Genomic DNA, 144179 nt, shown 5'->3' on the forward strand with positions numbered 1-144179 from the left:
GTGGGATTTCTGCAGAAAAAACCTTCATCCCCAAACAAGCCCAAACTTCTCAGATATTCAGCACAGAACCTTCTCTCTTTTTCCCTTCTCTCCCATCCCCTTCAAACATACCTGTGGGTAGAGGTAGTGTTATTGGAGCAGCCTATTTGACTGCTATAATATTTTCCACTCAGATCCATTGACTTCTGTTTCATGTTTTTGTTGGATCAACAACTTTTGAGAGCAGTTAAAGCTGCTTGTATTTGAATAGTTGGAGACAGTGTGTCACTCTGCTATCTTTTCTTGGTTTCACCTCTAGAAGGCAGTGATGATATGTCTATATACAGCCACCCAACTGAAATGCGTGTCTCTGTGTCCCTCTCAGTGGGGGTCCTTTACCTGTGAGCTTCTGTATACTGCCCGATGTGCCCCAAAATAACACAGCATGATCTTAGAGTGTGTTTAGTTCAAATGTATAAGGGAGGTAGGAATCACTGTTGTTCTAAGTCCTTTTTTAAGAGAGAAGTATTTTTGCTTCTCTGATGACAGAAACAAAGGAAGGTCTTTGTTCTAAATGTAGGTTGTTCTGATTTTTTTTTCTTCTTATCTATGGTGGTCTGGCAAAAAAATAAAACTCAAAAAAGTAAAAAGATCTCCTGTGCAGGGTTGAGAGGCCTGACACTTCCTGCTAAACCCAGCGTCTTGTTTTGAGCCCCCAGAGGTGGTACTGAGCCTGCGGTTCCTCCATCTCAGGGTCTGTTCATTTCCTAGGAGCCTGCCCTCCAGTCCCCTGCCCCTGTATCTGTCATCCGCTGGTGTAGGAGAGAGCAACCTTAGGGCACACAAGAGCTGACTGAGCAATAGCAAACTAACAGAAGGGATAAATGTAGGACTCTTGATACAGCTTTTTTCATTAGTTGTTTTTTTTACCTCTGGGGTTGAACCACAGGTTTTCATGAAACTTCCATGAGTAAAGAATTTTAAAAGCAATTGACAGATAGATAGGATTACACCCTCTGTTGTATAGTATAAAATAATTTCATTTGCCCAGAAGTAGAGTCCCTATAGGAAGAGACAAATAGCCACAGAAGCTGAGGTGAGAGAAAGAAAATAAAACCAGATCCAGTGAGGTGGGAATTATCTTTTCATGCTTCTGAACGTTGCCATCTCTTGTTGAATATCATCATGAAGCTTGTGATGTTTGTGGATTTTATGTGAGACTTGTGGTCTTTATTTGAGCTCCTGGAATCAAGAGGCTGAATGAGATTCTCAGCTTTCTATTTATTTTTATTTTTTTAAACTAGCATTTCCAGCTCTCTTGATCCTGGAAGAAAACAACTTCACTTGAAAATATGAAGCCTCGAGGGTCCAAATGAGAAAAATACTCCAAATACTTTTGGGTTGGTTAAGTCTTATTATTTTGAAGCCTATATCATTCTGTTCGAGGGCCACACACAACATTTTTGAAAGCTGAAAGCTGGAAACACTCATGCTTTTTATCCAAAGGATTTTATGAAGTGTGTGAGTGTTAGCGACTATCGTGAATATGGGTGTGTGTGGGTGATATTGCAAGCAGTGTCTTGCAGGCCTGTGGACTCCTTATGCATGGCGGCACGCAGCTCCTGCCTTGCAGAGTTCATGAACTAGTCATGGTAGGCAAGGGCATCTAAATCGCTGTTTTCCCCTCTCCTGTTTTCAGTTATCTGTCTGCAAGGAGGCAATAAGTGAATTATCCCTGAAGCCGAGGAGGGAGGTAGGAATGTAAATCCAATTTGCCACAGTTATTTATGTGACCCACTGACAAAGCAGTGCCGCGGTTGTGGGAGAAGCAGGGAGGCACTTAACAAGATGACGGTGCCTTGTCATGTCCTGGGATGGGACGCATGGACAAACATTGTGTGGGGCAGAGCAAGGGTGAGAACAGCTCCTGCAAATGGAGAAAAACAGGGGCTACACAGCGCCAGATGCAGACAATTCTCCTCACCACGGTGGCTGCTGTTGTTGTTGTTTCTGCTTTTAAAACAATATGCAAGGAACCATCCAATATCCTAGGGCTTTTGTTTATCTAGATTTTTACGAGGAAAAAAAAAGTTAGAGGAGAAAAAGAAATGAGAGGGGAAACACAAGCATTCCTTCCAACCAGAAAGTCATGAGTTTTGATTCAGTCTAATTGCACAAGTGATATTTTTATAACCTCTGTGAAGTCGCCTTGCTTTCTTGGTGTGTCTCCATTGTTTATGTGAGAGTGGCCAGGTAGCCAAGGCAAAGTAACGTTGGGAGAAAAATTCCCTTGGCCTTGGAATATGCTGCACTCTCTTTTTGGCTTCATAAACAAGCCTGTTTTCCTGGTTTCAGACTTCTCTTAGGTTCTTTTGTTGCCTCTTCCTCTAAACCAGGGTTACTCATATTCTGCCCAGCCCTGGGCCATGTTGGCAGCTTCATAGCATCCCTTAAATATGCACAAAATAGTACATAATGGGGCCAGATCTCCAGTAAATAAAATCACTGCTGCTCTCCCTGGTCCCCTTCTGTTTGCAGCGACAAAACACAGCCCATGTGGGCCCCTCCACTGGCTGGTAGGAGCAGCCCCTGCCCAGCCGTGGTTTACCCCAGTGTGTGTACATGGACTCCGTGTGTGGGGAGGCTGCAGGGTGGAGGGGAGGTGTGACAATGGTGAAAGCCAAACGCTGTGCTCTATGGTGGCATACCTTTCTGAGCAACATGTATGTAATCAAAAGGTGGGAGTCCAGCTTCTGCTCTATCCAACCTGAGCATGCATTGCTTGCTCAGAGATTACTCCTAGCAAATAGCCCAGCTGTCAGCTGCACACCATTGACTCTTTTGGAGATCTGCTTTCACTTTTTTAAAGATTGAGGTTTTCTAAAACAGTTGTCTGTGCTTGGAGTCAGTATTTGGAGATCCAGAACTAGTCAGGCCTGAGCAATGGCACAGTAGGGGCCTAGAGAAGGCACAGTGAGAAGCAAGGAAGTGAAGAAGCAGCAGCTTGGGCTCATGGATAGACCTGATGGAATAAGGTGGATGGAGCTGCTGAGTTGTCATGTATTCTGAACAGAGGAAATAAGCTTGGTTTGCTTTGACTGGTCTTGATTGCTAGTGGGTTTTGTGGTGTTTGCCAGTAGAAAAAATGGTGCTTGCAATGGCTGTGAGTTGGTTCTAACTCTTTGGCATCGGTTTTTTACCTTCTCAGGGGTACAGGTGACTTTGTGGTGTGGGGATTCAGTTGGCTGGAGCTGCATTTAGTCACCACAAGGCAGTGTTACGCTGCGGATGTGCCAGGAAGTTCTGGGAACCTGGTATGGGGGGTGTTAGGAGCTGGAAGGAAGATGTTCACCCCTGCAAACAGCCAGCATTTATCCCACAGACTGGCTGCTGCTAGTATGACAGTAGAGATGTTTGTCAGTGATTGGCTGATACTGAAGTTTGGACAGGGTGGGCAAAATCTTATCCTTTGTGGAGAAGGTCCGTGTGATCATTTTGAGCTCTTCCTATTTGAGATGAACAGTATCCTAGTTCACATGGTAGCAAGATGAGTCTTTTCTACAGGGACTGCCATTAGGAGGTGGGGAAAGAGAACACCTGCTTCAGGATTTCTGGGTTGTTATGTGCCTATGTCCCCTATGCCCATCTGCTCAGGAATGTGGAAGTGTTTGTAGCAGGAAAAGTCCATGGTGTGCCTCTTCTGTGAAGAGTAATGTTGCTCTTTAAAGGAAGGGGGTGCCCAATTCACCGGTCAGTTATATGGTATTAGAAAGGAAGATCCTTCTTTAGCTTCAGCTGGCAGTCAAAGTACTCTGCAATCTAATGCAACTGGTATACCCTGTGCAGTCTTACATGAGCATATGCACTTCTCACTCTGGTTGCACACTGGCCTCCCTGCAGTTATCACAGGCGATGGCTGGGCTTCATGTATCTTGCCTTGTGCTCTGGTTAATCTGGAGTACTAATCCTTTTGGACTCACTTTGTGCTATATTGACTCAGCCAAAATCCTGAAGCAGTAATTTCCCCAGGTTTGTCAGCACAGATCTTGAGGCTCACCCCTGTGCCTTGAATGCTCTCCCAGACTTTGCAGTTAGCCCCTTGGGTACACTGCCTTTCTAGGGTGATAAAGTGCAGCTTGGGTTCTTGGTGCTAGGACCCACCTGCAGTATGATTATGTCCCCTCTCTGCTGCTCCATCTACCTTTGCCTTTGCAGGCAGAAAGGCTTTGAAGAAGAAAGACTTCAAAAACTGGCCTTGATTTTGATTGCTCAGTTACTAATAATATGCCAGTACTAATTGCAGATGCTGTTTGCCTCATGCTTGTTGCTCTTGAGATATTGCCTGTTGCCTTGTTAAAAAAGACCTGACTCAGAGATCCATTACTCCTTGTTTAGTCCCATCCTCAAGTATTTGAGCACCATGTCTAGCGGTGTGCTGCTTGGACCTCCCTGTTGCTATAACTGTCATGCTGCTGAGAGATTTGGAGAGTCTGGAGGCAAAATGGACTGTTTCTGTGCATGGGTCTGCATGGTTCCTTTGATAGCACTACTTGGTTGCTCTGATAGCATTATGGTACACCAACTCCACAACAAGCCTCTCTGCCCCTTCTATCCCTTGTGAGAAATGAAGTTGAGGTCTCAGCTGGTGAGTGATTAGCAGTGGTCTCTTATAAGCAGGCTGTCAGCTCCAGTTGAACACTTGTGAGCTCTTCCCACATCTACTGATGTCACTCTGTTTTTTGTGATGGGCTGTCATCCATGCATTTCATGTTTGGAACAAGCGGTACTAACTCTCCTCTTGGGTGGTGGTTTGGATGATGTGGAAATAAGTGGATGTTCTCCAAGCGTAATTTTGTCAGGGGACTGCCTGAGGAATGACTCGAAGCTTATAGTAGAGGTATGGGGTGCAGTGAAGGGTGGGCTCATGAAAGAAAGACAAAGGAGAGAAGAGAAAATGGATTGGTAAAGCTTCAAAGATGGTGCTTGGGTTCCTGGGCTCAGAAGTGAGACGAGGGCATGTGTGAAGGAAGGCAAAGACTGACTTAGGAACATGGGAGAAAGGAAGCTGTTATGCCTGGGAGAGGGAGTGCTCACCTTGAGGAGTCCACGAATAGGAAGACTCAAGACAGGCCATGGTGGTAAGATGGTATGAGTCAGGGGCGAGGACAGCCAAATTCAGCACCGCTTTTAAGCAGAGGAAACTCCGCTCACATCTTATAGCTTCAGGCAAGTACCAGCAAAAACATCTGGGCTGGATCTTGAGCAGTGTAAATCTGCTTGGGGCCATTGACTTCAGCAGTACCACAGCGATTTCTGTACGTGAAAGGTTTGGCCCTCTGCTTGCTTTCCTTTCTTCAGTCCTGCCTGCTTTTGGGGTCCCGGGGAGCTCTCCAGCTGAATTGTGGGGGTCGATACAGAGTTTTTCCTGGTAAATGAGAAAAACACTGTCCTTCCATGCCGCTTCATCTGCCTGGGATTTCCGACTGACTAATTCCATCTGGCAGGCTGACCATGCTTCAAAGACTGCAGATCCTGAGACTTTTAACTTACAAACAAAACCATGCATTAAAAAAAAAAGAAGAGACCAAAAAAAAAAAAAAAAAGACAGCTTTCCCCAGGGATAGTCTCTGTGAAATCCAAAACAAGGTCTCAGTGCCTGCCCTGGTGCTGCGGCTGACGCCAGTGTTTTTTCTGTCCCTTTTAAAACTGAGCTGGAGTGTTCCCGACTCCTCTGTTCAACACCTCCGGCTCCCTTATTCCCCTTGGTGAGTGGGGTGGGGGGTGGGGGGAGGAGGCTGGAAGGGAAACGCCAGAGCAGAGGAGGAAAGAAATGCCTGGTATTGATCCACTAAGGCTGGCTAGACTGCAAGAAATTCCGGTTCGTGAAAAATGTTGCGGTTTAGAGCATTTGTTTTCGTTCCACGGTGGGATGAAACCAAGACTTTCTGGAAGGGCAGGGGGGGAGGGAAGAGGAAGAAAAATTACCCTTTTTTTTTTTTTTTGGGTGGTTGTTGTTGAGGAGGGACAGCCTCCCTTGTGGTATGCATGCCCACGCTGCAGGGCTGGGAAGGCAGTCCTCTCCCAACAGCCTCTCAGGTGCAGCCTGTGCTCCTCTAGTATGGCAGGGCAGGGACTGGGATGAAGCCCCCATGGGAATGAGGGGAGACCTCCTTCTGCCTCCAGCTCATCATACGCTTTTGATGGAACAGAACCAAGGGGTGATCTTCAGGACAGTGACCTGCCCTGGGACACTCATGATGGAGCTTGGCAGCAAAACTCAGTGAGTGCCTGGCCTTTGTAACCATTCTGCCCTTGCTGAGTTTTTGTCCACTCAACTGGGTGAATTTCCCCAGTGTAGGTGTGAGGAGCCAGTTGCACACCTTCTGGGAGGCAAAGGGGGTCCCCTGACTTCAGCAATGTGATGTAGGGAGACCTCCCTGACCCAGAGATGATAAGAAGGGGAGTTTGGAACGATTACCAAAGGAAAAAAAAAAAAAGAGAGGCTTAAAGACATGTAAAATGAGTGTGTTGGCTTTTCCTACAGCCCCCTGGTTTTGGATAATGGTAATTCCTTTCAGGGAAGTGTAGGAGGAGGTGAAAACCAGAGCAGAGCTGGGACTGGAAGGCTTGAAGATGTCAAATAGTGGTACATAGACATAGCATGTGGCTCTTGTGCCTTCCAGGCAACTCCTACAGCATGGTGAAGAGAGATCTGGGCTTACATTTAGGTGAGCAAACAGTGTCTTTGAGCAAGGTAGTGGTGATCTAGCCCTTTTGCATCTCTTCCAAAGTCAGAGAACAAATTGGACAGCAGAACTGGGAAGGGGATGGTCTAGTGCTGCCCTGGAGTGTGCCATGAAGGCTGTGATCCAGAGGCACCCTCTTGCTGGGCAGGCATGGTGTCAGTCAGCTCCCAAATCCCACCACGTGTGCTTGCATGTGCCTCCCAGGCACGGCCTGTGAGAGCTTGCTCCACTCTCTGAAGAATCACCCTGGCATCCCGATGCCTGATTTCTACCCTATCCCCACACCCCCAAAAAATCATCATAAGCTGTGTCACCAGCTGACAAGATGGGGATGGCAAGTGATCCCGTGCTTGCAGCTGGCAGCCCTTGGGAGCTGCCTTGTCTGTTTTCCAGTAGGAAAAAAACCTTTTCTGGACGTCAGCAAGCAAACTACGCAGGGGAAAAGGGGGGGGGGGGGATGGGGGGAAGTGCCTGTGTGAGTCAGAGGACTCCTCCAGGGGGCTGTGGGATTGCAGGGAGAAGGGGAGAGGCAGAGGAGTATGGCTGCTATAGGCAGACCTACGTACTACCAAGCCACAGGCATGAGGTCTTGGAGCTCACAGGCCCAGGAGTACAATGGGACCTTCATCAGCTCTTTCCAAGGCAGGAGGGCTTGCACTAAAACCTGAAGTGTCTGGTATTTTGCTTGTCAAAGGCCACATCTTCCAAGGTGAATGCTTCAGAGTGGGTGGAGCTGAGGTTGCTAGGTGAAGGCTGCTAACAGAACAGGTTTATTCCTCCAAAAAGGATTTCTTAGCAATGGCTACATCCAAAGATTTTTCATTAGTTGCGAGCCTATCTTGTTGGTGGGTCCCTTCCTTCCTGGCACCTACTGCTTTCACCCAACTCAGCTCTCAGGACTGTTAGTCACACATCTGTTGCCCTTGCTCTGTTATTGTGAAGCAAAAGTATCTCAAGCCTGCTGTGAGCCAGCATCTAAGGATTTCCCAACATCTTCAGCTTCCCCTGTAGTGGTGTTGGGTGTCCCTTCTTATAGAGAAGGGCTTCTGACTGAACAAGACCTATTACGGTAGATGCTGTTGGGATAAGAAGGCTGGGAGCTGAGACTTGGCTGCCAGAGCAGCTTGTAGGCAGCTGCCATTGAAGATCAGGGCTGTCTTAGCTTGGTAAGGCATGTGTAAAGCTTTATGGTTTTGTCTGGTGGCATCCAGAAGTGCCCAGTATGTTGTGGGCTTCCCAGATTGTATATAGCTTATTCTCTTCTGTTTCCTACTGGTAACAAGAGACAGATACCCAGTGAAGACATGGATGAGACTCACTACCATGGCAGGGTATTTTACTGGGGTATCCCTGGCACCATTTACATGTAGCACCAAAGTGGGCTCTTTCTCGCTCTTTCACTTTTTTGCATTGATTCTAGTAGTAAGTTTCCCATGGCTTCACCTGGCTAGTGCCTGTGTTGCTGATGAGCCCAAGTGCTGCAAAGTAATGCTGAGTATCTGGTAAATCCATCCCCACTGAGGTACCTGAGGTTAAGGCTGGAACTCCTCTCCCAGTGAAGCTGAAGGCGGAGTGAGCCTGCAATGCTGCGTTTCCTTACCTATTTTACTGACTTAGCTCAGAAAGGAGTAGGGGAAATGTTGTTTCCTTGGTTTCACTATCTTTTAGTTTCATACAAGAAACAAAACTTGCTCTTTTCCCCATGCCGAAGTATGCAGATGTGCTGTGCACCTCTGCAGGCTGTGTTGGAAGGAGTCACTGTGATCTGTTTTAAACACTTGACAGCCCCCTCATTAATTGTCGGAAAGCCTGCCCGGTAATGCGGTGGAGTCCGGAGCCTGTAGAATGTTACTGTGAGTGATATGTATCTGTATATGCTGTAGTGCTGGAAGAACTGTTCAATCCTGTGAAGCTCTTGGCTTTGGAAAGTAGCTTTTCAGGCACATTTTTCCTTGTAACTGAATTCCAAGTTTGTTAGGGACTCTCCCTCCCCCTTCTCTCCCCCCCCTGCCCCGAAAGGGACAGTTGTTTAAAGGAAGCTGCAACTGTCTTCACACCACATTCTCCTCTCTGAAGAGAAATGGATGTTACATACAGTGCATTGAAGAACAATTGCAAATCAAGGCAAGGGAGAGTTGCCTCCCTGTATCCTACTGGAAGTATAGATGGGACTAGTACCTCCTGGGAAGTTATTCAACACTTCCTATCGTAAGACCATGTATTCAGTTGCTTATGACATTGCCAATCTGTAACTGTTCTCTCTGGCATTTTTGGTGCCACATGTGTGACTCAGGCTAGATTTTTCTTGGGATGGTGTCATCTGAAATGGTTTGGCCATTTCCAAGGACAAAATCAGGAGAAAGAATGATTTTTTTTCTTCCATGTTTGAAAAAAGACAAAAACCAAGATTTTGTGTGTGTGTGATTTCACTGAGGCACTTTTCTGATTTCCTCCTCCTGAATGAGAGTCTGAGATGTTGCTGAGGAACTGCAGGGAGCTGGAGCTCACCTCGTTTTAATGCTTGCTGTTTGTTAGGCGTTCGTTCCAGGTAATTCATCTGAGCTTAGCTTCCTTCATCCTCTCTGGAGAAAGGTGGGAGTGTTCAATCAGCCCATCTGAAAGTAGGTACCTAATAGAAGTGAAATGAATTGCATCCTGGAGGTTAATGACAGATAGAGTTTAGAAAAATGGTTTAAAGTAGACTCGTCATTTTTAGACAGATGAGGTCAACCCTCTGAGGTTGAAGAAGAGCCTGATGCTGTGTCTGTGAAAACCTGGTTGTTTTCAGCTGTGTTATATGGTTTGGAGAAAAGAAAAACAAAAAGATATCTCAGTTTGCTCATGGTGGTGAAAGTCTGGTAAATACTTTGATGATTCCACTTGAATAGTGCATCATTGTGGCACTTATCCCAAAAGCAAGAGGGTGTATTTCATCCATGAACCTTCCTAATGACTCTTATGGTACCATGATGCTAGGGAGGAGGTGAAAAAGCTGTCTGTCTCTCCTGTGATCTTGGTGGCTTTAGTTCTGCTGGTGTCTAGGAGGGCAGGGAGGAGGTACACAGCTAGACTTCAAATGCAGAGGGAATGCTGGGAGCTGAATGTGGTGGAGAAGGCAGCAAAGGGAGCAGATAAACCCAAGAAGCCTGGCACGGGAAGACAAAGAGGGAAGGGAGGACGGGCAGGAGGTCTGCAACTTGAAAGCCAGCAGGGAAGAGGAGGCTGATACCAGGAAAGGAACTGGAAGGATGGGAAGACAAAGTAAGACTGAGAGATGGGGAGACCACACGTGAGAAGGAAAAGAAACTGAGGCTGTTGATGGGGCAAGTAACGTCAGGGTGGTAAGCAGAGGTTTAAAATTCAAGAAAGACCAAGTCCAAGACAACAAGAAATTCAGTTGTGGAGGCAGCAGCACAGAAGGAGGCAGAACAAGGACAGGCTGTAGGAGACAGGCAGAAAAATTCAGATCTGGATGGGGACCAGGGAAGAATGATCTGGGGTGTCCTGTGGAAAAAACTGGCTGTGTCACAATGACCATGTTCAGGGGAGCCAGTTACTACTACTGAATAACCTGGATTTTGGCACTTCTAGCTACTGGCATATAACATCCTTTGTGGGTATAATACTGTATAGACTGAATGTATTTTTTCATCTGGATTTTTCTCTCTGCTCTATTTCTTGTGCTAACCTTTCCTTGGTGTTTTTCTCTACCACTTTTTCCAACTTTTCATGTGCAAACTTTGTGCTCAAGAAGGTTTATGCTGAACTCTCAAACATATGCTGTTGCAGTGGTTTGAAATACTGAGTGAAGTGTGTTCATCTTTCACTAGCTGGAGTAAAGATATGTAAGAAAACAGTTTCCAGGAAAAAAAAACATTTAAAGGCTGAGGAAGAACCTATCACCTGTTTACACAGTCATTCCTTTCCAACTGTCAGCCACTGTATTGGGTATCTGTATTATGCCTGGATCTTCGTGTAAGTTATAGTCCAGCAAACAGTTAAAATCAAGGGGGCTTCATCAGCAGAAGATCTGGCCCTGATTTTCCAGCTCAGTGAGACCAAGAACAGTCTGTTACAACATCCGAGGTACAGCCTGACTTTAAACACCTGCTTAAGTGCTTTTGTACTTTCAGTTGCTGGGAAAAAGCTGCTGGGATTCCTGGCTAGCAATCTGTAATTCACACCCTTGCATGGGGTCAGCAAAAATGGGCATCATGCTTCTCCTGGCCTTAGGGTCTACAACTTGATCTTGGTCTCTGTCTGGCAGTGTATTTCAAACCCCAGCCGATATTGCGTGTACTTCTTGGACAATCTTGCCTTTTTACGCACTTGCTGTTCCATGACCCTCTGGCAGAATTGCCTGCCTCCATTATTCATACTGACATGGTTCGTAACTCACAGAGCCAACCTGTGGCATCCAGCCTGCAAATTTCCCTAAGGCTGCAAAATAAAAAGAAATTATGCAAGCATAAGCACATGCGCACAAACACACTTTTCATGTGTTTTCTCATGCTGTATGTACATGCATATATTTATGCATGCTTGTCTGCACACATATATGCATTTTTTGAATACTTGTTTTGTGTCCTACTGGATGAAAACCCAAGAATGGAATTGTGTTGATAAACATAATGGAGCTTTTCAGAGCATTTTATTTGAAGCTGCAGCTTGCAGCTGCTTTCCAGTGTTAGGATAGTATAGGGAGAGAGAAAGGGAAGAAGGAAGGGAAGGGAAAACACAAAGCAAGAGCAAGAGGGAAGGGAAGGAAAGGGAAAAGGAAAGGGAAGGGGAAAGGGAACAGATTGGAGAGAAAAAAGCAGGAGCGGGAGGGGGGAAGGAAAGAAAAAGGGGGAAAGGAAGGAAAAGGAAAAGAAAAAGTGCAGATAGCAATGCTGCCAGAGTTTGTATACCTTAAAATCTGAGAGGTCCGGAAGTTCTTGACCTACATTCCCTGTTTGAGAAGCATAGTACAATAACACACCGTGGTTTGTTTAAAACATGGCAACTTGACTTGAATCTTATGTTTTGGAGAAAGATTTCGCAATGGATCTGAGGAAAGAAAGCGAAAAGATTTAGCTGTTCCCATTTACGATCTTCCCTCCCTCTGCCTTTTGGAATCAAACCCACTCACTTCTGAAATATTGTAACATTGCTGTTTTGTTGGAGCTAGACTTGAATTAAAACTTAAAAAAAAAAAAAAGAGATCCTCAAATCCACTGAGGCAGGATGCTAGTATTTCTAATAAAGTGGGTTTATAGACTGAATGGTTTGATATCTTTATATACAGGCTGGTGGAAGTACATGCTGCAGAGTGGTCTACAGGGGGACAGCCATCACATGGTGTTCTGACTTATTCAGATGGATCTTGATTTATCTTTTTTTTTTTTTCATTTTTTTAAGTTTCATTTTGAAGGGGCAGAGTCAAGTGCTCTGGTGCAGGGTCTGGTGCACTAATGGAATAAACAGTATTGTGGACATGTTGGCAAACTCTCAGTTTGACTTGGCTTTGCTGGTCTCCAAAGAGTTATATTATTGGTTATTTATGAGTATGCAGATGACCTTTGGGCAGCGGGGAAAATGTTTATGAATCTAAAAGGCTTTGCAAACTTTAGCACAAAAGCTTGTTTTGTCCAAAAAAATGTGAACTGCAAGTGACTTCTTCATCATTCAGCCTTGCTTGTTCTATTACTTTAAAAGCCTTTGGTCATTCAGTTGAGGTGTAGAATCAAACCATGTAGCACAGATGAACAGACACATGCCCTGAATAGCAAAAAGTGAAAATCCAAGTGGAAAGCATGTGAGTAACCCCAAGAGAGCAGCTGGTTTTGTTCAATGGGCTGATGAAGGCTGAGTTACTCAAAGAAGTCAAAGGGAGTTAGGTAGTGCTAACCCATTATGTTTGTGGACTTCCTCACCCACAGGGGTATACTTTTGAAAGTTGTAGATTCACTTGGGAAAAATTAGGACCAGTTTGTGAACAATTTGTAAGTGGAAGAAAAAAACAAGCTAGCAGTGGAATTTCCAATCAGTCTTACTGATAATGAATAACTTCTGTAGTTCTGCTTTCTGAAACAAACTTTGGGTTGTCCATTTCTTTATGTGACATTTCAGGAAATTGAAAATACATGGGGAAAAACCCTCTCATTCTCTTCTTTTTGAAAGTCATCAAAGTTATTCTTTTTTATCCTTAATTTTTCAGTGCTTTTTACAATTCTGTTGCTAACACCCCAGCATGATTTGAGTGCTGTTCCAAGTTCAGTATTTGCAGCCTGAAAAAGGACTCCCCAGAAGCAATTGGTGCATCCTACTTGCAAAAAGGCTTGTCCCTTTTAACCTGCTGTCTTAATGTTAAGTTGTGCTCTCTTTGCCCATTGTAGGCGAAGGCTGAAGTATGCCACACTGGGGATTTGTAATGTTTAGTGTGTTTCTCCCCCAGTGAAAGCCAAGAAATGCTGGCTACTTAGCTTCCTTGCACCTGGCTTCAGCTCTCAGAATAAATCAGAGCAGCCCAAAGCTTATTATAAATTACTCCTGGTTGCCAGTGACTCCTGCAGAGTCAGGCAAGGATCAAAGGGGAACACAAACAGCCCAGCCACAGCTTCTTTCCTTTTCTGCGGCTGATGCTAAGTTTAGGTATTACTGCAGTGGCTCTGTGCCCTGATGGTTTCTTTTTTTTGGGAGGATCCTCCACCTATGGAGTGAGACAGTGTTGCCCGGCTGCTTTGTGTTGTCCGGTTCTTGTTACAACACTCTGCCTCTAAATTTCTGAAGATCGACTACAAAGTTCAAGCAACGCTTAATACTGTTTAAGGCTCTCTGGTGCCCTGTTTGTGGCCTAGAGAGTTTAGCAGTGTTTCCCAGGGCAGAATGGATTTCATGCTCATTGAACCAGTGTAAGGCTGGACAATATCTGGAGCTGTCTGGTGTGATAGTACCAGGAGTGAGAGCAGAGTCCAGCCTGTTATCAGTGGTGCAATTACAATGTTGGGAGGAAATTAGGCACACCCAGGTACTAAAAGAATGAATGTGGCATACATAATCTTATCGTGCATGATGTGGCTTGAAATAGTGGAAGGAGAGAAACAGTTTTGGGTGAACATGTCAACTTTGTTGTTCTGATATATGTATGTGAGTGTTCCTTTTCAAAACCTTGTTCCAAATGCTTGTTCATTCTAGATGGCTGTGGCCATATGATTAGAGCAACCTGTGACCTGCTGTCAGAAAGATGCAAAATAATATATTGGGAAGTAAGCTAGCAATGAGGGTTGTCAGTTCTGGGGCAATCTTCCTGAATGTGGTGTTTTTTCTTCTCCAAAGGCTAAGCTCCTGAAGTCACAGGATTTATATGAGACCTGTAAGTTTGAGCTCAGGAAAAAATAAAAACCAAACCCCACCCTTATACATGCAGGGTTTGATGGCATAAATCTTAAAACCTCAGAAAAACAGATGGCAAAGAAAGGAAGGTCTGTCTTTTGGGGTTTTAAATAATAAAGGGCTGCTTTAAAACTGGTCTCTCAGTGTTTTGAACACATCTCATGATATTTGGATGTAAGGAGCTAGCGGCACCAACCAAGCACCTAGAAAATGCCTAGATTGCTCCCTAGAATACCCCTTGTTATAGGCAGTATAATAAAACCTGGGGTATGACTCTTACCCGTGTTTTGTAGCTAGATTAAAAAAGCTCTCGGAAGAGACTGCTTCCTGTTATGTTCAGTCATGCTTTCCATGAGGGAGTCTTGCCATGGAGCTATTCAAGCATTGGTATAACTTATTTTCCCTCTCTTTTCCCTCTCTTTTAACGAACCATCCACTGGCTTCAAGCTCTAAGAACCAGAGCAAAGAAAATCAAACTGGGAGATGAAAGAGAGGGAAGACCCTGTATTTCCACCTGCTTACAGAAAAGGTGGAAGGGAAAAATGCCCTTTTCAGCCTGTTGTGTGGCTTGTCCCACAGGAGAAGAGGTAGCTTGCTGGATAGAGGGCTTGGAGATATGCTGACTGCTAAGATATGCTTGCTGCTGTGGAGGGGGAAGGAGTTGGAGAAGAGAATCCTGAAAGAATGGGAGGGAAGGGAGTGTTGGCTTTCTCAGGCTGCTCGGGATACCCACAGCCTCTGCGGTTGGGCTGCCCCGACCTTCCTCCCTTAGCCTCCAGCTGGCCATAGCTGGGCTGTGCCCACCAGGGGGCTGAGGTCCAGGGCAGAAGAGTGGATCAGAGCAAACTTCCTCATGCATATTTATTTTATGTTGGTTTTGGTGATGCCTAGTGCTGCCGTTATCTTGCATGCAAGCCACTGCCCCTTCTAGTTATTGTCCCCACCTCCATGTGACGGATAGCTACTTTTCTGCTGGTGGTATTCGAGGGACAAGGAGCTGCAGGCTGCCCTGATCAAGAGGACATGGCTCCAGTGAGTTTGTTCCTGTGCCGTTCAGCTGATGTTTGCTCCTGGAGCACCTCTGCTGCATCACTGGAAGCACCTCTAGCCCCATTAGTGACCATAGAGAACAAACTGCTGTGGGCTGGCAGTGGCACTTGGGATCACGCATGGCTCATAGGCCTTGCCTTTCCCTCTGCCTGGCTGGGACAGGAGCACCCATTGTCCTGCCAAGTTTTCCTGCTGCTTGCTGCCACCTACATGGGTGTTCCTTGCAAGGGAGGTCTCATGCCACTTTGTTGTCTTGCTCCACGTTCATGTGTCATAGTGTTACGAATAATTTAGAGGCAGTTCTCCGTGTCGTTGATTCACTGCCATGCATTGCAGAGGCATCAGGTCTGGATTCAGTAGGATTAATTCCTCTCTTCTCCTCCCTGGCAGATGCTGCTGAATGATTTTCAGAAGTTATAACCTAGGCTGTAAACTTGTATCATGGTAGAAATGTCTATTGTCAAGGCTTTAACTCTCTCCCTCTGGCTCTGTGAAAGCTTTTCCGCTGGTAGTTACTCAGGAGAGCCCCGAAGGAAACCATCCCTCACTTTCCTTTCAGCCCCTTGGTAATTCTTTGTATAATAAATGCGTCAAATAGCTGGTGTCTGAGAAACATGACATTTTAAGTGCTTAACTTAACTAAGCATGCTTTCAATGATGGTCATGCTGCACCATTTGGGGTGCTGTTCTAATACTGGGGTGACTGCCAGGTGTCACACGTATGCCAGTGAGGTTACCTCTGCTTGGTGTTGACCTGTGTATTTGTTCAGGCAAAGACCGTTCAAACTTTAGAGTCTGAAATTAAAACCACTGGCATCCATGGAGAGATTTCACAGACCAGGCGGTGTCAGGACTTTGGATTTGCATGGGCAGGTAGCTCTGCAAGTCTGCCCTTCCAGATCACCTTGCATGCAGCACTAAAACCTGGGAGGAGAGAGTTTTCTTCCACAGCAGCTTGAAATTCATATACAGCAGCTGAGAAAGTGATCTGTCTTGTTTACAGGCAAGCAAGGGATTTGTGTATGCATGCATCTGACTGACTGCTGGCAAATGTGAGTGCTTGGTGGGTCCATCTTTGTGCAACATGCTTTTCAGGCATAATTCTGCTTTTTATTAGAGCAAACTGGCAGCGAAGGAAATGGGGAAGGTGTGTTATGTGTTACTGGGGCAAGGGAAGGGGACTGGTGGTAATTCCTTCTTTAATCAAAACCAGCTTTGGAATAGACAGAGAAGACCTTGATAAACCTTTCTTTCCTGCAGAGGACTCTGTACAGCCCTCCTCTTGGATCCAACCCCAGGTTTTGTCACAACTGAGTTTTGGAGGCTGTTTCCCCCCATCTGCCAGGTAGCTAGCCTTGTTCTCCACTATGGGGAGAAATGCTGAGGAAAATTTTATCTAGCCCAACCTTTGCTATTTGAACCTCAGAGCTTGGGGTTTGTTATTCTAGTATTTCTCAGGGCAGTTTTCTGCTTTTGAAATTTTTGGAGAATTGCAAGCCAGGTATCTTCAGGCAAATGCTTTGTGAGCTTTCTGCATGGGCTCCCATCACTATCCTCAATGCTTAGATCCTTATGACCAGAAGCAATCATGAAAATAATTTAGTCTGACATAGTACAGCACTGACCACAGAGTGAGGCAGTTTCATATCAGGGTCAACCAGTCTTCCCTCTGTTCCTACATTCATCCTGGGCATCTGTACAGCTGGGCCAGACAGAAGGCTTTTTAAACATCACGGTTTGGGATCCTGGGGGAAGGATGCTATGCTGGTAAGTAAATTGAGATGGGAGACGTGGCTGGGTAAATTCCTGCTGCAGAGGGGTTGAGATAAATCTGGGGATGCCAGGCACCCCTCTGCTAAGTGTTAGTATGGAGAGGTCTTTTGGCAAGGCTGGCTTCTGCTAGGGCTGCATCTCCCTGCATCTGCAGGCTCATTTCTTAACCGGCTCCCAAAGCCTCTCCCTTTTAATTTCTCTTCACTTCCCAGGAATTTTTATTCCTCTCCTCCCTGGGAGCCCAGTATAGCTTAGGAACTGGTGTAACAACTGTGAATCTTGCCTGAGCGCAGGCAAGCAGTAGCCAGAGCAGGCAGGTGAGCTGCAGAAAGTGGGATAGAGTTGTCTAGTCTGGGATGCTATTAGTGGAGGCGAGCAGCAACCTGAGAGCATGCTCAGGGGCTGAGGGAGGGGAAACGTCTGTTTTAAGACAGAGCAGCTAGAGGGAATGGGTGGGACTGATTCCCCCTCTGCCTCCCCCCTCACTAAGGAGAAAAGTAGAAACAAGAGTGGGCCCTTTGTCACCTGTCCACCACTCCCTAGGGTTACCCCATGTCTGAAGTGGAGGATTAGGACCTGGGAGGAAGGGAACTAGCTCTTTTTCAGGAGGGTAGAGTGAGAAGGAGGAATTTTGTTTTTTCCTGTGAGGGAGCTGAAGACAAAAGGGTCTCTGAAGAAAGCTGTTGGTGGAGAGGGGAAAAAGGGGAGAAAACTGATGGCGAGCTCCCATCCAGCTGCCATGGAGCGATCTGTCTTGCTTTTTTCTAATTTACTTCAGTGGGAAATCAGGGTTAACAGCCCACACAGGGACAGCGCAGAAGGGGACAGCCCATTCGATGGAGTGGAGACACTCATCCAAAACTGACAGCTGCCTAAAAGGCACTGTAGGAAGCCTGTTCAGTAAAGACAGCTGGATAGAGAGAAGCAAAATCAAGCAGGAAAGGGACAGTGTGGCTGGAGCTTGGGAGGGGACAAGTCGGAAAAGTTGTGAGCTAATCCCAGCTCCACCACTGGCTGCCTGTGGGATATTGGGTAAGTCACCTGTGTGCCTTCCTAGTCTGTTCTCACTTGCCTGTCCAGAGAGCAAATCCGGCTGTCAGTTTTGTTGAGTGACTGGGTGTAGCAAAGTGTTTTGTTTGGTCTTCTCTGCACAGTGGTCCTTTAGCACTGCCTCTGCAAATGCTCGCCGGCACTGGGGCTTTTGGCACCACCACAATACAGACAGCAACAATGGTATCTTCCTGCCCAACATTGCATAAATGCAAGCTTCTAGGGATGCTTGACCAGAGACCTCTGAGAGGAGAAAGGGCACAGTTAGCGTGGATCTTGAAACAAAGTTTGTGCCCTGAGATTCAGGGTCACTCAGGGGCTAATTAGTTACAATTGGCAAGGGGTTTGTGTTCATTGTAGTACAGTTTCACCTGCTTCTGCATCTGAGCTCCATCTACATGAACAGATTAAATGCAAGTTCTGGCCCCTTTCTTAAATGCAGGCTCGCTTTGTGCCAAAGCTGCAGCTGTGAGAGGGAAGCATATGAGCATGGGGTACCACGAAGTTGGCTGGAGCTGTGTACCTCTGGAGGCAGGGGAGCATCCTGGGGTGGACTAAGTCCACGTGTGCTCTTTTCTTACACTCTTTCCTTATGCTCTTTTCTCCATTTCTGTTGTTGGTCACCATGGGAGCTGGATATGGAGGTAGATGAACCTTTGCTCTGAGCCGGTGTGGCTGTCCTTGTGTTGTTACCATATTGATGCAATTATAAAAGCCCTGAGGTGTGGCTGTCCTTGTGTTGTTACCATATTGATGCAATTATAAAAGCCCTGGGCATCTTGGACCATCTATGGCCCAATTCTCTCAAAGTGAGCTTGCGTCCACTGAACCACAAAAGGGTTCTGGCAGTCTCACATGGAAGTGTGCATTTTCATATCGAAACTTGAACCCAGCTGTGTAATGCACAACTCACTTTCCGAGAGCGCCGCTAGCCCTACCAATGGGCACACACACGATGTCCCCGCCTAGCTGGGTCACTGAGCTGAACTGGCCACCCATGTCCAGTTCAAAGGGACTTTGCAGGCCCATCTTCCCCGCACTGAGCTTGCAGAGTCCATGCTGACCTTCCCAAGAGTGCTCTGTGTATGTGTGGCTCTCCAGCTGCCCAGGGAGAATTTGGAAGAGGATAATTTTGGGAATGAAGTCCCATGACTGCAAAGGGTTTGCTGCCCCCCTATGGATTTGTCCGGCGCGGCTTGGGCCAGGGCACCAGGGTGGAGGAGGTGGTGGCTGTTGGAGCCAGCTCCACTGTCCTGCTATGTCCTCCTCGTTCAGGCTCTCCCTGTGCCCTTATGCAGCTGATAAGTTGTAGTCTGGGCTCCCGTTCAATTGATTGCATAAATGTAGCAGAACAATAAGGTTTCCCCAAAGCAGCTCCATCTGTACAGGGCACTTGTTCCTCAGGACTCCCTTGGTTGTGCTGTGCTTTGCTGGAGTTTGTGCCAAACCCAATACCCGCAGTTGAAAAATAACATTTGGGTGTGACAGCTCCATTATTTACCTAGGAGCCAACATTGTCTGGTAGGCAGAGCCAAATGGCTGGAAGTCTGGGGTGAGACATTCCCTTCTCATCTACCACTGTGTTGTATGTTGCCTCCTGCTGCCTCAGTTTCCCTGCTGGTGAATCAGGAGTAATGAAAAACAGGTCATGATAACTTCTGCAAGGCTTAGTTACTTTAAGGATCTTGGTCAGGACTTTCCTTCAGAATCAATGAGCAATATAATGCTAAGGCAGACTGAAGAGTTGTACCTCTTTGTTGGTGACCAAACTTTGAAAGAAGCTATTGACACCAAAAGATATAGTAAAGGACATCCTGGAAGACCTATGATAGTGGCATTGATATGTTGCTGGCTCACCCTTTACCCCTAGAAAAAAATCATTGGTCACTCCATTCCCCTTAATTTTCAACACTGCTGGATCTGTCTGTGCTTTTCATTTCAGTGACAGCTCAGTGCCAGGCATCTTTTCTTTCTGAGTCTGTATGTTAATGATGTCTTAACCTATGCAAACAACTCTAACATGTATGGAGAGTCACCGTGTATAGCTGGTTGTTTGGTTTGTGGAATTTTTTTATTTTTTAAAGAAGTCAAACCTTAGGGATTTTCTTCAGTGACTGAGAATCCTCATTCAAATAAAACTGCCCATCATGGACAAATGTGGGCTAGGAGGCATGAAGTTTGTGACAGCCTCAGCTGGGACAGCACAAGCTTCAGGAGACCTGAAAAAGGTGACATCAAAATGCTTTGACCTCTGACTGAAATTGGGAACACCACAGTGTGATGGAGCACTGTCCTGGCTTAAAAGTAACTGCCTCCAAAGCCTTCCTTTCCTCTCCACAGTCCCCTTAATGGAATGATCTAATAGCATGGGCAAAGACTGTCTGATAGACCCTCAAGTAACGCAACTGATAGAGTGGAGGTTATGTATTTCTTTGCTCCTTTATGATGTACAAAGAAATGACCTGAAAATTGGTTTTTCAAACTATCTGGAGGGGATCATCTTTTTGCTGTCTGTTTGAGCCACATAAAGCACAACAGGGGTCAAATTCCCAGATGATGTGCCTGGGCAACCAAGGAAAACAGGTATCAGGAATCTGAGCTTGCTGGAGGATTTCTTGGGGTTCTCTCATGTGTACTGGTAATGTCTTCCCACCATAAGCCGAAGGCATAGGGATATTGCATTTTAATAAATGCCAAGTTTCCTGTCAGCTGTTCATTAAACCCTGGAGTGCCATGAACTTTTTTGAAGAAGACTAGATTCTTGGGTGCTGTGAATCCATGTGGTTCCACTGACTGTATTGTAGCTAAGCTAGATTTCTGCCAGCTGGGAAGCCAGCCTGAAAAGCTTAAAGTAGCCTGCCTAGAATTCGCTCCCAACTCCTCCCATCTTGTGATGACAGGTTTCCACTCCCATTTCCATTCTGCAGATGGCCAACTCCTGGGCCAGACAAAGCTGGAATTTCTAGGATAACTCAGATCAGACCTTGACTTGGAGCCAAACTCTCCAGATGTTTGGGGCTTCGGTTTGGGCCATCCAGCTACAGATCCACCTACTGAATCTGGAGCAAGCAGCAATGTTTGAAGTGGTTTCCCATCAGACGCCTGATGGGCATCTAGTAAGAGATAAGACCACCCTGCCTTGTCCATTTACTCTACAGTTGCAGAGCTGGGCAGGTCCCTGACACAGGACAAAGGATTCTTGATGGAGTAATTTTTCTTTCTTTTTCTTTTTTGATTCTCCCCACCCCCTTCCCCAACCCTTTGTTTTTCTTCTTATGGAGGCAGAGAAGAAAAAAAGAAGAAATTCCAGAGTAAGCAGGAGACAGAGAGTAAAATTAGCTGAGGACCTTTCAAACAAATGTGTGGCTTATATTTAGGAGAGCTTGTTTTTGTTTACTCTTTGTTTTGAATTTCCACTCTTTGCCCTCAGATTAAGCTCCAGGAGAGGGGGAGTCTGGAAGGAGGCCTCAGATATGTGTGCAGCTCTTAAATGCTGTGAAAGGAACCCTGATGAAAGGTTAAGGCAGTGGCATGGATGACACCCAACAAGAGGTATGTGCAGCACTTTTGATGGCCTTTTGCTGTAGAATCCTTGTTTCCAGAGAGTTTAACCCTCCTTTTGATGGCTAGGAAAGGCAGTCACAAGGGGAAGGCTAATCTCTGTTAACCTCTTCAGCGCTGTATTTCCCACAATGATGGCTGTCACCTGTATCACAGGAGAGCCTAAAGGCTGAGACCAAGTAGTCTGTACCTATCTGTATGTCATATGAGAGGATTCCTTCTTGTCTAGCAGACATGACAGAAGCACAAGACACACAAAGTACAAGAGGTCACTCACTTCTCTTAAGTCTGGATGATTTCTAAGCAATGAATCAATAAACTTTTAGCACACTAATGATCGCATTGGAGCTGGCTGCATGTGTAAAATTAAGCATAAGCTTAATAAATGCTTAGTAAGTGCTTTGCTAGGCTGAGTGAAGAATTCTGATGTCTTAAGGCATAAGCCAACTCTGAGAAGAGTTAAGAATTAGCAGCCTGAGTGGGTAAAATTTCTTATTGACTACAACAACAGAGAATTTTTGCATCCTTTTGGTTTATAGACTGCTTAGTTTCTGGTCCTGGTGTCTGCTGAAACCAGGTTCCTCGTGTAGATCGCTCCCTGGTTTGAAGCCATGTGGTTGTTCCAACGTTCTCTGTCCTGTAAACATCTCCTAGAACGTGGCACACTGCTTCATCTGTCTCTCGTTAAGTGGAGAATGTGATTATTATTATGCACAGAGTTGTCAAACCAATCTGGTGTCTCCAGACTTCACCAAGGATCAGGCAGTTTTACCAAGATGCTGTCTTCTTCTTGACAGCTGACACAGAGAAAACTAAGAAATGTTTTAAAAAATATATATATACTGTGCACAAGCAACAGTGCCAAAATGCAGGCGGAGTGCATGTCAGGGAATTATTTACAGTGGCTGAAGTTTGAAATCTATTGAGGCTGAAGTTAAAATATCAGCTGGGATCCCAGCCCAAGCCTGGTCACAAACGGAACATGTCAAAAAGTGCTCAGGAAATGAGCAGAGGCCCTGCTGAGCAAAGCCAGCTCTTCTGTGGCTGCTCCTTCCCGCCCAGAGCTCCAGCAGAGAAAGAAAAACCTTGCTAAGAGAATGAGAGCAGCTGAAGGGAACAAGTATGATTGCAGTGCAATGTCCTGTGGAGAACCGGGGAGCTGCTAGGCAAGTGCACTTCGGGCAGCAATGCCCTGGGGAGCTGAGAGTCCTTGTAGCAGATGCAGGGGAGGAAATTTGCGGCAGACCTAATGTCTATCTCACAGTTATTGTGGGTATTAACAGGACCAGAGTGTGTTAAAATATCAGGCTAATTTTGCAGCTGGTGTGAATTGGTGTTTCCTCACTGATTGTAATAGTTCCATGGTGGGAGAGACTGGATGAGGACCTAGTTTGTTGGAAGGAGCCTGTAGAGCACCTTAGACCAGGTGGGACCCCCTGAGCACAGACAGCACAGAAACAGGGCTGAGAAGCGTGGGCCATCTCAGTGGTCGTGCCTTTGGCACAGCAGACAGCGAGTGACGTTAGAAGTAGTTTTACAAAGGTAGGGAATAGGTGTACACTGGTGGCTTATCTCACATGGGTTTCATCACCAAACCTAGGCAGGAGATTCTATAACTATGCCTTGTGTAAGAGCATGAAGCAAAGGGAGTATGAGGGGAAATGAGGGTTCCATTTGAGGGACCCCTGCCCATTGTTAAAGTCCCACAAATACACACACAGACTTGTTGGTCCTCCCAGTACAGGCATGCTTCCCCTTCCATTCCTCAGCTCTTTGGTGTGTCTCCCGGGACAGGCAACAGCAGCACCATGTGTTCGTCTGCTGCTGCTGCCTAGGCTTCTGGTGTCATCCTCCCTACAGGTGGATCCACCTTTCCTTGAGAGAAAGGTGGAGATTGATACAGACCATGGACAGGCACTTGTTCCTCATGGTGGAAAGAAGAGTGGGACCTGTCTGTCTTCTGTTATCACAGCACGTCTATTTTTGGAGCTTTCCCTCTGAAGTGTTAGGAGTAAAGTGCCCTTCATGCACAGCTGCTTGAGCTCACCTCCTGCTGGGTCTGGGTAAGTTCCTTTGGGACTAGGCACGACCAAGGGAGGGACTCTCTCCATTTGCTAGTCCACTTTGTTACCCAGCACCTGTACAATATCTTTAACTGACCTGAGTAAAAAGCAGGATGTGATCACTTCATCTCACGGCCTTAATGGTGAATGCTGATGCCTTTCTATGTGCTACTGTCCTAGATCAAAGCTGGATACAAGTAGCAAAATCTCTGAACTGTACCGTAGCTCCTCTGATCCATCCAGTGGCTTTTTTTCCATTGTCCTCACCTAGAGTTGAGAATAATCACTGTGCAGGAGAACCACCCCTGGGGATCCCTCCCCATCCATATGCACAGCACCCTACCGGGAGTGCTAGGAAGGAGGCCATGGAGAGCAATGCTGTGTGATCTGGTGTGGAGCACCGCAAGCTAAATGAAGCATTTCTCCTCCCCAGGGAACACTCACATGCTCTGAACAGCAGCAGTACAGAGTGAGGATAACCCCAGCGTGGGCAGGGGGCTGACTCATCTCTCCAGAAGAGGCAACACTGTTTATTAATCACTGCTCCTTTGAAGTGGAAAAATGGAGAAAACCTCTCATGGCCAACGTTGTGATTAACCATCTAATTGTTCTGCTGGTATGTTTCCTTAAGGGGTTTCCTTTGCTTTGTGTACATTAAGAAATAGTTTCTCATCCTATCATTGTTGCACCCACATGATAGTCATTAGCAGTGTACCAGACAGACCCATTGTATATGCCTTGTCCTGATGCTTTTTTTTTTTAACCCTGGGTCCATCACTGTTAAAGTGACTTCAGTGTTGAAGGGAGAATGACAGTTCTTCAGGGTAAAGTCCTCTGTTTGTTCCCAAAACACGCAGTGAGTCTCTTCATGTCCCTGCCAACAGATCCTTCAGTCATATTTCCATCATGGGAGATGGTGCCACAAGTGATGGAGAGTGCCTCAACATCCTTTTTTGGGAGAAGGCCTACCAGGCTGGGCTGAAAGTGCTGGCTGGGTTCTCAGCCCTGACTGAATTGCAGAATCACAGCCTCTCCCATCAACTCTGAGCAGGCACATCCCAGATATGGCTGATGTGGAGCACAGGATTTTGGAGGGAGCTGGCACACCTAGTCCTAACTGTGGGAATGTCTCCTTTTCAGTGCACACAGGTTTACACAAGGGCTTAAACTTTGTTGATGCTCTATGTCTCCTACTCTTTCTCGTCTTTGCTTGAAATATTAGACTGGACTTAAGTCTTGGGGCTTGGCAGAGGATATATGGGTGAGGTTTAGTTTGACCTGTAGCATGAGTAAGAAAGAAGATCACTTTGTCTTTGCCTGCCTTGACAGCTATGTGTCTGTGAATATGGGAAAGCAGGAGAAGTGCATCTTGGTGAGCAAAACATGAAAGAAAATGGTATCAGTGCAGGACAACTAGTTCTGGAAATTCTTGTCTAATCATTCATTCCAGGCCAGGTGCAGCTAAATGTTCCATTTCAAGGACAGATCCTGTACAAATACATTTCAGTAACATTTCAGCACATTTTTTTTTACTGTCTCCAACAAACCAAAAGGAAGTTTTGAAATTATAAGTAGCTCAAAGCCAGAGAAGATTGTTCAGTCTCACTGACATTGCTGTTCCTGTCTGTGCCACAGTGCATAAGGTACACATGCAAAATTACACATACAATGCAAAAGTACACATTTCCTTAACCCTTCTCCCGTGGAAGTCCATGCAAGTGTTAGTGTGTTTGTCACCACACCCCAGAACACCTTAGATGTTCCCCTACATTGTGCACAATGCAGTAGTTTCAATTTGGAAAGGTGTTTTCATGCACTGGGCAACTGTGCCGTAACTGAGGTGTAGCGTGTGGCTCCTGCTCTCTTTGGTGCTGCAAAGCTGTGGACTGCAGCTAGAGGGGGTGAGCAGGCAGAAGATAGTTTTCAGCTAAAATTTCACATTTGAAACTTTTCGTCTTGCCTCTCTCTTTCCTTCTTCCCCCGATCTTTGTGGCACCTACCTTAATTGCAGACGTATCTGTCTCTACTAGACTTCTACATACACGTGCATTCCTAATATACATGCAGGTATACATGCTGTGTATATATATATATATTTGTGTGTGTGTGTATGCATGCACAGCATATCTGATGATTATCATTAGTTCCTGTGATTTGTGGTGAGACATAATGTGAGGTCTCAACTGGTGGCTGAGGTTGGAGTGCATGAAATGTTGTGCACACGTCATGAGTAAATGGCCCTTTCTTCAGAGATCTTGCAGTCCAAGTGTATGATTAGGAACAACAGATGGATACCACAAACAGACAGGCGGCGTGGGTGGGGGAGGAGCACAAAATACCACCGAGATAATTAAGATGAATGATTTATGACTCGAATGGGTAAGAAGGGGCCAAAACATGCTAGCTGAATATTCACTGGTGATGCTTCACAGGAGCCTCAGCAGAGGTGGACAACAGATATGTCATATTTTGGACTCGCTCATCATCCAGACTGCTAAATTTGTTCCCAGTCCATGTTTGTAGCAGTTCAGCTCTAACGTTACACTGTAGCTACACTGTAAGGATGGTGTAACTACAGTGTATTCTGTATGGAATGCAAACCCAACCACGCTGAAACACTAGTCCTTACAGGAATTTTGATCTCGTAGGATCTGATCCAACACCCACTGGAGTCAGTGAGCTCCTGACCCGTATGGGATTTGGGACAGTCCCAGAATGTTCAAGTGGGCTCCAAACTGGGCAAAACAATTGGGATATGTATTTAAAATTATAAGAAAAAATGCTTTGTATGAAATGCATTTAATATATTTCTGTTTGCATGTACACATTTTTACTGTGTGAAATCAGCCTGGTTTTATATCTGCTGCATCTATCTTAACATGTGGTGTATGTTACAGTAGACCGATCAGTTACATGATTAAAATACACAGTAAACAGATTCACAGCATGCTTAACACTAGCAGTGTCATGTTTTTGAAGTGATTTTTAACCCCAGTGTTTTGGGGTTTGTTTTTTTCTTGTTTGTTTTCCTTTGGGAGATTGTCCACTGGCTTCTTAAGTCAGCTCAGTTTGGCTCACAAAGCTCCTTCCATTATTTTTATGGTAGTTGAGTGGCTGGCTAGTCCTAGAGGTCATCCAGCTTTCTCCCCACTTGGACAGGTTGGATGTCGGTAGAAGAGGATCATGTGCAGCAGCTCCCCTTGGTGTGGATAAACACAAAACATCAGTGCCGCCAGGCTGGAAGGTTCCACCATCACAGCATTCACTTAGAAGTAAATGCAGGGGCAGGAAGGATGCAGAAGGTGCCAAGGAAAGATTTTGTGCTTCATCATGTAGTATTTGGTTCTGGCTCTGGTATCTGTAAAAGTTCTTGCAGATAGGTGGCCAGGTGGGATTTCAGATCATTCGACTCCACTCTGGAGAGGGTTGCATATGTACAACTTTGGACCGTTCCCCTGAGTGAGCTTAAATAATTACAAAGTCATTTCCAGTAAGTCCCTACCTCTAAGGCGAGGGTTGCTCTGACAACCAGTCTGAGTGGATCATCTGTGGGAACTAAACCTGGAGCCTCTGAATCTCCAAGGACAAGCCTTTATTGTTAGAGCTAGAAGCTGATATCCTTTCTTACATCAGTAGCAGCAGCCTCATTTGTGCATCCCTCTGCCACTCAGAAGGATGAAAGCTCCACCTGGGCAGTGTGAGTTACGCTGCAACAGAGGTCACAGTCCAGCCTGATGTTCACAGATGCTCTGTGTGTGCTCATTGTTTGGATTGCCAGTTGTATCTGAGGTGAAAACTCCATGTGTAAATGAGTACATGTCTTCAAAGGAGGTACTATGGACTTGCACGCTTTCCTCAGTGCCTAGGTGTTTGTTGTATCCACTAATATGGGTTATATTTTCACACATCTGGCGGTTCAATGGAGCATGGATTTGTGTGCACGTGATGGACCAAGGGGAACTATTTGCAGCTGTTGTCACATGCATGTGAAGAAATCTTGTGCTCCTTTTCAAGCAGAGCTTTTCAGACAGCCAGACTCGGCGTGAGGATTCAGGGAAGGATGCTGGCTCTGATGCCAAACTTGTGGTTTCCTCTAACTCATTTTGCAGGGCCTCCTTTTGCTGGCTAGAAAGCCTTCACTTGAAATGCAATTACCCAGATGTAGAGAAGAGAACAGGCATGGCCCAGCCATACCAGAAAAGAGGATATTTCCTGAGATTGCCCCTTCACCATCAAAAGTGGCACATTTTCTACATTTTCCAGATGAAGAGGGAAAGACTTGGGCTGGATGCTTGTGTAAATGCCTAGCAGCACAGCCCTATTGACTTCAGCAGAGCTTTGCCAGTAAATCTTAGATCATAAGAAGAGGTGGCTAGATATAGAGCCAGGTATAATCTCATCGGCAGTGCAAATTATTGATTTTACTGGAGTCAATGGGGCAATATCAGTAGAGAATCTGACCTTTTGCACCCAATTGATGGCAACATTATAGTGAACTTCCTCCTAAAAACTGCCTTGCTTTTATTAACTGTTACCTTTGTTCTGATCTGCCGTCCTTTTAAAATTTTATTTTTTTTTGTGATGCATTGAGAGGCTGGTCTCTCTTTGACATTTTCAGCATTTCTGATTCTCTCTTGTGTCCTTTCCATTCATTCAGTTCTTCACCTGTGTTGCCTTCTCTTAATTTTTTCCCTGCTTCTCATCTACCTCTTCATCCTTTTGCTGCATTCAGCAGTGCAAGATGCTGGGATTAACTGAACTGAAATATTCCTATACAGCAGATTGACACACATACCTTTGTACTCTGGAGCTTCTCTTCATCATGTCATCCTTCCCCTGTGATTCCTTCATGGGTCTTCATGCAGCAATGGACATGGTGGTTACCTCTTCACCAAGGCTGTCTAAACTCCTGTCTGTTCTCAGTCAAGTTTCTGCTCAGAATGGGCCTGCTGACAGTAGTGGGCCATGCCAGGAACATGGAGCCATGGTATCTGCTTTTTCCTTTTCCAGCTGAAGATACCAGGAAGAAGTACTGACAGTGATGATAGTATTGAATTACGAATACGAGTCAAGAAGACCATGTAGTTGGAAGCAGTCATTTCCCTTCATATCTGTTAAAAAAAAAGCCCTCCATCTAACTCTGACTGCTGGATGATGGATGTGGTCTGGTGCTATATTCTCTGGTCTGCACTCAGCAGCTGTTAGTGGAGGTAGAGCTGGTGTCACTTGTCCTCATTCATTCATAGGATTGGCTCTGAAGCCCACGTAGAGATATGGTGTGCACCAGACTTCTGCCTGTTCACTCAGAGAGGAGGAATCTCTGCCACCGAGGGTACTGCCAACCTCTCTGGTTCCCCCAATCAAAAGGGCTTGCAGACTGCCTCATGAAACAGAGATATTTCCTTGTGGGACAGGACTGAATGTTCCCATACACCTTTCCAGCAAACCTCAGCTTTACTTGTTCTGTGGTACTAAGAGGTAGAAAAAGCTCCAACTCGCAAAGGCCAACAAACAAGTTAGCAAGTAGCATAACGCCTGGGAAGGGGGCTGCGTGGCACTTGCTCTTGGGAACAAGGAGACACCTCTAGCTTGAGGGGTTACACAGGCTGTCACAGGTCTGTCTGCTGGATCTTTGGACAGTGACAGCAGCCATTCTGCTGAGGGACTACCTCTGCTCCTAAATGAGCTTAATTAAGGGGTGGAGCTGATACAGGCAAAAGTCTTTTACCACCGACTAGCTAGGACTCATTGAGGGCTTGTGCCTAAAGGATTTGGTAGGGAAGAGGATGGTGTGGCTGTACCTTTTCAAAAGAGGAAAACTATTATAGTCATGGTTATTGGGAAGGTTCAAAGGCTGGTGGAGCACAGGAGTGTGACTGAAGGAAGGTGCTGTGGATTAATATTATTCTACTGAGGGTTTCTGGCAGAAGCCATATAGGCCCATAACAGCTGGAGAGCATGGGAGAGAAGATTTGAAGGCTGGAGCTACAGCTGAGACCAGTTGTCTTCAGCTGGTATGCTAGAGAGGTGAGGAGGCTGCAGGTGTGATGGACTTCTCCTAACAAGAAGACGACTTCAAAGGGCAGGTATCCACTTAGGGTGAAGGACATGTGCTTGTGTGACTATGAGGGCAGAATAAAGGAAGGAGATTACTAGTGGATGAAAACTAAAAACAAAAGTTGGTTTTGCTAAAAAGGTGAAAGAAACCTGGAAAATAAGAGATGTCAGTAAAGAAAAGAAGATCAGCTAGCTCCCAGCAGAAGGCATGTGTAGCCCAAAGTGATAGCTGAGGAGTGGAGCTTAAGAAGGAACAAGGACACAGAAGGACTAAGATGTTGAAGATGGGAGAACATCTACAGCATTAGGGGAAAAAAAATTAGGTAACTGAGCATGTGGTAATGAATAAGTATCAGTGGACTGATGGATGAGTAGCTGGGAGAAAGAAAGTACCGATGTTTGAGTGGGTGATATGTTAGTGGTAAGGTAGTGCCTATTCTGTTTGGGGTATGGTGTTGGATCAGTAAGACAGCTGAAATATATTTATGTAAAATGTTGTGAATCTGGGTAACAAAATGTTGGAACTTGAATTAATCACGCTACCTGTGAAAGTAAGCATCCTGGTGTAAACAAGAAGGACGGTGAAGCATGAATATTGTTGAATGTGATTGATTGCTCAGGAAAGGCAGAGATGGAATGTAGCCTTGTCCATGTATGTAGAAATAGTGCTATATTTCTGTGAAGAAGCTGGTAAGGGTAGCATGGATGAAAACAGGGCATGTGTTGGTTGAAATAAATTTGTCTATGAGTTTCTAGCATTGAGACTCTTCCATAGGCCCCAGACTCATTTGATGTTGTGGTGGCTTTGATTGCTCAGGTATAGATTGAAAAGCCTCAAGGAACTGTTAGCAGCAATGGCTGATGAGTTATTTTTTCAGGTAGTTCCTCTTCCTTCAGTCAGTTTTGGTACTACTTCTTGGGGAAGGGTTTCTGGGCTTAAGTTAACAGATGAGGAAAAAACATGTGCTGGTTAGCTATGAAGAACGTGTGCCTAAGACAAAAGGATACGAATGGGTTTCCTAAACAGTCAAGAAATCAGGTTCTGGGACTGTTGATACAAAAAAATCAGGTTTTTGTCTGTCCCTTAAAAAAAAGGTGGGGGCAGGATTATATGGTAGTTGGTTCATATAGTAAGACTGAATTTAATGACCCAAAAGCAATCTGCTTTTCTGTAGTCTTAAGATGAAGAGATGTTTGCAAATATGAAAGTTGTATGGTTAAGGATGGAGACAATGTTCAAGCTACTGTGCACAAGGTGGGAGTTGAAAGCAGAGATGCATAAATAAAATCTGTTGGGGGCCCTGGCTGAGGACTGCATGCTGCAATCATTCTCTAGCCTCAGGCAGCAAGGCAGACTCAGAGGTCTCTCTGGCTACCAGTCATTTTTTTAAATACATGAGTTCCTCAGCTGTATGTATGTGTTCTGTGCTGTAGCTGCACAGAAAAGTTGTTCTCAATCCCCGGTTTGGATGTGTTTGCTGTGTGACTCAGTACCCCACATATGAAATGGCTGCAGGTGCCCCAGACATGCTGTGGCTGTTTGAAGTCAGACAGACTCTCATCAGGTTGTATGAAGGTGAAGGCACCTTTTACAGAGAGCAGTTTATTCCCACTCTGCTCACCACAATGTGACTTTGCCTCTGGGAGGGTGTCCGGGATAGTAGTCCATACTAGCCTCTTGTGAGGAACGGATGATGAAGTGTGTCTCGTGTATCACTGCAAAGTGGCAGTTGTGGCATCTTCCGGGTTTTATTGAGGAAGGTCTTTATGCATCATGTTGCAGTAATGTGAGGAGGCACAATACTAGAGGGAGCCATTAACCAGTCACTGTTTGGTCTTGTGGTCCCTGTTGTTGTCACTATCTATTCACATATCAACTCATTTTGGGTGAAGAAAGATCTAACTCATATGAGTGCAGCATGCGCCAACAGAGGAGCAGAAGTCTGCTATGTATTTGTGCTATGTTTGCATTTTAACTTCTTGCACTGATCATCTTAAGGTGTTTCTATTGTTTTCTGCTCTGTTTTCTGGTTCCTCGAGGAACTGCTTTAATAAAATACATGACCCAGAGTCTGTCCTAGGTGGAGTCACTCTGGCTGCACTCCATTAAGATCTTCATTTCTCATGAACTATTAGCAGGGGATTGTGACAAAGACATCTGTCACAGTGGACTGGTCTGCTTTTGGCAGCTGTTGCTGGTGGCTGTTATGGCTTTGATCAAGTACTTATTTCTTTGTCTTGTGCATCCATGTCTATTGTGTACATGTCTTCTGCATACTTGAGTAATAGCCAACTTGCTCATTAACATGTTGTAAAGAATTATGGGAAGGGGGAGGTGTTTCTTGGGAGACTCCATCTTTTGGGAGTTTTCTTGAGATCAGCCCATAGCATCTCTTGTGATTGTTTTATAGCATTATTACATACCTACAGTGATTCATCAGGATAGATCTTGGTGTGAGTGCTTAGTGTATCATGGTCTGTCTCTTCTGCTGAAAACCATTTTGAAGGTAGATAGGGAGTGTGCCAAGTACCTAGCTGTATCTGAGTTGATCACTGATGGGTTGAGAATGGCTGGTGTGAAACTTCCCTACTGTACCTAAAGGTCTTGTGGATTTTTGGGTTTTGCCTCAAGTGAGGAGGGTGTTCAGGCATGTGCTTTGAGCACCAAATCAGGTAGGACCTACTGGCTTTAAATATGTGCTGAGTTCCCCTCTACCAAAGAACTGAATAGGTGCAACAGAAAATATGCCACTCTACAAGCTTGTTCAGCTAACGGCTGTGACTTGTGTTACCTGCAAGTAGGTCAGGAATACATCCGCTTACTTGAAGTCTCCAGGGAACTTAAATTTTTATGCTGCTACTCTTCAAAGAGGTGAGGTAATGTACCCTATTTGTGTCAGTCAGTGCTCATTTGTAATGTGTATCATAGTGCTGAAGTCCAGGTGCCCTGGCTGGAATTCAAAACTTGTTGTTCCTCAACAGGTCAGTAGCACTCAAGTCACAGAAGCACTCTTCAGATCCCCCTCTTGTGCACAGAGAAGGGTGTTGCCAAAACTACTAGGTTATTCCAGGCATTCCCCTTCTGGGTTGTTACAGGCTACTTTTGCTGCAGCTCTCTTTGCTCTTCACCTTTGGTTTTGATTAACATCAAGATTGCAATTTTGCCACCCTTCACCTTAGCGCTTAACAGGATGTCATGTTAATGCTTGGCCCTATTAAAATAAAAAAATAAAGTCTCTTAGTGTTTTTTTACCCCCATTAATTGAGTTTTAACTGAAAGTTAACAGCTGAAAAAAATGTGGGTATGTGTGCTCATGTAAAAGGCAGAAACACCCCCCCAACCAGTTATTGATAAGTTTAACAGTCCTCCTAATGTTGAGGTTGCATTAGCAATACTTTATAGCTTTAAATCAATGAGGGGTTTGAATATGTAGTCCCAGAACAAGCCTGTATTCTCCTGCCAAAACACCGAAATGTGGAATCTGCTCCTGCCAGTTATTTAAAACATACTGTATTTCTTTCTGTATCTGAGCTCTATACTATCACTCATTGTCATGTTATGGGATCCTATTCAATCCCAAATAATTTTGCTGGGCTGGAATCCCTGGCTTTTCCTCACTCTCAGGTTATAGTGTTGTTGCTTGAAGAATGTGTTATGTGTAGTAAAAGTCATCTACTCCCTCCTTTCAGCCTCTTTCCAGTTGCAATAAAAGATGCTTTCCTTTTACGTTCTTGCTTAATAAAGCCCTTCTGTTGTGGTATGGGGACACCAATGAAAGAGTTAAAAGTGGCTTTGAGGACTTGCCAAGATCACAATTCTAGGTTGTTCTAAGTCAGGAATTCTGGGTCACTAACAATGGGAATTGTTCTGAGTAATTTGATAATGTTCGTCTTGGTTGTGTTGCTTTGTTTCAGGGTGTTGTCACTTCATATCTGTCTGGAAGTGAGGTAGTGGAAGGAGTTCTGGAATAATTAAAAACTTTTCCTTTGCTCTTTATCCAAAAACTTTGGCCCATGCAGATATGTGCTGGGATGCCCAGACCTCCCGAAATGCAATGGGAATTTGTTCTCTCCCCACAAAGGACTCGGGTATCTAAGTCTGGGAATTGGACTACTTTTTTTTAATGGAACTTTCTTTTTATTTGCATACATCTGGGCTGTCAGAACCGGCTGAGCAGCAGAGAATTATGGTGTTCCTAGTGCTGGAGAAACATCAGCTCTGGGAAGGAACATAAGGCATGTGGTGAGCGCCACAAACATCTAGTAGGTCAGATGGTTCATATGGCATTCCCTTAGGAAATACTCATAACTTGACTCAAAGGAATATGTCTTTGTTCTTTGGACCCATCTGATATCTCCTCTGATCTGATGATTGTTTTAAAAGCACTCATATTCCACCTGTGTAAGGGATGGGTATTTGTTAACCCTTTTTGGTTTGTGCAGCACTTAAGCACAGACAAAATGTTTCCTCTGTAATCTCTTTCTGAAATCACTGGCTCCACCAGATGTACCTAAGGCTTTCTATTTATTTTTATTCCATGTGCTCCTGGGGCCTGGTGGCTTCACAACGGTCAAAGGTTTGGGAGTTCAAAAGGTAGATCTGTGTCTAGGAAACAAACTTGTCAGCTGGAGGCCAGATTTTTCCCTGCCTTGGATCAGTTTTGCACAGTAGTCACTCACCATGGATTTACACTGGAGGGTTGGATCTGGGACGAACTCTTGGCCATTGCACTCAAATTACTGAGAGGTTTTGCAGCTCTTTTTAGAGTGTTTTCAGGATATATAAGCAGTTTTTGCTGTTCTTATCTGGGTGTGCAACTGAGATGCAGTTAAAAGTTTTCTGAGGAGAGGGAAATATAGGAGGAGTAATCTGATGTACAGGTGGTCTTGGCTCATCTGGACATGCATTTTGAGTGCATTGGAGTTACTGTGTCTGAATGCTTTTTTGCTTGTCAGCTGAGCAAGGGTAAATGAACCTCAATTGTGAGGGTATATGCATTAGCTCAGCTCTTGCCAAAGCTCCTTTCCTCGTAGTCCTCTTTAGGTTTGTGTTAGGAGCTCTAAATCTTTCCTGGTATGTCTGCTGCCCCTGCTTTATGGGACTTAGGAAGAAATTCTGCCCATGATGCTGTATGTGAGCTCACTGCAAACCTGAGTTTCTCTTAGCTTTGCTAGCTGAAAGCAAAGGCAGTCTACAACCTGCCAAGAGACACTATGAACTGTCTTCAAAGTTTTGACTGTTTCTTCTCACTCAGGAAAACATACAGTATGGAGAGACAAGGGGGAGACATGGATCTCATAAAATATATCTCCCCTTTGGCTTGGTTTATAATAACAAAATGTCTGAGTCACCACATGGTACACTGATATGAAGCAACTGTCTGAAGAAAAAACCAAAGCCATGCATTTTTCTGAAAAACGAGGGGGGAAGAAAAAGAAAAAAAAAACACATTTATTTTCATTCTTTTGGCTAGCTTAATTTTCTTCTATTTCTCATTAACCTTTAGAAAATCAAGCTAACTTTCCTGAGGGAAAATAGCACGTCTTTGCCTCACTCCAGTAGAGCTGCCCTTCAAGAGCCAAATTTAGCTAAAGGCATGCAGTGGTTTCTTGGCCTACTGAGTTGAGTCTTGCTTCTGGTCTGCAGGGGACCTTCCTTTAAGCCTCACAAAAGCTATTGCTGAGACTATGGAAAATTGTCCATCACTTAAGCTGGATGCAAAGCCCCCTGGAGGCCACTATAGCCACTAGAAATGCTGATCGACTGTGGCATAGCCGCCTTGTTCATGCTGGTTGTTGTTCAGATCCCAAGACCATGAAGAGATACCATATTCCTTTCAAAGCTCAAAGCATGGAGTTCCTCTCTAACCTCAACCTTGAAGCTGCTTATCTAGGCTCTCTGCCCTCTAAGCAGAAGAGGACGGGTACCCCCAGAGGTTAGTTTGTCCAAGCTTACATCAAGTGTCCAAGATAAATTCCTTCAGTAGGACTTAATTTCTCTGGAGCTTATAACAGGTTACTAGGTAACTAGCGTAGATATATGTTTTCGTTAAACAGAGAATGCCATACAAATTTGGTGGCTTCTGTAAGTGGTTTCTACTGTGGCATAGCGATCACAAGTCTCCTTATCTTGTATGTTAAGAGGAACATGGATTTTCCAACTCTGGTTTCTTTTTTTCTCCAGCTAACCACAGATTTGTGTAACTGGTGGCTGGATCTTGGGTGGTGCAAGGAACACAGCGGACACCAGCTGACACCAGCTACTTGCATTAAGGCTTTCAGTGTGCTTAAAGCTTTAAAGGAGGCCATTAGACATGTGAAGTATAACTGAGTTTGTGTACAGAAGCGTGTACAAGTTTCTGCTTGAGATTGTGTAGAGATATTCTGTTCTCCCCAGAGCAAAGAAGTGTGTGCTTTGACACTCTGGAAAATTGGAAACATCGCATGAAGGAGTACCAAAATGGCATGTCAGATATATAATTTGGTGCTGGTACTAAGACACTGTATTGGCTTGGTAAAAATGTGGTGGGCTACTTCTGTGGAGTACCTGGAGAATGCAGTCTAGAACTAAACTGTGTCCTCTGTTAGCTTCAAACCTGGTCTTGCTGGTGGCATCCAGTGCTACTAAAATGTCTGACCCATGCACTGGTAGTACTTAATCTCTTTACTTGTCTCTGAAGTAAATGGTTGCATGTGATATTTTAGGAATCATCTCTGTGGCCCAGCACAAAGACTTGAAGAAACACTTGGGCTAGCTCATGCACTAGGAACATCAGTCATGTTAGTGTACTACATTCTCTGGGCCAAGCAGTGCTTTAGAGAGGTACCTGTAATGATGACTTTCCCCATCTTTTCTCAAAGAAGGAGTAGAGCTCATCAGGATTATTTCAGTGGAACAAAGGTTTTGTCAGAAATGGCAGATCTCTTTCCATTGGGAGTATTTCAGGAATATTTCAACCTGAATGATTTCCAGTGAGGCAAATGTAAAACAGTTGGCATAGACTATCCCATGGGCTGCTCACAGGCCAGGCTTTCCAGAGACTTTCATGTTTGCTGGGTAACTGGTTTTCAAGGCTGTGGAATCTCATAAGTAGGATTCATCCTATCTGCCTTCTCCCCTATACAAAAGGATAAGATTCATCAACCTCTGGTTGTATCTGACTCCTTGTATTAACTGCCCCAGGAGTTTGCCTAGTTTACATTAGACACCCAACTTCTAGGACTTCAAACTGCAAATCGCTTAACATGTCTCCAAATCCTATGTAGAATAGGTGGAGGAAAGGGTGATGGGGAAGGGATGAACATCAATTTCCTGTGGGTCAGAAACTTGTCTGTGTTTGCATAGGTGCCTAGCTTGCTTAAGAGCTGAATGCAGAATCGCTTGCAATATGTTGTAACAACAACTTTATTGGTCATCAGACTTGCAGACGAGACAGATGGTATCTTCCCTGTAAGCCACTAGATGGTGATCTTTATATACATTAGCCATGTGCCCAAGTAGGTGAAGACACTACTTTTTCTATAAAACCTTCCCCCACGCCACGAGACCTCAGTCCACTTCCAGAAAGGAAAGTGAATTGGGCCCACTGAAACCAAACCGATATGCTTTTACTGTAGGAATGAAGTTGCTATTTAGACAGTAAGATTGCCTTTGGTCTAGGTTTGAATGGAGAGAAGACTGGTGATCTGCTCCTTTCACCTGCACACCAGGCTCTGCCCGTTTCGGGTGGTAGGGTCACCTGAAGTGTGCTAGTGCCTGTCTGCTGGGTTTTGCCATCTGGACTCCCCCTCTGTAGGGTCTGTCTGCAGTTGGTGATGAATACAGTGGTTGTGGACTCACAGATTCAACACCTGGAGGTTTAATGCACTCATATCTTATTTCAGCTCGACACTGTGGTTACGCTTTGGAAGTGGACAAGTAGCACTGAGCTTGTTTTAATCAAAAGGTAACCACAGCAATATCTGTATTGGAAACACCACAACGGGGTGCCTCTATGCTGATGTTTGTACTTGGACTTGAGGTACTGCATGTATCTTGGGCAGGTTTTGATGTGTCCTCCTTGGTCATAGACTAATACAGGTTGGAAAGGACCTCCAGAGGTCATCTGGTTCAAGCCCTTTCAGAGCAGGGCCAAATTAGTTCAGGTTGCTCAGGGCCTTGCCCAGTCCAATTTTGAACTTCTCTGAGGATGGGGATCCCACAACCTCTCTGTTCCCATGCCTGACTAACCTTAAATATTAATATTTTTTCCTAATATCTAGCTAGATTTTCTCCTTTTGAAACTTCCATCATTCAAGCACGAAGCTACCTGTGAATAACCAGCATATAACTTAGAGTGTCTGTGGTGGAAACAAAATGGTATCTCATTTCAGTACCATCAGTCACTTAGGTCTATAAGAAATGTTAAACTATTGACCATTCCCAATGTGGGGTGATAAGGATCTAATTTATCACCCTGCACCTTGGAGCATCATTTATAGCAGTTGAAACTTTTTCTGGTAACAGATTTTAAATACACCTTGTGACAAGGAGAGAGGGGACAAGAAACCCTTGGAGAAGCTGCCAGATCAGCTGAATCCATATCAAATATTCATGAAGACTTGAGGTGGGGGAGCTGAGGAATCCTTTGTAGACTGCAGTGCTGTTTGCTGTATTTATCAGTGTTTTCTTTGTCTGGTTCTGGTCTAGGCCATATGTAGAAATTGCAAAGTATAGCACAAAAGGGCCCCTGTTATGATGCACCTTCTCTCCCCAAACTGGTGATGGATGGTGAAGGGTTAACTGCCAGTCAGAGGAGGGCAGTGCCAGCTAGTCTTGATGCTCAGGAGATTAGTGAGGTTAGCAGAAGAGCTTGTCTGGGAAGGCCTTTAATTCAAAGGAATGAGATACTAAGTAGTAAACACTCAGAGTTCATGGTAGTTGACCAACCTGTCCTGCCAAGTACCACCAAGGGTGCTGAATCCCAGCCAGAAGTTTAGCTGCATTGCTGCTCTCCCATGTGAGGAGAGAGCCATGGTTTGCTGAGGACTGCAGCTGTGGCTTTAAGATTTGTGTTGTTTCTTGGAGAGGGTGATTGCTGGAGTGCTTTAGAGGACACATCAACCTTCAAGATGCCTGACACCTCCTGGTGTGCAAGGTAGCAGAAAGCTGGATGGGCATCCCAAAGAACAGGCTGGCCTGGTCCTTTTAAGGTACACTGTCTCTCCGTAGGATTTCCAGCTGTGTTTCTGCCAAGGTCCACATATAGACATCTACAAAGGAGGACTTGTTTGCCTTTCCCAGGCAGATGTATGTTCCAAAAAAACTTGACTCTCCCTTCCCCCATGCTAAGATGACTAACCTAATTCCAGTGAGTTCACGGTCAACGTGACCAGAGAAGATCTAACACAGCCAGACCTATTGTGGAAGGTGAGGATTGAGACTCAGGCAGCATCCAGACCAGTCCGTGTGAGGAGGACTTGTATAGGCTTGCACAAAACTGCATTTAGTTTGTGCCCTGTGCTGTAAACATACAAAGCATTTGGAGCTCCAGAGCACCACCTGGTCGTCACTTTTTGCTCTCCCATACTGTCAAACCAAAATGCTTGAGAAAGGCACTAGCTTAATGTGAAACTGCCTCAAGCCAAGTAGGAGTGTGATTCCCAGAGCCAGCTGAAATACAAGCACAGCCAGAGTGTCCATTGTGCCAACACGGAGAGCATCAGTCACTAGACCTTGGTCCAGACCTACCTGCGACTTTCTTGTCCCTTTTGGTTTTGAGGATGCCAGGAGGTGACTAGGCTGGGACTGTTGTTTCTAGACCCTGTGGTTTTATTCTTGCTCTTGAGAGAAGTGAACAGTTACGCTTTGCCAGCTTGATTAGAAATGCTTGTAGATGTATCTATACTAGGGATGATGACTGTGCCCCCAAAACTTCCCCCTGCAAGCTGTTCTGCTCCATAATGGATCCCCAGAGATGGCTCCTGAAACCTCAGCTTGCAACCTCATCCCTTGCTTTCTTTGCTCTTGCTTTACTTTGCACTCTTTCCATCTCACGCACGCATGCGTACACACACAGTGTGTCTCCACACACACCCCTCTCTGTTTTTCTTTCCTTTTTGGCTTCCTTTCACTGTATTGTTTTAAGTTGGTGGCTGGGGTGGTTGCCAGTTTAAATTTCATCTGCCTCTCTTCTCCTTCTCCTCCTCCTCCTCCTCTCCCCCTCCATCCCCAGAAGTGATACTGTTTACTTTCTCTGCTGCTTTCTCAATGTCTTTGTACGCACTGCAAGGGATATAATCACCAGCTGTGGAGAGCTTTCTGAAACTCGAACTTATTCCTCAGTGCCCCAGGGCTAGCGACCTCGCCATTACAAATAAATAAATAAATACAACAATGCTGTCTTTAAAGACAAGAAAAATGCATTATTTTTTTTTTTACATCCTGGGCTGGATCTCGAACAGTCATGCCTCCCTCATGAGCAATCGTGGGGTTTATATATAGATGGATAGATACAAGCTGGGGTAAAAAAAAAAGCTCCCAAAAGCAGCATTTCTTTTTCTTATTTTGCCTTTTTTCTTTTTTTTTTTTTCTCCCCCTTTTTCTGTTTTGTGGTGCTGCTGTTTTGCTTTTTCCTTCCCAGAGAGGAGGTGGAGGAGGAAGAGTCCAGCATGGAAGTGTCAGACTCTGAAGGGCACTTTGTCTGCTGGACAAAGCCTCTGCAGCTCTAAGGTGAAGAAAGATTAGAGGATAAAAGTGTTTGCTAGGATCTCGTCTTCCTTTTCTTCTTCCTCTGTGGTGTGTGCATCTCTCCCTTTTGGGGAGGAGGTGAAAGGGAGGTCAAACTGTGCCTACTGACCTCTGCCCCTTGCCCCCTGTGAACCAGAGGGAAGCCTTTGAAGTTGTAAAGTGCCCACAAAAACAGCAAACCAAACATGCTGCTGGCTTTTCCCTCCCCTTCTCCCGGCCACCAGCTGCTTAATGGAAGGTGACAGTACGGAGGCAGTGAGATGGGGCTTGGCACACTGCACCTCTGCCTCAGCCTCCGTGTGGACTTAATTGGCACCATAAAAAGCCCACACAGCCAGTGTGATGGAGAGGAGGCGCTAAAGAAGGGTGAAAACAAGCCCTTGTCTGTGTCTTCTGGTGGCACCAGGGTGCCCCATGTCACTCTGGGCAGCTGCAATGAGGCTGAGGGAGACCCCCTTCCTAGGAGGTGTTGGGTTGAGGTGGCTGGAGTGGACTGGAGGGTCACCGTGGTGGTTGGGAGGAAGTGAGAGGTTCCCTAGATCCCTGCTGCCCTCAGTCTGGCTTCTGCTGGCACAGCTCATGGGCAGTGCATGAAGCAGCCTTGTGGGTCCCCTCCTTCCTCTCCTCCTTCTGCTATTACAGCCACAACAAGGAGAGTCAAGGTCTGCTACTCCAAGAGAAGTAGGCAGAAGAAACTAGGAAACTGCTTGCCTCTCCTTCCCTTGAAATTAGGACTATTTTTAAAAGCAGCCCCAAAGCAGCAGGTTGAAGTTTGTGTTGTCTTGTGTGGCAGTAGGTAAGGTCCCCAAGCAGGTAGCATATTAGCATTGAACGAGGTAGCTTTTTTTAGTCTAATACTTAAAGCATGGTACCTATCCTCCTGTTGTCTTTGAGGTCTATGTCTTACCAGTGGCAAGTGTAGCCTGAAGCATTTTGGCCTCAAAGGGCAGGGAGGTTGTTCTTATTTCTGTGTGAATGCTACCTCTGTTTCCCACTGGACAGAGGGTTGTTCCTGGCTGAGAGCAGGGTGGCTGAGCCCCAGCCTGTGCATGATGCTTTGAGCCTCCACCTGTAGGAGACTGAGTATGGCACAGTTCACTCTGAACCCTGGTCTTCCTTTGAGCAAACCAGTGCCTTGTGTAAGATGGCAGGCTATTGCTTTGGAAGATTGCTGCTTGCTTTTATTTTTCTTCTTTTTTTCATGCTCCAATGGCACTTTCCTCTTGGCATATCGCTGGGATTTGATACTTCTCCAACTCTCATCATGTGGGTTTCTGCCCCAGATGCCAAGAGTTTCCTCTGACAGCAGGCAAGCTGTTAAACTTTTGTCACTTTGTGCATATATTGAAACTGACCCCTAATCCTCTCAAAAGCACAACTATAAATGTCAGAAAACCAGGCTGGGTACTGGCTGAGGAAAAAAAAGAAATAAGCCCAAAACATCAACAAAAAAATCCCAAAACAAACAAAACTAACCCCAACCACCTTTCCCATCTAACACAAGTAGGTTCATGCTGGCCTCAAAACAAGTGCAGCCAGGAACTGTGCATGGCTTTAGTAGTTTCTGCTGCCATTTTCCTCTGCTTAGTGTGGTTTTTACCCTTGGATGCTGGGCAGGAAATCCCAGCCCAAATGAAGTCAAACTGAGATTTGTCATTGACTTAGTGGAACCTGGGACTTTGCTCCTTATCTACAGTGGCAGCATTCAGGGATTCATATAGAATAAAACTCTTCTGGCTCTTGTTCTTCCTACCCTTCTGAGTGCCCAGATAAGCCCTGTGGGTTCCAGCTGGCATTTCTGATCTCATGCATCTGGGGCCTGATAAGGTGTTACAATGTCCAACGTACAAAATCCTGTTTGGCAGTTTTACCTCTGCTGTTCCTCGTGTGTGTGTTGTTGGTTTTTTTATGCTTGAAGAATATGTGGCTTTCCTGGCTGATAACCTGTCAAGAGCACAATAGTTAACCACAGCTAAATAATTAATGCGCTGCGTGGCAGTGGCAACTGATGGTCAAAGCATCTAGAGCTGAAACTGCTCTTTTTTTTAAATTCAGATTCAGCCATGACCACCGCAACTGTTTGCATAGATTTAGTCAACACCTTTTAGTCTTTGAGCTCAGTAAAATCTTCTGTTTCTTGTTTCAAGTTATTGTACACTCCATAGCACCTCAATAGAAGATCCAATTTTATCATCTGGCCTAGCTGAGCTTTTACTTTCTCACCTGTTGGGAAAAGGACTCTTTTATATGGATGTCTAGTGATGGATGAAGTTGATTCTCCTTCTTCAATCTTTAGCATGTACCAGACTTCATTAAGGTCCTAAAAATAAGGTAAAATTAATAAAGAAAAGTAATGTTTGCTACAGCTCTGCCATTCCAGCCTATAAGGCAGCATCAGGTTCCCAATCTCACGTTCTCTGTAATTTCCCTCTGGGCTCATACCATGCTTGCCACATACAGGAGATTTTAGGGATTTGCTGTCATTGTGTAACATTTGCCATTTGGCATAAGAGCCCAAGTCAGGCTGCCTACACTCTGAGTGTGGACTAAAAAGAAGGGAAGGCACCTCTGGGGGGTGGTTTGGGTGCATAAGTAGAACAGGAGCTAGGTTCCTACCCTCTGGGCTCTGAATCGTGTTCAGAAAAATGTCTGCCTCTCTCTGGAGTTTGAAGGGAGTCTCAGTTTCTAATTTGGACATCTCAGCAAGGTCCACGTGATGAAATAGTGTGAGGACCCCACTGTGTGTTTACTTGAACATCCATTAGAATAAGGCTGTGCTTACAGTGTCCTCAGGCTCTTCTTCGAGGGGAGCTTCTCTAGGAATGACTGCTTGCTGCTGTATTTTTCATCTTGAGGTCCAACTTTGGAGTAGGACCTGGTTTCACAGATTTATTTATGTATGCATTTTATGGGTAGCTCTTTTTTCTCTCCTCTCAAGGCTTGGCTGTCCTTGCATATGTTGAGCGTTGTTTTCTTGAGCATGTCGCTGCTGCAGTTTCTATAACTGCCTGCTCGTTGCAGCATTGCAAGAGCCTGTGTCTCTGTCTGGAGACACAGATGCAAGCTGCATTGGTCTCTGGTCTGGGTTTAGCCTTGTGCAAAATTTGGCTTTTGTGCCTTGAGGAAATGTGCCTCTGCTGTAGTGTTGAGCATGTTTGAGTTCCATCCCTGCTTGCCAACACCTTTACTTAAGGAGGGCAGGCAGCGCTGGCCCTTGGATGGTTCTGCCCATCAGGAAGCTAAGTGCATCCTCTGCAGTAGCTTGCTTTGACCCTGTCTTTGTTTTACTGCACAAATTCCTGGATTTTTAAAGAGTCTGAGTCACTCCTGTGATCCTAGGTTTGTGGCCTAGGATACAAAGCATGAAACGGGACTGAATAGCCACACTTTATTCCACGCTCAGAATATCAAAGCTCCTCCATACTTGGCTCTCACTGATTTTGCTGGGTGCTCTTAGATAAGTGAAGGAAGAGTTAGTATATGAATTACTACGGGAGCTTGACCCCCACAAATCAATGGGCCCTGATGCCATCCACCCGAGGGTGTTGAGAGGGCTGGCTGACATCATTGCAAGGCCACTGTCCATAATCTTTGAGAAGTCATGGAGAACAGGGGGTGTCCCAGAGGACTGGAGAAAGGGGTAACATTTGCCTATCTACAAGAAGGGCTCAAGGGAGGATCCAGGTAATTATAGGTCCATCAGCCTTATTTCCATCCCTGAGAAAGTTATGGAACAAATTCTCCTGGGGGCCATCACAAATCAGTTGAAGCACGTGATTGGGAAAAGCCAACATGGCTTCACTAAGGGCAGATTGTGCTTGACAAACCTGGTGGGCTTCTATGACAAAGTGACTTGCCTGGTTGACATGGGGCGGGCGGTGGACATTGTCTACCTGGACTTTTCCAAGGCCTTTGATAAAGTCCCCCACAGTCTCCTCCTGGAGAAATTGATGGGTTATGGCCTAGACAAGTGGTCTGTGCAGTGGGTGGGGAACTGGCTGACAGGCCGTATCCAAAGGATGATGGTAAATAGCTCCTTTTCCAAGTGGCAACCTGTCACTAGTGGAGTCCCCCAGGGATCGATATTGGGCCCAATGTTATTCAACACCTTTATAAGTGATCTGGATAATGGCATCAAGTGTAGCCTGATGAAGTTTGACACCAAGTTGAGTGGGGAAGTAGATACTTCAGAAGGGAGAGCTGCTCTGCAGGGAGATCTGGATAGGCTGGAAGAATGGGCCAGCAAGAACCTTATGAAGTTCAACAAGGACAACTGTAAGGTCATGCACCTGGGAAAACATAATCTGGGAGTGCAGCACAGACTGGGATCCACCTGGCTGGAGAGCAGCTCTGTGGAAAGGGACCTGGGGGTCCTGGTGGACAGAAAACTCAACATGAGGGAACAGTGTGCTGCTGCGCCAAGAAGGCCAACAGGATGCTGGGTTGCATCAAAAAGGGCATCGCCAGCAGAGAGAAAGAATTAATTATCCCGCTCTACTCAGCGCTTGTCAGGCCACACCTGGAGTGCTGTGTACAGTTCTGGTCCCTGCCCTACAAAAAGGATGTGGACAGGCTGGAAGGGGTCCAGAGAAGGGCCACCGAGATGATCAAAGGACTGGGAAGCCTGCCATGTGAGGATAGGCTGGGAGAACTGTGTGTGTTCAGCCTTGAGAAAAGGAGGCTTAGAGGGGATCTCATCACCGTGTACCAGTACTTAAGGGGTAGCTACAAAGAAGACAGAGACTCCCTTTTTACATGGAGTCACACGGAGATCACAAGGGGGAATGGACACAAGTTGCTCTTGGGGAGATTGCGATTGGACGGGAGAGGGAAATTTTTCACAGTGAGGACAGTCAACCATTGGAATAATCTCCCCAGGGAAGTGGTTGACTCGGCCATATTGGACACCTTCAAGAGTCATCTGGACAGGGTGCTGGGCCATCTTGTCTAGACAGTACTTTTCCTTGAAAGGTTGGATTAGATGATCCCTGAGCTCCCTTCTAACCTGTGATTCTGTGAAGATAAATTCACCTCTGCTTGTCTCTGGCTGTCTGGAGTGCAGAACGATGAACCTTCCTTTGCAAAATCCTCTGTGGACTACAGCAATGTAAGGATTTTCCCTTTCAAGAGTTTTATTAATATTATTTCGTGGTTTTGCCTGCTGTGTTTGTATTAGAAGGTGAGCACTCCTGTGAGTGATCTAACTCCACATCAAGAAAATGGACCTTCTCCAGCATGGATGGAAGCTTTTCCAATTGTCTTTGTTTAGCAGCCTGTGATCCCTTCAGTAGTCCCACTGCATGAGCATACCAGTGTCTCAGGGCTTAACGCCTATCTCTGTTTCGGTCCATATGGCTTCATGTAGCACCTCCTTCCATTCACCACCCTTTTTTTACCCAATCATTTAGGCAGCTTCTCTGGCTCCCTTTTTGTCAAGGACTGATTTCATGTTGGTATCCCACGTAATAAATGGAAGTGCTGCAAATGACTTGCCTTTGTTTTTTGTGTTCTTTTTTTTTGACCAAGCACTAAGCTCTAGGATGTTAATCTCAGCTAAAATCCCCAGACTGTCCTGCTGATGTGATGGTCAGCATCTTTTTATTCCAAAGACTCTGTATAGTCTCTCTTTGATACCTGTGAAGAGTTTAGGTGGTGAAAGACAAGCACCAAAACCTCCACTCTTCTTAGTTCCTTCAGACACCTCTTCTAGTGCCCTAGAGATGACGAGACACCCAGCAAAATGTTCAAAGATCACCCAAAAACATGAAGGTCACGTGGTTGGGCAGGCTGGATGCTAAACTATGGTGCAAAGGCATTTTGTGATGATATTATTCTAGCAGGTGTTTCTCAGCTGCTTCTTGCTTATTGTTCTGGTACGTATGGTATCATGAGAATGTAATGGGTGAGATAATATTGTAAATGCATAGTATGAATAAAAAATATTCAAACACTAGAAGCTTTATCTTGGTGGGCTAATGTGTGACCCCATGTAAACACAGGTCTGGTGATCTGTTTGCCCTGCCTGATACTCCATCTTCAAGGTAGAGACTGTGGCAGCCTACATGGCATGAATCTAGGTGTCATCATGCTACTGTGTGATTTGTTTTCCTCTAAGTTTGCAGCTGGAACCCAAAACAGAAAAGCAGATTTATCTCTGCCTTGGATTTTCTCTTGTGGATGACTTTGGAATCACAGTTGCCAGCCTTTGAGAAACAGATTTATTAAGCACCAGATTTTGCTCTTTCTTTTCTCAATCTGTATCACTATCGTAAGGTAGACAACAGGGGTTGTAACCCCAGCAGAGAGAGCGAGCTTATATTTCCGTATCTAACACTGGAGTTCTTGTGCAGCAGAAACACCCTGCAAGCCCTGGGACCGGCTGTAACAAGCACAGTTCTGAGAAGCATCGACTGCATAATTTTTAGTGTCCCAGCATTTAAAGGGCAGGCTGATTTCTGCTGCTTGACATCTATCAACACATAATATAGTCAGTCTGTTCTTGTCTGAAATGGATGTTTTCATTTCAGGTCTTCACTGAAAAGAGCCTTAGCATACGCAGACCCAACAACAGGTTCTGTGCCGTGCATTGCCCCCATAATGTGCCATTCATCCTGTTTTGGGCGTGAAGCTTTAATTCCCCTTCTAGGAGTGACCTAAGTGAGCCAAAGCCCTGTTGTTGCACAGACATTCACACACACAGTCTGAAACAAGCCATCAAGGATTATTCCTGGAGTGATTAGGGACAAGTTCTAACAAGCCTTCATAATAATGCAGACTATTTAAAGCTTCTGAGGGCCAGGATCATATGGCAAAGGGCAGGGTAAATGAAAACGGGGTAATTTCTGATACTGTGAATGTGCTAAAATGGGAGGTGGGGAATGTGTCTGTGGGGGGAGTTGATTGAAAGGAGGGGAACATTATAATAATAGTTAGCATTTATATAACACTTCATGTATTCAAAACACTGCCCAAACACTGACTGGAGAGGAGCTGGAATGCACTGCATGATACCCAAGGGAGAGGTGGTTTTTTTTTTGGTATTGATCTAAGGTAACAAGTAGCTCTAGTCAGGGGAGCTGCAACATGGCTTGCCTGGCACATGAATGGGTGTCACTTATTGCAACAGGGCCAGAGGGATGCAGGAAGAAATAGGCGTGGCAATGGTGAGTAGCGTATTCCCTGGGGGACAGTGGGGAGATCTGGCTCTGTCATGCTTTCTCTTGCACCTTTATGAAGGTGTGAGAGCCTTAAAGTGCCATTTAAGGCTCCTCAAAGTGACTGTATATTGCCCTTGGCTTGCCATTAGGTTGGCAAAATGTGAACAAATAGGTTCTGTGATCAGCAGCTGTGATTTCTCTCCCCATGTGGTCAAGGCCATCTTGGAAGGGTTCAAAGTCAGAGGGGAAAAAGATGTTTCCCCATAGCTATGACATAATGAGATGAGGGCAACTGCAAGTCCCGCTGCTGCCAATAGCAGGCCTATGAAGGAGCAGCAGGGTCCTCGTATACCCTTATTTAGATGTGTGTCCTCCATGGGCTTGTCCTCTGTATTGCTGGAGAGCATCTGTGGTGGTACAACCAGAACAGCAGCAAAGCCTAGCAGCTACAACAGGCTTTGCTTGTTCCTATCTTCCTAGCATTAACTCTGGTTTTCTTGGAGGTCATGGTGCTACCTGCAGCCTCTCACACAGTAGCCAGAAGCTTTTTGTCTTGTGGTTGAGAGACCTCTGTGGGTGCCTCAGTTCCCACGATGTGTGGGAAGCGGGTACATCCTCTTCAGAAATGACTGGGGGTTGGGTTGGGCAGATGACTGAAATGGCAAGGAAGACAGGAGGAATCTAGAAACCTTTATTTCCCTGGCTCCATTGCTGAATTAAAAACTGCAGGGATTTTTTTTTCCCCCCACATTGAATGAAGCACTCAAGGCTGTGGAGCAAAGACTTAACACCCCCCCCCCCCAAAAGTATATATCAAGATAGAATCTTATTTCAAGCAGAAAATTCAGATTTTCTTCAGCCAAACAAAATGGCTTGATTTTTACCTGCTCAGGCTTAGCTTCTTCCAGAAAGAACCAAGTCACCAAAACCAGCAGGAGCATGGTGATTGTTTTCATCCGCTGTACAAAACCATTGCTCAGTGAAAAAGTTTCTCTGAATCATTTCCCTTGGTACTCACTCTGGGCATATGTCTCTGTGCATCCTTTCTTCATGCAGGATATATGACTGGGCTTATGCTACACCCTGCTTCCAAGATCCTTGTTTTTTTTACTTTAAAGACTTAAAGGACTGCAGAAGGAGTTGAGAAAACTGATCAACACCTTCTCGGTCCCAGTTTCGCCAATGGAGAGGAGAAAGCATCTGCGTAATCTTCTGTTTACAGCTCCCTTTTCTAATGTGTCTCCAGAGTGGAGACAGCTTGAGAGACCTGCTCTGGTGTCTGGCCCTAGTTGGAAGTTCCCATATCCCACATGCCTGGATTTAAAGTATATCTTTATTCTTCCCAAGTGATGTGTGAGTGCTGCTTTACATAGTTTTATCTTCTGATTTAGGCTGTTTTGGAGCACTTTGTCTCTGCAGACTCTTGATTCTGAAATATCATTTCCTCTCTAAATGGAAAGGCATGTCTTGGTTCTTGAGAACTTCCTGGGATGTTCCTCCTTGTGGTCTTCAAGTGCTGCGCAGAGTGTTTCTTCTGTTTTCCTTGCTTATGGCATCAAAATGGACTATGTGCCTTGCACTCTTTAGTACTGTCATTGGCTTTTGCCAGAGAAGAGCTGTTGCTTTGAGTATTTTCTTCTGCCAGTGCACTTGGCTGTTGTATGCATGAACTGAATATTGGAGGGCTATCTTTTCCTGCCTTCTCCTGTGTGCTCCATTGTTCAATATGTACCCTTATGGCTTGGAAACCTCACAAGAAGTGCCTTTGTCTTACTGACAGGCTTGGCCCAGGTTGCAAATGTCAACCCAAGGTGTCAAAGTGAGTCACTGTGCATGCATGTATCTAGAGAGCATTTTCCATGCAACATGATGAAGTCATTGACAGCCGTGTTATGCAACTGTCGGTCATGAATCACAGGGATTACTGGCTGAGGAAGGCTCAGGCTGTGGAACAAACTCATGTAATTATCTATAATGACATGAATATAGAAAAAATTAATTAATAACTGACATTCTTTCCATTCATTTGGCCCCAGTCGTCCCATCGGCCACCCTAAAGTTTTGTGCATGCTGTTGGCAGGCTCCTTTACTAATCTGCTGCTTTTGTGGGGGAAGTGAACGAGTCTGTCATGTCAGGGAGATGCCAATGAATCTGGCTACTGGCAGGTAAATAGGGAGCAGCATGACTTCCTACTGTTAACCCTGCTCTCTGTCCCCCTCTCACTTTTCCCCCTTGCTTCTTTTTTTTTTTCCCCCATTAATTTCTCAGTCTGTATTCCTCTCCCTGCTTGTCTGTCCCATTTCTTTCACCCTGCTCTCACTCCCCCACTTATCCCCCTCTGTTTTGTCTCCCCTTTGTTCTGCGCAGAAAATAGTTGAGAGATACTTTTTGCGTTTGCCAGCCAAAATTCTGTGCTCTCTTCCTGTAAATATTTCAATATCATCATGAGACAGCATTAATTTGTTAGCATTTTTTTCACTGAATGGGCAGCATATTCTTCTTATGTTTGTTTCTTCTGGGAGGTTTTTCTTGGTGTGTTTTAGTGTCTTAGTTTTTTATTAGTGTTTCCTCTTGCCAATGTTTTTCTGTGGAGTGCCGCCTGGTCTTACTATGAATGTTTTGGTATGAGGCAAAGAGAATTCATATTTCTGGAAGATTCATTACCTCGGTATGTGCTTCGGGCAAGACTGTCTCCATGAATGTGCTAAAGGCAAAAATTCTCATGTATTCCTGTGAGGAGCAGGACTGGGTCTTGCTTTTGCACCCGGAGAGGATTTTTCTACCCCACATGTGTCCTCAAGGCAGATGGCTAGCTTGGACAAGAGCGGGTAAGATGGGACTTGTGCATGCTGTCTCCATGGGACAGTACTCTGCTGAGATGCACAACAGACTTGACTTGCTTGCAGTTCTGAAAGGCATCAGCATCATGAGCTTGAGTCCTCCTTCCCTTTCAGTAAATCATCAAAACCTCTCAAAGTTCATGGTCATTCTTGCTAACCAGGGCAGCATTCAAAAATCATGAGTCAAGTCTTGACAAACCATGGTGCTGGGTGAAAAATCATGAGGCTTCTTTACTGCTGCCACCTGGTTTGCGAGCCTGTAACTATGTTCAGAAGTCATCTCTGAGTTTTCCTGCATAAGCCTGCAATCTAGAAAATGTTTTTATTGATAACAAGTGTACATTTCACCTGACTCCAAGACTTGGAGTTTGAGAAATGGATTGACTGTTGCAACAGTTGGGATAAAACTTGGAGTGCTACCATATGCGAAGGTGAGCTGGCAGCCTGGGAGGGACACAAGTAGTGCTGGAAAGTGATGGGGGAGATGGAAGACCTTGTCTTCAGCGGGTTAACTTGGGTCTCTGTGCTGGCAACTAGCAGGCTGAGTATATGTTTCTGCTGCTCATAAATGAAAGAAATGATGACTTTAGAGAGAAGGAAGCTGCAGAGGTGTGAGGCTAAGCACATGCTCTGTTAAAGTTGCATTGCTCTGGGCAGTGTAACTATGACAGAGCTAGGTCTGGCAATAGGAGGTTGAGAGACTGATGGCTTCTCCCAGATCTGCCATTAAAATGCTTCACAGAAAAACAGATTACGTGGTGTCCAGTGAGTCGAGTTGCTGGACCATATCTGGGCTGTGTTTTAGAGTTGGGCATATCTGCAGAAAGCAGGAACATTTCATAGCGTGTGTTAAAGGAGACAGGAGCAGTACAGGTTGTTTCCTAATAGCACTTCCTAAAAGTGCTTTTGAGCACTGCTCAAAAAACGTTCATTTCTCTGATTTGACAGTAAAAATGTAAGCAAGGTAAAAATTGAAAACCATCTCAGAAAATCTCTGAAGGCTCTGAGAACTTCCAGTTTTAAAAGACAACACTTAAACTAACAAAATACTGTATTTTTTTATTTTCCCCTCACTTTCTCATCAGCTTCTATTCTGTTTTGCTATGAAAAGGGAGGCAACAGAGGAAGAACGAAGAAAAACAAGTTGAAAAACAGTTTATTGTTTTCTGTTTTTTACTGAAAAATTAGAAAAATTTGAGGGAGGGGAGAAGAAAATGCTTGTAAATTAATGTTCTTTTGAAGAAAAACCACTGTTCGTTTAAAAAATTCTGTTCTTGTTTGAGCAATTCCACTCATGGAGAAAGAAGACTGGTTTCAGAATTCAAGTTCTGGATCCATGTTTTTGTTCAATGCCTTCTTTTAAAATACTAATGTAGGTAAGCATATATGAGCTAGAACAGTTCCTGCAGAACAATGAGGCTATTTATTTGGAATAGCCCTTTTCCCCCACCTACTTATGATGTGTTTAGTTTTCAGTGACTAATTGGAATGATGATTAAGACGTCTGTCTGAACGGCAGCTGCTTGCTTTCAAGGGTAGTCTAACTTCCATCTCCACCATAAATAGTTAGCTTAGCTGTATACAGTTTGCCACATTTCTTCGAAGTTTTTTGGACAGTCTTAACCTGATTTTCCAGGAATCTCCTCTTCCTTGTACTTGGAAAGTGTTATTAAGTAGTGCCTTTCTCTTTCCATCCCTATAACGCATCCCGAGGGTCCGGATGAAAGGCTAGGTCCAATGATTCAACACTGAACATAAGCACATCTAAGTTACTTCAAAGAAAAGGCGGGGGAAGGGAGGAGGGTTTATGACCAGGAGACTGTTGGACAATGTAGCCTCCTTCATATGCATCCAGTTGTGGTGTCTCTTCCTAGATCACTTTGGCTTGGAGCTAAAGGACAAATCCACGCTGTACATGAGCCCTGACTTTCGATGGCAGCCCAACACACTGGCACTACATTCAGGAAACCTGAAATGTAAATGGAAGCTGAAGTATACATGCCTTCAGGCGTGTCTGTATGTGATCAAGCAGGTCAGAGAAGCATCTTCTTTTGAAGCCCTAAAATAATTGTCCTCTCCTTAACAATTCTCATATAATAATGCTTTTCTTTCTGTCCCAGTGGGGTGCACTGTGCCATTTCTCAACAATGCATGTATTTTTTTTCCATTGAAATGCTATGGGGTTACAGTTTTTCAAATTAAAAACTGAATGTTTTTGAATTTTTTTCCCTGCATGAACATTTCTGTTGACTTGCAAAATCCTTTTCTGTTAAAAGTGTCAGTAGTAGATTTTTAACCCATTCTAAGAAATTTCCTGCTGTTAAAAATGACTGACGTCCTAAACTCTCTTAGGAACTGTTTGTCCTCATTTCCCTTGCTGAAAAATTATTATTTCTAAAATTGTTTCTCTTCCCTTTTGTCCTCTTTGCATTCTCTTTGTCTCCATCATTTTTCCCATCCCTGCAGAGCACTAAACTTCGGTAAGAGTGATATTTCTGAACATGGAAAGTAAGAGAAACTGCACTGTAGTTTAGCTGGGATTAAAGATGTGATTTAAGCCAAGCCTGATCTATAGGGAGTTTTCTGGAACCAAAAGCTGTCATGCTCCTGCAGCTTTTTCAAGCTTAATAGCTTTGTAAGACCAATGTACAGTTCTACAAGAATTTCTGAATGGGTCTCTTTCACTAATAAATTCCAAATAATTCTTGCCCACTCTTGGGCTTCTTCTCCATTAGATTTTACTACAGGACTTTTTACATAATGGGAGAACACAAACAGGAGACTTGGAGCCACAATTTCAGAGCTCTTTGTTCTGGGGTTGGGAAATCAGTTTCCAGATGCGGACCACGTTGGCGGTTGTTTCCTTCTTCCTCCCCTCCCTTTTTCTTTTGTGTGTATGTCTGTCTTTCTCTTTTGGTCAGAAGTGAGAGAGGGAAATTAAGATGATGAATGAAATAATGAAAATAATAAAATAACAATAGTAAAAATCCCCTTTGTTCATGAGTCATGACTCAGCAGAGGGCAGCAGCAGGAGTGTTGCTGCGAGTCGGCTCTGATGTCAACAGCAGGCATCGCTATAGGGACACATTTAGGTGCATTTGGTAGAAGGGGTGGAGTCTGGGGGATGCATGGAGAAATTTGCTAAGGACTTAGAAGGATTCTTATGTCCATGTTCTCTCCCACGCTAAGATTTCTTTGCACCGCTCTGGAAAGACAACAGATCTCCCCAGCTGAGGGTTTTCCCAGCATGGGGTAGTCCACAGATGGCAAAGCTGGCCTCTAAATTAACTTCCCACAGCACAGGGTGTGGAGGGGGTGGACTGTCACCAGCTGATGAGGAAGAGTGCTGCTCTGAGAACAAATCCCAAAACCAGGGGTCAAACCTTCTCATGTCAGTGGCATTCTGGCTATGGAGCAAATGCTCCAGGTGTTGGTGTGAGTAAGGCTGTCTGCTTTCTCCCTCCCCCTTCTGTCGTCTTCAAGGGAAAATTCAAAGCCTGCAGTACCACACAGAAGTGACATTGTGTGTCTGCCCACCACAATCCACATGACCAGCCACCAAAAGGGACACCCCGTCTGGCTACTGAAGAAAGACCCAGGGCTGGAGATGTCTTCAGGACAGAGTCTTTTGCCAGGGTTGCATGAGTGAGGACAGTAGGATTAAGATATATTAGTGTTGTACGTGCTGTTGCATCTATCAAGGCAATCAAGTCCTAGTCAGTGCCATCGCTTCCATTGTTTTGCAGGCATCTGTTTCATTCCAGCATGGGGAAGGACACCAAACTGGTTTCTTGTTAGATATCTGTTAGCAGGGCTCTAGCCAAAGATCTCTAGGAGTGAATTCTGAGCAGTGAGCTGAGAGGGAGACCTTAAGTATAAGGGGGAGAAGAAGAGTTGTGTTGTGTCTCTAATCTGTTAATCTGTCCACATGCAGACACTTCCATGGTGTATTATTGACATCCCTAGAACTGTTCAGTGTTGCCTGCGTAGGCAACCTGGAGAGATGCCGAAGGAAAGGGAGGGGAAGAGGGACTCAGTTCTGCTAGCACTAAATGGTTCTGCGCACCCCACCCCCCCCCCCCAAATCACTGCTTTCAAGTTGTGGACACATCTGGAAGTAACAGCAAACACATGTACACTGTGGTTTGGAGGAGGGGAGGATGAGATTCATATGCAAGGTGGGGGATGCTGTCCCTGTCCTGACAGCATGACCTTGGAGGCAACTGGAGACAAACTGAAGGTAGAGGAAGAACTCCCCAGATCAAAGAGAGATGTCCATCCATCTCTGCCATTCTGTCTGGAGGAGCTGGGAGGTTAGTCTTGAATGTAATGGACGTGCACAGAAGTTGTAACACATGACTCACTCTGGTGGTTATAATGAGATTTGCATCCCCTACTTAGGTGACAGATGAGACACAAGGCTCAAGTTGGGTAGGTGATGGATGCTCAAAAAATAATCCTGACTGTGTCTTTACAGCTGTGGTTGTAGCTAGGGTATCCATCATAGCCTGGGAATCATAAACTTTTTTTACCTAAACTGGACATTTAAGAGTATGGCCACAATGAAAGTACAGCTCTGAGCCCCTTTACAGCCAGCAAAGAACGTTGAGCTAGAGTGCTTGGGAGGTATCAGGTAGCTTTGATATATTATTGCATTCTTTACTTTAGTCCTTTGTGGTTTTGGGTTTCCAGGGGTGGAACCAGATTTTGGCCATGGACCAGATTGCTGATCTACCTACCTTTATGTTAGTTTTATGCTACTATACATCTTTATGTTGTGTGAAATGCTTTCAAACTCAACAGTGGGGTGAACTTCACATTGGAGTCTATGGAGTCCCTTATCTGTTCCTGCTTTTGAGGAATTCAGACTCTGTTTTGGGGATAGTTTTATTATTATGCTGATTTGGGGGGGAGTGGTTTTGTTTTAGGGTTTTGGGGTGTGTGCATTTTTTGTTTTGGTTTTATCTTTTTTTTTTTTTTTAAGATTGGTTAATTTCAGGAGGCCTCTAAGACTGTCTGGCATTTTTTGATAGAGCAGGCATGTGAGTAGGTCATCCTTGTTCTTACTACAAAAAGGTTAATTCAGCGACAAAGTTTTTTTTTATTTCCTACTGATTGCTGAATCAGAGAGGCCAATAGGATGGGGTAACAAGTGAAAGAGAGGATAGCATTTGACTTTGTCTCACAATCTTTCCTCTGATGAGGGTACGTGCTGTCCTGTGATATGATGGACGAGAGTCATAGAATGGAGTAAAAATTTTCTATTAAATGTTTTTCTTGAAACAGCAAGTGTGCGCTTTTGGGTTTGATATTGTAGTATCTTGGGGAACTAGGAGGAACCCAGTTTTTGCTGTGTCAATGTCTGTGTTTGAGTTATTTGAGTGTTCTTTCCTTCTATGTTGTTTCCTTTTGACTTTCTGATGCTGTGAGAGAAGTCAAATTAGCAAAAGAAGCAGAAATGGCAGTTCACGAGATCGCTGCTGATTTCCAGCTAAATCTCTGTGTCTGGTGTTTCTTATTGCACAGGCACTTCTAAAGAGCCGGTGCCAGCAAACAGGAAATGCTGCATACGTGGAGTTTGGCAATGTGTAGGCAGGCTGAATCTGCATTTTCATTTATAAGGACAAGCTGACTTCTGGAACCAAGTTACTGTGACTTTCAAAGCTTTTTGACAGAATTAGACCTTGAAAACCAGAGAGGCAGAGATGCCTGGTTTCTTTCACTGTCCAGCTCAGTGGTGCAGTAGTCAGAGGAAACATAAGTGATGCTTGTAAACATGTGCAGGTAGGAACATCAACATGCTTGAGTTGGAAGAAACCAGAAGGTAGCTGGCCAAAGATAACCATGCTGCATGGGCTTCCTTGGAGCTGTAGCCAAAAAGGAATCATCTGCATTTCATTTCTCTCATTTGTATCCAATCATAACACATTTCCTGATGATCTGAATGGAGAATAATTTTGCAGAGGAACTACTATTCCCTAAGTCATATAAAACAGGACACAGAGTCTGTTTCAGTGAGCAACCCAGCTTGGTCTTTGAGTGTTTTCATGAATCCTTTTTATCTTTGAGTTGAATAGCTTCAATTGCATGGCAAGATGGAATGCTAGAATGAATGAAGAGCAAAAAAGAGAAACAATAACCTAAACCAAGGACTTATATTGAAAACAGGAGCCAGGGAAGAACAAGTAACTGCTGGCTCTGTAGGCCAGCTCGCTCTCTCCTGGAAATTTCTTTCATCGATGAGACAATGTAGGAATAAAACAGAAGCACGTTTCAGATTGCAGACAGCATGTTGGCAGATGAATGGACATAAGTATCAGACATGACATGACTGACTTTAGCCTACAAATGTTACTCCAGGCTTGTATTTGTAAATGGACTTCTGGTAGTTTGGTCAAGCAAGGGAAGTGAGTGCAATTGTCACTCCACCAGCAGTGCGGCTGTGCAGGGCTTGCACAGCGTAATTGTCCTAGCATGCAAATCCCAGATGCTGTCAAAGCCCTGCATTACCTAGCAGAAAACACTGGAGTGGTAGCACTGTTTAATAAAAGGGGACACACACGGGGGACACACCAAACAAAAACCCCAAGAACAACTAACTAATTGTCTTTAAAAAGAGAATTACTTTTGATGTCTGCGCAGCCAGCTGTGACGCCCATCTGCTTTTCTCCGTCACAGCATGTCCAATGCAGCTGAAGGTATGGGTGAGAAATCCATGTGGTGTTCTAAAATCCAGCATGTGCCTTGAAATGAGAACTCAGTCGGGCAACATCAGTGTGGTTGTAGAAGCGTTGTTTCTTTAGCCTCAGTAATGGGAAGACAAAAACCTCAGTCCATGTGTTTCAGTAACCAATTGTTAGTTAACAGCTACTCACAGTCTTATTTAATCCTCGAGTGCTAATAGAGGGACAGCAAGATGATTGTTTAAAAAATAGTCTTTCATTAAAAATATTTTCTGAGGTTTATTAGTTAACAACCAAATCTATCTAATGTGTCATAAATAACATATCTGGGCAGACAACATAAAAAATAAAAGCAATGCATAGGCCAAATACCACCTCTGGTTATATTGTATAATTCAATGGGGAAGATAAGTGTAAATGAGAACAAGACACAGTCCTGTAATTGTAAATATATAGACTCATAAAGAACTTTGACCACAAAAAAGTGACTGAAATTGTCAAACTCCTGACTCTGTGCCAGATGCCTTGGGGCTGAATTTGACATCCACTGTGAATCATTGGTTAGGGAGAAGACTCAAAGGAAGAAACATACCTCTGTCCTGAAAACCCCTGCCTTGAACTGGGCCGGCTGCCTGAAAGTGGTGTGCTGTATCACAGCATCTCTGCCTGTGCCACCACATTTGTCCTCCTGTGGTTTTTATTGATCCTTCACCCTTTTTCTTCCTTCCCTCAATGCCTTTGTCTGGAACCTACTGAGATGGTGGTATTGCCACCTTTGAAGCTGAAGCAAGTCCTCCCAGCTATTGGTACTGGTGTTTTGTGCACAAGGCACCCGTGGGTTTCATGCCAGTCCTGAGCTGCCAGTGCTTCCTCTGCCTAATAGGACACTTCAAGTTTGGATCCCTGAAGCCACAACCTTTGCTCATTTGGCTCAATACAATGGTAGGAAAAAATTTGTGGTGATACTCCCTTGAAGGCTGATGCTGGCAATGAAAGGAAATTCCTGGATTCGAATGCTTGTCTGTTTACTTATTTATTTACTTTTGCATTCAACAGTGGGAAAATATTTTAATCTTCTTCCTTGTCTTTTCAAACCACTTTATTCATTACAGCGGGTACCAGAGTGCAAAACTGGACTGTAGTAATTTCTCTTTGTCCTGGATCTTTCTTGGTCCTCACTGAAGTGCTGTGAGGCTGAGAGAAGATCCATGAGGGATTTGTGAAGAAGAGATTACCACCCTCATTCTTCAAGGACACCACAACCGGTTCGTTCTTTGTGTTGCCTCAGGATGTCAGCTCCCTGCACTGTGAGGCTGGTCTGCCACACATCGTCGATGGAGCTGCTGGCACTTGCCTTTCCTCTCTGAAAGAAGAGGACGTGCCCTGCCACCTCGCCTGCTCGCCTTGCCTTTTGCTTTATCCTGTCTATGAACTCCTGACCTTGATTGCTCCCGCTCCTTGACTGTGTTCCCCTCCCTCTTCCAACTCCAAGATGGTCTCGTGTTTCTTGGAATCCAGCAGCGCGAGGGCTTCTTGTTGATTGGTATAAACAATCTTAAAGGTCACATTTTTCCCCCCCTGCAGAGGGAGTCGAGGGGGGGTGTCTAAAATAAAAAGCTTCTCTCAAATTAACAACCACAAGGATGTAAACATAGAAGCTAAAGGGAGCCGTTCACCAGCAATGTGAGCTGTACCAAAGAAGCCCCTTGGGGCTTTCTTAGGAAAGAAAATGTGGGCACAAGATGTGGCATGCTCTTGTGGCTGGCTGGGAGGGAGAGGTTCCAGGGGACAGTGGCAATCATGCCCTGAGTGAATGGTGACATTGGATTTGAGCAGCTGTGTTTGTGCCAGGGCTGGCATTGGTCATCCTGCTAAGCTGGGGAGGAATGTAGAAGTCGTGGTGGCTTTGAGGTGTGGGGGTAGGAGGCCTGGAGCTGTGGGACAGCAGATAGCATTTCACTTGGCCAGGCGCTGGGTGCTATCCAGCTCCTAAAGCCGGTCGGCTGCCTTTGTGGACTTCAATGAGAATTGGGTCAGAGCTCTGTCTGGGGAAAGGCTTGTGGAAAACAAGCAGAAAGCAAACGTAGGTGCTCAGTTGCCTGCTCAGATGTCACATTTGCTTTTTGGCTGAGTCACAGCCAGGTCTCCACTCCAGAGGTTTACTTGCTTGATTATGTGAGTCCAAGTATGGCAGGGGAGTCACAGTCTCAACCAGCTTGGTTGTGCCAGGAAAAGCCTTCATAGGTGCAGCCTACACTGGGATGAGAATCCTTTTAACCAGTTTAGTTTATCTAATCCAGGGAGACAGCTTAAATACAAAAGGGCAAGACTTTTTCTTACCTTCATAACTTGTCTAGTGTCTAAAAGACTTTGTAGGTTGAATTCTTCCTAGCGTGGTCTAGCTTGAGGTTTGTTAACACTGCTCTGCACTGTGCTGCCTGTGAGTTATTCTCCTCTGGTGCGCTGCAGGAGAGCAGGAACAATTTGGGTTGTGGGATGGTAGCCGTCGCTTCCTTGCCAAGGCTTCAGAAGTGAGCAAGCTGAAGAGCTACATTTTGGAACTAGCCCATGTCTCCAGCAAAACTTCATATCCCAGCAAACTTCTCTGAATTAAAAGTTTATGTAAGCTCAAGGGAAGAATTTCATTGAAGAGAAATCCATAGCGATTACATTCTTCTCAGGTTGCTGAGCAAATATTTTTGGAAGTGAAGAGGACACCAGAGGAAAGTATCATATATGTCTGCTGAACTTTATTCCTCCTTGGGTGTCCACTGCTAGAGGCAAGATATAGAGTTAGGTGAACTTTCAGTCTGACTTAGTAAGGCCACTCTTCATTTTCTACATCTTCCTTAGGTTTCTATGGCTTGGTCCACTCTGTGAAGGAGATACGCACTGCAAGAAATTGTGCCTGGTTATGTTCATAACCCTGCTGCTTTGGCTGGTGGATGTAGACTTACCAGGCCAGATGTAATTCCAGCATCCAAGAGCTGAGAAAGTATTTCACATGTTTTTTTTTTTCTAGCCAGTTTCCTAAGGAAGTAAGGTTTATGCAAATGTATTTTGTGTATAAACTTGTCCCTCTATCCCCTTCCTCAAGACTCTTTAGCTGGTTTCAACCTGATTTGGGAAGGGGGTAGAGATCTCAAGCATAATCCAGTTTCTACAAATATAATGAAGTTGATCGCTGGTGAGGAGACATGTCCCACTAGTGGGTGTGAATCTCAGCACTTACTCAGACACGAAAAATCACACAGGGAGAAGATCTTAGGAAGAACCTCAGCTATGGGAAAAGGTTCCAGGGCCCAGAAGGTTTGTTGGATACCAAGTCTCATTAGTTCTACTGCTTTTGTGTTATTTCCCTACTTATCCAGTTTCAAGCCCCAAATGGAAGCAGAGTTTCAAAAATGGCAAGAAAACTTTTTATAGTTTTACTTGTATTACAATAGATCTTAGATGCCCAAACAGAGATCTGGATCCCATTGTCTTGCGTGCTATACACAGTAATAGACAATCCCTGGTCTGAAGAGCTTAAAACATCAAATGCAGGCTGAGGAACGAAACTGGGTGACTAGCTCACACACCAGGTTTGCTTCCAGGCTTGAGGGCTTTGAACTTGCTTTCTCCTGAGCAAGAGCCCTTGGGGCCATGCAGTTCCAGCTGCCCTTGTAAGCCCAAAGGCTTCCTCAGATTGTAACTGAGCTTACTACTCAGTTGGTGATACTGATACTCGGTAATACTGATACTCAGTTGGTGATACTCAGTACTGGTGATACTTTTCAGCAGTTAATGCTTGAAAAACTAGGTGCCTAGTATTTGACTCCTTGTCTAAACCAAAAATGATTCCCTATGTCCCTCCTCTTGCTTCACAGAAATTTTATTAGATGCCGAATAGTCCATTTCTATCTTCTGTGGGGTGGGAAAGGGAGGGAGGAGGCAGACTTGAGAAGATATGTTTGCATTTCAAATGGTATAGGTATTTTAACTACTCTCTGCTTTGTTGGTCTGTTGCTAAAACTTCATTCCTATTCCCAAATGTTGAGTGGCTGGGAGATGAGATCACACTGTCTGAGGGTCATTTGCTGATACAGCACCTTCGTTTAAATTCCTAGCATATTATGTTTTCTAACAAAAAAAGTGCCTGAAAGAACTACTGGTGGTCCACAGTGACTGTAAACGTTGAGTTGATCTCAACATAAATTTGCAAACTGAGCAAGAATTCCTTAAATTTAAAGTTTTGTTATTTTAGGCCTGATAAGGGCTTCAGGGAAGTTCATTGAATACTTAGTGAATCGTTAGAGTGGGTGGGCTCTAAAACAACTAAGAAATAAATGACTTGTTTAATAGTCTGGCCTTCAATGCTACAATGGACAATTCCAAATTTTTCTTGCTGAAAACAGTGGTTTCAGTTAAATAGAACCATTCAAGAAGAATGATATTTTTCATAAGCAATAAACTGTTGTAGGAGCCGAAATACAACTCAAGTCACATAAGCACTTCTCAAAATTTGATTTAGTTTTAGGCAAGACTTCTGAAGGGCTTTTAATGCTTTGAGTCAAGCTCTTGTAAGATGCTCCAAAATAAGATACCTAAAACTACAATTTTCCATGAAGAAGAGAGGAAAAAAGACCAAAGGCTGCTTCTGTGAAGCACCAGTATCTTTTATGAGATATGTAGTGAGGAGGACTGGTCTGGGATCTTTCTTCTAAAGGAAATGTTGACTTTGTAAAAGAAAGAAGAAGGAAAAACTTCACCATTGTGGAGTTTTTCCCGTTATTTGAATCTTTGGTTTTTGAACAGTCAGGAGAACTGATACTTTCTGTGACACATCTCATCTCATCAAATGCTTTATTTTCTTCCTGTCGAAGATTTCCACAGGAAATCTCCAGCCAAACTGTAATATTAGGTGTGATTGTTCCCTCATTTCCACTGCAGTAACACTGAGTGGCAGGGGTACACTTATTTTTGGTTTAAAAACTCGGGCTGTTAAGACCTCACCCTTCTGCTGGAGTTGAATGGGAAGCAGTTTGGAGAAGTCTGCATGCATATTTTCATAAGAGATGTCACACTTAGGGGGAAGTTTGGATCCACAGGATATGGAGGCAAGGCAGCCCACTTCCCTCCTATGGCAAAGCTTCTCATTTTCAGAAAGTGTTCCTCCCCTGTGTCCTGGCAGGACTTGGGTCATGCTCCAAATTCCATCCTGTCCCTCTGCTTCCTGCCCTTTCACCCATCACCAGAGCAATAAAACACCAGTCTAAAGGCATTGCAGAACTGATTGCTCTGCTATACTTTCAAAAAATTAAAAATAACGTTGCAAAAGCTGTTTTTGTGGGAATTGATGTGAGCTACCCAGCATCTCGAGAGTTCTGAAGTCTGAAATCTTTTATGTTCCAATGAAAATCCCAGCCTCTATGCTTAGATTTTGTTTTTGTATAGACTGCTGTTTAGCAACATGAGAAACAGTCTGGGACTCTCATGTTTGCACCAAGAAAAATGTCCCTCAAGGAATGGATCCTTCAGATTTGGGGTTTTGGATTGATAGACTCAAGCTGAGAAGTTGGACTGCTGGCTTCACAGGAGCAGAGGAAACTGCCCTTAGGAACAGATCACTACACAGATACAAAAGAAGGTCCACCCAGATGTGGATTTTCTAGCATTTTTGAAGCATCTGATCTTGGTCACTGTTGGAGGTAGGGTATTGGATTAGGGAGCGAGTGGTTTTCTCCAGTTTGGTTGATTTTCTGTTTACCTAAATCCAGGGCCCCATAGATAGAGGTCTTTTGTGGGTCCGGTAGGAAAAATTGGCTTGTGCAATATTTTTGCTCACAGCAAGATGTGGGACTGTGTCGATAAGCCAGGTTGTCCTAGAAGTGCCACTGTAACTGTGATTGTTTATGATCATAAACAAGGAGAGGTGTGTAGCAAGTTCAGCAGTATCAGCTGGTCCAATAAAAGGTACTACCTTGGCCTTCAAACCTTGCCTCACTTAAACTGAGGTACTCCTAGGGCAAGTTAAACAGCAAATAATGCTGACCCTGGAAAAAATAGCTGGTTGTACATGTTTCAGCTCACATAAGGAGAAATCTACCCTTTGAGCTGCTAAATGCTGGGGAGGGAAGGAAATGGCCTATCCTGAGGGTGAGGCCTGGTAATCTTGAAAGTAAGGATGCTGATTTGAGGGAGGAGTTTTAATCAGCAAGGTATGAACAGAGTAATGTGCAAAGGCACATCTGGGTGCTTTCTCTATGTTGCCACCCTTCCCAGCCTAGCCCATGTTCTTCTCTTGGTGTGCTCTTAAGATTGTGCTTTGGAGGTTGGAGAGCTAAAGATTTAGAAAGGAAACAAATGGGAGATATCAAGAGATGATAAAGGTGGTTGAAATCTCAAGCTGGTGTATAGAAATATGCTCATGTTCTACTTCTGGTACCCTTGAGAAGAGGTTGTGGAGAGGTTTTTGTCTTTTTTTTTCATCTCGACTTCTTCCATGCTCTTCAAACCTGTGGCAGCATCCCTTTTTCCCTGAGGTAAACTGCTAGTAACTGCACAAATATCTTGTGGACATTGAAAGTCTCCTGGATTTTTTTTTTGAGACAGTTGAGCACATTGAACAGCTTTCTTTTGAAGTTCACTATATTGTCCTGGGCAACCTGCTCTAGGTGACTGCTTGAGCAGGGAAGATTGGACAAGATGACCTTAAGAGCTCCCTTTCCACCTCAACCATGGTGTCATTCAGCCTCTTAACTTAGAGTGTATTTCTAAGTCTGCAATGGATTAATCTGGATCCAGGAAGCAGCATATCTCCAACAATACCACAGAATTACGTTGTATTAATCTTCTGATGTTCCACCTAGCTCATTTGTACATAATTTCCATGTTCTTTCACACTATGCTGCAGTCTAGACCAACCTGTAGGTAGCTAAGCAGGGTTGGTGTATCTGGAAGTCACCCATTCCAGGTCATCTCTTTAGAGCCGATCCTGCCCATTTCTCAGTGCCTCCCAGTGCCTTGCCATCCTGTCTGTCGCCCTGGCCAGCCTCAGCATGCCAGAGGAGACAAAGCCTCCTCCCGCATAGCTTGGGCATAGCTCAGCCGCATTCTTCAATGACTGTTTTTCCCCAGTGACCTTACTCTACAGCTCTGGTGGTCAGTTGACTATTATGCTGCGAGCTTGCCCGCATTCCTCCACCCACTCAGGCAAGCACTGCCCGCTGAGAAGGAGCGGCGAGGCAGGGAGGAATCCAACCGTCTGGGGACTTATTCAAGGGAAACAGAAATTCCAGGCCTTTGGGACTGTTTTGCCCATCGCTTCTCCAGTGACAGGGAGGTTGGAGCAGCTGTGCGAACAGGGCCTGACTGCTGCCATTGCCACACACTTTGCAGTGACAGCCATTCCCGTGGCAAGCTAGCAGGCTCCCCATGTTGCCACGCTACTTGGCCCTTTCCTCACATCGAGAGGAAACCCCAAGGAAAACAGCCTGGAGAGAAACTTTTCCAGAGTGGTTGACACTTGTTGTGTTTGTGGAGGCCTTGTAATAATGGGTTTAATTCCTCAGCTTCCCCCCTTTGAATACTGTGAAGGCTGCTAAGCTAAGGAACTTTAAAGATTGCAAATCATTCAGCTTGTTGGTTTTGAGAGCCCTTTATTTTTGACCACTTAACGTACAACTTTTAAAATAAGTTTTATTTTTTATATATGTGTCAGAGAGAGAGACTAGACATGAGCTAGATAAGGAGTTGCAATGAAGATGATTTTTCACTCTGGAGCCAACTCCAGACAGATTACAGCAGGGAAAGGTTTGTACAGTAAGAGGAGAAGGTTAGAATCCTGCTATTTTGTTATGTCCGTGGTTAGATTAGAAATGTTAAGGATTTCTGAAGAAATTACTTAGGAAAACTTATGATTCTCATAGCTCACTCAGCCACTCTGCACATCCTGTATATTTTCTGACATACTTCCAACAGCATAAATATTAATAGAGTAATACTGACACTTAGGGCATGATCCAAGTCTCATTAAATTTAGTGGAAACATTCCCATTGTCTTCAGTGGAAGATGGATCATGGTCTTGAAAAGGAACAAAGGAGAAGAAAATACCAAGTGGGACTTCGTGGGGCTAAATAATGTTGTTATCAAATCAGAACTCCTCTGCATCCTGCCTCTGACCATTTTGCTCTGTGACCTTTAAGGTTAAATTATTGCCAAAACAGGAAGAAGAAATTAAAGCTTGATAAGGGTTGAGATGGTCACAGATTTTACCAGCCTCACTGATGGAATGTGACAATTTCTTCAATGGGAATGACTTGGGCGTGAATTGTTCATCAGTCGTTTTGATTTATTCAACCTTTCAGCCCCATAGTTTGCAGTGGCAGGGATTACTAGAAACTCCGCAAAAGAAATTTTCTCCCACTTAGTTTATAACCTCTGCAGGCACATGAAGAGTTACAGAGAGAGGATTAGCTATTGTAAAATGGCTCCATTTATTTCACTGAAGAGGTAGCCCAGAATCAGCTCAGTGGATAGCACGTGAGGATCTATTGCAAAAGCTTTTTTGGCATTGAAATATCTCTCTCCTTTTCTAGATCAAAATCTTCCCCCAAACCTTTCTGCACAGCAATTAGTTACAGCTGTGTTTTGCAAAGCCACCTAGGGAATTTGGGTGTCTACTTCCCATAAAGTTTAATATGAATGAGGTTTCCAAGCAACTTTGAAAGTTCAGCTGAGTTAGGGCTGGAACCTCCTGGTTTTGATACGTGGAAACCCTGCATCTCTGGATACAAGAAAAAAAAAATAGGGAAAAATTAGTTTTTGTCATCACCTTGCAGAGCACAGGCCTTGATGAAACAGCTAAATCAGAGCTTGCAGCACCTGCAGAAGCCACGCTTCACGTCAAAAGAAGCAAAAGTAATTTTTCCAGTGTTCTCCATGATTGTTAGGACCAGACTTCCAGGAGAAGTCCTTCTTTGCATCCAAATACAGGCCAGGTTTCCAAAGGGTCCTCTTATGGAACCACAATTGCCACATCTCATTGCACAGAGCTCTGAAAAGCTAGCCAAGGATGGAGTGACCACAGAAGACACTGTACTCAGGAGTACATGGCAAGCTGCAGTCCAGAACAAGCTGTAGGGTGTAGGAGAGGTTATCAGTGAACGTGTGAACTTTCCCAACCACAGCCACCTGCAGAACTTTCAGTGCCTCCTCTTGTCTCATTAGGATGTTCATGTCTGATTTGTGAAGTACAAGTCCATGCAGGCAGCCTGGCATCTCTACTGTTTGAGGAAAAAAATATATGGAGAGTAACAACTGGAAGAGCCAACTGAAACAGCTCAAGAATTGCAAGGGTGGAAGTGGGACTTACACTTAGGCTCTGCTGCACAACACAGTGGAGGCAGCTCCAAGCTACCAACATCTACAGAAGTGATACCTTCACTATCTCCAAAATACATCTTAGGAGGACAGAGAGGTGGAGAGGAGGGAAAGGAGAGAGAAAGCACTTCTAGTGCAACTAGCTGATGCAGAAGCCTCTTGGAAAGAGATGGTTATTTAAGCTGCAGACTTCTCAGAAAAGGAACACTTTAGAAATATTTCCTGTAGATACTCGAGGGGTCTACAAATCTTAGCCACAGTTTGGAGCCATGTTGGTAAATAAACATGAACTGAAAAAAGAAAAAAAGACTTTGAGAAATAGGTCCAAGGCAACTTAGATGCCTAGCTTTCCAGTGGTAGTACTCAGTAGCCACAAGAGCAATAAACAAAAAAAGATTTCCCCCCTAGTAAAAACCAGAAGCAGCTGTTTATGATCAGTCCTGTTTGGAGCCTCCAACATTGTAAAACTAAACCTGCATTGACCTGAGTGAATGTAAAGATTTTAGAGGGCCATAAGGTATATGCATGTTTGCAATGCTGTAATAGAGAGGAGAAGCCAATTGGAGGATTTGAACCAATCTCCCCACATCTTCCATTTAAAAGCTATGCTGCACATTAGACCTCAAAGGACAGGAACGGTATGCTGTACTTTTTTGAACTCTGTCCTACCATTTGCAATATATGTCTGCCAGGCTTTTTACTTTGCTGCACCTCTACCGCCTTAGCCCTGGAGAATTCATGGGGTTCCTCAACTTTGATGAGATTAGCAGGTACTAAAGGAAGTGGTTTGGGTACTCAGGGGTGGCTTTCTACCCAGTCATGACCTAAGTAAAGGGCTTTTATGCTTCTGGTTGATCAAATAAAGTACACCAGAGAAAGCAGAAGTCCTGGTCTCCTATTCTGATGCCTTTCAGTTAAATAATGATGATGGCTGGATGCTGTAGGCCATACCCTACTTGGGTTACTCATGTTATCAAACATTGTCTTACCTTTTAGCTCCAAAAGAATGCCTTTTTTTTTTTTGTCCCCTGCATTTTTCTTTTTTCAAAATTGAAATTATTTCTTCAAAACTTTTTCAGAAAGTTTTTTTCAAAGTTCTGGTTGGTGTGATCTGAATGTTGTTAGATGGGTGCAGGTGCTCGTAAGCCTTAACCTTAACCTGCTTCAGGAAAAAGGATCAGTGTGGCTTAAATCCATGTGCTTTGTCTGAGGAACTTGGTGCTTGGTGGCTCTTTGTTCAGCTAAAGGAAAAGTCCTTTACTCCTCAGAAAACTAGAATGGAAAAAAAGTAGACTGGGCTGACCAAAAGGAGCTCACTCTGTCAAAGTGAAGTGCAGCACTGCATGGTGCAGAGGTGAGACGCGGCTTTGCTTGCTGTGCAGCCCTTTTCTGCCGTATGAAACAAAAGTTCCCTCTCCCCACCCCCCTTTGCATTGTTTCCTGTCTTTTTTTTTTTTTCTCTTCCCGTCAAATATTTAAGCAGAGATTTCCTTTCTGGTGGTGTGCCAAGCAGCATTCCAGCTCCTTTACTCTGCCCCCTTCAAAAATAAAAAGGCTGACCCCCATTTCCATAACCAAGGAAGGGACAGGTAGCCTTTGTGTTCCAGAGCAAGACTGTTTTTCTTAGATTCACACCAAAAGAAGAGAAACGATGCTGTATTCAGAGGAGGAATTAGCCGGTGACCCCAGCAAATGCAGTAGCAATGGCAACGAAATGGGTGGTATGAGCCGAATGCTTTTTGGTGATGAACCTTTAGCTTGAGCCAATTCCTTCTCTCACCCTCTTCCTCTCCCCTCTTTCCCCACAGCACTTTTTTTCTCGTGTTTGAGGCACATCAAACCCTGGAATAGCCCTCACAGGCATTAGTCACCAGTGATTAAAATAGCCACTAAGCAGGCAAGAGCCTGCGATGATTTGTGCTAAATTGGGTGTATCTCTGTTTGTAGCAAGGGCTGCTAATTTGCAAACCTCCCTTGTTATTATCGTTGTTTTTATTAATAGCGCCAAGGGGCTCCAAGCTGACATTAACGTTTCATTTCATCCACTGCTGTACAAAAGCAGGGAAGAGAAGAGTTTATCATCTAGAGGGGCAATGTAAAAATCGTAACAAATGAAGGACTATCTGGTCTGTGCAGCTGAAGCACAGGGGTCCTATTGGTGGCCACTGAGGAGAGGGGAACAGCAGACCTGAGAAATGGGCTCAGGTCCCCCTGGCTCTGAGCAGGTTCTCAGCTGGGTGACTGCTCATCACCTCCTGGCTGGCAGGAGGGGGACTTGGTGGCCCAGTGCAGGTAGAGCTGCTGCCAAGGTGGGTGCTGTGATGGTGGTGCTTCTAGGAAGGAACAGAGGTGCAAAGACAGAAAGAAATCTGAAGCACCAAGCAAAAAAGCCAAATTGTTAGGTTCTTGTGACAATAAACTCAACTAAAAGGATGAAAATTTCACCTTGGTCCAGAGAAGTATCCAAAACTAATTGCAGATGTGTACCTGCATTTCCTCACCAATAAAATGGAAGCAGTAGTGTGACCTCACAGGATTTGTGTGGCTTAAGGGTCTAATTTTATGTGATTGCAGACCACTCCCATGGACCTGAGTGAAAAGCCCATATGTAAAGTCCCTGTGTGATAAGGATGATTGATGTAATATAGTGACAGAATCTATTAGAATATGTCAGGTTCCCCTACAGTCACTAGTACGTGTAGTGGTTAAGGTTTTCATTTCTAGCACTTAGAGGAAGCTGTAAGGATTAACCCCATTTTTTAGCCCCTTAACTTCCCTAGCACTATGGTATTTACTGCTGAAAGTCTTGGGTTCTGCCCCTACTCGTGGCTCACGGATAATACATGTCTTCGCAGGACAGAAATTGGAAATCTTTTAAGAACAGCTTAGGTCAGGCTGTAAGTATATCAGAAGGGTTTTCCCTCTGTGTATCTGCTTCCAGCTGAGAGGAAGTAACAAAGAATGTGTTTAAAATCAATGGAATTAGTTGAACTTCCTTGACTCATAATAAAGATTTGGATTTTTGGAGGTTTTAAGTGAAGTTTTGGCTCTGATTTTGTTTTGTCTGCAGTAGTCACAGATCTGTAACTGTATAATAAACTACAAGATCTAAGCAGGATTGCTAGAGGTCTGTCACTCTACAACGAGCATCACTCCTGCTGCCCACAATGACAGTAACAGTGGTGGCTTTACAGAGGGAGCACATTTTAAGTATTGGTTGTTAATATGTGTGTTAGTGTGGTGAATTGAGCTAAGCAGATGAATCAACCTGCAGTCAGTTGAAATACAGCGGTACATAATTTGAGACAGCTGCTAGCAGCTTAAAACTGTGAGCAGTTTGCTCATGGTGAAGGGATCCCTGATTCGGAAAAGCTGCTAATAAAGCCGTGAATGCTGAGATGCGATTAGTCTGCTTGCCATTGATGAGGCTTGAGCATGGACTTCAAGCAAAGTGTGTTTTTTGGAGCGCAAGGAGAGTGTGTGGGAAATGTTGTACCAAGCCGTGAGCATGCAAAGCAGAGAAAGCTGAGTGATGAGTCTCAGGAAGGCTTTGGAGTGTCTGTGAATGGATGTGCAGGGGAAGGACAAAGTGAGGGTGAGCTCTGAAAATTAGTCAAAACATCTCTCATCTTCAGCCAGTTTATTTCAGTTTTCCTGTGAAAGTGTCATAGGGATAGAGAAGGGACGTTTGGCTGCTGGCTCTTCCAGCAAGCAGTGTGGAGGTTTGGGTTTTGTAACACTGTGGTGCTGGAGGTGAAAGTGGAGGTGGTGGGACTCTCTTCTCCCAGCTGCAGGACTCGAGGGCTGTGCCTGCTGGGGTGCTACCCTGATGTGCTGACACTGAGCATCTTGCCGGTTCATGCTATTGTAACTTGGACTGTCCCTTTGGGTTTTATCCTGCCCAGTGGTTTTAGCTCTCACTTGATTACGGAGAGGCAAGGATGTGAAGAGTCTGTGGAGCAGTAAAACTACCTTTTCATTATACACTTCCAAGAAGACAACCTCAAAATATTCTGAGAATCTACTCCAGGGGAAGGAAATCTCCAAACCTCTGATTAAGATACTGCCACAGCACCTCATTTTAGTAAGCTAAGAGCCCTCATTAGAAGGTTCCCAAGCCAGGTCCCAGCTACAGACTTTCTTCCTCAAATACCCTAGGATGGGGGGGAGAGGGGTTAAAAAAGAAAAACCAAAAAGAAAGAAAAACCCAACCAGCCCTCTTTCCAAATGCCATTCAGTCTGCGCTGATTACATAACATGATTGATAAAGTCAAGGAGTGAGCTGAGGTCAGAGCCTCAAGGCGTTAGCTCCCTGTGTGATGAAGGAGCTTTTTGTGTGTACGTGTATGTGCATGGGGGATGAGAGTTGAGTTTGTTTCTTGAAAAACCCTCATACGCTCTCAAAAGTGTTCCAGATTTAAAGCTGTGTAAAATGCTTCATCGAACATGTTTTACAGTCTCTATGTCACTGTCTGTTAAATCTACCCCAGTGGCTGGTTCTGAAGGCTTTTGAATAATCTCTTGATAGTGGTTTTCTTGCTGCTGGGCAGAGTCTTCATGGAAGATGGGGACAGTTGTTTTATAGTCCTGTCTGGATGGGGGAACCTTGAAGGAGGCTGCTTCATCCAAGGTCATGCAAAACATGTAAAATATATTCTGCCTCCAAAAATAAACAAGAGATATAAATATGGCTGGGCCAGGGCATGAAGCAGGAGCCGCTGAGGCATCTGGGGCCTAGGACTTGCTCTCAAATTGAACAAAGACTGCAGTGTAGCTGTCACATAGAGGTCTTTCCCTGAAGCTTTTCTTGTTTCTCCATAGTGCTCAGGAGTTAAGACAAGGCACAGTGCAGACTGAAGAGAGATTTCTGTAGGAGATCAGATGGGAAATCACTCTCCTGGCTGGATTCCTTCAGAATTGGTGAGTTCTAGAAGTAGCGACCATGCCATCAGCTTACATGGAGGTAATGCATCCTGGTCCCTTGGTAATGGTCTGCTCATTCACATAATAAAAGGACTCTCTGCTGGTCTGTATTGCACAGCTCTGTTGTATTTCAACCATTTATTCACTGCACCTACATCACATTGTGAAGTACCCAAGGCTAGGACTTTCAAATCTGCTCCAAAGACTGAGGAAATGGACTTCTCCTGGCTGATTGGATCTAGGTGGTGGTAATGGGGGAGCAGAGTTAAAATGAACTTCAATAAGAGATGATCTCAGCATCACTGTGCCCTGACAGGAAAATAAACATTTCAGCTTTGTCTCACTGTTTTCCACCAATATCTTGACTCTGCCCTAGGTTTTATGTAGCAGCATGAAACTATGGCATTTCTTCCTTACCACAAATAAACAGAATGGAGGGGAGAGGAAATATGGCCTGGTGCTATAACGTTAGGAGCAATAGGACCAAATTAAACATGGCAAAATTGCTATTCAGTCCGAAGGAAGAAGAGTTTTGATCTGTGATGCTTCAGCCATAGCTAGGACTTGACTATGGTGGGGCTGTGCTTATAGACAGTTCCTGCCTGGGATCTGTTTACAGTCCAAAGAGACAAGAAGTGAGATATGACAAGTATTGTAATCACAGAATCCCAGAATGGTAGGGGTTGGAAGGGACCTCTGGAGATCATCTTGTCCAGCCCCCATGCTTGAGCAGGCACACCCAGAGCAGGGGGCACAGGAACGCCTCCAGGTGGATTTTGAATGTCTCCAGGGAAGGAGACTCCACAGCCTCCCTGGGCAGCCTGTTCCACTGCTCTGGCACCCTCACAGGAAAGACCTTTTTTTCTGATATTGAGGTGGAACTTCCTGTGTTCCAACTTGTGCCCATTGCCCCTTGTCCTGTCGTTGGGCACTATTGAAAAGAGCTTAGTCCCATCATCCTGACACCCACCCTCTAGATGTTTACAGGTATTGATGAAATCCCCTCTCAATCTTCTCTTGTCCAGGCTGAACAAACCCAAATCTCTCAGCCTTTCTTCATAAGGGAGATGCTCCAGCCCCCTGATCATCTTGGTAGCTCTCTGCTGGACTTGCTCAAGCAGTTCCACATCCTTCTTAAACTGGGGGGCCCAAAACTGGACACAATCCTTCCTCTTCAGAGGGAGAACCTGGATACAAAGGGTTAAATTTTTGCCTCTGTAAATCAGCAGAACCTTTGCTGCAGCCAGGAATAGAATTTGGCCAAGGTGTATGTGCATGTCCTGTCTCAGTGCCTTACCCATCCTTCTGCAGGCAGTCCAGTTTTCACCTCTAAAATATGAATGATCATTGTAAAGTAAATACTCATTTTAGAGGTAATCCAGGCTTATGCATGAGTGTTGCGCCTGATCTTCTGCATTTCTATGTTGTCCCTCATCTGTTCATGCACTCAAGTGCAGTCATACACATGCCATGGCGGGCCAAAACCTGTGAATTACCTGTGCTGTAGATGGCAGCAGATTGTTCCTCCAAAGAGGAGACATCAAACCATGCTTAGCTCTGATGAGCAGGACATGGACTGGAAATGTCTGTGAAATGCGGGTGGACATGTGTGCAGGATGGCTTTCATGTTGGGGCTAAATCAGCCCTTACGTGGTGTGAATGCAGTCAGGTCCTTGTGCCGGGGAGCAAGCTCTGAAGCAGTGCAGCCGTTATCCAGGTAGTATGGGACATTTTTGTGAAAATGTATCTGGTGGGGATATGGAAACTCAGATCTGGCCTTTCAGCACTAATGCTCACTCCTGGGTTAGCTGGCTTGAGGTTAGAGCAAGGCAGCAATCCCCCAAGTTATTTCTGCAATGAGGAATATGTGCAGAGTCAAGCAAAAAATATCTCTGAAGAAATGAATTAGCAGCCAAATATAGATTATTTCATTTTGAGGGACATCATCCAATCTACTTAAGTTCTCAGTCATTCAGCAACTTTTAATGTGTGTTAATGCCTATATTTATTATAATCATGCATACTAAAAGGTTAGCCTGTATTACATCTTTCTTCCTTGTTACTGGCATGTAATGTTAGACAGGGCAATGCCTTTTCTGTTTTCTGAGATGCTGAATGCACAAACACTTCATGTGTAAGTATTCCTCCATGGATTTTAGCCCCTTTTGGTATAGCAATAGACAGGAGAGGGTAGAGACAGAGCAGGGTAACTTTCTTAGTGGGCTAGTTTCTTTTCAATACATCTTCTGGCACCAATTCAGAAAAATGTATAGATATTTATTTGTGGTAGCTTTGGTGTGATTTTTAGCATGTGCTTAAACTTTAAGATAGCTTTTTTTTTCCCTCAGAATAATTGTTCTAATGCCTTATTTGAGGCTGCAACTGTGAAACTGCTCAATTGTGCAATATGCTTGGGTCAAAGTAGTACAGCAGACAAAGACAGATAAACCCAGTTAATTACAAGTCTCACATAAGTACAGCAAAATTCAGAGACTCTCTACTAAGCATCTTAGAAACCCCATTGAAAATTGGTAGTCATCAAGTGATAAAATATGGAAACTTTTCCTCTGATAAAGCTAAAAAGTAGTGATCTTTCTTCTGAAAGAGTGTAGCAGAAGCACTAAGGGGATAAATGTATTTATGCCATGAATAAAACGCCTGATGAAAACTAATCAGAGAGACGGAATAAGTGATTGAAGCGGGCCAGGATTGTCAGTACGCTCCATCTGCTTTGCATCATTGGGCCGGGCAAAACATCAGAGCATATTGGTAAATCTGGCAGACGTCATGTTATTTTTATGTCATCCTTGTTCTTCCAGGGCCTGATCCAAGCCCTACTGAAGTCCATAGAAATGAGTGGACTTTCCTTTACATCAGAGAGCTTTGAATTAGTTCCTTCCTCACTCACTGGTAACGTCAGGAGTCCATGATGGGTCTTGGAGGCACTTTGACAGAGCAGTCAGGCACAACTGTGCTTTTGATTTTTAATACTGCGTTTTGATGATATTGTTATTGATGTATAGTGGTGGCTGGAGTCTTGAGATAAAACTAAATGGGGAACATAACAAACTGGAAAATGCATGCTGATTTAGAAGCTAATGAGACCGTTCCCAGAAGTGCTGAAATTCAATGGGATTTAGAATCCCAAGGACCCTATTATTTTGGAAAATGGACCATATGCTTTCAAGGCATTTGGGCAGCTCTGAAAACTTCATCCATCACTTCTATGAAGAGCAGCGTAAACCTTATGTAATATCACAGGTGGCAGCCAGAACTGTTGAGAGTAAAACCTGCAAAATGGGCTGATCTTCTATAGTTTCTGAAGGTGCGAATTCCTCTTTTCCTGATATTAAGTAACTTTTGGGTGTTGTCCTCTTCTGTTAAAAGGAGTCTGTTGTACGTTGCAAAAAGACATTTATAAATTCCCTCACATGCCTGTCAATCCAGACATCCCCCTTTGTGCCTGTTATGTTTATTTATATAGACACATATAAAACCAACAATCTTACACTTATTAATCAAGGTGATTCAGCCTATGCCTCCCACTGTCTGTCTTTGATTCCAATCTTATTCCAAAAAACAGCCCTAAATATCACTAGGGTTACTCATAAAACATGGTGCTGCTCTGCATGAGTAAGACTATTTGAATCTGGCCTGGAGTAAAGTTACTAATTCTCAGAGAGAAGCAGAGCTAGACAAAGATTGCAAAATATTGTCCATTAATCTGTTCTTGAATTTTTAAACATATTTTTTGGTCTCTGTTCACTCATGGATGTCTGAGCTAACAAACTTGTTGACAGGAATGTTCACCATAACAACCCATTTACAGCAAATATTGCAAGATCTTTGCACTCTTTCCTTCATTCAAAATAATATCAGTCTTCATCCCCAAGATATGACCTTCCTGTTTTAGTTTTGTCGTTAATTGTGGATATTCACATTGGTAAGATGTTTTGTTTATTTTTCTGAATACTCCTCCAGCAAGGAAACAGAATTAGACCACTTGAAGTAGCATTTAACAAAGACTGACCTTGGAGGTCCAATGCCAAGAGAAAGGATGGCCCAGAGTTTGGAGATGTGGTGGTCAGTCCTCTGTCCCACCAAAGGCTTTGCTGGGTGGGAAGTCAGCAAGTGCTCCATCTCAAGTCCCCACACAGAAGTGTTCTACCTTGAAGGGCACTTCTGAAAGCTTAATAGCTTTCAGGACCTCAGATACACTGGGGTATGCACAAATGATGCATAATACTGACGAATCATCCACTTGTGACCCAGCTATAAAAAAAATGGTGTAGAAATTATTTAGTTACAAATTCTTTACCTAAAGATGTCCTTTCGTCTGCTGGTGGATATTTTCCTCGAGGAGATTATTCATGGAGCAAGGTTCTAAAATAAAAATTGAGGAGGATGGAGCAAAGCTGGGCTTTGGTGAATACATCCAAACCCTAGGCACATTGCAATCAAGCTGAGCCTGTTCCCAGGCAACTCCCAAGTAGAAAATAGGCACGACTGTTCCGAACGATTTTCTCTGATTTGTTTGCCTACCTGTCAGGTCGTCTTCAGAGCCAGGCAAAATCAAGGGAGGCATAGCTGTTGACCTCAGCTTCCTTTGGATCAGGCCCATAACAAGAGCTATACCCACACCAAGCTTCAAATTTCAAGCAGTTTGATGTGGCCTTTTACAGAGGAAATATTGTTAGAATTTTTATTACAATAAGAAAATGCAGTTTTTCATTCTGTCCTCATTTCAGAAGGTCTGAAGTGATTTTACTCAACTTCCTCTTTTACCTTCAGGCAGAGACCAAATCTGAGAAATTGCAGCCCAATTTTGGAAAGTTTTCAGGATGTGCAAATTATGGGCTTATGATGGGAATCTGCTGTTTGACACACTTTGTTGTCATGCGTGCTTCTGGGAATCTGCTGCAGACCAGGTGCCCCCTTCAGCCCCACTATGTTCTGATTCATATGCTTCTATCAGAAAAAGTGTCTGATCGAAACGATTGGAGGTTTTTCCCCACTGGGACCAAGCTGGCTAGAAAGCAGTCAAGGTCTGGCCTTGCATAGGTAGGAATTATTTACCAACTTCTAGAGTGCAATATCCAGTAGAAAAAATGTAAATCTTTAAGTACGTTCCCCAGAGCTTTGCAAGGTCAAGCACAGACTTGCAGTGTACTCAGAGGGCTTTGCCGCTGAACCTATCAGCCCCAGATAAAACTGCACGGGTGACTCAGGGAGGAGGAGAGGAATGACAGCTGAATTATGGGGTGCTCTCTTTAGATGAAGTCATGGAACCTAGGACAGATTATAGCCTGGACCTTTGATGATGATAGACTTAATAGAGTTAGTATTGACCTGCTTTTGTAATGTTCAGTGTTCAGAAGAGTGTGGTGTGCCCTTACTAAGAGCAAATGTGAGTCTTATATCTGAATGCAGCTGGTATTGTTTTCAAGTGCAATTTACACACCCATGTTAGACATTTTGGCAAAATACACCAGCAGTATGGAAAAAGAGTTCATAGAACTGGAAAAATTTGCTGTAAATTCACTGTTGTTACTTCAACCAATTTGGAAAAAATCAGCATGAAGGAGCAATCCCTAAAATAAATGAAAGAAAATGTCTCATAGTTGCCGGCAGGCACTGGAGGTCCCCAGCAGAGGCTGCCTGGGAGCAGCAGAAACAACTGCTTGTGACTCCTTGGCCAGAGTAAACAGCAGCGCAGCATTCGCCCGTCTCGGGGAGAGATGTGCTCTTTGCCATTGGTGTAGGTTGCCGATGCTTCGATCTCTTCCTTGGCTATAGACACCTACCCCTAAATTGGGATCTTGTGCTGCTCCAGGCAGAGCTGGAGGAGACAGAAGGTGTGAATGGACAGCCAAGACCGAGCACAGCCAAGGGAATGGCTTGGCTCTGGAAGGCAAAATGCAAGCTGAGCCATTGGAGCCGGCTGTACACAGATGAGAAGGAAAATGCACAAAGTGATAAATAACTTTGCTCGGGCCGCCAGGAAGGGCTGCCAGAACATTCTCGCTTGGCTATGCTCTGACTTGGCTCGTCTGTTGCCGCCGGCCCCCCTCCTGCACAGACGAAGCGCCGGGCCAGAGCCACGCATGCATCTTGGGGCTGGCTCACCCTGTCCCCCCTCTGTCAAGCCCACCCCTTGGGTGGCCGCCTCTGCGTGCACTGCTCCCCTCTGAAGCCCTCCCTCCGTCCAGATGGGCAACTCAGAGCTGCACCCTGCAAGCTGTGGAGATAAAAAATTGGGAGGTTTTCCATTTCGCTTGGGTTGTTTTTGGAAGAGCCACCTCTCCCGTTGCTCCTGCAGCAATCTGGATGGCATCTGCCTCTAGCGTCAGCATACGGTACTGCCTCCACGGGTGACAAGAACCCTCTTTCTCTAAGGGTCAGCTCTGTGCCCTTTGCTTACAAAGGCGAGTAGTACGCACAAGTGATCCAAGGGATTTTGGCAGAGATGGTCAGACACCTGTTTTCTCACTCGTGAGTACCTGACAGTTTGCAGAGCAGCCTCAGGCAGATGGCTGGAGTCGTGGCGTGGGGTGTGCAGAATGGGGATGAACTGCCAGTGCTGCACACAGCAGTACAGAAATCAAAGCGATGCTTCCTCTGGCACCCCATGGGTGCCATGGTGCTGAAGTGGAGTGGAAGGAGAGGTGGATCTTCTAGAGGATTTATCAGGGAAAAAGAAATGTCTGTTTCTCAGTTTCAGCTGGCAGCTCCAAGTTGAGAAAAGCTATTGTTGCAGTATTTCCAATGTCTTGTTGCCTTTCTGATCTGTGATGCACATTGTTTAGTTACCCATTATTTAACCTAGATTTTCCTCCCCCTTGGGAGACTACAGTGAATTCAGGGCACATGAATAGTTTAATTTATAATTTTCCAATATAGATCGTCTTGCACTTGTGCAGAGTGAAAATAATTTGTTGTCAAGTTATCCAGTTACCACCTCATTTTATATGTTCCATAGTGAGATATTTGTAATGATCCATATTCATAAGAAGTCTAAATAACCTAAATATTGCTATCTCACTACAGATAACTACAAAGCATTTCCAACAGCACTGGATAATACTGATCCGTGCGAGAGCTATGTACACATTTTTACAGAAACGTTTTGCTACCAGAAAAATTCCTTTTCAAGAGTACCCAGATTGCTTTTGAAACCCTATAGACTTTGGGAAAGCTTCCCATTAAAAAATATGAAAAAATATTGCAATTTGAGGGGGAAAAGATTATTTTATTGGAATTTTCTTTTTTTTTTGTTCCAAGCTGCATTTCTTTCCCCTTTTTCCTCTTACTGCCATGTATTCCTTTTACAATGGGTATGCCTTTCCATGGGAGGCTGCCCAGGGAGGCTGTGGAGTCTCCCTCTCCGGAAATGTTCAAAACCCACCTGGATGCGTTCCTATGCCCCCTGCTCTGGGTGTCCCTCCTCAAGCAGTGGGGGTTGGATGAGATAATTTCCAGAGGTCCCTTCCAACCCCTACCATTCTGTGTGACTCTGTGGCGCTGCTTGTAGCAGTAGCACATTGAAGGTTATGGGCATGTCCTTGTACTAACTGCAACTTATTTTTCCAATATATTAAATACCTAGAGTACTCTAATACACATTCACACTGGATTTGCCCTGCATGCTATAAAATGCCCAAGGCTGCCTATAGTAGTCACTGAAAAGAGGTGAGTGCCCTTAGAAAGTGGCCCAAGATCCAGATGACCCTTGGCTGTAGCTGTCTCGCCTCCTGAGAGCTGGGGTGGCATATTATTCTCTAACTTAAATGAGGTCTTCGATTAGTCAGATCAGTTAGATGACTAAAATGGCTTAGGCTGAACCTGGCTGAAGCACTTTTTTTGTTATGTCATTGTTTGGTGTTAAACCTTTTCACTCCTGTACGATCAAGAGACCCCAGTACCATCCCTTTTGCTGTAGCATCTGTTTTCTAACCATCCAGCCTGATGTGGTAGCTGCCCTCGGGGATTTAAAATGTAAGTTACTTCTACTGTTATTTTATGGTATGACTTGGCATGATGTGATATCCCCATTTGGCTTGGACGAGGGACCAGTAACTTGGACTGGCTGACAGACTATAGTCAGAGACTAATGACTGCCTGCATACTGCTAGGAGGAACCCCCTGGGGTGGCAGGCGGACCGCTGCCAGCTCTGCTCTGAATTAAGATCTTCACTAAGGAGCAGGCAGGGAGATTAGGCAGCCGTGGAAAGAAGGATAAGTAATACTGAAAACCCCAGTGTTCTAGCTGCTGAGAAGTCAGCCTTTTGAAAATATCCTGGGTTGGTTGTTCAGGCCAGTCAAACAGATAAATAGTCAGGAACCCACACTGAGCTTTAATGTTTCAGGTGGATGTAAACATGGGAAGTTGTTATCGAGGAAATTGCAGTAGCTGAAACTGAACTGAAATTGTTTGTACACAGAAATGATCATAAGGCATGCAATTAGTATATTTATAATATGAGCTGCTAGCTGCAGTTTCTATGACTTCCTAAAAGAAACTATGAACTTAGGTAAAAAAATCACTGCCCTGCATCTTTTCAAGCTGCTGAAGCAAGGCTGCAGAATAAAATGGGTTCCCCTACAGCAGTAAAGAAACAATGGGGTTTTTTGAGAGCTGCTTTGAAGCACCTCCTGAATGATAAATGCCTAAGAAAAAATCCCAGGTGACACAAGAGCAGGAGATTAACACAGAATAAACTCTAAACTTGAGTCTTTCTAGTTTTGTAGCTCTTCTTTTACAACTGTATTTCCAGTCTTACAATAGAAAAAAAATGTAATGCTTTGTTCAGTTAGAATAACATTGTTTTTCTTCTTTAACCTTGAGTGGGCTTTTGAAGGAATTCAGGTTACTCTGGAAATCACCAGGAACACTGGGTTTTTAAAAAATATTTCTGAAACCAGAAATACTTTAAGGGGTTTGACTTTGCAGAATACATCATTATTCAATTCTCTGAAACATGGGTCGTCTTCCTCCCCTTTTGAACTTGCTGATGTCTATTTTGGGGGGTTTTGTTTTGTTTGGTTGGGATTTTTGCTATTTCTTGGTCAAAGAAGGCCCAGATATTACATTCAAATTATGTAATTTGACACCGGAGGGAGACACCTGGTCCTTCAAAGGTTTGCTTTGGGAACCCTGGTCTACATTTTTAAAGAGTAACAAATGGCAATGCAAATGGACGTAGGAGATAAACCAGGAATCTCCTGTCGTTTAATCAGCTGTGCAGTGCTTGCATGAAACACCAGCTCAGGAGTGTTGTGGCTTTCTTGGGCCTCAGTGCCATCAGACAGGAAAGCAAACTCTGGTTGGAAACATCAAGAAGTGCTGTGTGGAACCCTCTTGGATTTGCTGTCTTGCTCTGATGTAGGAGACCATACTAGGCCTCCAGCAAATCAATGCTGAGCAATTGCAATATGGTGGCCTGGAACTTGGACTCTTTTTTGTCCTTTTGCCCCTGGTCTCTTCGCTGTCCATGGTCAAGTTACTCTATCAGCTATGGCCATGGTTACCTCTGTCCTGTATTTGCATTTTCTCACCAAGAAGGGTTCCTAAACTAAATGTTTGTTCAGGGCTGGTAGCGGTTTGTAACTTCTTCAAACTATGTACATTGAATTATGATACTTAAGAAGCTGTTAGTTTTTTAGAAGGTGGTGGTGTGGCTGGCAGAGGAGCCACAGACCCCTTCTGCTGCTTCTCATTTTGTCAGGCTGACTGTTCATACACATCATGCCCTTGCCCAGGGCACCAGCCCTTGCAGGGTACATGAGAGATGTGGGATTAAGAATGCTGTAGCCCCTACTTTCTTCCAAATATGTTCCTTAGGGAGACATGTATTGTAGGTGAAACAAAGGAGAGGTCACATGGTTGTTCTGCACCTATGGACTATAGCCTGTCTCTGTGTATTTATTTTAAAACTGTGACATTGTTTTAGCTTGGCTTCTCTACATTTTCAGGCAGAAGTGCAGTTAATGTGATCCCTGTTAAAATGAATGTGGGTGTTATTCCTATATAAAATTGCACTCATTTAATGAAATCACTATGAAACAATGTCTTGAGTGATAGTGGTATGAACTGGGGTAGCCCTGAAGTGATGTGAGATAACCATAGCGATAGTTAAGGATTCTGGGCTGTTGCCGTGGCTACTAGCCTATTTGACTTACCATTGCAGTGGAAGAATATTAGCCAGGAGACAACTCATTTCTGAGACTCCCACATGACAATAGTGCTTTCTGCCAAGCCTCCCTTCCCACCCCCCGGGGCATTGAAACAAGACAGATGTCAAACTGTTACTATCGTCTATTCTTGCAACGTGTCTCAAATGGTAAATTAGATTTTCAAATGTCATTAGAAGGGGTATTTGAAGATATTTGTAAGTTTTCACATAGGCTGCATTGTTGTCCCTGCAAACAAAAAAAAATTCCTTTTAAATAAAAGGATTAGGTGTATATAAGAGAAAAGATGTCAGCTTTCTACAGAAATTCTTTATATTTTCCAAAAGATAAACTATCCCAAACTGGATGTATCTTAACCAGTACCCTTAGTATACATTATGCAAAACAACACTGTGGTGCCCTTTTGGAGTTCAGTCTGAACGTTCCCCTTATCTCACATGGATCAGAGCAGGTGGTCCAGGGAGCTCTCCCAGTATGCACCAAGATCCACCAGTCCTATATTTACGCTGTCAAATGGCTCCTCTTGACTTACACCCTGGTAAAAATGTCCAGTCTGCTGTAGTCCTTCAGGAGTCCTTATGCTTCTGGTGGCTTTTTACACTCCTAGTTCAAGATGCCTAGAAGGAAAGCTGTTAGCAGAAAGGCACTCTTAGCATGACCTGAAAATAAAGCCCTTTAGATGTCTTCACCTTTGATGTGTAAGAGGGAGCCCACTCGTATCACAACCTGGTCTTGAAAATCCAGGCCAGGGTGTTTTGCTGCTTATCTGAAAGGACTCTCCTTCCAAGAACAAGTCAGCGATGCTTTGGATAACAGATATGAGGCCTTCCTCACATGATATTTGTAGAGATGGTGTTGAACGTATTTAGTTAACAGAGTAGTGCTTTTTTGGCATAAAACCATACGCATTGTTGCAGCTATAAAGCCTCACAAAACTGCAGGGTTGCAGTTCTCAGCAGCAGCATTTTAGGGATTTGAAAGAAAAGTGAGAATAACAACGTGTCCCAGTATCCCAAATTTTTCATAACAGATTAGTCCTGTGCTTTACTTGTTTTTCTTGGCCCAATTTTTGAAACATAGGTGCACAACAATAAAGCCTTGCATCCTAGCACTGAGAGAGCTGGAGCTTGTACAGAAATGCCACTGGCTCACGGGCATCTGTGGGGCAGTTATTGGAAAGGACAGTGGTCTTCAGCTTTCCTCTCTGACTGCTTCTACCATGGAGACTTGTAGTAGAGGTGCACCCTGGTCTGAGAGAGGCTGAATGGGGTGTACGGTGTGGAGGCAGCAGCAGAGGGCTTGCAAGAAAGCCCTTCAATTAGTAGGTCATCAAGATCTCAGCACACCTACGTGCAGCTTCTCAGGGTGTCCAGATCGGGAGATAAAGGACAGAAAGTAAATTCACATGACTCACTGATGTGGGACTGGATGGAGAGGCTAATCCCTGTCAGCTCCTAAAGAGTACAAAAAGGCAGATCCAAAACAAGCATATCATCACCAACCTCCAAAGAGTCCAGGAGCCATGAGGAGACCACAGTAACTGGAGTCTCTCATCCTTGGCATCCTTGCAAGTGATCCTGGGCTAGCCACTTGGAGACAAGCATCTTGGTGCCTGCTGATGGACTGGCTCCATGGACATGTCTTGGTACCCTTGAGTACGTGAGTGTGAGGGAAATTGTTTTTATTTTAAAATAAAATCATCTCCCCCTCCTTCAAGATCCTGCGATGAACTTTGTACTGTTACAACATTACTACTACACTGGTTTAAAGAGGAAAAAAATTCAGGACCCCATTTTCATTGCGACGTGAGTCAGTCCTGTGTGTACATAACGGCATGCAACCTTGGTCACATCCAGTGGGGAATCCAAACTGGCACTCGGGACCCTTGAAGGAGGGGTGTAGTTCAGGAAGGAGTTGAGAAGAGGGGATGTGGTAGAAGGACAAAGCTGTTCCCAGCCCTTGAAGTTGCTGCAGGGAGGTGTGAAGGTGAGAGATGCTTAAGTGCTCAGTGCTCTGTCCCAGTTATGGCAGGAGAAAACCAGGATGACATAGGGGTGGTGTCTGCTGCAGCAAAGTGTGTATTTGGAGCCTGCAAAGGAGAAAAGGCAGCTTGGACATAGATTTGTGGTGGTGTTGTATAGCTGAATCGAAGCATAAGGCAGCTTTCCTCTCACCCTGCCTCCCCTTCTCTTTTTGCGTCCCTCAATACATAAAAATAAAGATCCTTTATGTGAATAAAAGTAAGAAGGTCCCTCCCCTAGGCATGTTTTAAAAAACCAAAAATAGTCCCAAAGTCTCAACCAAAAGTGAACATAGCCAGGATTTCTGTGGAAAACGTCTGTAGCTGGAGTGGGGTGGGGAGGGGGGAGAATTCAAACAGGGGCTGCCTGGGCATTTTGCCTTGTCCCCAGCTCGGCTGCCCACCATACCCCCTGCCACCCTGCTGTGGTAGGGGCCTGACCCAGCCAGAGAGCTGGGACTGCTTTGCTGGCTGGGCGGCCATCCCCCCCTGGGAGGCAGCAGAGCCTCCGCCGTGGGCTTCCCTGTCCTTCGTCTGACAGTTCTTGGCAGCTCTGGTGCAACGTGTTGTTAACAGCAGTCCTCCTAATTAATGGGGAACATGTGTGTGTTGCAGAACCTTTTTAGTTTTTTTTTTCTTTTTTCTTCTGTTTGGTGGAAATACCATAAAAATGTTTATATCCACTATAATAGCAGGGGGGTGGGAGTGGGGGGGTTTACTATCTTCCTATCCCAAAGGTTTCCTTTACCTCAGATCAACCCATTTTGGGAACAGGCACTTCTCTAATCCCTGGGTGTCTTTTCCTAAATGCTTTCACACATCTGCACCCCTCTGTCCTGCATTCCTACCATACCATCATCTCGTCCTAATGAAAAGTAGCAGCCTTCAGCCCTGCCAAGTTCCTCATTTTTTAAAAAGACAAAATCCTGTTTATCAAAAAGAATTTCAGACATTTGTCGATTTTTTTTTCTATTCATTAACTTAAATTTTTGCAAAAACTGAAGAAACTTTTGCTTTCCCAACTGTCTTCCCTTCTTGAGTAATATGAAAACACATGTTTATATACCATCTGCCACCAGCATGTTCTACAGATGATCTGGCAGACTCATATCTTCGGTTCACCTCTGGCTGAAAAATAAGGGTCCCACATTACAGGTGACTCACTCTCCAGCATAAAGAGTGTTTTGGTTGGCTTAGGAGTAAACACAGGGAGAAGAGACCAAAGTGATGCATAGATCTGTACTCAGTTGTTGCTGAGCTCCAAGAGCAAAACTGAGCCCAGTATGATGCAGAAGGTCTCCAGTCCCCTGTGAATATGCTAAGGCCCAGAGGATAGAGATGCAGTGTTGAGCTGAGATATACTCTGAATAAGCTCGACCTTGGCAGCCCTTCATAGTGTCCTGTTATGCAGAACACACATACCCGCACTATTTATTGCAGCCAGGCCTCAAGCAAAGACCATTGTCAGACCTCCCTAGGGTAAATGATGATATAGGACACACCTATAAAGCTTGTCGTGGCCCTTTCTTGAGGTTCAAGATGTAGGAATCCTTTCATGGGGGTGAATAAGACTCAAGACATGGGAAGAGAGCCCTAATTAATCTAGTCTACTTGAAGGGAGGGAGATACCCCTGTTCCCACTTAAAAAATATTGAAGTAGAGGAAAAGGGGAAAAAAGGAAAGCACTGCTGGTGGAAGCTGGTGGAGAAAGTCATAATACACACCTGCCCTTTTGAAGTTCCCTACTGCCAGGATGAGGAGAAGCAGCTGATCACATTCTGGATCTCCCCATGATCCAATACTGGACCATCATCCTTCGGTGGGTTCTACTGCATCCAGATAGGTTTGGTGAGTTGCAGGCTCAACAAACAGCACAAGGGCTATGGAGTTGTGCTTTGGACTTCAGGTTGCGTGCATGCACTGGTAACTTGGAAAAAACCTGTCATATCCTGCTGAGTCTGGCAGGAAACGTTACCCTAGCCTGTATCCAGGGATGTGTTTGCTGAAGGCCCTGGGAGACTGGATATCAACAAAGAACAGCTGTCCAGCCTCTTCTGAGGAAGGATATTTCTGGACACAGATGTGGGGAATACCTGCTTCAGAAGGAGTGGCTTCATTCAGCTACTCCTTGAGCCTTGACTGCCATGGTAAGGCTTCTGGAGATGTATAGAGTACATAGGATGGGAGCAGAATGATGACTAGCAATCAGTATGCAATTTTGGCTTAGGGCAAAGTTAAAACTTACATTTTCCAGGAGAATGTTATTTCTGGTGGTTTTGGTGTTTTGCACCAAAGAACAAGTTCTGAAATTCCACAGATAACACATTTTCCTATATTTGCCCCAAAAGGAGGAAAAAAGAGAAGGCCATTCATGAAACATTGCCCTTTGTTTCTTGTGGAAGGCAGCAGAAAATTTGAGACCAAAGCATCAAATGTTTCACTTCTCATCAAACCCATGGAAATGTCATTTTTTCCAGGTTTACCAGAGCCACAAATATGTTCACATAACTGATACTACCAGTACAGCTAATGGATCAGATCCACAGCCAGCATTAGTTGGCATTGCCCTGTGGTATACTTGTTACCTTAGAAGCTTGCCAACCATGGTATTGTTTTCCAGATTATTTGTATGGAACTATGATAATTTATATCCAGTGAGGATCTGGCCAACTCAATTGACACCCACCCAGGAGGACTTGATTTTGCAGAGCTTTACCCCTATCTTATAAACCAACCTGATTAAAGCACCTCACCTGTATGTCAGGTCCTCAGCATCATGTTGCCACACGGTGACTTTGTGACATATCTGGTAAAGCTCTACAGAGAAGGTCCAGTCTTGGTGAAGCTCCAGCAAAGGAGCATGGCAGTGGTGTTTTGTTTTGCAGGACAAACACAAAAAGGAAGAAAAGTAAGGAAATGGGTGAAGCTAGTGGAATTCTTAAGATGAACAAAGAGATGGGGTCACTTCTGAATGACTGTAACAGACCTTGACTGAGGTTACTGATTTGTGACAACCTTGAAATCCTATAGACGCTGCGGGTTTTTTACCCCCACAGCCTGCTAAGACCTTCCTGACGCATCCAGCAGAGAAAAAGAACCATCATATGCTATATTCTGAAAGGTTTCTGGGTAATCTTCTAACTTATTTAATGCTTTAGCATGCAGAAGCAGAGGGCTCCATCTTTTTCTATTTTATGAGAATCTCTTCTATTCCCTGTTTGGTTCCCAGACTGAGCCTACCCAATACCCATCCTTCGTGCCTTCCGGCAAGGGGAGCTTTTCAGCTTTTCTAAGTAATATGTTTGTTGTGCCTTCAGGGCTCATCCATCCTCTCTTTAGGGCTTTCTTATCTACTGAAGGCAAGTCTCAACTTCTTCCTCAATTTCTTTGATGGTCTCTCATCAAGGGCATGACAATCATCCAGTCCTTCAGCGAGCACTCCCTTTCGTAGTACAGCTACAATTCGTACTTATATATGCATTTAGTCTGCATACAGCTTTAAAAGAAATACCCTTACCAGCTAAGAGCCACTGTTTTCTGGACACTGTTGTATAAGCTAATAAGAGTTGCCAACTTCAGGTAACACAAACCTCATTTGCTTTCAGATGAGCAAGCCAATGCTCTGCTGTAATGCTGGGAATTAGAGTCAGAAAAGTACCGCTGGTGGGCTGAGAAAGCCACAGCACACAAGCCCTCAAAAATGTCCACCCCAGAGAGGGTAAAAGTCCAAAATGGGTGGATTTGGGGAGGTTTACCCAAAGAGGTTAACCTGAAGAGGAGAACCTCACCAAATCCACCCATTTTGGATTTTCCCAGGATTGGGAGAATGCCAAACTATGTACATCAACTACGTGCACAGTTGGCTGCTTGCACCATCCCACCCAAACCTACTGGTCTCCCCTACTGCTTTGCTCTACCAGCTGCTCTACCGCTGCAGCTGAGGAGGAACTCAGTGAGGTAAGGGAGCTGCTGTCCATGCTGACCACACATGTCAGGGGCTGTGCTGTAGCATTTTCCCACCAAGTCTTTTTTCTGGCTTGTTTTGGCCATGTTTATAGCTATACATAACTCTTTTTTTTTTTTTTAACTGGACACTGGCTTTGAAATCTACATTGCCTTTCTACTTCAATTCTCTTGACAAATGTCTCTGTTGAATCTAGGCCTCCCCATATCTTCTCTCTGTTTCTCTTTCTCTTGGATCTTTACCACAATTGAGGCTGCAACGAGGGGCTTTGACAGACATGTTCAAAACAACCTGTTTTAGTCTTCAGCTTGAGATCACTTGTAAGTTATTCTGCGGCCAGCCTTTTTTGTGCAATCTCTGCTTTAGAAGATATTACTTATATGTTTCTTCTTTGTGGGTAGAGAAAAAGGCATTCCTCTGATTTCTGGCCTGTGGTATCAGAACTAGCTTTTCTCCCTGCCAAGTAGATCAAGCACCTCAGGACTAGCAGCTGTCAGACATGAGGCTGCCTGTCTGACTCGTCCCACAGGGATCCTATAGCTTTCTAGGTACAACATGAAGTACTATAAAAGCTTTCCATATTTTTAGTACTTCAGCCTTGGTAAAATATCCAACTACTTTGTTCAGCCACCAACTATAGCCTTTTTTTCTTATTCTGGTGTTCAGCAACCGCCTAGCACTTGCATAGTCTTTAGATAAACCTGTCACAGCTACATTTCCTTCCACAGTAACAACAGCCCTTGAAAAGGGTGGCTCCCCCTTTGAAAAGGTAGGTGCAGGGGCCCTTGGAGAGCCTGGTACATCCCGTCAGGACCTGATTAGGGTGGTGGGAAGGGGTGGCACCTGGCATTCATAAAAGGGGAAAGAAGCAGTGAGAAGAGTTTTTTAATGTCTGGATGACCTCCTATGAAGGTATGAGGAATGAGGGTAGATAACAAAAGCAAAGGATGGTGTTTTCTGGGAAAAGGACACGATAGAGGCACTTCTCTGAGAGCTTCTACAACTCAGGGCTGAAAAAGACTATAGTTAGTAGAAATACTAGTATGTTGTCTTCCTAAGCTGCCATAGGCAGATGAGGAAAGGCAGAGATATTATCTTCAGAAAGATGTCTGTCTGTCTTTCTCTGTCATGACAGAAAGTATATAGGGAGACCGGACAACATAAAGAATTAAAATTAAGTAGGGGCTTTTCCATTGTGTCTTTTATGCAAGTATGCAGGGTGAAGGCCTGCAGGCTGTCACAGAAGGTAATCTCTAGGCAAAGTACTTCAGGAAAATTTTGTAGGGGAGAGCTGAAGTGGCTGAGGCACAAGAGGCTGCAGAAGAGTTTGGGGGGATAACAGGAGATGTGAGAAAAGTAGGTTGTGTATCTTAATGCACTGCAATTAGGAGTTAAGTAATATGAGGATGCTGTATCTATCTGAAGCACCATGTTGGGGGTAGGCTGTCAGTGCTTCTTAACAGCCCAGGAGCTCTCTGATTCCCTGTGCTTAGAGGGAAACTTGACAGATGGGCAGGAAAGGTGAGAATTGCAACAGTTCCACAGGTTTTGGAAAACAAGTGACCTGGGAGAAGGCTGTAACTTGGCTTACCAAAAAAAAAAAAAAAAAAAAAGGCCTTAAAAGCAAATGAGGAGGTGAACAGACCCAAATCTACAACATATCAAGTGGCATGTAATAGCGCATTGCAAATGATTTCACCATGGGACTGCAGATGACTTAATAGTATATAACGGCCCACAGTGCTCAAATGACTCATTGCCTTTGCTATATCTGTTCAAACTCACCATATTGAGCAAGAGAGATTTGCCATAAAAAAAAAAACTCTAATAAATTCTGTTTCTTTGAAATATCCATGGTGCTTTTGAGAGAAGTATGGCATATTTCATGCCCTGAGAACGTCTCAACCCATTCTGCAGGGCTCTGTTAGGATCAGCGTCCTTCAAGCCAGCTAAAAACATATTGAGCCAAAAGGGATTTGAGAGACCTTACCTGGATCTTCCCAAGGGAAGCCAAGTAGATGATTCTGAGTAGGAGCATAGTGAGTTGAGGTGTATTTCTCACCTCCTGCTGCTAGCCAGGGGATGGAAGATGCTGCATTTGTTGATTCTGAGCACTGGAGAAGGAACTGTAGAGCTGTCCCATGCCAAAGATACTCCCATGCATTGCACACGCAAACCATCACCAACATACAGCCTGTCCCATGAGGGGTTGATGCCCCACTGCATTGTTTGTGCTTGATTGTGTTGGACTTTGACTTCCGTAGGGGTTTATTGATACAGTCCAGTGTTAACTAAGGTCCTAAACTCTGTACCTTCTCCTCTGCCTCTTAAATCTCTTTGTCTGTGTTTCTTGGATGTATAGCAGCAACTAATTTATTAGTACTGCTAATAAAATAATTACAGTGATGACATTAGTGCAAAGAGCACAAGTCATGTCAAAGGCCTGCAGTGTAGGGTGTTACTTGTGCATGCACAAGAGGTAGGGATGCTCTGACCTACAAGCTCTTGGCTGTGGAAACAAACTTTCTAAAATCACTTTCATATGGGATGTTTTATTTTTACAGTGCAGCCCAGACTCAGGTCTGTCAGCTTACCTCTTTCCAGCAAACTCTTTAGATGCTCAGCTGAATTAAATTGTCACAGCTGACCTCAGGTTCTTAATTTTCACTGATTGCCAAAATTGGTAATTTCCCTCTGATGTCAGCATGGGCTTTGCCTGAGGAATGACTAAATGAGAACCTCAGGGTATAGCTCTCTATAGGGTTTAGGAGAAGGGTTTTTTGTGTTGTTTCAGTGGAGGTGTGGGAGAGAGCTTGATAGAAAACTTTCTAGCTCAGCTCTCATTGATTACTTTTTCCATGAAGGGTAACAGATGCTCATTGTGATGTGAGTATTATTTCAATATCTGCAGGGGAGAAATGAGGACCAGTGTGATCCAAACCTAAAGGTTAGTTTATTTCAAATTATTTTGTGACGTCAATAGGCAATGATATATATAGCAAAATATTTTTCCTTCTTACCACAGGGCCTTTAAAAGGATATCTTTGTTGTCTTAGTTGCCATAGCAGTGACTAATGTGGATATATATATGTATGTGCGTGTATATATGTGAGGAGGGATTCCCCAACCCTGGGGTTGATTGTGTTGGCTTCTGTGTGCTCCTGTGGTTGTATTTCCTCTTCCTTCCCCTGCTTGAGGTGCTCTGAGGCACTAAGACAGTTTGTGAGACATCCTTGTGTAGGGAAATTAGCGTTTTCAGTCAATTATCTTGAAGCGTGGGCCTTATCATGTTTTTCAGGGCTCTGTTATTTAGCACTTATCTCTGAAAACAGGTAGCAAAGTATGGGCAGAGCAGAGCTCCTGCACCACTCCCCCAGTGCTGGGACGGTTTGTGTGCAAAGTGGATGATGGAGGTTTGTGAAGCGATGGGGCTCCATAAAAAAGTCAGGAGGCCATTAGTAGTAAATGTGCTGTTTACTGTTTAGATGGTTTCATGTGTGCCCAGATTGTGATGAAAGGCCTTTGACATATTTAGCATGTCCTCACCTTAAAATAGATTTTTATCTCTGTGCTCGTGTTTCAAAACTGTTCCTCTCTTTCAGCAACCTACTAACGTACTCCAGAGATCTTCCTGTCAGTGCTGCCTGTCATGGTCCTTCCCTGCATTTTTCCCCTAGCAGTCTGCCCTGAGGTCTGTGCCCTGTAAAGAGCAGGGCTGTGATCCAGATCTGAAATGGCCCTTCAGTGCGGCCCTTGGGCAGTGAAACACTTGCAGAGGGTTTCTTGATCTCCTTTTGACCGAGTTCAGTTGTCACCTATATCTGAGTCCCTCTCCTACTCTTATGCTGTACTGTATATGCTATTCTTGCACTGGCCCCAAAATACTTGATAAACACATTAAGCAGCATGATTGTGTCTGTGGCCTGCTGTTTGCACTCTCTCTTTTGTGTCTGTAGCAATCTGTACGTCTGCCCTTTTTCCTTTCTGTGCCTGGTAAAGCGTCTGGCAAAGAACAGCTACCCCAGGGAGGGAGAGAAGTTCTGCCTATGTTTTGTTCTCATCTTGTTTTTTCATGTTTCAGGCCAGGAGACCCCTCCTGTCTAGCGGCACTGGGTAGAAAAGTTTCTTCTCTCAGGGACTCCTTTGTCTTGGCTCTTGCCTAGGTCCTGAGCTCCCTGGTCTATCAGCTTACTGCCAGCGGGTGCCTGGTACCTACTCTGGTTTCACAATTTCAAGTGGGAACCAGTCTGGGCACAGAAGTGAGACTAGGAAAGTGGTATGAGGGGAACAGAGGAGTGTGTAGGCAATTGCCCCCTCCCTCTTATGTTTCACCAGCTTTGCCCAGGTCTCGCTACCTTTGCTCAGGGAGGAAGCAGGTGGCACACTGGGTGGTTTGGTGTAGGGGTGAAGCTGCCTAACTCCCCTGTGCTGCAGACCTGTCTCCAATAATAACATGTCACATTCCTGGGGCCTCTCCCACCCCCTTCACCTCTCCTGCAGTCAGACAGCAGCGAAATCCGAGCTGGTAACTGTGGAGAGGGAGTGGCCCTGGTTTCCTTTACTTTCTGCATATCTTTTGCTTCACAAGTATCAACAAAACTCAGGGCGGTCCTGGATGTGGTGTGGTTGTAAGCTTCCCCCTCACAGCTTTTGGGGGCTGGCAGCAGTAAGAGGGATGGGAAAGGGAAAGGTTACTGCTTCTGAGAACAAACGGGTGAATGTCTTCAAAACTACTTCAAATTCTATGTTTGTTGGAGCTGGCAATCAAACTGGTCTTGGCCATGTGTTGGTGAAGGAAGAACACTTACATGCAACACCATCCAAAGAGCAGGAAGAGGGGAGCCTGACAACCTGAGCCAGCCTACTTTTGGGACTTTAAACTCTTGCTTACTTGTGTTTCTTTTTCCCCAGTGTTTTTCATATTGGGGCTTTTTTTACTTTACCTGTCCAAAACTATGCTTCTGCATACCCACAGCCAGACAAAGTTCAGATTTTCTCTTTTTGCCTGTGCTTGTTGTTACCAACAAGATGCTGGAACAAGAACTTGGCTGGCCGTTGTGTTGATGACAAATGAAAGAGAAGCAAACACAGCTTGCTTGTCTGCAGCTACAGTGGTTCAGCAGGGCTGGCAGTAGTAAAGACGTGTTATTTGTTGATAAAACACACAACATCGCACTCTGAGAAGAAGCTGAGCTATACAGTATCTCAGTGTGGTTATCTGCCTGTCCTGCCTGCACCTTCAGAAATCCCAGCTTGTTGTGCTGTCTTAACCTGGAGGAATTGAAATGGTGCACGGTTCCTGCTAGGTAAGATTGGGAGGGGCACTCCAGGAGGGGTTGTGAGCACTTGACAGGTTGCACAGAGCAAATCACAATGTGCCACTTGCAGTGGTGATGTGCATGCAGATTTAGTCTTTGTCAATCTAGCATACATGTGTGTCCATGTGTTCAGATAGTCTTTATATATATACTAAAAATGTACACATACACATATATACACATGTATATTGATGTACATGCGAGGAAGTGCCATGTAAAGGAGTGAAGACAGAATGCCCCAGCATGCAGGGCAGCTAGTTGGTGCTCTCTGAGTTTTAATCCCAGCTCCACCAGTTCCCTGCAGGGTGATCTCACTAATATTGTTTAACTTCTTTCCCTTTGTGCCACTCCTCTGTTGAGACTGAAAGGTCTTCATGCAGACACTGTGCCTTCAGTAAAAAGCAGCATGTGTCACATTAAAACTTTCTCTCGATGCTTTGGGCTACGCTATTCAGTCAAGAAAGGACCCTGTACATGCATGCAATACAATTTTTCAATGCTTGAAAAAACGTTCACATGTGTCAGGCTGCAGGGTCCAAAGGATTTGCCAGCAAGCTCAGCAGCCCTCCCTTGCCTTACACAAGCAGTCATGACAGATGCACACTGGGGTAGAGGTGCATCTTGGGGCACAAACCTCAGGTTTCTTGTGCTTCAAGTATACACCTTTGCGTTGACTGTCCCTGCTAAACAGTGCTTCTTTGGGTCATAGTCCCTTTGCGGCTAGATGTTGGGTTGCTTCTGGTGGGTGACGGGGGCAGGCTGTTCCTTACAGCACATGTATGTCTCATGAAGGGATGGCAGAAGCTGGCATGGTGTCCCAGCTGGGCACATGTGAATGAGGGAAAAAACACGTGAACACACTAAATGCAATTGACTCCGAGGGTGGTTGGGTGGGAATGAGAAAGGTGATAAGGATGACAATGTCCATGGGTGTGGCATGAGTACAGGGATGTAGAGATGGGGGTGAGAAACCTTCATGAAGAAAATGCCTTAACTCCCATCTCTGCCCTGCTGCTGACGAAGACAGAGCTGTTCTAGCGAAGCTCTGTGGGAAGGGGTGCTGGAAAGCAGCGTGTATCAAATTCTCATAATTATGGTGGTAGCTGGAATAGCAGGAGACAGAGCTTGGACCATAAAGTTGGCAGCCTAAATAGCCAAGAAGCACAGGATGGCAAAGAACATGGAGCCTTGCAGGGGAGACGTGACTTTCCAAGGTTACATGGAGGGGTGGTAGGGTAGCCAAGAACAGTGGCCTGACTCCCAGGCCACTATCTTAGCAACATGACCACATTTCCCTCAGTAACAAGAGCCACGCTGAACCTTTGCCAAGACCAGCTTGGCTCTGCTCTGAATGGTCACCATTTTTGAGAGGTTTTTTGGGGGGAAAAGAATAGCAGTTTAACAGAAAATAAACCCATTCTTTTCTAGTTCTAGAGATACTAAAAGCAGTGGTGTTGGGAAACCAAAAGTATTATTGGTTTTCTTCATTGCCCCAAACCTACCAGGAGGCAGAAAATCTTCATCTCTGCTGGTGTCGTTCAAGAGAAATATCTCTTCTAAACCTGCTGCCTCTGCTTTGAAGCATCCCAAGTGCTGGGTGCTTCTACGAGACTTCTGAGGTTTGCTTGCTATAGACACCATGGTGAGGAAACAGGACTGTAACAAACCTGGCTCCTCACCAATTTAAAAGGTTGCTTTGATAAGTCAAAGCGCTCCAGTATGCAGCAGTAATTAGTCCTTAACCATTCATACACCTGATTTTAATGATTTGATTTACTGATAATACATAGCAACGACCTCTCCCTTGAAGATAAAGCGTCCTACCCCTCAGTTAATTTCTACACAAAGATAAATAGATCAGTGCAGAGTTTATGGACGTTAGGGATGCTGGTTCAGGCTCTGAACAACAGAGCCCATTTAATTTCAAGAGCTGAATCTCCACAAAATGTTCACAGCAAAGCCCCAAACTAGGTGCAATAATCCTAACACCAGCCAAGTTTGCAAACCCAAGCTGAATTGCAGGAAAGCCCTGGGCCAGGTTTGGAAGAAGCCCTGGGCCAGGTTTCCAGTTAGCTTTGAAGCCACATTTTTAAAGAGGCTCCTGATCAGGATTTTGATCTTCCCATGGGCTGTGCTTCAAGCAAGTTCAACCAGCCAGGATTTGAGCTCACTGCTGCCAAATCACAAACCTGCCTGGGATGGAGCAACAGCAATGTCCAGAGGCAAGTTTCAGGTGTACCTAGTCCCTGGTCCCGTGCAGGACTGGTGCCCCAGGGAAGGTGCTCTCAGCCTGGCCGCCAGGGAAGGCAGGGCTGAGTGACAGGCAGCTTCCCCTATAGATTGCAGCCATTTCATTTTCATCGGGTTTCAGCATTTGGCATTTTGGGCTGAATTTCACGCCAAGTTTTCAAATCCAAGAGGCCCGCAGGCCTTGTGGACATGCAAAACCACCAATGTAACGAAAATTGGTTTGAAATTGATTTAGTTAAAAACAAAAAATTCAAGCTACCATGTGGAAACATTTAGAAGAATCAGTTACCAAGTTTAGCTAAATGGAAGTAAATACCTTTGAATGTGTCCATACAGAGCACTGGCGCTGGAGAAAGTACATCTATTTACAGTGAATTTTAATTAAACCAGTTGAGCTCTGGTTTAATAACAATCAGTGAGTAAAATTTGCCAAAACACTGATACCCTTGCTTAGACTCCTAGCAGTGTGGAGAGTCTCCCAGTCACCTTTGTAAACTTTCCCAGACTCTTAACATCATTTTTTTCGGGGCGGGGAGGGTATTGGCTTTTTGGACCAGATCATTGAAGACACTTATTAAAATGCCTAAGCACCACTGATTTCAAAGAGGATCTAGTGCCTTTGAGGATCTTTGCTTGCAAATCTCATTCCTATTAACCTGAGGGGAAGTTTCCAGTCCTCTTGGTCAGCTGAATAACTTTTAGGATCCCACAGCTCAGTCAATGACTTAAGCCTAGTAGCAATTTACGTTATCTTTTAGGTTTCAAGGCCATGGAGTACTGTAACTCAAACATATAGGGCAAGGAGATGCTCCATAACTCCCAAACTCACCATTATCTTGTGGACTTGTGGAAATCATCTCCATTCATGGCTGCTTGGGGCTTGATGGTTCTTGCTTGGTGTCAAACCTGTTTAGTCAACACAGCCCATCAGGTTAAGTGAATGCCCTTGTTTTGGGCTGTTTCTGTGTAGGGTAAATTTCCATTTAATAAAAAGCACTCGGCAGTCCTTGTGCTAAGTTTCAGCGAGGCAAAACAGTGGGCTGCAAATTTCCAGGTAGCTCCATCCTGACAGTGGTAGAGAAGATTTGTAGCTGATGTTGCTGAGCCCTCACAGTAGCATCAGTGGTTTTTGTCCTGCAGCTGTTTCATTCTCTGTTTTTTTGTTTTGGGTTTTTTTTCCCTTGCCAGTGTTGTCCTGCAGACCCCACCTGTGGTGCCACGAGTGCAGGATGCCTTTGTCCCCATCTTTGCCTTTCACATCTGCCCACATGCACAGCTATGTGCATAAACACGGCAACCTCAGAAGTGACGTGATCAAAAGGTTCCAGAAGTGCTGTGTGTGTTACGAAATGTTTTGAGGCTCAAAGCCCAAAGGGGCAACTTCATCATGAATTCCCTATGTATAACTAATTGGGAAAAGGGATTAAAATGGGACAGAGCATCTCTCTCCCCCCTCCTCCATGGCCCCTTTCAGAAAATTAGGGGGCCCCTCTCTGAGGAGAAACTGTTGAAAATTGCACACTGCTTTCCCTTCCCCTTCCTCCTGAACATAGCCAGAACAGCAATATACATTTCTGAGGTTTGGCAGCAGCATCTGAAAGCATGGTTTTTTTGCCAGAGAAGGTCTCGCTGATGGGGGCCAAAGTGCATGTGGGCTTGGGGGATGCTCAGGGAAGGGAAAGGAAGGCACCTGTACCCTCTCTTCCTGCCATTGCTATTAAGGATCTTATTCCCACCATTTCCCAGTTGGTGCCTGATGATCACATTTATTCCCTGGGTTGTATCGTCAGCCGCTGGAACGAGACTCATCGGCTGAAATTTGTCCCTGAACTTTGGTTTCATAACAAAAGCAGAGACAGTTGTTCTTGCGACAGACCTCTTTTGGACTGAACAAAATCTTGTACAACACATGTGCAGTCTATACAGCTGAGAAATACGTTAGCTAAGCTAGTCCAGAGCTAGCGGCGATCCTGTTTTATGTTAAGCTTTGCCTCTCTGTAACATCATTGCTTTCCTCCTCCGAGCCCCGTCTCTGTCCACCTCCTGCCTGACACGGCAGCAGCACCCTTAGCTCACTGAGAGACCCTAATCTGCTTCAATTCTTGTTACTGTGATGTCTAGACTGGTATCTTGCACCGCAATATGTATGCATGTTTTTAGCACCACGCTGAAATCCAATGATGTCATCTCTTACGTCTCAGAGGAAGAAATTTCCATTTTGTTTCAGAATTTTTGTGGAAAGATTAGAAAAATTTGCGGAGGGGATGGGGAAGTTTTGATGCCCGATGAATCTGAAATCCAAAGTATTTTCATGGGTCACAAGCTGAAAAGCCTTTCTTTTCTTTAAAAGGAGATGGGAGAGGAAAAACAGAAAAGGACAAAAAAAAGGTATTCTCTCCCCTCATGGACAAGGGTTGCAAACTGTAAACCCATAAATGAAGCTTTGTCTCGAGCGTTTTGATAGAGCTAGAAACAAAAAGGTTATTTCATTAGAAAGAAATCTTTATTTAACAAAAAAATCCAGACCAGTTCCCATTAATAAATGTTCATTTGTGGGCACGAACCTGTCTCTTTTTTGCCTGTGTTTGAACAGCATCTAGGACATACAGGCTCTAGGGCATACCTGAAGCTTCTGAGTGCTGCAGCAGCATGGGTGACATGCCTCAATGTTAGCTTACGAATATTTCCTTACTGTCTGTCATCATAATGCGGAGTGTAAGTATGTACATTTAGCTTGTCGCCTTCCTCAGCTTGGGATGTGAGGAGACATTCATGTTCTAGTGAGCTATTGCCCTGTGGTTAAACCCTGCTAAACTTCCTCTGTGAATCTGTGGCAGCAGGGTAGATGGAGCTATTCCCTCTGCCCCCGAAGTTCAAGCCCCCATCAGAGGACCTGCAGCCATCAGCGTGGGAGAGGAGAGAGGGGCTGCTGTTCTTCGTGTTTTTACATGGCTGGGTTCCACTTTGGCAGACAGGAGAGACTGCAGTCTGAAAGCTGTGGGCTGATAAGTGGTTTCTGAGAGATAAGATATGAAAGACTCTGTAATTCTGGACGAGAGTGTTGAGTAGTTTATATGTGTAAGTCCAGATGTTCAGTAGAAGGAGCTGTTCCAACCCTTCAGCTGTGTATGTCTGCTTGCACGTGTATGGTCTGGTGTGCTTGTGGCACTGGCTGAGCAATGGTCCCTGGTCCCCAGAGCAGCGAACGGGGCACTGAGTCTCCTGTGGGATTCAGGGGAACCACAGGGTTAATGTTCAGGCAAATGCCCTATTTCAGTTTTATTTTGGCACAGCTGTATTTCATTGAGAGGACAAGAATGCTTTCTGACCATGGAAGCTGCATCCAAAGCTACAGCCCAAACTGGCAGGGCAGGGAAAGCCCCAGAGCCTCTCCGCTGTGAAGACACTGTGATTTGGGCACACCTCAGTCACAGGGGCTGTCTTGCTAATACCAGGGGACACTAATTTACTACTAGCATACTAAATGCTACCCATGCAGTGCTGATGTGGATACCTAAAGCATCCAGAGCATGGGAGAGGCTCAGTTATAGCCTCTGCTTTCTCTGCTGACTCCCACCTGAGTAATGAGCAAGGTGGAAAGTAGATCTCCAGTTGCATTCTGTAGAACTAAGGTGACAGTGGTCACTGCAAGGCAGAAAGAGGGCTTGTCCCTGCCTCTAGTGTCAGGCTGCAGGAGCACAGTTCCTGATATTTGGGTATATGATTTGCTTACCAGCAAAGCTGTGCATTTACACCTATTCCAGAAAGTGCTTTTCTTGCAGAGGGCAGGCCTGTTTCCAGAACAGCTGCACTGGTTAACAGCTCTTAAATGTAAAACATTGTTGAAGGGGGGCTGTATTTAACTAGAAGTGTATCTTATCAGCAGCCTGTGTCTCAAACATGCAGCCACAGGGTAAGTGCTGTCTTAGTAAAAGGCAGACTCAGGGCCTGGTTCCCAGCATCTGTCAATTGGGGGTAGCTTCCCTAAAATGGATGTAGCTGTATTGATTTAAATAGGGTGGAAATTTAGCCCTGGATATTCTGCAAGTACGTGAACTGTCAATGGCCAGGATTTTTCCAAGCAGACACATCATTTTTTATCATGATAAACAGATAAGCAGTTGGATTTTTCTTTGGGCTGTGACTTTTGGGGTAGGTGCATTGGCTCATCTAACATGAGCTTGTTTAGTCAGTGAATAGAAACAGGTACACACCCATACTTAATGGAGCCTTTTCAGAACCAACCTTCCGTAAGTTATCTGTTTGTCTCTCAAAGCAAATTATACATGGGGCCCTTGGATATTTTGATTGTTAAGCATCACCAGGTTTTTCAGGTGTGCCCAAGGGTAGATTATCACAGACCAGGGGAGTCTAAGTGAGGTGTGAGGAACCCTCTCCAGTCTGCAGGGTGGGATGTCCTCTGAGAAGGCCTTTCAGAGCATCTCCTGCTGCTTGCATCCACATCCTACTGACTCTGCCTTCTCCACTGGTAGGACAGTGACCCAGGCAGGCGGGTATGGCAGGCAGCGAGTGGTGATTGCCTCTTGAGTATTCATTGTTCAAACCAGGGTAGTTTGTGTGTTGGAGGCACACCTATTGTGTAGTGGCTAATATTCACCAGTGGGAATGCCCTGCTGAGAGCCAAGAGAGGCATGGTAGGCTCATGTGAGAAAGAGATTTGGCTGCAAAGAGCTAAGGCAGGAATGGTTAACATAGGTTGGAGGAAAGACTCTTAGACCTGGCTGTTGGCAGGATGACCAACTCACGGTGCTGCATTGGTGTGTCCCTGCCCTGCAGGTACTCTACCTACCTCCCGAAATCTTCCTCATCCACTGCAGGCTTTCAGACATCACCAGCAGCTCCTGCTGGTCGCAGCTGCAGAGGAGCACAACCACAGTGCTCTTCTGTTCCACATTACAGCCCAGGATCTGCCTCTGTTGCCATTAGCACACATTCCTCACTCTGATTCACAGTGGCATTTCTCTCTGCTTCTTATTCATTACCCAAACATCTTGGCGAGCTGGGGCCTGTTAGTGGCTTTGGCCACTTGGCACAAACGGCGGAATCTTATGGTAAACCTAGAGACACTTTATGGAGGTGTAATATCTTGGGTTTGGTTTCCATCGCATTTTTGTAGTGCAGAGGCCAAAAACACATCAAAGAAGTGAGTCTGGCAGAGAGCACCAACCCTAAATTCATTACACTCCAATTAGGCTGTTAAGAAGAGATAAAAGAAGCAGCAAAACTCTGTCCTCCTCAACTGCTATTTGCTGAGGTTCCTTCTCTCTTTTGTGGCCTGGGTCCCCCAGTCTCTTAGTCCACCAGCACCAGCGGTGTTGTATGCTTGGTGACAGTTGAGGCATCCTTCTCATTAGAGCTATGATCAGATCAAAGGGCTTTGGCCAGTCCCTGTGGAAGAGCAAAGGGTTTCTTGTGCATCTCCCATTGTGACTGACTGCTTTTTCACCATTTCACCTCATTGTTCTGGTCCCCTTCTCCTCTCTGCAGTTTGTGATAGATTAAACAGCGAATGCATTTCTGAGATGTAGATTCCTTGCTGCAAAGCATGAAGCCCAACACATTGGGCAGCTGAGGCAATGGGTATTGTCTTTGCAGCATCCTTTGCTCAGGGTCTCTGCAGCTGCCCTTTGGTCAGGGTCATTCCTGTGGGAACAGGAACAAAGCAACAGTTGCTAAGCTATAGGTATCAAGAAAGCAAATCAGCAGCTTGGTTGCAAACTCGGGTATTTGGGGGATGAAACACTGCATTCCAGTGACCCCTTTCAATGGCTTAGTAAAATGGCAAATATCTTTGAATTTTGTACCAATACTTCCCATGCTGCTGAGTGCAGAGGCTTGCAAGAGCAACCATGGACCCAGGTAGCAAAAGCATTGACGGTAAAAGCTGCCATTGCAGGTAGCTGCTGGAGGAAGTAGTTGCAAATGACATAATCTTTTGTATATTTACCAACATTTATTTATGGTCTAGATGCCTAAATAATTGTTTAGTCTTGTAGAGAGATTCAAAACAATCTTCCAAACCAACAAAGAAGCATCACATCTTATAACCAACGTTGATTTTTGTAGTAGTTGTTGAAAATGGTGGTAGTTTTTCCCCACATCTTGAAATGTGAAAACTCTGTGTAGTCAGACAGAAAAATGGGGATTTCCCCTCCCTGTCTCATTCCCAAAAACCTTCAGGAGTGATTCATCCAGCTCAGAAGACCTGATAAAACCTGTGAAAAATTCTTGACAGCTTTATGGATAACACTGAATCTATCCTCAAATGGGTCTGGCTTTGATGAATAAAGAATATTTCTGCTAGTCAATGTGTTAAAGCTGCCTGTTCACAGAAAGTGCAAAATACCACAGCAGGGCCATGGTCACTCTGTGGGACCACCTGGGATGCCCAGAACTTGGCTAGGACAGGCAGGGAGGTAAGGTCATGAGTGGTCCTCAAGAAGCTGCTACAGGTAAACGATGTATCCAGATAAGATCTGTCTTAACTAGTGGATTTGGGACTGTGCCTCAGCTCCCTGACTTTGGGTTCAGGGCATGCCCCGTGTTCTCCTGCACACACCCTAGTGGACATGGGCAAGAAGCCTGTGCACATGGGCTGGTCCTACTCCAACCATGTCCTCTGTCCTGTTCACCACAACCTCAGGCTACATCATGGCGTGAGTCTGCCATGCAGCTTAGATACAGCCTCAATACACCCATCTCTTGAGTCAAGGAACAGCATGTTCTTTCTGAAAACTGTGTGACAAAAAAAAAGGTCACAGATCCAGCGCATGAAATGTTGGGTATTAGTTTCCTTAATGGCTGGGACAACTGACAGTTTGTCAGATCTTATTAAACAAAGAAAATGAGTGATCTGTCTCCCCCTCTTTCTCATTCCATCCCTAGCTGTAGCCTTGACAGCAAGAGCTGGCTTTGTCTTCACTGGGAGAAAATGGGATGATACATGCTGAACTTGTGCTAAGTAACAGGTTACTTAAAGCTGTATTCAGCTTCTATTCTTGTACAATTACAAGGGCTGTAACTCCAGGGGAGTCATAGAAATGTTATTTTTTGCCTAATTTTCCAGATCAAGAATATGCTGTCTTTTGGCTGGCCTGTTAGCTCATATGAAAATGTGTAAACTGTCCTCTCTTCCCAAGGCACTTGGTTTCACCCACACTAACTTGTTTTCATTAATCTTAGGTAATACTCTTTTTTCCCTAGCAAAGATCAGTGTCTTCTGTCCTTCTGGCTGGAGACCAGAGCCAGAGAGACCATGGGTGCAGGCAGGCAAGTGATCCTTCTTCCTGCAGACCTGAGCAGCTCTTTCCTCTGCACAACCATAGGTTTGAAGGGGAGCCTGGGTTAAGTCCTGGTCCCTGAGAAGGTGGGGAATCCCTGTCACCAAAAACAGAAAGCAATCGATGTCTTGGCAGGGAGCCAGCATCAGCAAGCTCCTCTCAGCAAGCTGCCAGGGAGGAAAAGGCTGGAGGAAGCCTCAAAGGGATCCTTCAGCACAACTCAGAAAGGGTTTCCCAAGCTGTTATGTTTACACTCACCGCAAAGCCACAGGGGAGGACAACCTTTCAAATGCTTTTGATTCAGCATGCTCTGGCCCAAACCATACTCCCTTCATGTGCTTTTTCCAGGGGAACATTGAGCTCAGTGCTTCTCACCAACATGTAGAGCCTGTCCTGGCACTGTATGTCCAGGGCTGACCTCTGTGGCAGTGCCAAGGCTGGAAAAAGGCACCCCAAAGCCCCTTTCCTTCTCACTGAGGAGAGAGCAGGGTACAAAAAGGGGACTGAACATTGCCTTGGATGGCTTGAGATAGGACAAGTATCTTAGGTAGGACAGGAATGGGTTGGCTAGTTCTTTGATTCCCGATGACCAGCAGATAAAGGGGAGAAGAGGGAGAAAAGTTACTGCTCCTCTTTGGCTGTGCCTAAACTGATGGGTCTCAGGTCCCATGGTGGGCTGGGGTCCAAATGGACAGCACTCCTCCTCCCTCATGCCCTCATCCTTGGTGTTGCAAGGAAAGGAGACCTGGTGTGAACGGGCACCAGAATGTGCCCTGGGTGGCTGGGGGACCTGGATCCTCATGTGGGCGGGGGCATTTCCCCATCACTTGTCTCTGTCTGGCTCTCTGAAGGTCTGCAAGATAGCCCCATCTAGGAAATAACGTCTCTCCCCTGCTCCATTATCATTTTGCCTTTGAAGGTTTCAATTTTGTCGTTGTTGTTTGAAAAGCTTGTCTCTCAAGTGTCTCCCCCTACACACTCACACAGATGATCAATAAAAAGACTTCCAGAGAAATTTGGTTTTGGCTGGAAATTGCAATCATAGCCTCTCCCCATGGGGGAAGACAAAAAGATTGCTACAGAAGGCTTTAAATTCTTCTGCCAGGAGCTGTGGTTCTTTGGACCCGCTTGGGTGACCCATCAGCTGGCAAAACAGCTTCCCATACTCCCTGCTCAATTTGTGTCACTGTTTTCCAGCTAACAGGCATCCCGTGCTCCAAGAAAGTGTTGTCAGCTGGGTTACAGCAATGTCAGGAACTAAGGACAGCCCCTTATTGGTAAGGCATTTCAAAATCAGTGCCTCATATGATGATAGTCAGAAGCTTCCTGATGGGCCCTGGATGCAGCTTTTCTTCCACTGCACGTGCCTTGACATAGCCATGCCTGCAGTTGGGGTGAGAGGTACCAGGGCATCTCCTGCCCTGCCAGCAGCAGCTGGAGTTTTAGCCTCAGTAATGCAATTATTAAGCAGGTGGAAGCCTTGCTTCTCCCTGCCTATGCTGGAATATTTTATTAATGAAATCACTGATGTTTATTACCTACGAAATGATCTCTCTCTCCAACAATCTCTGAGGGTTATTACCACAAAGGCTTGCACAACAGATGTTAAAAGCCGTCAGTTTAAATCAACATATACTTTTCTTAAAAACAAAACCAAATGGTTTTTTTTTTCTAATCCCTGCATTCCAGTCACTAAAGCTGAGATAATCTTCTGGAGAAGCTAATGGATACTGTTAATAGCTGGATTGAATTTATAAAGAGCTAGGAGAGAACAAACAGGAGAGCAGAGACAATGTTCAGCAGCAGCAAGGGCAATCCATTGTGCTTTGCTGGCAGAGCTTTATTCATGTCAGCTGTTTCATCCATTCAAGATGATGCACAAGATGAAGTTGGGTATTTGTAATTATTCCTTGCACTTCTTTTCCCCTGACTCAGGATCCCAGATTTAAAGGGTTTAGCAACTGTAATATTATGGGTGCATATTTATTGTTAGCCATTTTTCATTCCTTGTGGTTTGCTACAGAAATCTAGACAGGTTATTGTTTGTGGTCAGTTTATTTTAATGTGATACTTTCGTAAAGGTGACTAAAGATCTGACATCTCCAGCTAAAGCTTATTTTTTTCCCCACTCATGAACGGAACTCAGTCCAAGCAAGAATGCGTAGCCTCAGTTCAAGTCTCTCTAATGCACTGATGACTGCTGAGGATGAAGGATTTGTTATATTACATGAGTGATGCGAGGAGCAGGTGAAAAGGTTTGGATCCTGACTGCACTGAGTGAGCCCTGCAGTCCATGTGGTCATTAATGAACTCTAAGGAAACAGTGATGCCCCACCAAATTGAAACAATTGCACTTTACAGTGCTGCTGGTCGTATATAAACCATGCTAATGGGTGTAGTGATACAAGATAAGCAGGGCAACATGAATGATGGTGCTCAGGTGGACTTGCTTTCCAATTTCCACAAAAAGTGGGTCTTCAGTTCAGGCTTATTTATATATGTTACTTTCTCAGAACATCTCCTGTGAGTTGTCTCCAGCTGATCTAAACTCAGAAATCAATTCTGGCATGTGGACGTTAGTGGAAAATTGTGTAATAAAACACATCTTGTGACATTTCATCAGGTACTAGAGAGGGACTTTCTCCAAGAGACTATTTCCCTGATGCTTTTTTTTCCTCACTTTGGATAATTTTGTTTTAAGACCTGCTGTGAGTCATGTCCATCGTAGTGGATTAGGAATGGTGCCTTTGGCATGTTTCAGAGTACTTGATTTGGAAATAACGTTATGGTTTCTGCAAACAGTGTAAACTGAAGATGTGCAGAGTGCTCATTCCTAGAGCTTCAGAGCGCCCCAAGGGATGGTGGGGCTGGCAAATGCACCTCCCTGATTTCAAAACAGGGAGGAGGAACTATAAAACCAGGGTGCTCTTCCCACCCCAGCATCCATCTGTAATCATCTCCTTATCTGGCTGCCCACCATTTGCAATAGGCCTCTTATCTGCCTCTGAAGGACCTCCTTCGATGTCTTCACCTTTCTTAGATTAAATAAGTGGGAACCTCTGTTCTCCTCTCCCTGCCCCCTCCGCCTCCCCCCCATTACATAGCACTGCAGAGCCTGATGTCGCTCTCTCAACAGATTGCAAGAGGTTCTCACTGGGATTTTCCTCCCTGGGATAACGCACAGTGTTTACTGTCTGTTGCCTTTCCGGTGGTCTCCCAGCCTCCAGCAACAGGAGTCATGAGGCCCTTTCCCCCCTATCCCATCGTCTGCAGTATCTGTTGTTTTCTGAGCACTGGAATCTTTGTCCCCGTTACGTAGCCCCAAACCTGACCTTGTCGGAGACCACACACGGGTGTCTCTGGATGACCGGGGAATGTATGGAATGTTTTTCAATGAGCAGTTTATGAAATTCCTTTTCTATATGTTTCGGAAAGTCTTTAAGTTAAAGAGCACAAACATTTCTCCAAGGAAACTAGAGTTCGCAGCAGCTCAAATGCAGGCACTTGTTTTTAAAAACATTCTTTACTAAGAAGGGGGGAAAAAGGAGGGGGTGGAGAAGATAAAAAGAAAAGAGGAGATGTAAACAAGGAAGCCTAATTCCCTGCTCTGTATATGCACAGACAGGAATAACAGCACAGTGGGGCTGAACGCCTCTGAGGCCCTGGCAGCAGGCTCTGTCCTCTTCCCAGGGTTGCCAGCCAGCAAGTGATGGAGAGCTGAACTGACCTTGTGTCTGTCATAGGGTGCAAGGGTTGAGACCCAAAAAGCCTCATCCTGACCCACTGAGCTGGGGGCCTGAGCCCCTCTTACAAAACATGGAGAAAGGTAGGAAACAGAAAGGCCAATGCTGATTGCGGAGATGCCCAAGACAGGCAAAGACAATGCTGAAGGCAAAGGGATGTCTTAAATCCAAAAGCCTCTCCTGAAGAAAAAGCATATGGCTTTTGGGTCTGTTTTCCCTCCAACAGTGCTTTACATATTCACACGTTGAAAATAACAAGATCAGGTATTTAAACAAAATTTGGCAGAGGAAACCAGGGCCAAGAGCATCTTTTTCTGCATGGGACTGAAGTGCAGGGTGGAAGGAGAGGGAGGGCTTTGGCTGGGGCACCCTCTGGAGCAAGGGGCTGGGTCCTCACAGGCAAGCAGGAGGGGGAAACCAGCTCTGCCTGGGTGTGTGCTCCAAGCACTGAGCTATTGTACGATAAGGTGGTACCACCTCTTCCTCTGTTTGTGTTTTGGAAGAAAATGGAGTTGCTGTTGCATGTTTGAAGGGCCCTGGCATTGGTGGACATGCTCCAGGAGAGCCTGGGAAGGTCTGGCTGGAGGTAAAGAGGGGAGGTGGGCATAGAGCTGCTTGTCAAGGCTGAGGTGCTTTCAGGCATGCTCCAAAGCAGCATTATTAATTTTGAAAACTCAGTGGTTTCCAGGGACTGAGGACCTTTGTCTGGGACTCACATACCTTCGTCCCACTTTAAGTGCCTAGGTCCCTTTTTGGATCTGGTCCTAATCTGCTAATTCAAATCCAGCTTGCATGCGTCAGAACTGTAAGCCAATATAGAGTTGGCAGGAAACAGCTTTCCCATCCTGTGAACATTTTCAGGATTTTTTTTTTAACTGAACCTGGGTTTAAAACTTGGGCCAACAGCCAGAATTTAAAAAATTTTTGTAAAATGAAAACTCAGGTTCTGAATTTTTTTCCTCTAGCATCAGCTAAAACATTTCATTTCAATATTGACGACTTCTTTGTGTGTTACTCTTTTATTACCAGCGGTTTAATTTTAAAAACAAAAGTGGAATTTAAAACTGAAGGGAGTTGGTTGAACTCTCTCCCCCCATCAAAAGTCTTGGGCTTGACAGATTGGCATATTCTGATCTGAAAAGCACTTCATCAGAAACAACCGTAGGCTGATTAGCTACAGCTGTTGGCATCTGATGGCAGTGGTCTATATTAAATAAGTATGTCAGTGTAGTGGGACAGATGAAAAGCACAACAGCTGGCACATACTGGCTATCTCAGCAGAGACACCATCTTATAGGTGCAGGAGATGATTTTTCTTCTTATGAGGCATGGTTCCTTATCTCCAAGTTAAGGAACATGTGCTATGACTTGTAGTATCAGTGTATGAATCATGGTCATGGAGAAGGTTTGGATCTAGGACCTTTCACCACTGCGGGCCATTTGAGCAAAAGATCAGTAAGTGCCTTTTAACAATTTTCAGTATGGCTAGGACTTCTCCTCCTGTATATAATTTTTAATTTGAATTTTATTTTTTATGCCTTCTTTTATGTTGCCCTCTATGTCTGGTGCTAGTTCTTTCCTCCTTGGTTCTGATCCAAAGACCATTGGAATCAACCAAAGTCATTCCACCAGCTTCAGTAGGCTTTGGAGAAAATCCCTTGCAGGCTAAACAACCTTTAATCTCGTTTTTCAGGTACTTCCTGCAAAATACACTTCTTTCACAAAGCTTTTAAGCGTGGCTGATCCTGTGTAACGTTTGTTTTGCTTTGTGATGGACTTTCATTCAGTGACTGTATGTGGGTCAATTAAAGGATAAGCAAGATTCACTGATCAGGTTTGCTTTATAAGAGCATGCAAGCAAGAAAATATGTTACTTATTAGTACTGCGGATGAGTTTAGAAGTGTGATAAATACCATTTAGGTCTTGTGTCATAACCCTTTCTCTGTCATATATTATTCTTGAAGTGATTTGTAGTATCTTTTCACATAATTATGAGAGAGTTTTGGAAATAGAGTGTGGAAATATAATGAAAATGTGTGGGTGTGGGGTAGCTCGCTTCAGTGTTTTCTTGATTGCAGTGGCCAAATAAATAAGATGTGTCTTGCCATTTAAAAAAGCCCTGTGATCAGAGAAGGCCCAAGAGGTGTCAGATCAGATGGTATTCTTCCATCATACTAGGTGTCATCTTTCCTTGGTGGATAGCGGTTGTGTTCACTGGCCATACAGTGACTTCTATCTGTCCCTGTATGACACTGTGCAAACAGACCCATTCAGGCTTTCCTGAAATAGTTTTCCACCATCACTTTTCTGTTCTGCTTTTTTTCCTCTCTTCTCCACCCTTGTCGATTCTTCATCCCACAGATAAGCGCTATCTGTGCCATCTTTGTGTCCCCTCCTTTTTTCTGTTCTTGCCACCTCCAAGATGAGTGCTAGTGCTACAGTGACATTTACTGGACCAGAACTGCCTTTCGGGTAGCACAGATGATGTGCAAGCACAAAATAATAGACAGCCTTTGTCCTGAAAAGACTCGAAAGAGGGAGAAGGTGCAAGATTCAGAAAGGTGCTTCTTCAGGACTGAATGGCAAGTTGAACAAAGGGAGAAGCCAAAACCAGTAATATGGTCACCTTCTCTCCTTATCACAAGAGCTAAATTGCATCATCTTTCTCTCCTCTCAGTCCCCTTGTTTTACTGTTAACCAAGTGATGGTTCACCTTTCTGTGCTCAGTGGAAATATGAATCTACCAGGCCCCTGGGGCCAGCACCTCGCTCTTTTGGTGTGTTGAGCATACATAAGAATCTGATATTCCTGCCTTGATTAGCTGGTGATCAAATCAGCTGAACCATAGGTGCTGAGGTGGGGAGCAGGGCAGCCTCCAAGAGCACAAAAAAGCAGGTAGCTGTTGGTGGTATTAGGAATAGTTAGGGTTAATAGTTCCTTCAACCAAAATTGTGGCGATCTTTTGAGGAGGAGGTAGCCAAGGTAAGGCATGGAGAAAGATGTTGTTTGGAGTGTCTGCAAGGAATGGAGCTGTTAGGAGGACATGCAGGGATGGGAGGAGGCTATGAAGAGGGTGAGGAGCCCGAACAAGTGTATGGAAGTAACGGAAGGGGAGACAAAAGAGACTGACAGTGTCTGGGACCCTGGTGAGATTAAGTCCCAAGAATAAAGCAGAACATCCTGGAATTACTGAAATAAAGTATTGCAACTGATCTAACTAGAAATTTGCTGGCTTGCAAAATGTTTGGACAATTAGCAATTCTCTCTTCTCCACTGAAAAAAGATCAAATATTGATAAAGAAAAAAACCCACTGGTCTCAGAGGTTAACATAGTTTTTTAAGGTGACAGAAATCTTTGTTCTCGCTGAGCTCATACCATCTGAAAGTCAAACTGGTGGACATTTCAAGAGAAGGAAGTGCAATTGAAAAGCTCTGTTCAGACTTGCCTCTCCTCCCCATCATAATCTGCTTCCAGGTCCAGACTGCTGTATCCCAACTACAGCCTGTGTCACTGCTGTGGGGTTTCTTGCAATGAAGTTGCGAACCTGGAGAGCAATGACTCCCATCCAGTTGCCACTGCAGTTTTCCAGTCCAAAAAAGAACAAACAGAATTGAAACTCTCAGCCTATCTAAGAGTAGTGAACACAACTTTTAAAGCCATCTGTCAAACAGCTGGCTTCAGAATAAAATTTACCAAACAAGGGTGTGAAGGAACTCAGGATGGTTTGGTGTTTTTTTTGTTGGGTTGTTTTTTTTTTTGGTTGGTTTGTGTTTTTTATCCCTTTCTTTCATCTGGCTAGGATTAAGTATTTTGTTTTTCTCTTCTACATGCATCAACATGCCACCATGGGACTGTATTACTTCATACACAGATGAACAAAAATAAGAAAAAAGTGTTACCAGTGTTCAAGTAGAACCTCAGCTGGCTTGACATAGAGACTACTCAGGGCTGAAGCAGAGGTGTGAGGAGCAGAGCACTGACTCACAGGCAGGGGGAAGATGTCAACAGCTTTCTCTGTATGTTGGGGGAGGATGTAAAACCTTGGATCATTCCAGAGGTGCAAGGGTGAATTTAGAGAAGAGTTAGAGAACAGGGAAGGGAAATTTCACTAGGTGATTCAAGGTTGGCTTATTACAAAATCATGGGAATCAGGGCTGGAAAAGAAAACGTGTTGTATCGAGTCATCTTATCTGGTCCCTGCAACCAACCAGTGTAGGCTGTCTCCTGTGGGCTTTCCAGGCAAGTTTAACCCTTAGAGAATACTGAATGATCATTGCTGAAGTGCAAAATTAAATTGGCTTCTGGATTTTTAAATTTTTTTTCCCCTGCCAGAAAAGGCATATTTCCTCTTTCTGAACCACATCTCCTCTGCCCTTCACATCCTGCTTAGAGCCCCCAGACAGTTATCCAACACAAAATGCAGGTCAAGAAATAGCAGTATCAGGAAAGACAAAGATTTAGAAGGAGGCTTCAAAGATGGGTGTTCAGAGAAGTTCTTAATCCCTTAGGACAGAGGCTCCTTTCTTTTCCTGCTCTAAAGAAACCTTGTTCCTGCCCCCCTACCTGCCTTTCCAAACGCTTAGCAAAGATGATGATTTACCAGTTGTTATCTAACTTGGAGCTGTCGGTTTCCTGAGGACAAAGGCCCAGTGCACAATATGACAACAAGGTCTTACATCTAACCGCAAAGTCCCTTGACACTGCAGCGTTCCAGCACAGCAGGCTGGAAAATGTGTTGCAGCTCCATATAAATTGAAGGGGGGAGAGAAAAAGAATTAAAAAAAAAAAGGGGAGGAGAAATGTAATGAATTAAATATGGACATGAATAATACACTTAAGTACAATCTCCTCTGTGTCGTCTTGGTATTCAGTTCCATTTATTTTATGTTGTCCCCACATGATCGACTTGCAGAGTCACACAGATTTATGTGTAGTGAATGTGGAACTGTTTTGTAGAGATTATCCATAAAAAGCTGGAAGCTCAGCCATGGAGGAAGAGAATAGGAAGGGCTTGTAGGGCTTGGGAGGCTTAAGAAGCAGGCTAAGTACAGAGGGAAGTGTATAAAACTGGCATTTGTTGCTGGGGAAATTGTAAGGATGCACCAACTGCCATTGAAATTAATGCCTTTAGGTTTTGCCAGACCATTGGTCCAAACAAAGGAGAGTTCCTATCCCTCAGAGCTGCTTCTTCAGGCAGACATTATTTTAGTGATTATAATGACATATAGAATTTTGGCAGCCCAGGAGGGATTTTCAGGAGAGCATGGAGCTCCTGTGGTGCAGAAGACTAAGTCTGGGGTAATGGAGCTGTCCACCCTCACCCTTCATAACTGACTTTTACTGCTTTGATATAAAGGTGGCAGCTTGTTTTTTTTCCTTTTCCTAATATCCCAGTATTTCTAACGTAGGCTTCTTTTTCTTTCAATCCCTAGGTAAGAATAGACTGTGGTGAGCCTCTGAATTTTTCTTCTCAGGTATAGTTGGGTTGCAGCATTTTTTGTAGAGCTGCTATGAAGTGAATGTTCTATGAATTATATTGATCCAAGAACAGGTTACCTTAAAATGATGATTTACTGTGCATCAGCTGCTCTGCAATAACTGTCCAAGCACATGCTCTTAAACCTAGGTAGTCCAATGTAATCTTATGTGTCAAAGTGCTAAAATGTGCATTTACGTCTGACAAACTCCAAATGGTTTGTCATTTCATTACACCTCTAATATTAAACTACCCACACAGCAAGGAAATCATATCCTATTTCACAGCTGTATTTGTCTAACATCAGCCTGAATGCTCCTGAATCTTTTATGCCTCTGCCTGAAAGATTTGAAAGGTCTGTAAGGTGTCTTTTCCATGTGAAAGTACCTATGTATAAAAATATTAAGTCACGTTCTGACTAATCTCAGTAGATTAAAGGCTTATAATCATCACATTGCCAGACTTGTTTTCTCTTGCAAGATCATTTTTATGGCTTTAGTTTGAACTGTAAGATGTCTACTTCCTTCCTGAATTGGGGATGCCAAGAGTGAAGATATGATTCTTCTAAAGGTTTTAATAGTGGCCAACCCAGGGGCAAAACCACTTCCCTGTTCCTACTTGATAATCTCTTTTTTTATACACCTGAGTGTAGTATTAGTCATCAAACACTGCACTTGGGTCTCATGCCGAGGGTGGTTAATTTTAATCTTTATGCACAGCTTTGCAAGACAGAGGTTTTTACCCTGAATGCAGGGCCTTGGCTTCAGCCCTCCAAACTTCAGCCAGATTTTCTCCCCTGGAGGTGTCATCTTTTCTTCATTGACTGTAGAGAAAGCCTAGGCCAACTAGGCTCTTAGTTTAGATGCCTCTATTAGGGGCAGGAGATGAGTGGCGTTGAATCTCAGCCTTTATTGCTGGGTGTGATATGTCTCAATTGCCTTTAGTAAAATGCGCATACAGAATTGTGATAATTTAACCAGGTAATTCTTGTACCCCTCTAATCCAGCCTGTCCTCTTTCTTCTTTAATATCTCAGCAATTTATATACTATCTGCAAATCCCACTATCACAGATTTTGTGTTATGTAGATTATTGCTGAAGATGTTAAACTTTTTTGGAATAACAACCAGTTTTCTAAAGCATCTTACTAATAATGCTTCCCCATTAATAACTACGTGTTGAAAGTCGTCATTGAAACACATGTTGGTAAGTCTAATCCATGCCTTGCTATTTCCACACAGTGCAAAGTATTTGTTTCTTAACTAAAATCTCATGAGATATGAAATTATATGTGTTGGATAAAAACAAATATACTCTGCCAGTGCCATTACCTTTATCAAGATAGGCCTTTGTTCGAAGAAATGTAACACTTTGTGCTTCTCCTGAGCACCAGAGCAATTTCACATCTCTCTAAGTCTATTTCTCGCAGACATTGACTTTACCGGCAGCTGGGGATTAGCAGAAGTCCCATCACAAACCTCTGGAGCTCAAATTTACTGCCTTTATTCCCAGCAGGAGATGTTGGCATTTGTGTCCTGTTGTTGTTGGCCAGCATCTCCATAGTTGACCATATCTTGCATTTCAAAGAATGTGAGCCCCTCGTTGAGGAGGTATCAGATTTCCTTGAAATCAAAGACAGTTCCTCTTTCAAGGTCTTGAAAACTTCAGCCCACAGTTCAGATATTTGTAAGTGTGATCTGCCACGTTCCCCGAATCTGAGGGATTTGATTATTTACTTCCAGATATGCAGTGGAGGACTGCATTGGCAGTGGACAACCTGGGTGGACAGCTTGTTCCCTCTAATCAGTGCTGGATGTATTTTACCTCCTTCTGAGCCATTACTGTTCTCCAATATGATTCACGAACAAGGAGTTACCCGGGTGTCATGCTTTTCATATGTTGTTGCTCTTGGAACCCATCTTCCCATCTTCTCAGGGTTTGCCTGCCTTGCTCTGTCATGTTTAATTTCTCTTGCTAAGGGCCTTGGGGCAGGGACCTGTGATTTCTCTTTTTGCCTTTTTTTTCGCATTGTAATTGTAAAGGCCCATAAAGTCATAGACCTCCTCTAGGACTGAATAAATAATAAACCATGCTAATACTTTTCACTTCAAAAACTCAGTCTGCAGATTCTTAAGAGAAAGAATAGTGTCAATGTAATCACAAAAGTGCACATCATCACCAGATGGAAATCAATACATGGCATCACTGTAAGAGTCCACATGGTAGCACTTGTCAGTAATTTTCTTCCAGTCTGTCAACGCAGCACTCCATCACACAAACAGGAGGAGCATGCTGTGGGTTTGTATATTTGAACCTCTCTGGGGACACCACTAATATAAAAAGCATTGCCACCAGAGGCTTCTTCTGCACTTAACGAAAGGAAATACATTTTCCTTCATTCTCTTTTCAAGCTTGTGGAGGCCTGGATTCACAGATCTTAGCTATGTTCTTCTTTTGTGGATAGCAGCACTGCAAGAGCTAATGGCAACTGTGATAACGCAGACTCCTACCCCCTGAAGGATGCCATAGGACCAAACTGTTGTTTCACATTGGCTGCATCTATACTCAAATTTAATACCAAGTCTGCAAATCCAGGTGTTAAAGCAATGGGTTGATGTTGCCCATGTGTAGGACCTCCAGGCCTTGCATGGAGCTTCTGTGCTTCACCACTTGGAGGAGAAATAACAGCAACATGTAGTGGTCCATTGAGTCACAGCAAGGGCACAACTGCTTAACCAGCCATGGGCACACAACAGTGCGACATGTTCTTTGGGTACGCGATGGCCCACAGCTCATTAGTCAGCCATCTTTCTTCATTCATCTCCAGTAGGAGCTCTCCACAAGGTGGCAATGTAACACTACGCATTCCACTATCTCCTCTGGCAGATGTCCACTGGTTGAAGTTTCCTTCACCCCAAGAATGGTGCCCTTGCTTACATGCACTCGTTGCAGGCAGAAATGCAAGCCTGTCTCAGACTGAGGTGAATGCAGGTAGTCTGCCTGATGGTTCTCTGCCAAGTCTCCAGAGAGAGAGAGCAAAGCCCAACTACGTGGCTTTGCCACTTCTGGTTGGCCATGGGGAAAAGATGAGGCTTGAGGGTATGGAGTCACCAGGCCTGAAGAATGGTGGTGGTGCTCTCTGGGGAAAATGGCAGACTTTTAAGGGACCAAATCTGGTATCTTTCTCATACTAAATTGTACTTTATTGAACAAATAATCCTGCTGCAGTATGTAGGATATCTGTGAAGCACAAGACCACCTTACATGAACGAGCAAGCCAAAAATTGTCAGTCCTAGCTTATACCTGCTTCCTATTAATTTAAAAGCAGCCAGGAAAGATGTAAGCTGAAAACAGGATGTGATTATTGATAGGTTGCTTATATCTGTTTAAATCTAGCAGCAATGACAAAAGAAGTACAAATGATAGATGCATAACTCTAGCTTCCTTCTACACCACAGGCCAGGATTTTGTGAATTATCCCCAGATTTCAGTACCTCCCCTACGGCTTCTGTTCTGTCTCTTACAATAAAGATTTGTTTGCCAACTTCTTTGAACAGGGGAAGCGAGCCAAGCCAGTCCTGGAAGGGGTTGCACTGCGTTGTTGTGCTATGTTTTGGGAAGCCCTCTTTTGATATGTGTCTATGTACTTTGTCCCCCTTAAGTCTCTCTATCATAGTGGGGGGTCTCTGCTCTTTAGCTGATTCCTTGAGGAGCCCTTACAGAAAATCTGGGGCAGTTCAGGGTGGAAGTAGGAAGGATGCTTTAGCAGCTCCTCATACATTCAGAGAAGGGCCTCTGTCTAAAGCTGAAATGTCCTTTTGCCACTATGAAGTTATGTTGTCTTCTGAAGTACCAGGTATTGGTCACGGCTGGAAAGAGGAGAGCAGATTAAATGGATCCAATTCCAATGAACTGATCTGGTATGGCAAGCTTTAAACTTTCTGAAGCCTACAAGGGCATTTCCATTTCCAAACCACAAATTATTTCCAGAAACTGGGAAACAAGAGGAGGGAAACAAGAGGAAGGAAAGCTTGCACATGGCAAGCTCAACAGAGGAGAAAAATCCTTTGCGATGAAGTAATTGGACAGAAAGTAAACTGCCACAAGCCCTTTTACCAGAAGAGTTTGGATTAAGAGTCCAGTGAATAGGAGAATTATACGTAACATGTAGTATATGAACTGTCAGGGCAATAAAGAGGTATTGTCCATGGGTTGGTTTCAAAACTTCCACTGAACCCTTGAGTGCATGAGTCAGTCACAGAGAAGATTGGTGCATGTGGTCCCTGTTCCAGAACCATGTTAGAGGAAAGGTGGAACTTTTCACAGAAAATAGTTAAAGCTTTGCTTTATCAGGCCTGCTGTTCACTAAACTTTGCCTAACTTGTGCAATGATTCCCTGGCTCCTCCATATGGCCTTCACCTTTGAGTACTATTGATTAACTAGTACCTAGTTTGCCATATGATCCGAGTTCCTCTTACACCTTTCTCTTTACCTAATGGAGTTGGTTATTTTAACCCTTTGACTGCAGACTTACTCAGTTGGTGGCTGGTACCTCTTCTGAAAAGCTTTAAGCTAAGGAAGGAAGTGTGAGAGACTGAAGAACCTGGGAATGAAAGCCAAACTCTTTTAAACTGTTAAGACTCTGAATTCTTTGTGTTGCAGTAGCATCTAGTAGCTGTACTACAGCTAGGAGGGTGGGGCCTCCTATGTGAGGCACAGGACCAGCACATAACAAGAGGGCTGCTCCTGCCCTAAAGAACTTGCAGCCTGAATAGAAAACACAAAGAATGGGAGGAAAACTAGAGGCACAAAGAAAAGAGATGACTTGGCCAAGATTGAGCAGTAAATCAGTGGCAGAACTTTGAAGAGTTCCCTTGAGTCCTAATCTGGTGACCTTTCGAGTGGGGCAGGCTGCCTCTGGCTTTTCACTGAAGTGTGCAAAGCATTGGCTTTTGATTTGCAAATAGATTAGAGCATACAGCATCTCATGCCAAAAATTTCAGCACAAAGTTAACGTTGCCTAATGGTGTCTCGCATTGTTCCAGAACGCATAGAGGATTAATCCTCAGCAGGATATGAAAAATTAATGCAAATTTAAACTTCTGAAAAGTAGGAACTATAAAGGTTTATACTACACTGTCAAAATAACCTTAACTCTGCCCTCTTCCAATATTGCTTTTATATATGCTCATACAGACTGAGTCTCAGGAAAAATTCAAGAAACAAGGCACAGGAAAGCATCCAGTATAGACTAATATTATCTCTGTCCTAGCATATTCTGTCTAGAGAGGTAGAACAGGAAGCAGTGTGTTCTCTTAAGTTTCTTCATACCCGCTTCCTGTAAGTTCATAGGCTTTAAAGCTAGAAAGACCTTGCCAGACTGTCTGACCTTATCTATACCTATTCATACTTCTTCTAATTCATCTATATTGAGTTAAATACACTGAGATTGTCCACAGCATCTTCAACAAAGGCACAAGTTCAGATCTTGAGTGCAGTAGTTTCAGACAGAGAAACTATTGTCTGGTTGTTTTCAGGGGGTCTTGGCTTTGCTCCTCCCCTGCACAGTCACCACAAAGTTGGCTTGCTAACCTTGGCATTCTCAGGAAAGAGGATGCATTTTGGGATGCTGAGGCATGGTGGTTTAGGAGTACTTAGAATAGTCCACCTAAAACCAGAAAGAAATGCTTGTTTTTATCTATAACAGAACTGAGATTCCTCTAATACCTGGATGAGTTTAATCTAGTGCCCCTTTTACTTTTGGGAAAAAAGGATCTAGCAGTAATGCAAATTAGTCACACCTTAGAGGACAGTTTCACTCTTCAGGGCTTGTGATCCCTCACCATCTATCAACCAGGTGTGTACAGCTCAACTTCCCCCACCAAGAGCAAATCAATATATCTATTTAGTCATGATGCTTTCCCATGGAGAGAAAGGGCTAACAAGGGTCTGTAGATGCAGCAGCACCCACAGAGATGTTCTCAGTAGATGGCTGCAGGGGACCAGGCAGCTGGCAGGGCCCTTGTGGTCAATACTCCCATTGTGGTGGTGAGGGATGGGGTGCAGGGCTCCCAAATCTCCCTTGGACTTTGCTCAAAGCACTGAACCCCTGTGTGTGCGTCAGCTCCTCACTTGGCAGCACCGCTCCATTTGCCTTTCTTAGTTACTCAGCTTGTAAGCAATTTGTCAGAGTTTGGTGCTCATTCCATATGCCCTGGGTATTACACTTAAGTATAAGATGCTTAAGTGTAATATGCTAGTATAAGCCCTATTCCCTGGTTTTATTGACTCTGGGCTGTGAGGATGAAAATTCCTCTTTTCCCACCTGTAGCACACCTAACTCTTGTTACCCATTAAGCAATGAGCTGGGTAGGGAGAGCTCAGGCTCTTGTATTACTTGATATTACAGCTGGGTGAAATGTTTATGGGGAGCCATTTATTAGATGTCTTTTCCCTTAATGTGCTCAGGTGCTTTGAGGAAGTTCCTAAATTTACCCACTGTGCGATGCTTGGTAAAGTCATTCCTCCAGATGAGTTTCAGCCCCAGATTAATAACGACTTAAGTGCAAATATGGTTCACCCATTTTGACTGGATGCTGAATGTCTTGTGTCCTTCTCTTGCCTGGATGAGGGCAGTAGTTTTTATCTTTCTTAAAAAGATGGAATAGCAAGTAAGGGAGAGGAAATAACGTACAATGGATGGCAATCATGAGTTATTTGTGTAATGAACAATGTCTTTGCAATGCTTCCATGTCACTGGGACTAAAATCCAGACGCTGAAGGGAAAGTGACTGAAAGGGGACACCCATACAGCCTACCCATCCGGAGTTGTGCCATCTGGTCCTCATCCTTTGCACCTCAGGACTTTTCAGTCATGACATGGTTTTATTGTCTCTGTCTCATGGTGATGCAACATCTCTATCTCATGGTGGGAACTGAGGCACAGGCTGGATGGAATGTCTTGCCCCGTGGTTAGCTGGAGTCAGGCTCCAAGTAATTTATAATGTTTTCTTCACTGCCACTGGGCACATTTCCCTGGGTGACTTTTTTTTTCTTTTTTCTTCCCCCCCCCCCCTCCGGGTAGGAGGAAGTTCCCTAATGTGTCCTGATACCTCTAAGGGACACGGACTGCCGTTTCTGCTCGGTCTCTGTACTGCTACTTCCTAGAAGCTAAATATCTGTCCATGCCCTGTTCTTTACATCCTTCCCTACGTCCCTGCTACTGGCTACTGTCAGACCCAAAACGCTGCACTGCTTGGACATTTGGTCTTATGTAATGTGGTGTTTATGTACTTATGAGGTTTGAGAGCTTTCCTGTTTTTATTTTGGTCTCCACTGGGTAGACAATATGCAAAATGACCCCAGAAAATCTGGCATTTTTCCCAAATGTGTCTCTTAAACACTTTCTCTTCCATGCAAACCGGCCTCCAGTGGGGTTGGCAGTTGACTGAGTTTTCTACCACCCAACCCAAAAGTCTTTACTAGGTATATGTTGTGCATTCATCATAGGACTACAAGTGCTACTAGGGTAAATAAGAGTTGTGCAAGCAAAACATGTCAGACCCTGAAATCCTGACTAGAGGGCCTCAAAATATCTTCTGCTAATTGTTGCTTTGATCCCAGCCAATTTTGATTGTGTTGGAGAAGGCATGTGGATACCTCCTCAACAATGGCCAGGAGGTGGGTATAGGTCTCTGGCAGAGGAGAGGGAAGTGGAAAGGAGGGGAGGCACACAGTGGAGCTGAGGTGGTATGGCAAAGAAAGGCCTTTCGACAGGGATATGATTTCCAGAATGTCTTCCTCTATTTCTGGCAGAAGATGTCAGGGCCAGTGAATCCTGGAAGCCCTCAAGTGCAAGTCTGGATATGTTCTGTCTCTATCTGCCAGCTCTGCTGAAGGAGAAATGACTGCCACACCACTGTCCCATCCCTTAGCAGCTATTTGGCAACCTTACATCAACACTGCAGCTGGCTTGCACGCTATCTGCCGACCATTTTCTTTTCCTCAACCCTTATGCCCCAAATGGATAAATTTTTAGAATTTATGAAGTGTCAGATGTCCTGTTGAGAATGGAACATGGATGAAAAAATGCTGGAAAGCTGGTGGAAATTGCTAGAAAGCAGCGTTATTTATCCACTGGAAAAGTACACTGCAGCCAGTGACAGGGCAAATACCACATCTCCTGTCTCGCCTGCCATCCTCTGAACCCCTGCTGAATTTGATGCTTGCTCAGGGTCAACTGCCCACTTTTGGCTCCTGTCTCTGTGCCACATCCACTTGTTGATGAGGATGTTTTGCAGCAGGACCAGCCAGCTTCGGGAAAGACGGGGTAAGCCTCCCTTGCTGGAAGAGGTTCAGTTCAGGCCCTCTCTCTTTCCCCATAAACACTCTTGGCTCCACCAGTTTCCTTAGGGTGACATCCTCAGATCCAGCCAGTTTCAGGGGCAGGGCAAGGTCAGACATTTATTTTGGTGCATCTCTCATCTTGAAAAGTGTTACAAAAACATGACGTCATTGCTAGGGGTAGTGGGAAAATTTATTTTACATGGCTTTTTCTGCCACAAATGTAAAATATATTCAAACTGAAGGTTTTTTGTGGGAAAGGGGATGGTTTTAAAAGATTTTCCATTTTACAAAAGTTGCAAGTCTTCTAAAACCATTTTTTTTAAATGATTAGCAGTTTGGGCTTTTTTTTTACATTGAAATAACATTTCATTCTAAAATTTAACTTAATTTTTACTAGAAAAGAGATTAAACAAGGAGGAAAATGTCCAAAACAAATATTTAAAAATTATTTTTATCTGTACCAATTTTTGTTTTGTTTTGATTTGTCTTTGGCATTTGCCTGATGGTCTGTGAACATTTTTGAGATTTCCTTACAGCTTACTTTCTGATGTGGAGAGGAACATCGGTTGAAATGTCAATAACTTTTATGAGAAAGGGAAAGTCTTCCCTGCCAAGCTTTAGCTATGGCTTGAATACATCTTAAAACACTGACTGTCAAAAGCTGTGATCTGATTTACCAAGGAGGGTTTTCTTATGTTGTCACACCCCTCTGAAGAGCCTCTGAAGAGTGAATAACAGGGAGCTATTCCTGATGGTTTCCACCTGCACTAGCTCTTAAACTTCTCTAAAATAAGGTATATAGGATTGTGGAGAGGGAGGTGTGTTAAGGAGCTTAAGAGTCAGCCAGGAGGATTTGTAAACGAATTATCTGAGATGAAAGTCAACAAATAATAATAATGACACATAGGAAAGGATTGGGAAATAAGAAGTTAGGGATGACTCAGTGTGAAGGTCCACACAGAGCAATCACCCGCAACAGACACCAAATACATGAGGGAGCTTCAAAGCAGAGGACGAGCATGTCTCCAGCACAGACTCCAGCCTCTAGAGGTCTGGAGCTCAGGGACTTCTTGAGTCAGGAGCTTCACCTTTCTTTTTAAAGGCATGGCTAGGAAATCTCAAAATGCAGTGTGTATTCAGATAAAAATCTCATATTTGTGAATTTTTTGAAGCAAAGGGTAACTGCTCACTGGAGCTAATGGAAAAGATCCTGTGGCACCTTGTGTGTTAGATCATCTTTCTTTTCCCCACCTCTCACTTATCTATGGTTTGCCTTCTAGACCATGCACACCAGCCTTGTGTTTTTGACTTTTGTCCAAAAAAATATATTTTTTGACCAAACCTTCACCCTTCTTCCACTGAAGTTTCAACTAAAAAAAAAAGACCTCAAACTGCAGATTTAAATCATTTATTTCACCCCATTTTTAACCTTATCTCTACCTTCTCCCTAGCAGAGTAGGTGACTGGAGAGATGAAACGCAGGCTTTGTCCCTGAAGGACATCATCTGCTTTTTCTTCTCCCACACATAAATCTCACTGGTGTACCTTGCCCTTTACAATTTGGTAAGACTGAGTGACCAGCATACACTCAGCAGAGGAGATGGGAAGGGTGTAAGTACGGATAGTTTCCAAATGACCCCAGAGAAGTGTAGAAATCTTGTTGTTAACAACCATACTCTACATGGCAGTGATCCAGGGCCCTGTAATTAGATGTGAATATTAAAGTTGGCTTCAAAACACTATAGAAATTAGAAATTGCTGTCTGTTGGGGAATTAGAGCATCCTTTTATTGGACAGGGAAGAGCAGATTGGTGGTGGGCTTATTTCATGTTTTTGTATTCCAGGCAGTTTGCCCACTCGAGAGGAAGCTATTTATTGATCTCTGACTGCGAGGGTTAATAAATCTCTGTTCAGAATGGTTCAAACTCTGGCCAGGTCAGTCTGAGGCAGATGATAACTGTTTCTTAACCAGAGGCACTCTGTAAACTAGCTGGGGGAAGCTGCCCAGGTCTGGTCTGCAGTAAGAAAACAGGGATGAGCAGATCCTTGACCAGAATTCCCTCAAGCCTCTGGTGTTTGGGTAGTTTCAATTTAGTGCATACAGAGTCCTTTCTTTTTTTTTTTTTTTTAATTATATGGCATTGCAGTTGACAACATTTTTTCCCCATCCTTTCACATATCCCGTTATACATCTGTGTCACCTTCAGTGGGGGGGAAACGTCTTCTTGGCAAACAGGCTGGTTTCATTTTGCTACCTCCTTCCCTCGCCTCCTGAAGGACATCTTCATTAGGAGCCTCTGCGTGTGGAAATCAGCTTACGCTCCACACAATACGTGAAAGTCCCCTGGAAGGATTTTATAAGAGGTCACACACTCGAGCCTGTCTGTCACTGGCCACCCGGGGGTGGCCAACCCCGCCCCCCCCGCCTCCCTGGGACTTGCTCTTTGATTCCTCACCCTGAGCAGCAAATGCCTCTGCTTCAATAGACATAATTTCCAATTGTCTCCATGCGCTTTGGAAGTCTCTCTATCACACCCTGAACAAATACACCATTTTTTTTCTTTTTTATTTGTTCTTCTGAACTCACTGCTGAATAATCAGTTCTTTCCCCACTGCCATGTTTCTGCTTTAATCAAGGACAGATTCTTGTGAAAATAGATTGGTCTTCCCCCCACGACGTGTGTAGGTCTGGGGTTTTTTTTAAATAATTTCCTAGAACTGGTAGATTTGGCTGGCTCTCAGGTCTCTCCTCATGCAGGAGGGTTAAAGGGAGAGCTAGGTGGCCTGTTTGCTCTCAGCTTTAACCGTTTCATCATTTGCAGAGAAAAGCCTTTCCCCTACTTCCCTTCCTCAGAAGGCTCTGTCTCTGTACGTGTGGCATAGGAAGCCCCATTGAAACCTTATCAGCAGCTTTGGGCTCAGGTAGTACCTTCTACCAGCCCTGTTGGGCAGCCCTGAACCCATGGGTTGATCCTGCGAGATGCTGGATGCATCCTGGTGGGCACTGAGTGCTTTTGGCTCTCACTGGCAATCCTGGGACTTGAGTCAGGGACCCTTTTCCAGGGCTCTGCACACATCCCGAATGCCTGAATCTCTTGACAATGAATTTCATCGTTGAGGATATCATCTTCCCGTAGCTTCTCAAGTTCCCTGCCCTCCCACTGGGTGCAGAAAGGACCAGTTCGCACCTTTCTTCAAGGGTGCTGGGTACCTGGCATTGGGACAGCAGGGCCAGATGCGGCCTCGTGTCTGGAGGAAGGTGAACTTCTGCAAAACCTGAGGAGGGCACTAGAGAAGTGCAGAAATGTCAAGACAGGGGCTCAGCCAGCCAGTGCATGTGGCTGCCATCTGCAGAGTCCTGAGCTCCAGGTGCTGGTCTTTTCCTGGGAGGGTGAGGTGAAGGTGGAGAGCAGGGGGACGATTCTCAGACTTTTTTTGTGTGTTGTAGAGCAGCTAAGGTCTTATCAACGCTTCCTTCCCTGTCCAAGCTGTGATTACTGAACCTTCACATGTACGCGCTGGGTGTATGTGTGTATAAAAATATATGGCTGTGTAATTAGAACCAGCCAAGAATATTTGGCTGAAATGGTGGTAGAGGGGGGGACTCAGGGGGTGTCCAAATATACTGATTCGTTGGAGCCAGAATGCTTCACAGGAAGTGTCAGGTTTGATGAATTTCCCATTTAAAAAAAAAAAAGGAAAGAAAGAAAAGGTTTTGACGTATTTTAAACATTCCAATGCGGTGGTTTTAAACCATCACCTCCCAGGCTCATTTTTCTGCTCACAAAGGTTTTTGAGATCATTCTGAATCAGGCAGAACAGGGATTTGAAGCATGGCCAATATCCTAAACACCAGCTAAACAGTATCAGTCACTCTCTCCTTTTCCCCAAGCTTCCTGATAAAACTGGTTGAAGCTGAAATATTCCACAGGGATGCGTCAACTTTAGCCAAATGGTATATTTGACTAGATTAGGCAGTAGCCACCTCTAATCAAAATGTTTCCATTGCCCATGTACTTTAATGGCACTTCACATCCACAAGACGTACCTACCACCCTGCCTTAAAGCAGTTCTTTGGTCAAGTCCCTTAACTGAGCTGGTCTTTTCTCAGTCTCTGCATTTCCCCGTATCTTTACATCTTCCCAGAGCGGCTCCCCACCATTCTTAGTGCTGCAAAAATTCAGCCTTCTGCAGGAGCATAAGGTCAGGGGGATGGCCAGGCTGGCAAAGGCAGAGACAAGCAAACATCGGGACATGTGGGAAGCCCACACAGTTCAGAGAGGTTCTGGGGAATTAGGACCCACCTGCCTGGAGCATCTAAGCCATTATTTAGGACCACATCCACTGGGGGTTCAGCCTGAGGGCCGTGTGGTTGGCACTTTTGCCTGAATTATTATTCGTGCTTGTCTAGGTATAAAGCCCTTGTGCTGGAGCCCAGATGCTCAAAGGTTTGGCTTGACTGGGGAATCAAATGCCTAAATACCTTTGAGGATCGCAGCCTTAGTCACTGCATCCACAGCCAGTTCTAAATCCACTCTGGAGAACTTATAAATGCTTCTTTATAAGCTTTTCGAGCTGGACTCTGACCCTGACTGGCTTCATCCTGGTGGCGCTGCACACCTCCACTTCCCTCCTTGCTCCCCTTTCCGGTGCGGAGGGGCTGTGAGGGTCCAGCGGCAGCTCCTGTCTTCCTCCAAACCCTTGAGCAAAGCGATCACCTGAGCCGCTGTTTCGGTAGGGTCACTGCACGATGGGCTGAGCAGAGGTCAGCAGTGTAAGCTACAGCTGAACAAAAAGGTAATCTAAATATGAATATCATATTTCAATAATATATGGGTATCCCTATATGTTTCTATATATTTAAATATATGTATTATTCTCATCATGATGAAAATAACTAGTTCAAATCTGGGCTGAAGAGCTGGGGGAAAGGATCCATTCCTGGTGTTGGTCTGTGCTGGGTGACACCCTCATGGGTGACAGCAGCTTGTCACGATACCAACACCTGCATTTGGGAGCAGTGGGAGGGACACGAAACACCAAACAGCTCTCTTAGGACCTAGGAGGCGGCTTTCCCCAGGGGCAGGTTGCACGGGAGCTGCCATCTGCAGTGTTTCCTGCGCCTTCCTTGCCACTGTCAGGTACAAGCTCCTGTATTAAGCAGAAATCCAAATTTGATCCAGCCTGAATATATATTACTGTTTTCTTTTTTTCTGTCCCACCCATGTCCCCCTCAGAGCATATTTCCCTTCCTGTGTTCTTATGCATTACATTACAAATGGCAACCTCTTTAAATATAGTACTAAGTGATAAATAACAGCAAAAAAATAATGCAAGCAAGAAATGATAAATGCACTGTTAAAATGAACTTATACTTTGAGGTATTCAAATGACAATGGAGTACTTCTAAGTGTTGATAACATTTCCGTAATCTTTGGGGTGTTTGGAATCCATGTTTGAATTTATCTTTTTTAATGTAGTGACAAACTCAAGTCTAAACCCAGGCAGAGGTCATGGGATTGGTCTGGGACCATCCAAACTTAAAAGCAAATCAAAGTGCTGCGGTGCTGGGAGGCCTTCCCATGAGAATGCCTGACTGAATGCAGGCAGAGCAAAGCTTCCCAACCAGCATGCAGACAGTGGCAATGCTTCCAGGGGAGCCTGACCACCTAACTCAGAATCATAGAATTATTTTATTCATAGAGTCATAGAATAACTTCTCATGGCCCTGCAGCCCAGGTAGGCTCGGCATTTCAATACCAGCTAATTGTGCCTCCATACATTCCCTTGTAAAAGACCATCAGTCCCTGACCTACTTTCGTCTCCAACAAAACCTTTTCTATTCTTATTTTTCCTGCTCCTTGCCCTGGTTTTCTGCTTGCTTTCCATGCCATGCTTCTGCATGTATATTCAGGGCCTATTCTCTTTTTATGGATGTTTTCTTGTAAATATATTTTTTGGCTGCCATGTGTCCATTACACACCCAAAGGATGTTTGATTGGCAAGTGTCTCCAGATCAACAGGAAAATCAACTGCATGCTATTGTTTTATTTTCTTCTCCAGAGATCTGCTTGGACTCCCTCCTCCTACGAGCCAATGCTCAGGCCTGCCTGCTTGCCACGGACATTTAGGGGAGCTTTAAGGATGCCCTGCATTGATTTTTAGGTCCCAGGGAGCCCTGGGAAGCAGAGAGCTGTCAAAGCACGTTGTGCCTTATGGTGGGGCCACGGATGACTGCCTGACACTCCCGTGCTAGGTCCACAGTGGAGCAGGCCATGCCAGGGGCTGGCGACATGCATGCAGCTGCGCCAAGGAAACGTGCTGCGATCAATTCCAGCTCTGAAGCAGGACAGCATCCCCTGAGCCAGTGGAGACAGCAGCTCCTGGCAGCTCAGGCAGCCACACAAGCTACACCATCTTAATGCTGCTGCTTCTCATTTATTCACCTGCATTATTTTTTTTTCTTTCCCTCCCTCCACCCTCTTGCAGCCTGATTTCCCTTGGACAGGACCTCCCTGCAGCTGTCTCTGCGCATGTTGTTCCCTTTGCTGAGCCCTAGGCACCACATAGGGGTGGGCTGGGGGCTGAATTTGCCCAAAGGGCATTGCTTTGTACCTTCCAGATGTGCTGAATTTCTAACTCTGGCTCCCTCTGAACAGCCCCCTGCTTCCTCTTGACCTTGCTTCAATTTAGATTCTCAGCCTTTTACCAGTCCCTGCAGCTGATTTATTCTCCTGATGTTTAATGCTGGATTTGCCTCTTTGGAGGAAGGTTACAGCCACCTTGGAAATATGTGCAGAGCAGAACTTGTCGTTTTTTGTATTATTTAATTTTTTTCTCACTCCTTGGGAGCAAACTACTGTTATGGTATGAGGCTAGCCTGCAGTTCCCCAGCTAGCAAATCCTCTGCTGGTCAGGTCTCCATGCGAGCATTTGCGTTCTGTCATTAAGCCTTTAGAGATCTTGCCAGCCATTGGTTTGGCATCCAGTCATTCTCAGCAGGAATGGTTGCCTGTATCCTGTCTTCAGCTAATGCTCTGTCAACCACAGGGGGAAACTCAGCCAACAAGACCTCTATCAGCCTTTCAAGGTCCAGCAGTTCTGCCATGTGGACTGGAGTCCTGCACTCTGGCCTGATCTATTTATTAAAGAGCTCTGCCAATCAGTAGACCTTGTCAAAAATAATGTTTCTTCTTCTCCTCTCCCTCCTCCCTGGAAAATGTTGATGGGAGTGACAAAATGTTTGTTTTCATTTACTTATTCCATGGAAATTTACAGGTTCCATTGGAAAATGAAAGACGTGTTTTCAGCTGTTGAAGGTCTTTCACTTTAAGGCTTTTCAGTTTTCCAGTAAAATAAAAATAATTGACAATTTTCAAGGAAGGGCACTAATCACTGTGAATGCATGCATTTCACTGAATGCCCAGCTTTCCAGCAAGACTGCTCTTTGCTTATGTTCACTAGTGACTGAACGGTTTTCTTATCACAAAGGTGCCCCTGCAGGATGACTATAAGGCTTGCTGTGACATACATTGCCATCTCCTTTTCTGGACAACGTTGGTTAGTTATTGCCACCGCCTTAGGACACACCATTGTCCTAGATTGCTGGTTGACTTGACACATATGAAAATGATCTCTTTTCTTGATGGGGTCTCATGGCTGTCTGATCATCTGGACGGCCTTCAAGGATTCTTTCAGTAGAGGTGTTCTTTATTTGGAAGCCAGGTGGAATTGTGTGGCTTAAATTCTTCTCAGGAAAGACCTTGATCTAGTTGCCATTTTCTTCTTCCAGTGTGGACTAGGTGTGGTCATGTAAGCCACGACCAGACTTTGCTCCTTTGTGTTTGAGAGACAACGTCTGAATGGAGAGGGAACTCTCCAGCCACTTCAGACCCGAGACAGGGGGTGTCACTGCACTTGCTCTCGAGATGTGCAGAAATCTGTGACAAAGCCAAGTGGTTAACACAGGTGTCTAGTCTTGCATTTTGAGCACAACATTGTCCTTTCTTGCTCATCCAAGCACATCTGGTCATGCCTTCCCCTTCCACCAAATCCTTGTCCACTGTTACCCCTCCAGTCATAAACACACACAGAGGAGTATGTCTTTGATTCTTATCCAGGCCATGGGCTTCCTATTTTATGGACTAGAAAGTGAGGCATTGCATCACATCCAGCACATTAGGCTCTGCTCTGCCGTACAAGCATGAGGGAAGGTGGGGAGGGTGGATCAGATAAAGCCTGGAATTGCTCCATTAGTGAGACGTGCTCACAAAGCCACTGGGAGCACTGGAATTAAGCTTTAAAATATTCTGAGCAAATATTGTCCTAGCCCAGTTCTGAGAATTGCCTTTGTGTGTGTGTGTGCGCGTGTGCGTGTTTTAGCCAGATGCTCTGGCTCAGCATCCTTAAGCTTGGCAGAGAGCTCTTTCCAGAAACTTGGACCTGTGGCTTCAGCACCTAGTGGCTTTCTCTGAGCTGGTCTTCAGCTTGGTTGGCAGATATCAGCCAGTCATTTAACCTCGTGTCTGCTCTGGGAGCAGCTGCAGTGGTAGGAGAAAGCTTTAGAAATCAAAGAGCCTTGGCCGTACCTGTTGGCTGTGCAAGATGCATATCTCCCTCCTGCCTGCCCTGATTCAGAGGTGCAAGCCTCCAGAAACAAAGTACCTGCTGCTCCCTGGTTGTATGTGCTGTGTGGCCTGCTGGCCATAGGGCTCCTTGTCATCCCTAGAGGGCACGTCCATCAGCTGTGTTCTGGCCTCCAGTACCTCTGAAGTAGCTTGACTCCAAGAGACTGATAATTATAAAGCCAGTAGGAAAGGAAGAGGGATAGGCACATGTTCTGCTCCATGCTTGCTTTATCCCAGCCCCATACAAGCTGCTTTTGCAGGGGGAAGCAGAACAGGTAGAGGGAGACGGCCGAGCTGCAGACAGACATGCTGGGGAGGGCATGATGCTGCAGAGCCCCCAGCCATCATGCTGCACCAACAGGGAAAGAGCTGCAGGGTGATAAGCCAGATAACTGTACTGTACTGTGTACAGTTCTGGTCCCCTCTATACAAAAAGGATGTGGACAGGCTGGAAGGGGTCCAGAGAAGGGCCACCAAGGATCAAAGGACTGGGAAGCCTGCCATGTGAGGATAGACTGGGAGAGTTGGGTTTGTTCAGCCTTGAGAAAAGGAGGCTCAGAGGGGAGCTCATCACCATGTACCAGTACTTAAGGGGCAGCTACAAAGAAGATGGAGACTCCCTTTTTACAAGGAGTCACGTGGAGAGGACAAGGGGGAATGGACACAAGGTGCTCTTGGGGAGATTCCGATTGGACACAAGAGGGAAATTTTTCACAGTGAGGACAGTCAACCATTGGAATAATCTCCCCAGGGAAGTGGTTGACTCGGCCACGTTAGACACCTTCAAGAGTCGTCTGGATAGGGTGCTGGGCCATCTTGTCTAGACTGTGCTTTTCGTAGAAAGGTTGGACTAGATGATCCCTGAGCTCCCTTCCAACCTGTGATTCTGTGATAATGACAAACAAATATTACAGAGGTAGAGCTGACCAGCAGGTCTTCAGATTCCTATATCTTCTTCCAGTCTCATGTCCTGTGTCTTTTGTTGTGTCTGTGAATGGCACTGGGAAGGCGACATGTGAGTTGGCTTTGGTTAATGCGAACCTGGGGGTGGTTGGTGCTTCACTCCAATACCTTTGTTGTGCCTTGAACGAGATCACCAAAGAGCTGGTAGGGAAAACACGGGAAGAGCAGGTTTTCCTTTGGAGAATGCAGTTCTGTTAAAATTCCAATCATTTTTAGGATGAAAAGTGCTATTTTTTTATCCTGAAATAACTTTTAAAAATCTGGAGCATTAGGTAATATAAAATATAAAGTAAGTAAGTTCAGCCAGTCTTGACCAGATTTGAAAAGAAAGATTCTCCACGCAACCCCGAGAATTTAGTCATATTCAGGTTCTATCCTGGCTCTGAAGAGAAAATCCTTCTGATCTTGAGTGAGTCCAAATTACAGACCCTTTCTTGGTGAAATGAAGTTTTGGTCCACCACAGAACTTAATGGAAAGATTTTGCTTTAGGATCAAACCCTATTAATGCTGCATAACCATGTTGTTTAGTTGGAGTCCTCTTACAAAAGGCTCGGTCCCCCACCCAGAAAATGGGAAAAGTGCCATGTAGCTGATGTGACTGGTCATGCAACATGCAGATCGAATCAAGCATGGTATCGGTGAGGAAAAGGAGCGACACTGTGAGTAGGGCAGTGTTCTGGGACATAAGATCTGGGTTCTCTGTTCCCTGCAAACTGTCCCTGTGGCCATGGCCCAATCACCTGAGATTGTACTTGTTAGATAGTGGTCCCCCATGGCTATTACTGCCTTGGCAACGGCTGTCAACATGCCATTAGTACTGATTAAGTGCACTATGTACGCAAAGACCCAACTTGATGACGAAGATGGCTAAAGGTGATGAAGGTGACTTGGTACCAGGTATCAGCTCAACAATAAGGAAATGTGCAAGCCTTTTTCCTCTTGGCTCCTATTGCGTTACTAAAGCCTCAGGGGGAGCCAGAAGAAACACAACAGTTGGACTCTGCAGTAAGCTCACAATTCAAGGGGCTGGTGGGACATGAGACCTGATGGACTTGGGAGTGAATAGGAGTAAACCCAGCAAGGGTTAGGTGAGGCCAGCTAGTTTTATTTTTGAAGCCGCACAGAGAGAGAGAGAGGGAAGAGGGGAAGGAGGGAACAGCTGTAAGGACATTTTTGTTGCTGAATGGTCCAAAGGAATGTGTATAAACAGCTTTAGATATATTTTCCTGAGCATGCTAAGTGTATTTATTGCCTGCTCTAATTGGTCCTGCCTCAAGTTAGCCAGGACTAAGAGTTCCCATGGGAAGTATGCTTCACTGACTCAAATGGTCTGAAGACTGGTGTTCGCAGTGTGATCTGTGTTAACGATTACCCCCAAACTGTCCTTTCTCACAGCCTCCTGGTGGAGCACCCAGGGCAAGTGCTAATTTGGCCCTGCCCAAGGGTCCACTGGCCAGGTGGCTTTATCACAGGACAGCAGCAGGGCCTGGCTGGCACCAGCACTGGATCCAGCAGCATGGGTGTAAATAGCTGCATCTCCCTCCTGGGAAGGCTGGTCCACGTGGCCAAGGCAGAGGATACTTGAACTTATTTCCTAAGCCACGCACAAGCTCCTTCACTCAACCTGAGCAAGTCACAGGCAAAGGCTCCCTGAGCAGGGGCGGCATTTTCCTGCACAGGCACCAACAACCAAAGGTAGTTTTGCATGTGTGAACACCCCTACATGCACACGGTGTTTCTTCCCAGTATGACCTGGACGGCTGCTTTTTCTGAAGAGTTCAGTGCAAGCAGTCAGCAAAAAAGGTGGGGGGGGGGAAGCATAAAACTGTTTCTCATTGCAAAATGTCATTTTGATGGAACTGACATTTTTGGCAAAGCCAGTATAAATGTCAATGTTTTGTTTTGTTTGTTTAAAAAAAACCAAACACAGAAAATGTCCAAATGCGTAATATTGACATTTTCAGAACCAAATATTTTGCTACTTCATCCTAGCACACAGTTCTTAAAATTTGAATTAACTTTTTCATAAAAATACTACAAAGAGACTAAGGGAAAAATAAGTTCTAACTTCTTCTAAAGTACTTGGACTTTCCACAAATTTTAAATTTTTAATGTGCCTCGAAACTTGATGCCCTCTTTTAGGAAATACATTTTTACCCCACTGGCTAAGCCAGTTAGTTGTGAAAATGATTCCAAAGTGCCGTGTGCGTGGCTGGTGATCTTTTGGGCTGTCAGCAGCCTCCTGCCAGCTGAGCTGTGCATATGCCTGTAAACTGCATCCTTGGCAGGGTACTGGCACCATTGGCTTCCCCACACAGGGAGCATCAAGGTGGAGCCAGGCTTCAGCCCAGGTTTATTGCCTCATTTCTGAAAGAAAGATAAAGCAAAAAGTTAATCAAGCTGCTGGACTTCTAAGAATTTCTCTCTCTGGAGGTGCTCGAGAGCAAGAAGAGTTGAGGGAGGGAAGAATTGGGGGGGGGGTATGTGTTTGCTCAATACAGAGTGGTGCAAGAGCACGGTGTGGGGACTGCTGCTGCCTTGCTTGTTGCCAAACTTTGGGGCCAGCAGAAGGTGTTGATAGGAAGCACTGGTGTGGCTCTCACTATTTTTAAGCTCCTGGCTATATAGTATTGATTATGATTGTAATTCTCCATCATCATTATATTGCTTTGGATACACAAAGAGAACCTGGAGTGAGTGAAAAACTGAGCAGTGGGTTTGTGTTTGGTGGCCCTGGATGCTAACCTGGGTTTAGGGGCTCCAGCAAGGCTTGGTTCGTAGAGGTGCTGAGCCTTCGGTTTCCCTTCTCTTTCACTGCCACCCTTCTTTCAAAGCTTTCTTTCCTTCAACATTTCCTGAGTCCCACCAGTGTCTGACATGTCGGACACAGCTTGCAGGACCTGGTGACAGAGCCTCCCTGCGTGCCTGAGAGGTGATGCAAGTCACACCCGTCATTCAGCAGAAGATGTTGCAATAGGGTAATGAGGAAATTTGCCCAGGACCACTGAAAGGAATCAGTGGCAAAGGAGAGATGGAAAAATCAGACCCTGGAAGAAACCAGATCACTCGCACCAGGAAGGCTGACCTTCAGGGAGTGCGGTGGGTAGAGCACCAGGAAGACATAGTGTGAGGAGTCACACATGACACATGTGCTGACCCTCCAGGAGCTTTCCAGGAGTTGTTTTTATTTTGTGTAGGAGTTAATACTCTGAGCCCTGAAGACCCCCTGTCCAGTCCCTCAGGGGGACACTAGCAGGGTTTCCTCCCCATGGCCTCTGAGGGGCTACAAAAGCCTTAAATAAGTCTAGTCTGCTTTGTCTTCTTTTTCCTTGAGTCATTCTCCATGGCACTTTTTTTCCCTTGCCATCCCTCCCATGACATCTCTCTCACCCCCATCTCCTCCTGTGGCCCCCCACCAGCCCTAACTCCACCCTTTCCCCAAGTGTCCCAGTTAGGAAGCACAGAGGTAACTACGTGCCAGCTAATACCTTCTTATCTAGTCACAGTATGTTCCCTTAAGGGAATTTTTGGCCTGGGATGGTGTGTGTGTGTGTGTTTTTATGTGCTTTATTTTTATCACAGAAAGGATAGACAGTACATTATGTCTTCGGTCCAGGAGGTTACACATTAGATAAGAGACAGGCAGATATACTACAACTGCTCCAGCCTCTGGAGTTATGTTCCTGAGATAGCACTGGGAATGTAACAGGTAAACTGCTTCCAACCCCCCACATTCAGGCAGTGGATTTTGTGTCAACAAATCCAGATCCAGGCAGAGATTTCAATGTTGCTGTTTCTGCAGCCAGAGAATAAAGTCCACGGTGCTCCCTCCATCTCTGCTGTGCTCGTACCTTCTCATCAGCCCCAGCCTCCCATGTCCCCTGTCCTACCTTCTCCTCTGGCTTCATCCTCACCCCTCTCTGTTCACCTCTGATCTGGATGTGTGGTGTGGTTCAGCAGTTGCCTTGTGCTCCTCCGAGAATAGAGTTAGATTCAAAATGCAATGGGGCTGTGTTTAGGAAACCAGTGGTATATTAACAGCTAGGATCAGAGCTGGTAAATCTGTGCCCACTTCTTGCACCTTTCTTGAACTATCTGGGCAAATTAATGCTGGAGACTGCACAGTCATTTTTAAGGGATTAAGGGTGAGCCACTGTATGACGATCCCTTTTTTTCTGTCATTGCAATAATAGTGTCCTCACCACTGAACCACAGCTGTGGCAGGCTCCAGCGAGCATCCAGGGTCTGGTTCACCATGATCACCACCCCTCATACAACTCAGGGGCACCCAGCCACTTCCACAGTGCTGTCTTTAGTCTGGCGAGGGAGGTGTTGCAGAGCCTTTGAGTCATCCCACAAATTTGTGCCCTCCCTCACCTCCCCCCAGGCCTTCGTCTCACATTGTGAAGGTTAACAACATGTTGCAGCGCCACTCTGCTGTGATGGGGATGGTGGTGCTGGGTTTATTTTCTCAGGAGAAACAGATAAAGGTGGCACCAGCTACTACCCAACACCAAAGCTAAATTAGTAAATTTATTATTCTTTTAAGCCTGATAGATGTGACAGAGGCTGGTTTGGATTTTGATCCAAAGCTTAGCAAAGCCTGTGACCTCTGTATCAGCCTGACAATGAGCAATTGAGGCCATGCTGCCCCAGCATCCATCAAATGCAATGATTAAGTGGCTTGAGTGGCATGGCAGAGATAAAAGTCATTGTAACTAAACATTGTCACAAGATTGATGTCTCCCACTTAGAAAATATTGTCTTAACTTAAGCTTTAGTTTCTGGGTGTTTCTGTGATGGTCTCACCCTAGTGTCTGCATCCTTTACAAATATTACGCAGACTTTAATGAATATATCTTTATGGTTTACCTGTAAGATAAGAGCAAACTATCACCCTAATTTCATGGTGAGGAAAATGAGGTACCAAGAGATTATCAGCAAAGTGTAACCACTCATTTTGATACCTAGCATGAGTCATATAAATTTCAGTTTTCCAGATTAGCTTTTTTGTAGCTCTTTATGCATCTTCAGCATGGCTTTGGCTGGCCCCAGGTCCAGTCCCAAAGACTGACAACCTCTGCACATCCAATCTCTCATACCTTGCACTTGGAAACTTGAAATGGGGGATATGCAACACACATCTCAATTCTCTAATTCCCTAACCTCTGTGGGCTTGACTTTGCCTTCTTGGTGTCCTGATGCTTCTGTTCATGCCATAGATATTCAGTATATGTTTATGTTTAATGTAAAGCTGGCATCACCTCTGAACTGCCTATTATTTTCAAAAACTCCTGTGGTAAGGCTAATTTGGCTATTGCATGCATTTTGCAAGATTTATAATAACTGAGCATATCAAACAAATCTCAGACTAAGCTATGCCTCCCTCCCCTTCCCCAAAACTCCACACCAATTGCTTCAGTGCTACTCATGTAATACAAATGTGGGACCATGTGTTTTCTCTTCTAGAGTTTTTAACATGAGGAAAGACAGGGATGCTGGAGTCCAGGTCAGGAAAGTCCAAACAGTCCTTACAGCCTTCTCCATTTGCACGTGTCCCCATTCCCAGCTGGCTTCTGGGAGTTTGCAGGTTGAGGAGAAGAGAAGGGAGGATGGTCCCTGCCTCATCATGCTTCTGGGTCTAGTTTGAACTCCTCAGTGATAGCTATGGTTCTGCTGATCCCTTCAACAGCTTCTCACCTCCACCCTGGGGAGCCATGCGGCACCCTAGGCATCTTCATTCCCTTCTGCATTTGCAAGTCTTCTGCCACCATTACAAAAATGGAGCCTTGTGCACGCTGCCTGCTCCCATGTCTGCTCTCCATTTCCCTTCCACAGCCCTGCAGTTATTTCCTCAGCTGCCAAACCAACCAGGTTCAAAGGTTGCAGCAGGGATGCTTCCTCAAGGACTCACAAAAGACCCATCCCACTATCTCTTCTTTGCATAATGGGGCTGGGGGAGGCCTTCGCGTTTGCTTTTATGAAGATACTGCCTCAGAGGTCATGCTGCCAAGCCTGAGCTCTGCTTGCCTGGGATTACTAATGTGCTGCCTGGAGAAAGCAGTCCTTTCCCTTTGGTACTAGAAGGACTTCATTAATGAAAAGCCTTCCCCATTCCCAAATGAGCTAGCTGCTTGAGGTCAGAGGCTGAGGGTATGTTATTAGCAAGGAATTGCCAAAATTGGCCTGGTCTGGAGCAAAAAATGGTATGTGAAGCCCCAGAGAGCTTGGCTTGCACATGTAAGAGACATGTAGTGATGGGTTTGGTAAATCCTAACCAGCCCTTCCATCCAAGGGCAATCAACTCCAAGCACTGAGCGTGTGCTGAGAAGTTGCCACAGCAAAAACAGAGCTGGTATGCCTGGGGCTGGGGTCAGAAACGCTGGAGCTGCTCGGGGTGGCCAGTTCCCAGGAGGTTTCAGTGAATGCCACAGCTGCCTGTAAGGCACCTCATTTGGAAGAGGTAGATGGGACAGACAGATGGGCTCATCTCTTTTATTCTTCTTTGTGCAAAAACCCTCTTTTCTGGATCAGCTTTTGGCACAGCTTCTTGCTGGCTGACGCTCAGCTCGGACACCAGGATGCTTTCAAGTTATGAATGAAGTTCTCAGCAGTGATTTCTGCAGCTCTTAAGCCCTGACAACTAGTTGGAAGCCAAGGTATGGCATCTTCTAGGTCCGCCTGGCCTCCCAAACATCCCCCTCACCTGCAGCCATCTCCTCCCTGTATGGCAGAGCTTTGCTCAGGCAGCACCACGAGACTGGCAAGCTAACTCTGCAGGTAAGCCATTCCCCTCCTGCGATTTAAAGCTCCGGGACTCGCAAAGCTGGCACATTTCTGAGGCTGAGCATCTCACAATGGTTTTGGGAGGAGGTTCTTCTGCCTGCCTTTAGCTTGCCTTTTTTTTTTCCTCCCTCCAGGTCTCCCAGCTACTCTGAGCGGCCAGGAGCAGGACTGGGATCTGCTTCTCCCAGTATGCATGGTGGGGCTGAGGTCCTGCTCTGCTATGCAAGTGATAATTAATTGCTGTCTTTGGTGAGGAGCACCTGTGCCAACAGTAAGCAGCACTGGCCAGGAAGTGAGCAGCAGAGAGCTGGAGAAACCAGGCAGTGTAGATGCACACCACGGAGTGGCGCGACCGCATTGACAAGGGTATGGCATCGACGGTGGCTTCAGTACAGGGGTGTTTGGAAGCAGATAGTCTCTGCAGTGAGGGTTCCCGCTGGCGTTATGTACCCCTTGCTCACAGGACAGACTGGGTGCATGCTTGGGGAGGGGGGCCGCGTCCCCTGCAGGTGCCAGGCAGGGTAGCAGAAGTGCTTTCATTCCAGCTAAGCTGTGTCAGAAAATTCTTTTCTTTTCATCTTCTTTCTAATTTTGGGCTCTGAACTCAGTGTCCAAAACACACACACGAGTCCAAAGTCTGGCAGGCCAAGGTAGATGTGTCGTTATGGGAACTGTATAAACAGGAGCAGGAGGAGAGGGAAAAGAAGACTAACAGTGCGGTCTCCCCTCTTGGTGCCCAGTATTTTTGGTGATCTTCATGTGCCTGACCCTGGCTACCTCCAGTGATGTCCGTGGAAGAGACATGACACAAGAAAACCAAGGAGCTGTTTAAGACAGACCTCCACTGTTTCCCCCCTTTTAAAATCCATTTACTAGATTTGCAGTGATGGAAGACAGACCAAAGAGCAGCACTGTGGCCTGCAATACAGCATGCTTCTGCATGTTTCCAGACTAAGGCAATGTTGCTACACCTCCCAGCACCTGTGCAGCACAGAAATGGGACCAGAGTCCTCTGTGGGGACAGGATGAGGAGACAGCCTGCCCACCAACCCAGCCCAGCCTGCGGGATGTGGCCCCAGGACCAGATGCAACCACACAAGCAAAAAGCCAGCAAGTGATGAAGATTTTGTGAACAGATTTGAAGATGTTTAGAAATTCTAATGGAAAAAAACATTTGGCAGTTTGCAAGTTAGTAACAACAATAATAATAATGTGTATTGCTTATGTGGCTTTTTCAGCAATACAGGGAAAGAATACCATAATTGATGGTGTTCTTTGCACTCTGTCCCATGCCCTTATTTTACACCGTCTCCTACCTCATATCCCAGTCACTCATGAATCGCACCCTCGTTCACCACATATTTAAATGGACAAGAATACGGATCAGTTGGATCTTGAAAGTCAAGACTTTTCTGTTCAATATATTTCCACCTATGAGGCAAGACACTGATATTGGCTGAAAGTGGATGCTTCCAATGGGAGTCTCATCTCTTAAACTTCCCCAAAGAGACCCCCTACCCATCATCTTTCAACACCTTGTGTGTCTGGACTCTAGGTACCGAGCAGAAGTTGTACTTGCAGCAGTGCACAAAATATTACATTCAGTGAACCAAAAAAAAAAAAGAAGCACATCCTGACAAGTTCCCTGAACATTCTTAACACTAATTTTTCCAGCATTTAGGGTCACATGCAGAACTCTGGCTGATGAGATCCAGGAATCTGCTGTTAATTTGCTCATTGGGGTGCTTTTACAGCAGCTTTCAGCACTCACGAGTTTTGTGCTCTAAAACTCTCACTAAACTTCTGACAGCAAACTTTACAAGGAAGGAATTGCCCACTTGGTAGGACTGATCGATCACCTAAAATCAAACCTAAATCTAAACTCCCTCCTAGCCCCCTTCTCTCAACATGGTGCCAAGGCAAAAATCACACACATGCACGCCCCCAACTCTACCATGGTTGAAAAGTCCTGGGCTAAATAGATCTGAACGAGCTTTTACCTATCTATCCCAGGAATGTTTCTCAATGCCTCTGACAGCTTGCGTGTGTGCCACCAAAAAGTCCTGGGCAGTGATGTATGCAGAGGAGCAATGCGGCTGGGAGTGTGGTGGGGAATGCCAAGGATGCCACAACAGGAAGCGTAGAGACATAACACATCCAAGTGGGGTATCTGAGGCAGATGGAGCAGGAATGTGATTAAATTACGCCTGCGGGATTTGGCTGAGATTTTGGGATGTGCTGAGCTCATTACCCCGTCAGAGGGAGGAAGCAAGTGGAGCAGGTTTCACTGTTAGTGTTTTGTTTTATCAGATAGGACCAAACAGCAGCAGCAAACGTTGCAGTTCGGGGAAAGAGGTATTTCAGCACATTCCCCAGCTCCTTTTCCCTGGCCCAAAGTGTGGCTAGTGGAGGGAGTGGGGGCAAATGAAAATCTCCCTAGATATGCTGGCGTAGGAGATGGAGCTACCCACGGCGACTTGCCAGGAAGCTGGCATATGTTGGAGGGGCAGATCCTGCACATCCCAAAGCAGTGGTCACATCCCTGCCAGGTGCACAAGGAGCTACATCCAAAGGAGCTGGCGTATGCCTTTTGTTTTGCATGTGCTTCCCCCCCGGTGCAACAAAAAACCTGTTTGCTCTGGCCAAGAAATGGGTCCCAGTTCCCTGAGGTCCCTCCACAGTGGTATTGACTATATTACAGGGGTGATGACAAGGTACAGCAAGCAGCTCCTCTACAGCCAGTCTGAGCTACTCCTGGCCAGGGCAGTATGTCAAAACAAACCTGTGCAGGTTAATTCCTGTGCAAGCTACAAGGCCCTTGTTTGATCTAATTCTTCAATAGAGTCAAGAGTTTTCCTTTGAAAGAGTTTCAGGTTTTTAACCTGAAAATGCCACTTACTCCAAAACAAAACTGTCTGCAGAAAAAAGGTTGAGTTTTTATATCAGCAAATGCAAATAGTCTCTTGTCAGTTGTTTCAGCTCTGGGGAATCCTGCACCAAAAATATTTTAGGTTCAGTAATAGTATTACAACTACAGTAAGCATGGACTAAAAAAGTTGGGAAAGGTCAACAATGAAATGTTTTGTTGCCATTGTCTTCTCTGGACATATTCGTTGCAACTCAGGCTTCGATAAAGTTTTCCAAGTTCTGGCTTTGTCCTGATTCAGGAAAGACAAAAAAAACCATTTCTGATATTCAGGAAATTTCACAGGATTGGGAAACAGAGTTTCCCACTTAGTCTATTGATTATTCACCAAGTAGCAAGGCTCTTTGCCCTCATGCTGTTCTTTGTAGCAATACACGCACATACTGAATCAGAGCTACAGCTCTTCTCATCTTAATATCCAGCTGCTAAGCAGGCTGAGACCTGTGTGACAAAAATAGGACATGTTTTCAGATGCCACTTGGGAAATGCTAGATTTTACATAAGGCATGAAGGTTGTCTCCATGCTGATAAGTGTTTTTAAAATACAGTCATATTTTGGGGTGGTGAGGGGAAGAGATTGACACTCTCTTCTGTATTAATGAATCCTCTGAGTGTTCCTTTCTTAGGTTTTGCAGGGATCTTAAGTGCCTTATATGAGGCCCTGAGAAAGGAAGACTACCAATCTGTTGATGTAGCATGGCTTGCTCACTCTTCTTCTTTCTGACCCCAGTTTGGGATTATTACTATTAGGCCCTTTGCATTTTAAGCACAACTTCCCAGGTTCTATCACTTCATTAGGACACAACTTTGTCCAACAACACGAGTAGGAGCAGATCTGTTTTGCACAAAAGCTGGAAACAAGGTTTTCAAAAACTAGGAAAGCAATTCTTATAGCAGCTGGTTTTGGCCAGTATCTCAAGCATCCCTCATGACAGATCAGAATCAACAAAGAGGACCCCAGCAAAACTGCTTTATGTCCCAGAAAGATTTTCTTTGAATGACTTCTGCCTTTACCAGGTTGCACACTTTATGTTTATATGTAAGACCATGGTGGTTTTTCCGCCTACATGAAAACACTGCAAGTCTCACGTGGTATCTGAGCAAGAAGTGAGGTTGCTTCTAGTCTTATATGCAATTCAGAAGTCAGGATGTTTATTTAAAAGTTTCCAGACTATATGGATCATATCAGAGTTCTGAACTTCGCTGGAATTTCTGAAACGGGTGATTGTGGGTTTCAGTTCACATCTGAGCAGAGGATTCAGGTGGCTCTTGGTGCATTCATATTCCTGTGCTTGTCGTTCCTGCTTTTAAGCTGTCACCTACCAAAAACATGCTGAGGTCAGGATTCAGCTGGTAGCCTTGCTGGTGGGAGAAGCAAAAACTGGCCTGCAGTTCCCTCTTTTAGTTTCGCACGAGTTTGGGAGTGCTGACTTTAGTGAAAACATGTTTTTGTCAATGTTCAAAGCTGCTTGCATGTTACTCAAGAGGCAGAAAGTAAGTAGACCCAAACTGGTTAAAGTAAATTCTCTGACCACAAACTTTGCCCCCTCCTCAAAATGCTAATTTATAGTGCCAACCACAAAAGAGCTACCCAGCTCCTCCCTCCCACCCCTATCCCTGCTTTTTGACAAGCATTTTATATTTTTTTTAAGATCAATAAATCTGACACTCTCTCTGCTCTTGTTATTATATAGCAACTATCAACTCAGACACAATCTATCAAGTGCACATCAGAGCATCTTTTTTATTCTTCTTTTACTAAGAGGCTGAGGATCCTAAACAGACAGCTGAAGAACCTAAACAGACAGCTTAAGAACCAGCCCAGGTTTTAGTGCCAACAAGTGTTACTGTATGGATCCTGGGATGTTTCTGAACAGGTTTATTTGAGAAACAGAGGGAGTCCCAGGGGTGATTTTGCTGTGCGCAGCTTTGCTGTCTGTCCTCCTTCCTGGGTGGCCATGTCCAGGCAGCCAAAGGATCAGCCATTCCTGTGCTGTGAGGACTCTGAGCCTTTTTCCGGAGGAGGGACTGATCCAGATGAAGCCAAAGGATGGGTGGAGAGGCTGCAATGTGCCTATGACCCCAACAGTCCTCAACTAAGTTCAGCCATAGCAGGTGGATATACATTTTAGTAGCCCTGAAACGTCCCTTTCTTATGACACCTGACGCTCATGTTGCATTGTGTCAGACATTGCCTTTGCCCAAACACCTGTTGGTTTGGCCTAGATCTAAGCCAAGCTCTTCATTGAAGCCTTGCTGAGAGGAGAGTCATGGTTGGTCCAAGCTGTGCAGATCTTCGGCAAAGAGCCAGCATTTACAAACCCGTTGCAGCAGCAGTCCTCTGCGTGGTAGCCTATAGGCTTGAAACATGCCTATGGGGAAGATGACTCTCCTCTGGCTCATTAATTCCTGAAAAGACTTTAGCCAAGGCCATCTTGAAAAAAACACCCCCCCAAAAAACTCAGTGACACAGAGACAAGAAGCTGGCTGGTTAGGCATAACCAGAGAACTTAGCTAATTCCTTAACTATTGTCCACCCTTATTAATGGTTAAAGTCTCTCTCTGTCCTTGCTTGCTGTTTCTGGCCAATTCAAACTCTTTCAAGTGGAAGGGAGAGTGAATAATGGAGGGAAAACAACCCCAAAGACCTGCTTGTATTCCTCAAGACACCCATTTAAACAGGACCTCAGGTAACCTGTAAGTGGTATTTACTTTCCTGTTAAGGGATGTTTATGAGAATTCAGAAATGAATGAAAGAGCAGGGCCCTTAGCCTTGTCTCAAAATGGGTGAACAGGTATTTGTGCATAACTCCCATCCTTTGTACTTACGTGGCATCCTTCTTCCCTCATCTCCACAGTATCTAAGAGCCTTAGTATTCTGCTTATTTAGTTCCAGGGTCTCCTAGGGACTTCTTAAAAAATGAGGTCTAACTGACTTGCCCAAAGTCACACAAAGAGTGGTGGTAGCACAGAGGACTAAGTCAAGGATTTGTCAGCACGGCAGGTGGGTCACCATGAAGTCCTAGTGCACCCCAAATCTCAGAGCAGCCCTTTGGCCTTGGGAACCTGCCCTACTTTTGCATGGGAGGGATGAAGCTGTGCCAGCCTTGTGCCCTTGTGGGGCTGCGTGTGCCCCACGGGCACCCAGGTATGGAGTGGCTGGAGCCACAGGGGCTTTGCCTGGACACAGTGCTGTGGGCAGGTAACTCATGCCCCTGCTTGGCTGCTGACATCTCTGCCCTTTACTGAACTGAAACTGCTGAGAGTGACAGATTTGCTAAACCGCATATTTTTTTCTGTTGCAGTCAGATGGTCAGTGAGGATTGAGCTGAGTCCATTGCCCCTCCTGCCCAATGGTCATGATGTTATGTTTGAACCAGGTGCACGTGAACCTCCTCTGGTAGTTGAAAATCCATAGCTAGCCTTCCTCTGAGACTTGAACCAAACTAAACTCAACCCTTCTGTTGAGTTTGAAAAGTTCAGTCAATATTTTTTTTCAACTTTCGCGTTCCGCTGCCCTCTTTGGGATTTGACTGGAGGTAGAGGCACTGAAATACCCTGAGGAAAGCTGTCTTACAGTAATTTCTGACCCTGCTGAAACCAGTCTTTCTGATTCTGGTTAACTCTTACCATTTCTAGGCCAAAAAAAACATTTGGGCAAGGTTCAAGTGGACATCCAGGTCAGCGGCTTCAAGTGCTCTCATTTGCAGGTAATTAGTCAAAAAGCTCTGCTAAGTTTGGTGGCACCGACATAAAAGTTACATCAACAGAAGATTTGGGCCTAGCATTTTTCATTGCTTGTCCACACCAATATTGCCATTTCAAAGCCTGATGTAGGATGGAATGAGCAGATTCTGCCAGTTTTCACTACCTGTGTTTGGCAGCAGGCAGAGGTGGTGAGGCGATGTTGGACAGCTGTGGCAGCCCCTCAGTCAGATGTGGCACTTGATAACCTGACCTCAGGGACAACATCGAGACTTTCTAGGAGTCCACTGTTAAACTGCTGTGCTGCTTAATTAGCTTTATGCTTTTTTTTCCTTTTTTTTCTCCTTCTTGCTCTTTTATCAGGTAGGCAGTCTGGTTCACAGGACAGTACACTGGGAAGATGGGTTGATACGAGTGCTCTTCCACACAAAGACATCTCATATGGCATAAATGGGGTCTCTTGGGCTGTCTTTCCTACTCCAACCCTGATTTACTACCATATGCTCCTTCAGATGCTGCTGTGGTCCTTGTCTTGCCCTGAGAATTGCCTGAGCATTGGATGGGCTGAGGGAGGTCTGAGAGCATCAGGGCCACCCAGGGCATGGATGGCATTTGTCCTTAGAGCAGTCAAGCAGCTGAGCAACAAAACATGCCGGAGATAATGAACCTTTTGCAGCCAGAGACATTTCAGCCAGGATGGCTTGAGTGGCTTCCACCTACCTAGCTCTGCCATCAAGATCAGGCCCTCCTTGCACAGCAAGAAAATTAATTGCAAGGCAGCAGAGAAGTGGAGGTGCAAGTTCTTGTGTTTAACATCTGTTAATGAAAGATCTTTCAATCAACTGCAAAAATAAGAATAGTCACTTCTCCAGCTTCTCAAACACATGTTCACAGGATGCCACAGCTTTAAAAAGCGTGCTCCATAAAGGATGACACTGCTGGGAAGGGAGGGCAGTTTAGTTTCAGGAAGGTTATTGCCTCATAGCACAGGGGAGACAAGGACTTGAGGTCTGGAGTCTGAGCTTGACATGCACATCAGATGTCCTGGTCACCTCAATACTATAAGAACAAACCAGCCAGAGTGCAGTAAAACAGTTAATTTAAAAAGTTAATTTAAAAAAAAAAAGGCGTATAAGTATTATGCTAAAATGCCTAAAGGAGTAGAGGGACAGCTGGCCAATATCATTTTGATGGTGAGATACCTGCACC

General features: G+C 44.8%; 1 long non-coding RNA gene across 1 annotated transcript; it reads left to right on the plus strand.

Annotated features, from left to right (window-relative positions):
* The first annotated feature begins 5257 nt into the window (after positions 1–5257).
* Positions 5258–71573, plus strand: LOC135313699 (uncharacterized). Its single transcript, XR_010373237.1, has 4 exons — positions 5258–5744; positions 21403–21524; positions 24030–24212; positions 71249–71573. It is a non-coding gene; the product is annotated as an uncharacterized LOC135313699 (long non-coding RNA).
* Positions 71574–144179: the final 72606 nt, after the last annotated feature.

The sequence above is a fragment of the Phalacrocorax carbo genome, chromosome 5 (assembly GCF_963921805.1).
Source record: "Phalacrocorax carbo chromosome 5, bPhaCar2.1, whole genome shotgun sequence".
NCBI lineage: Eukaryota > Metazoa > Chordata > Aves > Suliformes > Phalacrocoracidae > Phalacrocorax > Phalacrocorax carbo.